Source organism: Muntiacus reevesi, chromosome 2 (assembly GCF_963930625.1).
Source record: "Muntiacus reevesi chromosome 2, mMunRee1.1, whole genome shotgun sequence".
NCBI classification, from domain to species: Eukaryota; Metazoa; Chordata; class Mammalia; order Artiodactyla; family Cervidae; genus Muntiacus; species Muntiacus reevesi.
In genome coordinates, this window is record NC_089250.1 from 280,505,284 (window position 1) to 280,637,568 (window position 132,285).

At 55.2% G+C, this 132,285-nt stretch overlaps 12 protein-coding genes and 2 non-coding genes across 28 annotated transcripts in view; 7 read left to right on the forward strand and 7 right to left on the reverse strand.

Annotated features, from left to right (window-relative positions):
- Window positions 1–4,843: 4,843 nt before the first annotated feature.
- Window positions 4,844–10,273, forward strand: RPS5 (ribosomal protein S5). Its single transcript, XM_065927008.1, has 6 exons — window positions 4,844–4,969; window positions 5,680–5,788; window positions 8,761–8,970; window positions 9,113–9,241; window positions 9,978–10,076; window positions 10,155–10,273. The coding sequence occupies exons 2-6, from the start codon at window positions 5,681–5,683 to the stop codon at window positions 10,221–10,223; spliced, it is 615 nt and encodes a 204-aa protein (XP_065783080.1). The 5' UTR covers window positions 4,844–4,969; window position 5,680; the 3' UTR covers window positions 10,224–10,273.
- A 136-nt stretch (window positions 10,274–10,409) lies between these two features.
- Window positions 10,410–15,111, forward strand: RNF225 (ring finger protein 225). Its single transcript, XM_065927004.1, has one exon. It carries the CDS (start codon window positions 11,513–11,515, stop codon window positions 12,488–12,490), a length of 978 nt encoding a protein of 325 aa, XP_065783076.1. The 5' UTR covers window positions 10,410–11,512; the 3' UTR covers window positions 12,491–15,111.
- A 7,494-nt stretch (window positions 15,112–22,605) lies between these two features.
- On the forward strand, window positions 22,606–30,797 carry ZNF584 (zinc finger protein 584). Its single transcript, XM_065919518.1, is given in 8 exon segments — window positions 22,606–23,249; window positions 24,095–24,221; window positions 28,332–28,670; window positions 28,792–28,977; window positions 29,082–29,585; window positions 29,588–29,744; window positions 29,746–29,810; window positions 29,813–30,797. Coding segments are annotated over 8 exon segments (1,809 nt in total). The 5' UTR covers window positions 22,606–23,231; the 3' UTR covers window positions 30,226–30,797.
- Window positions 30,798–32,359: 1,562 nt separating this feature from the next.
- ZNF132 (zinc finger protein 132) lies at window positions 32,360–41,367 on the reverse strand. 2 transcript variants are annotated; one of them, XM_065926975.1, is made up of 5 exons: window positions 41,018–41,367; window positions 39,141–39,221; window positions 38,818–38,986; window positions 32,665–35,818; window positions 32,360–32,418 (listed from the first exon to the last, which is right to left on the reverse strand). In XM_065926975.1, exons 1-4 carry the CDS (start codon window positions 41,030–41,032, stop codon window positions 33,894–33,896), a joined length of 2,190 nt encoding a protein of 729 aa, XP_065783047.1. In that variant the 5' UTR covers window positions 41,033–41,367; the 3' UTR covers window positions 32,360–32,418; window positions 32,665–33,893. The 2 variants fall into 2 exon arrangements, with proteins under 2 accessions (XP_065783047.1, XP_065783048.1); XM_065926976.1 differs by lacking the exons at window positions 32,360–32,418; window positions 39,141–39,221 and having other exon boundaries at window positions 32,738–35,818.
- A 319-nt stretch (window positions 41,368–41,686) lies between these two features.
- On the forward strand, window positions 41,687–58,222 carry ZNF324 (zinc finger protein 324). 3 transcript variants are annotated; one of them, XM_065926992.1, is made up of 4 exons: window positions 41,687–41,773; window positions 54,120–54,246; window positions 54,541–54,657; window positions 55,264–58,222. In XM_065926992.1, exons 2-4 carry the CDS (start codon window positions 54,126–54,128, stop codon window positions 56,655–56,657), a joined length of 1,632 nt encoding a protein of 543 aa, XP_065783064.1. In that variant the 5' UTR covers window positions 41,687–41,773; window positions 54,120–54,125; the 3' UTR covers window positions 56,658–58,222. The 3 variants fall into 3 exon arrangements, with proteins under 3 accessions (XP_065783064.1, XP_065783063.1, XP_065783066.1); XM_065926991.1 differs by lacking the exon at window positions 41,687–41,773 and adding an exon at window positions 52,016–52,534; XM_065926994.1 differs by lacking the exons at window positions 41,687–41,773; window positions 54,541–54,657 and adding an exon at window positions 52,016–52,534.
- On the reverse strand, window positions 46,512–46,584 carry TRNAW-CCA (transfer RNA tryptophan (anticodon CCA)). Its single transcript has one exon. It is a non-coding gene; the product is annotated as a tRNA-Trp (tRNA).
- On the forward strand, window positions 53,096–53,225 carry LOC136162277 (small nucleolar RNA SNORA30/SNORA37 family). The gene has a single exon (XR_010662083.1). It is a non-coding gene; the product is annotated as a small nucleolar RNA SNORA30/SNORA37 family (small nucleolar RNA).
- Window positions 58,223–60,004: 1,782 nt separating the features above from the next.
- Window positions 60,005–68,627, forward strand: ZNF446 (zinc finger protein 446). Of its 4 annotated transcripts, XM_065926999.1 has the most exons (7): window positions 60,005–60,021; window positions 61,250–61,617; window positions 61,691–61,892; window positions 62,165–62,295; window positions 63,348–63,429; window positions 63,551–63,649; window positions 63,763–68,627. In XM_065926999.1, the coding sequence occupies exons 2-7, from the start codon at window positions 61,276–61,278 to the stop codon at window positions 64,146–64,148; spliced, it is 1,242 nt and encodes a 413-aa protein (XP_065783071.1). In that variant the 5' UTR covers window positions 60,005–60,021; window positions 61,250–61,275; the 3' UTR covers window positions 64,149–68,627. The 4 variants fall into 4 exon arrangements, with proteins under 4 accessions (XP_065783071.1, XP_065783072.1, XP_065783073.1 ...); XM_065927000.1 differs by lacking the exon at window positions 60,005–60,021 and having other exon boundaries at window positions 60,285–61,617; window positions 63,554–63,649; XM_065927001.1 differs by lacking the exon at window positions 60,005–60,021 and having other exon boundaries at window positions 60,285–61,617; window positions 62,201–62,295.
- A 366-nt stretch (window positions 68,628–68,993) lies between these two features.
- SLC27A5 (solute carrier family 27 member 5) lies at window positions 68,994–78,934 on the reverse strand. The gene is made up of 10 exons (XM_065926982.1): window positions 77,404–78,934; window positions 76,851–77,060; window positions 76,368–76,526; window positions 73,290–73,414; window positions 72,050–72,244; window positions 71,881–71,971; window positions 71,114–71,312; window positions 70,453–70,550; window positions 70,222–70,352; window positions 68,994–70,141 (listed from the first exon to the last, which is right to left on the reverse strand). The coding sequence occupies exons 1-10, from the start codon at window positions 78,089–78,091 to the stop codon at window positions 69,965–69,967; spliced, it is 2,073 nt and encodes a 690-aa protein (XP_065783054.1). The 5' UTR covers window positions 78,092–78,934; the 3' UTR covers window positions 68,994–69,964.
- A 210-nt stretch (window positions 78,935–79,144) lies between these two features.
- ZBTB45 (zinc finger and BTB domain containing 45) lies at window positions 79,145–84,175 on the reverse strand. Of its 2 annotated transcripts, none has more exons than XM_065926989.1 (3): window positions 83,768–84,059; window positions 80,651–81,920; window positions 79,145–80,096 (listed from the first exon to the last, which is right to left on the reverse strand). In XM_065926989.1, the coding sequence occupies exons 1-3, from the start codon at window positions 83,966–83,968 to the stop codon at window positions 79,840–79,842; spliced, it is 1,728 nt and encodes a 575-aa protein (XP_065783061.1). In that variant the 5' UTR covers window positions 83,969–84,059; the 3' UTR covers window positions 79,145–79,839. The 2 variants fall into 2 exon arrangements, with proteins under 2 accessions (XP_065783061.1, XP_065783062.1); XM_065926990.1 differs by lacking the exon at window positions 83,768–84,059 and adding an exon at window positions 84,096–84,175 and having other exon boundaries at window positions 79,146–80,096.
- A 25,326-nt stretch (window positions 84,176–109,501) lies between these two features.
- TRIM28 (tripartite motif containing 28) lies at window positions 109,502–115,838 on the forward strand. 2 transcript variants are annotated; one of them, XM_065926960.1, is made up of 18 exons: window positions 109,502–110,155; window positions 110,488–110,600; window positions 110,811–110,943; window positions 112,067–112,108; window positions 112,591–112,726; window positions 112,804–112,920; window positions 113,005–113,119; window positions 113,272–113,418; window positions 113,522–113,636; window positions 113,715–113,821; window positions 113,910–113,946; window positions 114,027–114,072; window positions 114,154–114,406; window positions 114,495–114,814; window positions 114,892–115,015; window positions 115,097–115,183; window positions 115,262–115,399; window positions 115,493–115,838. In XM_065926960.1, the coding sequence occupies exons 1-18, from the start codon at window positions 109,807–109,809 to the stop codon at window positions 115,667–115,669; spliced, it is 2,556 nt and encodes an 851-aa protein (XP_065783032.1). In that variant the 5' UTR covers window positions 109,502–109,806; the 3' UTR covers window positions 115,670–115,838. The 2 variants fall into 2 exon arrangements, with proteins under 2 accessions (XP_065783032.1, XP_065783033.1); XM_065926961.1 differs by lacking the exon at window positions 112,067–112,108 and having other exon boundaries at window positions 109,503–110,155.
- A 569-nt stretch (window positions 115,839–116,407) lies between these two features.
- On the reverse strand, window positions 116,408–119,195 carry CHMP2A (charged multivesicular body protein 2A). Of its 3 annotated transcripts, none has more exons than XM_065927005.1 (6): window positions 119,039–119,195; window positions 118,122–118,335; window positions 117,086–117,265; window positions 116,885–117,015; window positions 116,744–116,805; window positions 116,408–116,627 (listed from the first exon to the last, which is right to left on the reverse strand). In XM_065927005.1, the coding sequence occupies exons 2-6, from the start codon at window positions 118,287–118,289 to the stop codon at window positions 116,500–116,502; spliced, it is 669 nt and encodes a 222-aa protein (XP_065783077.1). In that variant the 5' UTR covers window positions 118,290–118,335; window positions 119,039–119,195; the 3' UTR covers window positions 116,408–116,499. The 3 variants fall into 3 exon arrangements, with proteins under 3 accessions (XP_065783077.1, XP_065783079.1, XP_065783078.1); XM_065927007.1 differs by having other exon boundaries at window positions 118,122–118,301; window positions 119,039–119,194; XM_065927006.1 differs by having other exon boundaries at window positions 118,122–118,358; window positions 119,039–119,186.
- A 630-nt stretch (window positions 119,196–119,825) lies between these two features.
- Window positions 119,826–123,062, reverse strand: UBE2M (ubiquitin conjugating enzyme E2 M). The gene is made up of 6 exons (XM_065927009.1): window positions 122,416–123,062; window positions 121,193–121,287; window positions 121,032–121,070; window positions 120,816–120,919; window positions 120,446–120,509; window positions 119,826–120,346 (listed from the first exon to the last, which is right to left on the reverse strand). The coding sequence occupies exons 1-6, from the start codon at window positions 122,522–122,524 to the stop codon at window positions 120,206–120,208; spliced, it is 552 nt and encodes a 183-aa protein (XP_065783081.1). The 5' UTR covers window positions 122,525–123,062; the 3' UTR covers window positions 119,826–120,205.
- Window positions 123,063–123,785: 723 nt separating this feature from the next.
- Window positions 123,786–132,285, reverse strand: part of MZF1 (myeloid zinc finger 1) — a 13,572-nt gene continuing 5,072 nt past the window's right edge. For 3 of the 5 annotated variants that reach the window (XM_065926974.1, XM_065926973.1, XM_065926972.1), the window contains exon 5: window positions 125,596–128,701. In XM_065926974.1, coding sequence (XP_065783046.1) covers window positions 127,266–128,701 — 1,436 coding nt within the window. In that variant the 3' untranslated portion in view covers window positions 125,596–127,265. Of the gene's footprint in view, window positions 125,567–125,595; window positions 128,702–132,285 lie in introns of those variants that run through there. The other 2 variants (XR_010661782.1, XR_010661781.1) reach the window with 2 other exon arrangements.

The following is a 132,285-nucleotide window of genomic DNA, read 5'->3' on the forward strand; positions in this document are numbered from 1 at the left end:
GGAGTTCATGATCTGAGCCACAGTCAGCTCCCAGTCTTGTTTTTACTGAATGTGTAGAGCTTCTCCATCCTTGGCTGCAAATATAATCAGTCTGATTTCAGAATTGACCATCTAGTGATGCCCATGTGCAGAGCCTTCTCTTGTGTTTTTGGAAGAGGATGTCAGTGCATTCTCTTGGCAAAACTCTGTTAGCCTTTGCCCTGCTTCATTCTGTACTCCAAGGCCAAATTTTCCTGTTACTCCACGTATCTCTTGACTTCCTACTTTTGCATTCCAGTCCCCTATCACGAAAAGGACATCTTTTTTGGGTGTTAGTTTTAGAAAGTTTTGTAGGTCTTCATAGAACCGCTCAACTTCAGCTTCTTCAGCATTACTGGTTGGGGCACAGACTTGGATTACTGCGATATTGAATCGTTTGCCTCAGAAATGAACAGAGGTCATTCTGTCTTTTTTGAGATTGTACCCAAGTACTGCATTTCAGACTCTTGTTGACTATGATGGCTACTCCATTTCTTCTAAGGGATTCTTGCCCACAATAGTAGATATAATGGTTGGTCATCTATGTTAAAGTCACCCATTCCAGTCCATTTTAGTTCACTGATTCCTAAAATGTCAATGTTCACTCTTGCCATCTCCCATTTGACCACTTCCAAATTGCCTTGATTCATGGACCTAATATTCCAGGTTCGTATGCAATATTGTTCTTTGCAGCATTGGACTTTACTTCCATCACCAGTTACATTCCCACTTCACAGATGGGAAAACTGAGGCCCAGACAGGAAAGCCACGCATCCTGGGCTGGACCCATGCAGCCATGGCCCACGACCCGGGGCTGATCTGCCCCAATCTCTCACCCCAGCCCCATCCCCGAGGGGTGGAAAGGCGCGCCCCCACCCCACCCCAGGGCAGCATCCAGGCGCTCCCGCTGAGCACCCGGCGGAAGAGGAGCCGGCGATCTTCTCTGGGCTTGGCCAGGCCTCCCGGTTACCGTGGCGACCGCCACCCTTTCCGCGCCCCAGCCCCTCTCTGCAGGCGGCTATAGGTTCTCCTGCCTCCGGATAAAGCTGGAGCCTCCCTGCGATTCGCCATCGCCTTGGAGACACATGGCGTCACCCAGCTGGCAGTCACCTCCACCCTAGTGATTGGTCGTGCCCAGGGAAGGGCGGGGCTTTCCGTGAGGCTCCCGGCTGTTAGTCGGTTCCACTTGCAGGACAGAGGGAGGTCGGAGCGTTCCCCCGAACGTTGAACTGTGTTCTTAGACCCCCGCTCCGGACTAACTTAAGTTCCCGCCTCTAGTTCTGACAGGTATGGATGCCAGGTTCTACCCCAGTTCCTGCCTTTGGGTCCCATCCTCCCAAATCCACGTATCCGTTTCTCACCCAGTTAAGGCGTTGGATTCCCCTTCCTCAAGTCCCAGTCCCCCTTTCTCCGAATTTGTGCCTTGCATCGCCAGATCGCATCCGCTAGTATCTGTATCTGCGAGACTTCTGAATTCATACATCTGGCCTCCAAAATTTGAAATCCTGTACCCACTAATTCTGGATATTTGGATGTTCGAAATGTGTTTCTGGACTTATCCTTAATCCAAGCCTCTGAGAGCCCCTATTAATAAATACCCTGTCCTAAGTTCTTCCTCCCCTCTATTCTCCACCCCAAGTGCTGCCAAGTGAGGAGACAGGTCTGCAGCTGCTCCGGCATCGCCACCCCAGCCCTGCACGTTCCCCCCTCTGGCCCTCGTTCCGAAGAGCCACCCTGAATTGAGGACGGGGAGTGGGCTTTGACTAGCCCACCTAGCAGGTGAGCTGGCCCAGGCACCTCCCTTGCCTTGCGCTCTAGGCCTGTAATAAGCATCCTGGCCCAGACAAGCCACCCATCCCTGTGAGCCCAGACTGATGCTCAGTGGCCAGAGCTGTGGGAAAGATCAACTTGCTCTCTGCCAAGGAGATGGATGCCTGTGTTGTGTGTGTGTGTGGGGGGGGGGGGGGGGGGGGGGAGACTAACAGTCCTGCAGGAGTTAGAGGAACAATAAATATGCTTGTTTGTTCACATTCATTTGTTCGTTTGAGCAGGTTTGAAATCAAAGAGACCATCCTTCCTTGGTAATTACATGGTTACTTGTTCATGAACCTTTTCTTTAATAAGAGAGGAGCTTAGCGAGAAGAAAGAGCCCCTCTCTGAATCATGCCAGATCCAGTGGAAAGGCCTAGAGTTGACTGGACTCATTTGTTCATTGGACACATATTTATTGGGTACTTTGTACATGCTGAGCTCCCTGGCACTGGGGGAGACATGATGCAGAGAAGTGGAGAGGCCAGCTGAAGTAGGAGAGGTCAGGTCCTGGGCCAACCAGCTTAGAATTCCAGCTTGGCCCCCTTTTGCTGTGTGACCCTGGGTGAGTTACTGCACCTCTCCGGGCCTCATGACTACCTAATCAAGTTGTTCTGAAGAGCAAATGGTCTGATTCCTAGCTTCCTAATGCCTACCCGTGATTAGGAAGGGGTTTCCCAAGGCTGACCTCAATTAAGAGGTGGCCAGGACTTCCCTGGTGGTCCAGGGGCTAAGACTCTGTGCTCCCAAGGCAGGGGACCAGGTTTGGATCCCTGGTCAAGGAACTAGATCCTACGTGCTGCAACTAAATTGGTGTAGCCAAATAAAAATAAAAATGTTTTTTTTTTTTTTTTAAAGAGGTGGCCAGGAAGAGGGACAGAACCAGGTGAGGAGGGGTTCTGAACAGGGGACAGAAGGACTATGGGTCTGAAATTGGTGTCTCATGAAGGAGGGAGGCTCAGTGACTCTGTGTCTGCCTGAAGCCCACAGTGGGAGAAGCAAGACACCAGAGAACTACCGCATCCACCCTTCCATCCATTGTTTATCCAGCAGTTACTGTGAGCAGACACTGTACTTCCAGCTAGGGATACACAGAGAACAAGCCTGACATTCCACCCTCACGGAGCAGCTGGAAAACTAGGGCACAGAGGACGGCCAGGAGCTCCTTAGCCCGGAGTGAACATGCTGCACCAGGAATTGAGGCGGGCGTCGGGGGTGGGGTTTGCAGAGCCTGGCCCCCTGCAGCCTGGAGAACACAGTACCAGCATCCCGAGGCTTACAGGATCAGACTCCGAACTTTGTGCCTGTGTCTGGGGACATGGGGAGCCCTGGCAAAGTGTGTGATCTTCAGCTAAGCAAGGTGACCCCCGGCCCCCCAACACAGAGGGCTTTACCGCAGGTCCTCCCACCTGCTCTCCACTGCTGGGTGGGTCACTCTTGTCAGGTCTATAAAGATGTCCATTACCAAGTGATCGCTGACAGCCAGGTCACAGACTCCAGACTCACCTTGTTTGATTTAGTTCTCATTTTCACAGACAGGGGAAGCAGGTTCGGGGGGTGGGCCCTTGTCAGCTTTTGAGGAGAAAGAGGCAGGGTTGGGGGAGCCCTCTGGATCCTGCTGAGTGGGGGTGCCCAGTGCCTACTCCTCGCTTCCTGTTTTCGCCTGGGAAGCACTTCCCCAGCTGTGTCCCGGAGAAACAGACAGAGCCTACTCAGCCCGTCCCCACCCCCACAGACCACGGTGGAAAGCCCAGCTACTGCTCCGCAGAGCAGGGCAGAGGCCAGGGGAAGGCCACAGGGTGGTGGTGGGGGGCGGGCTTGGCCTCCGGGTGCAGCTCCCAGACTTCCACCCCGCAGAGCCTGACGTCTGATCCCCTGCCCAGACCAGCTTCTAGGCCCGTGTCCCCCCTGGACAAAGACAGGAGCTGTGACTGAGACACTCCAGAGTTTCTGGAAAGCTCTAGGAATTGAGATGGGATAGGAACGAGTCTTTATAGTCAGTCAGTCAACAAACACCGAAGCTGCTGAGCACCCGCAATGCATATGCCGGGACGGTGGACCAGTGGGGGTGTTGGAGACAAATGAAGGACCGCCTGAGTCAGAGGGCTGAGCCCCTTCGGGTCTCAGAAGGGGAGCTCCCAGCCGCGGAGGTTGAGATGGGCACTTGGAGATGAGGAGGCTCAGGGGACTCAGCTCCCCCAGATGCCGCTTCCTGCCATCTGCAGCCAGCACGGGTGTGCAGCTAGTGGTCGCTGCGCCTGCGAAGCCCGCCGAGGAGGCGTCCACGTCCCAGCTCGGCTCCAGGGTCTAGGCTGGGGGTGTGACTCTTGCTACGTGCTCTCCACGCCAATCGCCGGGGTCACTGAGTGCGGCTGCAGAGTGGACAGGGCACCCACCATGGTGCGGCCCCTGCACTCGACCAGAGACCTCAGCAGCACAGGCCCTAGCTGAATCAGAGAGGGAGGGAGCTGTCCCCCAGGACCCCGCCCCGACCCCCTCCCGCAAGTGGAAATGGGGCAGGAAACGCGGGCACCAAGGAGAGACAGTGGGAAGGGGACCCCTGCACGGCATGAAGCGACGGGTCCCCTCTCGGAGGCTCAGGCCCCAAGCAGCCCCGGGCGCGCCAGCGTGGGGGAGGCGGACCCTCGAGTGGAGCCCGGCCACACGCGCGGGGCCGGGACCACAGCGGAGCGCAGTCGCTACGTCCCGGCACCACTGAGCCGACCCGGCCTGCGACGCGTCCGTGTCGGTGTAGCGATCACTGCGCGCCAGACTTCTGACCTCATTAGACATGGCGGCGTTGGCCTCAAAGAGACCTTTGCGCCTGTGCAAGTGCCTCCCCAACGAGCTTTCAAGTGCTGGAAGTTGGACTTCCGCCAGACTGGCTTTTGGGCCCACTTCTGCGAGGACGCATGCGCCGAATATATACGTGTTCCGTCTGGCCCCGAGGCGCGTTTACATGCTCGTTCCGGATTGGCCCGTTACTAGGCCGTATCTGTATGCGCACGCGCCACCTTCGCTGACCCGGAAGTTCTCGCCTCCCTTAAAGGCCTCTGCCCGCGGTGCGCGGCCTCTTCCTGTCTGTGCCTGGTCGGCGCGTGGTCTACGCCGAACGATCGAGACGCCTAGGCTGTGCCTTCAGGTGAGGTTGCCGCGGAGTAGGGGGTCCGAGGGGCGATCCTGGGTCTCCCGGAAGCTGTGGGTGCGCCCCGCGCCCGGGGCCTTTCCTCGTGCGGTTGACCTGACAGAGGCGCGAGGAAAGTTTCTCTTGCTGTCTCGCTTCAGCTCCGCCGCCGCTGTAGCCTTGCCTCGCGGCGTACTGGGGAAATTGCTCGCGGTTGCCTTGGTCTCTGCAGTTGTATTTTATTTACGTAAGATAATTCCTTAAATAGATGCTTCCGCCTAAATAACAGCCCCTAATGATCTCTTCGGGGTCGGACACCAACTTCAACTTTTGTATTGGTAAAACACAGAACTCTTACGCTATACTGATGAGGGAGCTGAGTCCAAGGTGAGTTGTAGATCTGTAGGTTCGCAGAACTCTGGAAGAACATGGTTGGGGTTTGAATTCTAGCGGATGCAGCGTCAGGGCATTTGGACTCAGGGCATTTGCCCATCCCTGGGCCGGCCTGCAACCGTTGGGGTGCCTGTCAGCTCTGGGCCTCAGGGTTCCTGGGTGAGAGACAGGTGTTGCTTGCTGACAGAGTGGTTTTTCTAACATTCAACACGGTGGACCCAGATATTCCCAGCGTTCTTTGGTTGCTAGTAATTTCCCAGTTCTCAGATTGTGCTCTAAACTGGCCTCAGAGTTAGTGATACATATGCCTGGGCTTTGACGATTTTTATCCCTAGGATGACGGAGTGGGAAACAGCTGCACCTGCAGTAGCAGAGACCCCCGACATCAAGCTCTTTGGGAAGTGGAGCACCGACGACGTGCAGATCAATGACATTTCCCTGCAGGTAAGGAGGGTGTAACGATTGTGCTCCCTAGCTGGGGGCGGGGTCACTTGAAACTTGTAGCCTTCCTGCCAAGTAGAGTTGAAGGCGGCACAGGTAAAGGAGGGATTTCTGGACCACCACACCCACCATATCTGTTTTTCTTTGTATCCTGTTAGAGGTTGCTACAGTTTTTCTCAGGAGATGGTTCCTTCCACAGTAATTATCACATCGCACAGGTGGTTTAGTTTTTTGTGTTGTAGTGAAATATACAGAAAATTTATTTTTTATTTTTATACATTTTGTTTTTTAAATGTGTTTCTTATTTACTGAAGTATTGAAAATAGCAAAGGCAATACTATTTCATTCAGGCTATAACATTTGAATTATGTGTTTTAGAATTAATAAAAATAGGCAGTATTCATCAAGTCCAGAAGTTGTGCCCTGGAGAGAAGAGTCAAATTACAAAGATTCAAATACCTGAAAATCTAAACACTTTCCAGTTGTCCCTCAGTGTCTGAGGGGATGTTGGTTCCAGGAGCCCCAAGTTTACCAAAACCCTCAGGTGCTCACGTCCCTCCATGTGCACAGGTATTTGAAGTGTACGAGCCCCAAATTATTATTTTGTGTGAGGAAATCCAATTGTCTCAGCACATGTGATTTTTGTCTTTTGGAGTTTTGGGCATCTTAACAAATTTAGGCCGTAAAATGTTATTTAAATCTCATTTATATGGTACATGTATGTATCCCGGCACCATTTGTTGAAGGGACTATTTATCCCATTGAATAGTCTTGGCACCATTGTTGAATATCAATTCAGCAAAGATGTAAGGGTTTATTTCTGGATTCTAAACTCTTATTTCATTGGTCTCTGTACCCCCCCCCCTTTTTTTTGGTGCCAGTATCACAGTCTTGATTACTATAGCTTTGTAATAAGTTTTGAAATTGGTAAATGGGAGTTCTCCACTGCAGTGTTGCCCCCACACTGTTTTACACTTGGGCTCATTAGGACATTTGTGGGGCCTTTATAAAAAGAAATTTATGTTTTGTGACTGCGTTGGTATTGTTCAGGCGCTAAGTTATGTCTGACTGTGACCCCATGAACTGCAGCACATCAGGCTTCCCTGTTCTTCACTATCTCTCGGAGTTTCCTCAAACTCACGTCCATTGTGTTGCCATCCAACCAGCATTACTATTTGTTACTTCTATGCAATGCGGGGAACCCGGGTTTGATTTCTGCACTGGGAAGATCGGCTGGAGAAGGGATAGGTTACCCACTCCAGTATTCTGGCCTGGAGAATTCCATGGACTGTATAGTTGATGGGGTCGCAAAGAGTTGGACACAACTGAGCAACTTTGACTTTTCATGTAAATCACAGTAACTAGGCACTGAGCCCGACGGAGAATTCAAATCTGGTTTTCACTCTGAATGTCTTCTAGAGCTGTTTTCCTTCATAGGTTTGTTGGAGGAGGTTTGCAAGCTTAAAACGGCCAGATACTAAGTGTTTTAGGCTTGGCGGGTCACATGATGGTCTGTCACATGTGTGTTTGCCTCTTTGTGTTTTTTTTTCCCTTCTTGCTTTTTTTGGTACAAAACTTTAATAATGTAAAAACAATTTTTCACTTTTCCCTGGTGTTCTTTAAGAGGCTGGGGAAGCAGAAGTCAGCATGGTATCAAAATTCTCACTATCAAAGGTGTACTGGACTCTACCATGGGGCTCAGCAACATAACCAAATGCTTGCTGGGCTGTTTGGTATTCACAGGTTTTTCTTGCACAGTGCGAGTCCCTGCATGTACACCCGTCTGTACACGTCTGTTTGTGCAAATGGTTCTCTCCAGAGGAGACTCCAGTCTGTCATGCCTATGTCAGAATCCTGTATTCTTTCCTGTCAATCCTTGGTTTTGTAGATACTCATTGTTTGTAAATGTTCTTGTTTGTTTGTGGTAGAGTGACTTTTATGTAGGGTTCATCCTGGAAATAGGTCAGAAGTAATCCTTTTCAGATACAAGAGTTCCTCTGACTCAGCCCCTCCCCCAACGATTTAGTGTTTACTAGATATTGTCTTGGGACATGTATGTGTTCATAGGCAAGTTTGTTGAATGATTCTTTTAAAACAGTGGTTCTCTGGGATGGTTCCCCCATCAGCCCTTTAGGGAACACTAGGCAATGTCTGGGCAGATGTTTGGTCAGTGAAGAGTGAAGAACACTTTTAAAAGAAAACTGGGGTTGTCGGCCATCACCTCCTTAGCTCTCCACATCCTTCCTCCCGTTGTTAGGAAAGTCCTCTTTTTGGTGAGCTGGTAAAGTCACTTTGTTGTTCAGTTGCTAACTCATATCAGTCAGTTCAGTCGCATCCGACTCTTTGCAAACCCGTGGACTGCAGCACGCCAGGCTTCCCTCTTTTTCACTGTCTCCTGGAATTTGTTCAGATTCATGTCCATTGACCATGCCATCCACCCATCTCATCCTGTGTCGCCCCCTTCTCCCGCCTTCAGTCTTTCCCAGCATCAGGGTCTTTTCCAGTGAGTCAACTCTTCACATGAGGTGGCCAAAGTATTGGAGTTTCACCTTCAGCATCTGTCCTTCCAATGAATATTCAGGGTTGATTTCCTTTAGGATAGATTGGTTGGATCTCCTTGCAGTCCAAGGAACTCTCAAGAGTCTTCTCCAGTACCACAGTTCAAAAGCATCAGTTCTTCAGCGCTCAGCTTTCTTTATGGTCCAACTCTCACATCCATACATGACCACTGGAAAAACCACAGCTTTAACTAGGCAGACCTTAGTTGGCAAAGTGATGTCTCTTTAATGCTCTGTCTAGGTTGTTGTAGCTTTTCTTCCAAGGGTCACTTGCTTAGATTTTATTCTTTGTGGCAGGCAGGGGCTCACATCCAAAGCCCCACAGGTGGGTGGGGGCTCCCGTAAGTGGGTGTTGGGTCCCCCTGTTACCCTCGGATGTCCATCCTGCTCTTGAGTGAGCTTCTTCCGCTGCTTTAGGATTACATTGCTGTCAAGGAGAAGTACGCCAAGTACCTGCCCCACAGCGCGGGCCGCTATGCGGCCAAGCGCTTCCGCAAGGCACAGTGCCCCATCGTGGAACGCCTCACCAACTCCATGATGATGCACGGCCGCAACAATGGCAAGAAGCTCATGACCGTGCGCATCGTCAAGCACGCCTTCGAGATCATCCACCTGCTCACTGGCGAGGTAGGGCCCGGGGCCAGGGGGGAGTGCCCTCAGGCACCCGAAGCCAACAGCACCCCCACCATACTCATGCCAGGGTCCTCCAGGGACGGGGAGGGACGCGGGCTGGGTGTCTGGCTCATGGGCGTCCCCCCCCACCCCCCAGAACCCCCTGCAGGTCCTGGTGAACGCCATCATCAACAGCGGCCCCCGGGAGGACTCCACCCGCATTGGGCGAGCTGGAACAGTGAGGCGGCAGGCTGTGGATGTGTCCCCACTGCGCCGTGTGAATCAGGTGGGCTTGGGGCCTTTGGGCACGCGTGGCCACCCAGGAACAGCCACCAGGCTGGGGCAGAATGCTGCCTGGGCAGAGGCTAGCAACCAGGGGTGTTCACCTCTGTCTGCATGTTTTACCCGAGTGTCATTTCCTCCAGGAAGCCTTCCAGGGTTCCCACCCCCAGAGCACATCCTTGCTCTGGCCCTCTTCTGGGCATCATTTCGCTGAAGGGCCCGTTTCCAGGGTGTATGTTTTCACGTTGTTTTATTTTCTTGGACCATGTGAGAACCCGTTGCAGGTGTTCTGACCATTTTTCTGTTAACACTTCAGTGGGTGTCTCCCAGACAGTCTGGTCTGTCCCCACTGTCACCTGCAAGGAATTTAACAGCAACCTGTCGTTCACGTTGCATCACCAGTCCAATTTGTGGAGCTGTTCCCAGCACACCCTTTATGGTTGTTTGTTTGCAGTCAAGGCTTCTGGGCCAGGAGCACACATTGCTCTCCCCATCTCAGCTGGTTTAAGTCTGCTGCCATCAGGGGCCCAGGCCTCTGCCTTGGACGCCCTTTTCCGTGGCCTTCAGTCTGCTCCCAGCCCTAGCGGCCCGCTCTGGGCAGCACTGTGGGCTCCCACTGCTGTGCTTGGTAGGCCTGCGGGTGGCAGCGTGGTAGCCAGGGTGTGTTAGGGGCCTGGTACCGGAGAACTGTGGGCCCTCCTGGGGTGGGGGCACCTGCTCAGCCGACCCCCTGCCTCTAGGCCATTTGGCTGCTGTGCACCGGTGCCCGGGAGGCCGCCTTCCGGAACATCAAGACCATTGCCGAGTGCCTGGCAGATGAACTCATCAACGCAGCCAAGGTGGGTGAGGACGCTGCAGGGAGACGGGGGTCTCAAGGGGAAGGGGGTCCGCATTAAGCTAAGCGTCTCTTCCTGCAGGGCTCCTCCAACTCCTACGCCATCAAGAAGAAGGATGAGCTGGAGCGCGTGGCCAAGTCTAACCGCTGATCACCGGCTGCAGCTGCAATAAACCTGTTTGCCCTGTGGGGCAGCCCCTTCTCCTGTCTGTCCTTGGCTGGGGCTGGGGCTGGGGCTGCTGTGGGAGCCAGGGGTGAGGGGCGGGCTGAGCCTGGTGTCTGAGGAGTTGGCCACATTCATTCCTGGCGTGTCTTCGGCCTGTGGGGACCTGGATTCACCAGGGAGGACTCAGCTCGGGAAGCATCGCTGACTCAGAAACCGCGGCACCCTGGGCTGCAGGCCTGGCTGCCCAGACCGACCCGGCCGGTATCAGAAATGAGAGGGGTGGGGTTGCCCTGGCAGAGATGGCACGGGGCAGGCACTTGGGAGGTCCAGCCCACCCTGAGGATTGCCGGGAAGCAGCCGGGGTCAGGGCCTGGGCTCTAGGCTGCAACAGCCTCTTCCTCCTGTCTGCTGGCCGCACGGCGCTGACCTAGTTCAATGCACTGTGGGGTCTGCCTGCCTTCAGCCCCCAGGACCCCAGGAGGCGGCTCTGGGCACCCTGTCCCCGGCCTAGGTCTCCCCCCATGGCCACACTGGTACCCTGGATAGCTCTCATCCTACAGTGGTTCTGGGTGGAAGGTTCATGACCTCTGGAAGGCTGGGGGTGGGGGGCCCCCTTCCAGGCCCGGGACTGTCATGGCCTTGTCAACCTGTGCCTCCAGCCTCCCCCAACACCCTGCTGAGGTCAGGCTTGTGCGCTCCATCCTGTCGGGACCTTCTGGGGGGCGGTCAGACAGGTCCTGTGGGAACCTGGAGGGCGCGGGCCCCGCCCACGGGGAGGGGCCCGCAGTGTCCACCTGCAGGCAGGTCTAGGGATGGGTTCAGAACCCGCGCTGAAGTGCCAGCCCGAGGTTGGAGGCGCCACCAGGTAGGAAGAGGCTGCTGGGGTCTGTGCTTGGGGAACCTGGCCTGGTGGGCTGCCGGCCTGACGTCCTGAGGCTTGGGGCCTCTCCTTCCCCTGCCTCTTCCTTGAGTCTGGGGTCTCCCCCCGGGTCTGTCTGTCCAGCTCTCCTGGGAGCCCGTCGGGTCTTTACTGAAGTCCCTCAGATCCACTCTGCTCCCGCCTGGGGGGTCTCCAAGTCTGGCTCTGAGTCCGCAGTGCTCAGAGCCCCTAGACCCCTCCGGCGGCCTCGGGTCCACATCCTCCACCACTCCCCGCGCACCCTCCTGCACCTCCAGCCGCCTCCTCCAGGCTCTCTGCTCCTCCGGCAACCCTTCCCGGTGTTGGTCCCTCCAGAGTACGGCCGCTGACTGCCTCTCCCCGCAGGCCGGCCCGGATGCCCTGCCCTCGGCCGCCCTGGCTCCGCCGCCCGCGGGCCCCCAGGGGCTCGGGCCTCAGCACCCCGCGCTCCCCCGGTAGGGGAGAGGACGAGGACGAGGGCGGCGAAGAGGAGGCGGACGGCAGCCCGGGCCCCATGCTGGCCCCCGCCTCCCCGGTGGAGTGCCTCATCTGCGTGTCGCCCTTCGACGGCGTGTTCAAGCTGCCCAAGAGCCTGGACTGCGGCCACGTCTTCTGCCTCGAGTGCCTGGCCCGCCTGTCGCTGGCCACGGCGGGCGGCGGCGCGGCGGTGGCCTGCCCGGTGTGCCGCGCGCCCACGCGCCTGGCCCCGCGCCGCGGGCTCCCCGCGCTGCCCACGCAGCTCGGCCTGCTGCCCGGCCCCGTGCGCGTCCCGCCGGCGCCGCCGGGCTCCGTGCGCTTCGACCGCCGGCGCGGCCTGCTCTACCTGCGGCCGCCGCCGCCGGGACCCGGGCCGCGCAAAGCCCGCGCGCCGCCGCCGCCGCCGCCCTTGCGCCTCGGCCGCCCGCTGTCGCGCCGCCTGTCGCTGGCGCGCTCGGCCTGGCTCTTCCACGCGGCCGTCGTCCTGGCCGTGCTGGTGGCCGCGGGGCTCGTGGTCTCGGGCGTCTACATCTTCTTCCTCATCCCGCGCGCCACCACCGCCCACCCCGCGCGGCCCCAGCTCGTGGCGCTCGCCCCGGCTCCCGGCCTCTCCTGGTTCCCGCCTCGGCCCACCGCCCCAGCGCTCCGGACCCCCGGCAGGACGCCGCGCCCCGCGAGCCCCGGCCCGGACTGGAGCCCCGGCCCGGACTCGGGTCCCGACCCGGACGCCGACCCACCCGGGGCTTCGGAACCCGAGGGGCTCCCCGAGGACACGGAGACACCTGCTGGGCCCTCGGAGCGCGCGGGGGGCGGGGCGGAGGCTGGCCCTGACCGGACCCCGCGGGCACGGGGCGCGGGGGCCCCGGGGTCGTCCTGAGGCTCCCCATGATCCCCGCGGAGACCTCGGCGGGTGCGGGGAAAGGGCCCCCTGCTCCAGCGAGGCTCGGCGGCTCATTCCGGGCGTCCTCAGGAGGCAGGGACCCTCCCAAGGAGCAGCCCCGACTGCAGGGCCCGTGGGCCACCGCTGGAGGAGTCCCGTGGGTGTCGAGGCCCCGCGGGGAGGCACTCATCAACGGGCCAGGGGTGCCCTTGGTCCGCATCTCTCCTGGGACTCCAGTCCCTGGGGCAGCATCCCGCGGGGCCCTGCTAGGGGTACCCCCCGACCCTGGGCCTCAGAAGTGTCCCCCAAGTCATCGTTGCCCCAGGAGAACTTTCAGCCCTGGCTGGCACCGGGGCTGCCGACTCTGATTTGACTCATCCTTTGGGCTTTTGCTGGCTCCCTGGCCACGTCTGCGAGTGGCCGGGACCAACCACCCTGCTCCTTCCCAGACTGGGTAGTTTGTTTTCCACGCTGCTGCCTGCAGGCTGGGCCTGGGTGGGATCCAGCCGTCCCCATGCAAGGCCTGCGTGGCGGCCTTGCGCACCCAGCTGAGGCTGGGACCTGCCGGGGAGGGGCCTGGCCAGGCCTGCGGAGGGACAGACAGCCCGGGCCTCCCAGACGAACTTCCATCTGGGCCCTGAACAGCAGCTTGCAGCGGGCCCTCGCCCTCGCTCCTGCTGTGGGGGGTGGCTTCTGGAGTTCTCTAGAAGCCGCCTCTTGTGAGGGCAGCTGTGGTCTGGCTCAGAGCGGCCAAGGTTGCCTGCAGGTCAGGCCGTGTCGGTGGGGATCGCTCCCGACATTCCTGGCCTGCCCAAGGGGTCCTGGCCCCTCTGCCCACCACGAGCCCCCATCGCCCGCATCCCCACCCCCGAATGCTCAGGGTCAGTCTCTGCCCTCCCTCAGGGCTCCTTCAGCACTGAGGGCGGGGGGCCTCCGCCCTCCCTGTGGACAGCAGCTTGCAGGGAGCAGGTCCTCCTCCTGGAAGCCTCCCTGAATTATCACAGTGGGGCAGACGGCAGCTCCTCGCCACACAAACCGGACCAGGGCCTTCTGTCTCCCCCGCTTGCCCTGGGGCCCCTGTCTGCCTCATGTCACCCAGCGCAGGCGCGCTGTGTGCCAGGGTGGCGTCCAGCGTTTTCCAGGGAGAAATGTCACTTCTTTGGGGCTGGGGGCACCTGGTTGATTGTTTACATGTGTGCCCTCAGGACCTGGCACACAACGGGTGCCGAATAGCTCTGTAAGGAGGGACGGCCCTGCAGGGACTGCTGCGGGCACCTCGGTTCACCCGGCTCCCGGCATTCTCACCCAGGGGTGTCAGCAGAGCTGCTTCCGATGGGATCTGCTCCTTCGTCTGAGGGAGTGTCTCCCTGGACTAGTTCCTGTCCAACATCTGGGCCAATGATGCCCGCAGGGGCCTGGACCGGGGTGCTACGTCACGGGGCAGGCCCGGCCAGCCCCACCGGGAGGAGACTGGTTGGGCAGGAGCAGGGCTGACTGGTGGTCTGTATAGGTTTTCCCAGCTGCTACAACAAATCACCACTGACTCAGTTCCTTAGAACATCACATGGTACTTATCTTCCTCATTTTCTTCCTCACTTTCCTGCTGCACTCTTTCTGAAAAGGACACCAGGATTGCACTGAGCTCACCCAGATAATCGAGGACATCTCCAACTCCATATCCTTAATTTCATCACCTCTGTAAAGTCCATCTTTACTGTTAAGTAACAGATTCACATTCTAGGTATTGGGGGGGGGGGCATTATTCAGCTTTCACATGGTCTCAAATATCTACTTCCTCATCCCTCGCCTCCTCCACTACAGGCTGGGAAGAGTTGAGGTTGGGGGCATAGAATGGGCAGAGATGGGCCCAGCCGCAGGGGTGCTCAGAAAGGGGCCCTTGGCTGCCAGGTGCACAGAAGAGGAAGAGACAATGCTTTCTGCCTGAAGGTGCTCAAGGAAGGCTGCCTGGAGGAATAGTACCTTCGAGAATGCACTGAGTCAGGGGGACCTGAGGGAGGGAGCTGGTGACTGCGGGCAGCTGGCAGGGCTGGCTCCTCCTCGTGAAGCGGAGCAGGACCTTGCTCCCAGACCGTATTCTCTGTCTGCCCTTTGCCTGTGGATAACTCTAGTCCAAGAAGAAGTTTAATCAGAGAAGTGAGAAACAAAGGAAAACAGTCTAAGGAGAATAATGATAATGTAGTCATTAAGTGTATTCAAGGACCTCCAGTTCTTTCTCATGGGCTATAGATAACATTTTGAGCCATATCCTGTGAGCTGCCTTATAGATACCAAAACACCAGCTGGAGAAGTTGGTCACCAGGTACGTGATGACCAAACTGTACCCAGGACTTGAGCTGCCACAATTCTGAGAATTGATCGCAAAGAATTGGGAACAAGTGCACCCAGGACTGAAAAACTGCGCCTAAAACAGCCAAGATGATGCTGGTCAGACCACTGCTGACCAACTTGAAGCGGACTGTTAGGGATGACGGTGCTGTTTCTGCGTATAGTCCCCCCCACCTCTGTCTGTAGAAGCTCTCACTGCCTGCTTGTCAGAGGGGGGAGTTGGCCTTTGGACAGATGGCTGCCACCCTCCCCGCCAGTTGCCAGCGTCTGAAATAAAGCAAATTTTCCTTTCCACCAACCTGGCCTGCTTATTGGTTTTTGAGTGGCAAGCAGCCAGACACCCTCCAAGCATACATTTTGGTAACACGTGTCCTAACCTGCTTTCCCCTCCAAACTGTGGGGAGTGGTTGCTTCTCTACCTTCCCAGATGGGAGCCTGAAACCTCCTTCTCTCTTCCTGTAAAATGCAGCTGATGACTGAGCTCAGGGGTCACTGAGCAGCCCTGTTAGCTGATTACTACCTCGATGTGTGCCCGCCCGCTGCTCCTGAACAACGGGACTGCCTGCAACCACCGCCTGGGCCAGGACTGCTGGGCACCTTCAGCCTCTGTGGCCACCTGGTACTGTGCGCTCTAGGCCTGCCTGGGGTCGCTCCATCCCTGCTGGGCGCACCCTCCACAGCTGCCCCAGTATTGCTCCTCTTCTTAATGGTCCCAATGCCTGTGAATGCGGGGTGGAGGGTGATGGCTGGTAGTGGAGGGTGGGCGTCTCAGTGCCTGGCATGGTGCCAGGGAGACCTTAACCCGTCAGACTTTATTCTATATTCTGTAAAACGGGAGATGATAAACTTGCAGGAAGAATTTATCGTTCCTCCACAAGTATTTATTGAGTGCCTGCTCTGTACTTAGGGCGCACTAGAGGTGCGGTGGGAACGAGGGGCTTGGCAGGGCAGTTGATGTCCAGAGGGCGACAGGGGGCCATCGTCTTGGGCATACGACCTCTCCCTGCATGCTCATGGGGCCCTCCACCCCCCAAACCTTTCCCAGGCCCTGCCCAGGTCTCCTCCCCTTGCAAACAAGGCGCGCGGGACGCTCCGCGCCACCAAGATCCAGTTGACCTCTCTTCATGAGGGCCAGGGAGGCCTATGGCCACACTACACTCATGTCCGGCCGTGGGTTAGCCTCTTATCTTGAGGCTGAGGGCACAGGACCACGGAGGGCCCTTGCTGGACGCTGAGAGCAGAAGTGTCCAGCTTAGAGATGGGAAATCAGGCTGAGGGCAGGACAGGGCATGGACTCGAGCAGGAACCAGAGAGCCTTCTGCAGAACAACTCCTTTCAATTCCACTCCTTGGCCCCGGCCAGGAATAGCCTCCCTCTTCCCTTCTCCTGGGGCCCAGCAGCCGCAACTCTCTCCTCCATACACCAGTTTCCCAACCTCTTTATCCTTCCCGCTCACAAACCTAAGTGGCCACAGGACTGGAAAAGGTCAGTTTTCATTCCAATCCCAAAGAAGGGCAGTGCCAAAGAATGCTCAAACTACTGCACAGTTGCAGTCATCTCACATGCTAGCAAAGTAATGCTTAAAATTCTCCAAGCCAGGCTTCAACAGTACATGAACTGAGAACTTCCAGATGTCCAAACTGGATTTAGAAAAGGCAGAGGAACCAGAGATCAAATTGCGAACATCCGTTGGATCATCGAAAAAGCAAGAGAGTTCCAGAAAAACATCTACTTCTGCTTCATTGACTACATGAAAGCCTTTGACTGTGTGGACCACAACAGACTGTGGAGAATTCTTAAAGAGATGGGAATACCAGACCACCTGACCTGCCTCCTGAGAAATCTGTATGTAGGTCAAGAATCAACAGTTAGAATCGGACATGGAACAGACTGTTTCAAACTATGGAGAGGAGTACTTCAAGGCTGTATATTGTCACCCTGCTTATTTAACTTATATGGAGAGTACATCATGAGAAATGCCAGGCTGAAAAAAAAATTAAAAAAAAAATGCCAGGCTGGATGAAGCACAAACACCAGCTGGAATCGAGATTGCTGGGAGAAATATGAATAACCTCAGATATGCAGATGACACCACCCTTATGGCAGAAAGCAAAGAAGAACTAAAGAGCCTCTTGATGAAGGTGAAAGAGGAGAGTGAAAATGTTGGCTTAAAGCTCAACATTCAGAAAATGAAGATCATGGCATTCAGTCACATCACTTCATGGCAAATAGATGGGGACACAATGAAAACAATGACAGACTTTATTTTCTTGGACTTCAGAATCACTGCAGATGGTGATTGCAGCCATGAAATTAAAGGACGCTTGATCCTTGGAAGAAAAGCTATGACCAACCTAGTGAAAGTGTAAGTCGCTCAGTTGTGTCCAAAGCTTCTCGACCCCATGGGCTATACAGTCCATGGAATTCTCCAGGCCAGAATATTGGAGTGGGGAGCTGTTCCGTTTTCCAGAGGATCTTCACAACCCAGGGATGGAAGCCAGGTCTCCCTCATTGCAGGCGGATTCTTCACCAGTTGAGCCACCATGACCAACCATGACAGCGTATTAAAAAGCAGAGACACTATTTTGCCAACAAAGGTCCATCTAGTCAAAGCTATGGCTTTTCCAGTAGTCACGTATAGATGTGAGAGTTGGACTATAAAGAAAGCTGAGGGCCAAAGAATTCATGCTCTTTAACTGTGGTGCTGGAGAAGACTCTGGAGAGTCCATTGGACTGCAAGGAGGTCCAACCAGTCCGTCCTAAAGGAGATCAACACTGAATATTCATTGGAAGGACTGCTGCTGAAGCTGGACCTCCAATACTTTAGCCACCTGATGAGAAGAATGGACTCATTGGAAAAGACCCTGATGCTGGGAAAGACTGAAGGCAGGAGGAAAAGGGGACGACAGAAGATGAGATGGTTGGATGGCATCACCGACTCGATGGACCTGAGTTTGAGTAATCTCTGGGAGTTGGTGATGGACAGGAAAGCCTGGCGTGCTGCATTCCTTGGGGTCGCAAAGAGTAGGATACGACTGAGCGACTGAACCGAACTGAACCTCAGTGGTGTTCGAGGCGGGGAAAGCTAAGAGGGTGTCAGCAACGCGGACCAATCAGAGGCCGCATTCCGGGCTGGGGGCGTGACCACAGTTGCCCTGGCAACTTGGCCCGCCTTCGCCGCAGCGCCTTGGGACTGCGCGTGCGTCACACCCTCCCCGCGCCGGGGGGAGGGACAGAGACGCTCCCGCACTGACAGTCGGAGGAGCTTCTGAGGCGGCCGTCGCTGTGGCGATTTTGCCCGCATTCGGCCCCTCGCGTGGTAGCGCGCTGCGGGCGCACAGCGGTCAGGCCGCGGTCTAGAGGGAGAGCCTGCGGGAGGCGGCTGTGCCCAGTCAGTCAGGGGCGGGAACCTGAAGCGAAGCTGTCATGACTACCTCTAGAGCGCTTTCGACAACCCGGCCGCGGGGCCCCGGGAAGAGGCAGGGATCCGGTTTGTTACCGCAGCGGTGGCGCGTCTGCTGAGGCTCAGCGCACTGAACAGACACGTCCCCGCCCCTGCGGTCCTTGGTGCTCAGCTAGTGCTCATCTAATAAATTTTAAGGCAGACTAATGCGAACACAGGTAGATTAGATTACAAAGGAAGAGCGTGACTCAGATGGGCTCTCGCTAACCCTAACCCCTGGCCGACCTGGGAAGTGCTGCGACCCTCCGTCCCAGAGGGAAAGCAGGCTCGGATGGGGAGCGTCTCCCCTAGGGGCACGCCTTGGCAGGGCAGCTGGGCATGTCCTCCTAAGCTGTGGCTTTCTCTGCCCTCTCAGTCTCTGCAGAGGCTGGGGCAGAGGAGCCAGGAGGGACCTGAGAGCTGCATGCCGCTCACTGGGCATGGGTATTTCCACTCTAGAGGCCATGAAAAACTCACATTGGATATGGGACTTTTCCAAAGAATCTTCCAGAAATTTGCTCGTTTTTACTTTTAATAATAGGTTTTTTGAAATGTAATCTAAACACATTCATACAATTTGCCCAGAGTTTACAATTCATTTTGTTGTTAATATGATCATATAGTTATGCAACCATCACCACTATCTAATTCCAGAACATTTTAAAGAAGCCCCATCCTGAATCAAGTCATGTCCCATTCCTCCTTCCCCTTAATCCCTGGCAACCATGTCTACTGTTTGTCTCTATGGATTTACTGTTTTGGGCATTTCATACCAATAAAATCATACGTATGCAGAAATCCATCCTTTAGAACAGCAGCCAGTGGATTGTTCTTCCCAGCCAGTGGAGCCAAGTCAGCCATGCATGTGAACTCTGGAGCCAAACAGATGTGGGTGTGAATCCTACTTCCATTATAGCCTTGTTCTTAGCCCTTCTGAAACTCACTCTTCACTTGGGGAATTGTGGGGGTGGGGTACACTTGGCCTTGGGTGTGGCTGGCTTCACACAGTCTGTGCTCTCTGCTTTCAGGTACTCGTGGGCTGTGAGAGGACAGTGGGCCTCTGCTGGATTTAAAGGAAAAAAAAAGATTTTTATTTTATTTTTTGGCTGTGTTGGTTCTTCATTGCTGCATGCGGGCTTTCTCTAGTTGCGGTGAGTAGGGGCTTCTCATTGCGGTGGCTTCTTGATGCAGAGCAAGGCTCTAGGTGCCTGGGCTCAGTAATTGAGGTGAACTTGAGCTTAGCTGCTCTGAGGCACATGGGATCTTCCTGGACCAGGGATGAAACCAGTGTCCCTTGCATTGCAAGGCGGATTCTAAACCACTGCTTCCCAGGTGGCGCTAGTGGTAAAGAACATGCCTGCCAATGCAGGATCCATTAGTCAGTCAGTTCAGTTGCTCAGTCGTGTCCGACTTTTTGTGACGGCAAGGAATGCATCATGCCAGGCCTCCCTGTCCATCACCAACTCTGGGAGTTTGCTCAAATTCATGTCCATTGAATCGGTGATGCCATTCAACCATCTCATCCTCTGTCATCCCCTTCTCCCACCTTCAATTCTTCCCAGAATCAGGGTCTCTTCCAATGAGTCCGTTCTTCGCATCAGGTGGCCAAAGTATTGGAGGTTCAGCTTCACAGCAGTCCTTCCAATGAATATTCAGGACTGATTTCCTTTAGGACGGACTGGTTGGATCTCCTTGCAGTCCAAGGGACTCTCAAGAGTCTTTGCCAACACCACAGTTCAAAAGCATCAATTCTTTGGCATTCAGCTTTCTTTATAGTCCAACTCTCACATCCATACATGACTACTGGAAAAACCATAGCTTTGACTAGATGGACCTTTGTTGGCAAAGCAATGTCTCTGCTTTTTTAATATGCTGTCTAGCTTGATCATAGCTTTTCTTCCAAGGAAGAAGAGTCTTAATTTCATGGCTTCAGTCACCGTCTTCAGTGATTTTAGAGCCCCCCCCCCCCAAAATAAAGTCTCTCACTGTTTCCATTGTTTCCTCATCTATTCTCCATGAAGTGATGGGGATGCCATGATCTTAGTTTTCTGAATGTTGAGCTTTAAGCCAACTTTTTCACTTTCCTCTTTCACTTTCATCAAGAAGCTCTTTAGTTTTTCTTCACTTTCTGCCATAATGGTGGTGTCATCTGCATATCTGAGGTTACTGATATTTTCCTCAGCAATCTTGACTCCAGCTTGTGCTGGAAGGAAGAACGCCTTCCTCAGTGATCAATGCAAAAACAGAGGAAAACAATAGAATGGGAAAGACTAGAGATCTCTTCAAGAAAATTAGAGATACCAATGGAACATTTCATGGTAAAATGGGCACAATAAAGGATAGAAATGGTATGGGCCTAACAGAAGTAGAAGATATTAAGAGGTGGCAAGTATACACAGAAGAACTGTGCAAAAAAGACCTTCATGACCCATATAATCCCAATGGTGTGATCACTCACGTACAGCCAGACATCCTGGAATGGGAAGTCAAATGGGCCTTAGGAAGCAGCACTACGAACAAAGCTAGTGGAGGTGATGGAATTCCAGTTGAGCTATTTCAAATCCTAAAAGAAGATGCTGTGGAAGTGCTACACTCAATATGCCAGCAAATATGGAAAACTCAGCAGTGGCCACAGGACTTGAAAAGGTCAGTTTTCATTCCAATCCCAAAGAAAGGCAATGCCAAAGAATGCTCAAACTACCACACAATCACACCCACCTCACATGCTAGTAAATTAGTGCTGAAAATTCTCCAAGCCAGGCTTCAGCAGTATGTGAACCGTGTACGTGAACAGTGCATGAAATGTTCAAGCTGGATTTAGAAAAGGCAGAGGAATCACAGATCAAATCGCCAAAATTTGTTGGATCATCAAGAAAGCAAGAGAGTTCCAGAAAAACATCTACTTCTGCTTTATTGACTAGGCCAAAGCCTTTGACTGTGTGGATCACAACAAACTGGAAAATTCTGAAGGAGATGGGAATACCAGGCCACCTGACCTGCCTCCTGAGAAGTCTGTATGCAGGTCAAGAAGCTACAGTTAGAACTGGACACAGGACAACAGACTGGCTCCAAATAGGCAAAGGAGTACATCAAGGCTATATATTGTCATCCTGCTCATTTAACTTATATGCAGAGTACATCATGAGAAACGCTGGGCTGGATGAAGCACAATCTGGAATCAAGATTGCCAGGAGAAATATCAATAACCTCAGATATGCAGATGACACCACACTTATCCATAAGAGACACGGGTTCAATTCCTGGGTTGGGAAGATCCCCTGGAAGAGGACATGGCAACCCACCCCATATTCTTGCCTGGGGAATCCCAGAGACAGAGGAGCCTGGCAGGCTACAATCCATACAGCTGCACAGAGTTGGACACAACTGAAGCAACTTAGCACGCATGCACAGACCCCCCAGGGAAGCCCTGATGTCAGTTTTCAAAGGGGAATGGGGACTTCCCTGGCGGTCCAGTGGTTAAGACTGGGTGCTTCCACTGCAGGGGGTATCGGTATGATCCCTGGTCTGGGAACTAAAATTCCCGCATGCTATGTGGTGCAGCCAAAAAAAGGAAAAACAAGAGATTTGGACATCACACCAAAAAAGATACATAGATGGCAGAGAGAAGCAGATGAAAATATTCTGAACATCATACGCCATTATGGAATTTCAAATTTAAACAATATCACTGCATATCAGAGTGGCTAAAATCCAAAATACTGACAACCGGTACCAGAACTCTACTGCTGTCCAGAAAGCAAAATTATATAGCCCTCAGGAAGACAACTGGTAGTTTCTTATAAACTTAAATACACTCCTATTATGTGATCCATCTACCACACTCCGACGTATTTATACAAATGTATTGAAAATATGTCCACACAGACAGTGGGACAGGAATGTTTATAGCAAATTTATCCGTAATTGCTTATAACTGGAGCCAAACTGAGATGCTTTTCCATGATAAATGAATAAGGAAATTGGTACATTCATACAATGGAATGTTATTTAGCAATAAAAAGAACCACGCTCTGGAGCCACAAAAAGGCATGGAGGAATCTTAAATGTGTATTCCTAAGTGAAAAAGTCAGCTGAAAAAGGTATATACTGTATGATTCCAACTTTATGACATTTTAGGAAAGGTAAAACTAGAGAGAGTGAAGTAGTGGTTGCCAAGGACTCAGGGGAAGGGAAGGTGGGGTGAATAGATGGAATCGAGGAGATTTTTCATGCAGTAAAACTATTCTGTAGTATACTGTAATGACTGACGTGTATAAAAAATGTACAAATTCATATTTCTTACTTTAAAAGCAACAAAACCAGTATAATTATACTCTTTGGTCTGTAACAAACAAATAAATTTGCCAATAACGGAAAGGCAGGTGGGTGGGACAAATCCGTCCTCCGGCCGCGACCGGGTCCAAAAGCGGAAGTCCCAGGCCCGCCCCCACGCTCTCCCGGAAACGCCCCTCTCCTGGCTGTCGTTAGCTACATCGGTACAGACGCAGTTTGCGACGTCACTTACGCGACAGGTAGTTCGCGCGCGCCCCAAACGGGGTCACAGGTGACCCGGAAGTCGAGTTAATGAAGGCACAAGGGCAGAGGTTCCACCTGGAGGCGCTGGCGGGCCGGGGCTTCCGACGCTGCCGTCGGGTGTCCGTTTTGCCTCCGCTGGCGGTCTCTGCGTCACGGGGAGGGCAATGGGGCTGGGCTTCCGGCGTTGCCCCGCGTTGTGAGGCACGTTGAGGGCCGCGCTCTCACCGCAGAGACCGTCACCGCGCCTTTGCTCGCACCGTGACCCCGGCCATGACTCCCTTTTGCTGAGACTTGCTGTTGTCCCCCGAGAACCTCCCGAAGCGGCTCCTGGTCTTCATTCGGCCGGGGGCTCGGGCGGGCTGGCGGGTACGGATCTCAGCTGAGCCCGCTGAAACTCTCCGCCATCTGGTTCCGATGGCAAAGGAGGCGCAGGTGAGTGGGAGGTGCGCCCCAGGTTCTCAGCCCCACCCAGCAGGTCTGGACTTTGAATGGCCTATGAGAGGTGAGGAAGGCTGTGACAAGTGAAGGGACAGTCTGTGGAGAGACAGAGACGGAGGGACGGGGATCTGGGAGCTAAGTGTGTGGTGTGGTTCCCGGCGACAGAGGGTTGCAGGGTGAGGAGGTCCTCTGTGCAGAGCCGGGGGGTACCCTTGGCCGTGGGCCGCTGGAGGTGTGGCGGGGCGGGGGGCGATGCAGGAGGGACTTGAAGTTGCTCCCCGTGGTAGCACCCTGGAGACACCAGTGTGCGCAGTGGCATGCGAAAGTTGCCGGTGGGGTGGACTAGTGAGGTTGTGCTGAGGGTGTGGAGTTGTACCGTGCTGCGGTACAGAGTTATGTGCCTGTTGTGCAGGAGGGCAAAGTGGAGGGTACTCAGGCTTGAGAGAGAGAGATGGTACCGTGGGTTTTGTTGCTTCCGAATGGTGACCCCTGGGAGACAGGGAATTGACTGATAGGAAATAGGATGAACCTGTGTGCTTCAAGGCGTCCATCGATGGCAGCCTGTTGTTGTAGGCTGAATGCACAGTTTAATAGCAACAAGATGAGAGAGGCACCAATGGTATTGGGGACCCTGGGAATCCTCTGAGCTGGGGATCTTAGGAGGAGAGAGGTATGAGGGCTTGTGAGTGGTGGGGGCTCACAGGGAACCATGACGGCAGTGAGGGATGTGGCGGGACCTGAGGCACGGGTCAAAGGCGTGGGAGTGTTTCTCTGTCCGTATTTTGGTTGACTTTCTGCCCATTATTGACCCTAAGGCTCAGTGGAATTCATCATTACAGGGCCCGGTGAGCTTTGAGGATGTGGCTGTGTATTTCTCCCGGAAGGAGTGGGGTCTCCTTAATTGGACCCAGAGGAGCCTGTACCGTCATGTCATGCTGGAGAACTTTGCACTCATTGGCTCACTGGGTAAGTCACACTTTCCCCCAACAGGCTGACCACCTCTGCCTTTTCTCCGTGGGAAGTTCTGTTCAGCCTAAAGCCCACCGAGTCTGTGCGCCCTTCCCCGCCTCTCTGAGCAGCACTGTTGGCAGCTCTGACACCTGTTGCCCCACAGGCTCCTGGAGTAGGACTTGGGGGTCAGATGTTTACAGTTTGCCCAACAAATCCCAGCTCTGCCTCCTTCTGGCAGGGTGACTTTGCTGAAGCTTTGGCTGCTCTGTGCTCTGAGTTTTGCCTTCCTCCTCCAAAAGAAATTTTATAGGGCCCTCCCTGGGCCAGATGTCAGCCATGAATCGAAATCAGTAGATCAGTTTGGGCAGGATAGCCGCCTTTTTTTTGCTGCATTGAGTGGTTTGTGGGCATTTAGTTTCCCATCAGGGATTGAAGCCGTGCCCTTGGCAGGGAAAGCGTGGAGTCCTAACCACTGGACCTCCAGAAAATTCCAAGACTGCCATTTTTAATATCTTTCAATCCATAAACATGGATGTATTTCTGTTTATTTAGCTCCATATATATTTTTTTTTCATATATTAAAAAAAATAATTTTATGTATTTATTTATTTTGGGCTGTGCTGGGTCTTGGTTGCTGTGGGTGGGCTTTCTTTAGTTGCAGCAGTCGGGCTACTTTTCCTTGGCATGTGCAGGCTTATTGAGGTGGCTTCTCTTGTTGCAGAGCATGGGCTGTAGGGCACATGGGCTTCAGTAGTTGCAAGTAAGTTCAGTAATTTCAGCTCCCAGGCTCTAGAGCACAGGTTCAGTAGTTGTGGCTCAGGAGCTTAGTTGCCCCACAGGATGTGGGATCTTCCCGGACCAGAGATTGAACCCATGTCTCCTGCATTGGCAGATGGATTCTTTACCACTGAGCCACCATGGAAACCCACTAGTTCTAATGTTTTAAACAGTGTTTTCAATATACAAACCTAAATTTATTTCTAAGTATTTTATTCATTTTGATGCTCTTTTTTCCTCCCCTCTCCTTTTTATCTTTTTTTTTTCCACTTATTTTTATTAGTTGGAGGCTAATTACTTTACAATATTGTAATGGTTTTTGCCATACATTGACATGAATCAGCCATGGATTTACATGTGTTCCCCATCCTGATCCCCGCTCCTGCCTCCCTCCCCATATGATCCCTCTGGGTCTTCCCATTTTTTTAATCTTTTTTTAATGCTCTTTTAAGTGGAATTTTTTTTTCTTAATTTCATTTTAGATTATATATTGCTAGTGTATAGAAATGTAATTGATTTTTGTGTACAGATCTTGTACTCTGCAACCTTGCTAAACTCATTTATTAGTTCTAATAGTTCTTTCAGTGGATTGTTTGGTATTTTATATATATAATGTCAGAACATCTGTGAGTGATTTACTCACAGATGTTTACTTCTTCCTTTGCCTAACCAACTTGACTATTGGATATAAATTTTAAGAGTAGACATCTTTTCTTGTTCCAGTTCTGATAGGAAAAGCACTCATCAGTCTTTCACTAATAAGTATGATGTTAGCTATAAGTTTATTGCAGTGTCCTATTCAGGTGAGTAACTTCTCTTGTTGAGTGCATTTATTGTGAAAAGTTGTTAGGTTTTGGGCAGTGCTTTTCCATGTCTATTGAAATGATCATGTGATTTTTGTCCTTTATTAATGTGGTGTATTACAGTAATTGATTTTCTATATTCATAAGAGTTATCAGTGGTATAGTTTTCTTTTCTTGTATCTTACTTGGATTGAGTATGAGGATAATTTTGGCTTCAAAGGATGAATTGGGAAATGTTCCCTCGTCTTCTGTTTTATGAACAGTTTCTGAAATATTGGCGTTCTTATTTGTGTTAATATTAACCTGTGACACCATCTCGGCCTAGCTTTTCTTTTTTTCCCTGTGCGGAAGTATTTTTTTTAAGTCTATTCAGCTGTTCTATTTCTTCTTCAGTCAGTTTATCTCTGCTTTTTTTTTTTTTAATTGTCTTTTTCTACTTTTGGGTTGGCTTTTTTCTTTATGTTCTTTATGTTCTTTGAAGTATAAAGTTAGGATATTGGTTGAAGGTCTTTTTTTAAAAATTCATTTTATAGTTGAAGTGTAGTTGATTTACAGTGTTTCAGGGGTACAACAGAGTGATTCAGTTATACATATAGAGATCTTTTTTACTATGTGTGTCGTGCCATTATAAGAAACATGTATTTTGTCTTTGTTCCCAGTTCTTTGGCATGCAGCTCCTAAAACTTTTGGAATCTTGGGAGTGATGAGATGTTTCTGTATGCTGATGAACACTGACAGTTGCTGGGGACCCCTGGATAGTCTCAGAATAGGGGCTGGGGATCAAAATACCAGGGGATGACTGGAAGGTTGGATTTTCAGCCTCCCAGCCTCCTCCTCTCACTTCCCTACCCTGACATTTGTGGGGAGGGGGAGGGGCTGGAGTTTGGGCCAATCATCAATGGCCATTGATTCAATCAATCATGCCTATGTGACGAAACGTCCATAAAAACTCCAGAATGACCAGTTCAGAGGGCTTCTGGGTTAGTGGACACATCTGAGGTGCTAGGAGAACGGTGCCACCAAGGGCATGAATCTTTCTTACCGTCTGCATCCTCAGTCTCCACCCCTGGCATACCCTGCCCTTTTCATTTCTTCCACGGGCTGTTCCTGAGTTATAGCCTTTAAAATAAATTGGTAATAGTAAGTAAATTCTTTACCTGAGTTATCAGATCTGTTCTAGCAACTTATTGAACCTGAAGCGGAATCAATAATTGTGAGAATCTCAGATTTACAGCTACCAGAAGTATGGGAGGCAGGGGACTTCAATGGATGCCTGAGGTAGGGGCAGTCTTGTGAGACTGAGCCCGTAACCTGTGGGATCTGGTGCCTATTCTATGTATCTGGTGTCAGAATCGAATTGAATCCTTGAACACCCAATTGGAGAAATGGTATGGAAAATCCCCCATGGATTTGGTGTCAGAGGTGTTGTGAATAAGGCAGCTCAATTTTTGTTGCTATAATTTTCCTTCTAAGCAAGACTTTCCCCATAACTTTTGGTATGTTATGTTCTCTTTCATTTATCTCAAAGTGTTTTATAATTTTCCTTGTGGTTATTTAGGAGTACTTTAATTTTCATAAATTTGTGAGTTTTCTAGATTCACAGACATGGAGAACTGACTTTTGGTTGCCAGGGGATGGGGCAAGGAGCAGGAGAGGGGTGGATTGGAGTTTGTAACTAGCAGATGCAGATTATTATATATAGAATGGATAAACAACAAAGTCCTATTATATAGCACAGGGAAGTATATTCATATTTTGTAATTAAACCATGTAGAAAGAAGTCTAAAATATTTGTGAATTTCCCCAAATTTTTTCTGTTGTTGCTTTCTACTCTGAAGTCTACTGGTTTGTTTTATGTCCTAGCAAATGGCCTCTTTTGGAGAATGTTCCATGTGCATGTCAAAATGGAGGAGAATATGTATTCTGTTATTGTTAAGTAGCATGTTCTATAGATGTCTTAGAGGTCTAGTTGATTTTTAGCTTTATTCAAGTGTTACATCCTTCTTCATTTTCTGCCTAGTGGTCCTATCCATTTATGAAAGTTAGAAATTGAAGTCTCTAAATATTATTGTCTTAATTCTTTCTTTAATTATTGTCAATTTTGCCTCATAGGGGGTTCTTTTCTAGAAAACTGTGGTAAAACAAACCATGATATTTACCTTCTTAACACATTTTTAAATGTACAGAAGAGGGTCCAACAAGGAGCTGCTGTACAGGACAGGGAGCTATGTTCAGTGTCTTCTAATAACCTATAATGGAGAATAATCTGAAAAAGGTACACACACACACATACATAACTGAATCACTTTGCTGTACACCAGAAACCAATACAGTACTGTAAGTCAACTATATTTCAATTTTAAAAAATTAATAAAAAATAAATGACATTCAATTGCCTCTGACAATTTTTTAAAAAAATGTAGAGTCCCATGTTCTAATACTTGATTTCCTTCATGGTTGCCATGGTGACACAAGCTTCCTCTGTTTTTGTAGGGTGGGTCAGTCTTGATTTGGGCTGGCATCTTATTACTGTTCTCCCTCTTAGACTTTGCACCTTCAAAGTCCCCCAAGGTTGCCCAAATGGAGGGTGAGGAAGAGGCCTGGGTGCCCGACATGGTGGACAGTGTGGTCAGCCGAGCAGAGGCCAGGAAGGGTCCCAGACTCAGTGACTGGGGCCAGGGGAGGCCTTGGTTTCAGGGATGGGTATCTGTGTGCACTGGCATTTGGGTGCTGGGGCCAGTGACCACAGCTTACTCCCACCTTGCCCCTCTTCGGGACTCACCATGTGGTCCTGCAGTCTCTGCTGAGGCTCTGGATGACCCGCCTCTCTGGCCTCTGTCTTGTCATTCCCTCTTCTCTGTGCCACTGCAGAGCTGTCCACTGTGACCTGCTCTGCGTGTGACTTGAGATGCACACATCCTTCAGTAATCCATGAACACCGGCTGCTCTGTCAGTCATCTTTTCACTGGGGGAGACATCCTCTCCACAGAGCTTGCTGCCGTCAGCATCACTGGCCCAGCTGGAGCCCTCTGCAGAGCAGGACTTGAGGACCATGAGCCCCTCCCTGCAGTGCTCCCGTCTGTTTCCTCCTCCCTGTTGCGGTTTCCCTGCTCTGGGGTCGGGCCCCGTTCCCCTGGGCCAGCCCCTCCTCATCCGAACCTCTCCCTGCAAGTCTGAGGGCACCTCCGTGGGTGTGTGCCACAGGCGCCGGTGCTGAAGGTGCCTCCTCCCTGCAGGCACGCTCTCAGTGCCCGCCTCTTCTGTCCCAGGTTGTCTGTGTGGACTGCAGGATGAGGACGCCCCTCGCGAGCTCGGAGAGAGCTGCCGAGTCCGCCTGCCAGAGAAGCCCTCTCTGTGTGGGATGTCTGGACGGGCCTTCCCTGCCGCCTCAGGCTTCCTCCAGCCCCAGGCTGCCCGCAGAGAGGGGGCGCCCGCGGGAGCCCCGAGTGCAGCAAGGCCTGCGCACCCGGCTCTGCTCGCCAGCGGCAGCAGGGTGGCCACGCGGTGCAGACGCCCTTCCGGTGCAGTGACTGTGGGCAGGCCTTCCTCCAGGCCTTCGCGCTCCTCGACCACCTCGTCGCTCACGCCAGAGAGCGGCCCTTCCGGGGCCCAGCAGGTGGAAGCAGCCCGACGGAGAAGCCAACCCTGGGTCCTCGCCGGAACGCTCACCCTGGAGGGACGGCCCACGTGTGCAGGGAGTGTGGCAGGGCCTTCAGTTACCCGTCTAGACGGAGGAAGCACCGGAAGGTTCACACTGGCATCAAGCCTTTCACGTGTGCCGAGCGCGGGAAGGCCTTCAGCCCAAGGACGCGCTTGTCCTGCACCAGCGCTTCCGCACCGGGGAGCGGCCTTGCGAGCGCCCCGAGTGCGGGAGGGCCCTCAGCGTGCTGTGCACCCTCATCCGGCTCCGGAGGGTGCACATCGGGGACAGGCCGTGCGCGTGCCGGCAGTGCGGGGAGCTTCAGACGCAGCCGCAGCGTCGTCCTGCACCAGCGGGTGCGCGCGGGGGACAGGCCGCACGGCGCGGCGAGTGCGGGAAGGCCTGCGCGGCCCGGCCGGGGCTGCACCGGCACCGGAAGGCCCACACCGGCGAGCGCCCCGACGGCTGTGGCCTGTGCGGGAAGACGCTCACCACCCGCTCCTACCGCGACCGCCGCCAGCGCTTCCGCGCCGGGGAGCGGGCCCACGAGTGCCCCGAGTGCGGTCGCGCCTCCAGCACAGGAAGGTTCACGCTGCGGGAAGGCTGTAGGGGGCGGGCGGGCAGGCAGGCAGGCAGCCATCGGCCGCGGCTGGCGCCTGCTCAAGTTCTCAGTCCAAAAGGGAGGCTGGGAAGAGGGGCCGTTTGCCAGCGGAGCCCGGCGCCCTCACCAACGGGCAGGCGCGCCGCGCTCCGGCCTGGCCAGCTGCTGGCAGTGTTGGGCCATTGCCAGTTCCTGTGACAGAAGCCGTCCTCCCACCGCTCTGGGCCGGCAGCTCCCGTGGGGTGCATCAGTGACCCTGTGTGCTCCGGGAAGCTGCCCTCTCCTCCATAAGGGACAGTCACGGGCGCTGGATTCCATACGCGGCCTTATTCCCTCCCCGCAGGCGGTTCAGGTGCGGACATGACCTAGCTCTGGCCGACGGGAGCTAAGCAGTGTCTGCAGGGGCTTCCAAGGAAGCTTGGCCATCTGTATGGGCTCTGTGGACGCCACTTCGGGTCCCTGTCCTGAATGTATCCAGCCCTGAGACTGTCTCAAGCAGCTCTGGAATGTCGAATAAAAACCTTTTGTGTACACCACCCTTAATCTTTGGGCTCTGATCTCTGTGTGTGGAAGGACTGACAACCAACCTGGGCTCATGAATAGAGGGCATGGTGTCTCTGGAGGTCCCTGACTGTCATCCACCTCAGCGGGGACAGCAGGATGGCAGAGGCCAGCTCCAGTCAAGGTTGGCCAAGTTTGCACTGGAGCTTCAGACCTCCGGGGAAAGACTGAAGGGCTCTGTGGGTGGATCTCTGGCCTGGATGTCAGGTCTACCTCTGGGCCCAAAGCTTGCCTGAAGAATGGAGTGGTGGGGAGAAGTTCCCTGTGTGACTGGGGACAGGCACCAGCTGGGCTCCTTGTTTCTGGGGTAAGTTCTGCAACCTCCAGCGCTGGCCAGAAGCTGCTTCTAGAATCAGCTCAGAAGCCGAGCTCTCTGAAACCGAGAACGTGGAGGTAAGTTTGAGAGTGGCTATATGTCCTGCAGGGGCTGCTGGGCAGAGTGAGTGGGCACAGGAGCACGGAGAGGAGTCCTGTGGAGGGGGGGCCTGGCACACATGAGGCTTGAGCTGATTCTAAAGAGGAATCCATGGATGTGCCAGGAGCATAGTTTCAGGGGGTGAGGCGGGCAGTTTCTCAGGAATTTCAAGCCTGTTCCCGGTGTCCAAGGTCGCTGTCAGCAAATAGCCTACAGGTTCCTTGGATCCTCAGAGCCTTTCTGGGCATGTTTACCTCCTGGCCGTCACCCTGGGGCTAAGAGAAGATCCTGTCATACTGGGATGCAGCTTTTGTGACCTGGTTGGGATTCCTGGTGTGTCTGCACACCACAGCCTTGACTTTTTGCTGTTGCTGTCACAACAATAACAGGGAAGGAAGTTATTGATTCACATATAGATCCAGATCTGCCGGTTGTGGGCCTTTTGATTTTCAAATGTTGGAAACTACTCTTTTGCAAGGTAAATGTCAGTTCAGCGAAACTTATGTGGTTGTCACTGTGTCCCTGGTCTATAAACGGTGCTTCACGTCAAGAAGAAAAGGTTAGCGGAGGCGTGTTTGGGGAGAGCCAACCCCAGACTGGAGGCTTTGGGCTGAGTGGTGCTCAGCCAGGACCATGTGTCGGGGTTGGAACCCGCTGCTGCTGCCCTTAGCTTCAGCAGTTCCCCTCAGCCACCCCGCTGGCTGGAGGGGCGGCAGCCGCGGGCACAGGGAGCTCTCCGCCAGTCTGCTCAGCGCCTCCAGTGTCGTGAGGCACACGCCACCCAGGCCTGCTGGGGCCCTTGTGTGTGTCATCCCTGTGTGTGATCACCTGTCTGCCTTCAGCGTGGAGGTGTGTATGGAGCAGAGTCAACGTCTGGCAGAGCCCAGCAGGGCCCAGATGTCCAGGCAAGTGGGGGTTAGGGCACCGACCAGAGTCCTCACCCTCCCCACGGCCTGCTCCTCCCCATGGTCCCCCCATGGGTCATCCCTGCCTGGTGCCTCTGCACTGCCGCTCCTGGCTGAAAAGGCTCCTGGAGTCCCCTCCTCAGATTCTCCTGCCAGCCCAGAAGCGGGCAGTAGCGGCATCACTGTCACTCCCACCTGCGCTCCGTTCCTCTCAGAGCTGCGGCCGCTCTGCAGTGACCGTGTCCTTTAGCCCCTTTGCATGTTAAACCTTTGTACTGCACATCAGATGGAGATGAAACTCATCTACCGCGGAGCTCAGGCAAAAGCCTGGTGCCCAGTAGGACCCGGGGGATGTCTGGTGGCCCTGAGGGATGGTACACAGCCCTGCCGGAGCTGACCCTCGGGAGGGAGAAGGTAGGAGACCTCAGGGAAAGAGTGGTGCTTACCCCGTCCAGCTGCTGAGCCCTGGAGACTTCACTCCCCTGGCAGGATGAAATCCACAGGCCCCTCCTGCGTGAAACTGCCATTGTAGTAGGGTGGTGTAGACCGAGCTGTGTCCCTCCCACGATACCTAGGTTAAAGCCTAACCCACTCAGTGTTCTGTATTTGGTGGGGCCTTTGGGAGGTTGATGAGGTCTTGAGGGAGGAACCCTTGTGACTGGGATTAGTGGTCTCATAAGAGAGGCCCCCAAGGACCCCCTCTCCTTCACTGTGAGTACACAGAGGATGGCTGTCAACCAGGAAGCAGATCCTCACCTGACACCAAATATCCTGGCACCGTGATCTTGGATTTTCCAGTCTCCAGGACTGTGAGAAATTTCTGTCATTTTAAAGCCTTCCGGTTTATATTTGTTTGATCGGTTGGAATGGACTAAGACATGGGAGACAGACATCCCTCAAGAAAGCACACGACTGGCAGCTGTGAGCAGGGCTGAGAAGGGCCCTTTAGAGCGTCAGTGAGCCCCTCCTGGTGCCCTCGTCTCAGGACCCCCGAGTCTGTCATGTCTTTCTCCTGGGGGCTCACGCGACCCTACAGTTGGCTTTTACCTTTCAGTGAAGAAAAACTTCGTGGCCTGGAGTCACGTCTGCTTCTTTTGTTGGAACTTTAAAAAACCTGGCATTTAATGATTCTTCTACAATCCGTAAGGCTTAGTAATATTTCACCAGTATACATGGACACACACACCTATACACACACACACACACAATTTCTCCCTTGGTACAGTTTTAGGTGTATCCCACATATTTTGATATGCTGTTTTCATTTTCATTCCAAGTACTTTCAAATTTTTCTTTTGATTTCATCTTTGACCATGGATTATTTATAAGTGTGATATTCAGTTTCTGAATGAGGGTCTCCCACACATCATTCTGTTCTTGATTTCTTACTGAATTCTGTTATAGTCAAGGTCCATACCATGTATTATTTCTTTTCCCTTTATCAGGCCTTCCTTTATGGCCCAGAATATGCTCCATTTTGGTAAATGTTCTACGTGCATGTGAAAAGAATGTCTATTCTGTCCTCTTGGACAGGAAGTTCTATAAATATTGATTAGGTCAAGCTGGTTGAAAGTGTTGTCTTCCATGCCTTTACTGATTATCTGGGAGGGTGTGAACATCCCAAAGTATAATTGTGAATTTGTCTCTTTCTCCTTGCAGTTCCATCAGTTTTTGCTTCATGTACCCTGAAGCACTGTTGGGTACATTAATGTGTAGGACTGTCATGTGTCTTTATCAATGAATCTCTCAACCAGCATGGGTCAGTTCATTCCCTGACTCTCTCAGGGGCAACAGGCAGCTAGAAAGAGGTTTATGCTCCAGAGGGGAGACAGCGCTGTGTAGGTTCCTAGGCTATTCAGAAAGGGGAGGGTAGCTTCTGAAGGTATTTCCACATCAGTGACACATTACGGAATTTCTCTGTAGTCTGCTGCCTGAAGTATGATGTGGCTGAAGATCTCCCAAAGACCATCTCCATGAGGCTCCACTCAGCTGTGGATCCTTCTATGCTGTGCAAGGTTGCAGAGGCGGCTGAAGATTTTCCCACAGTGGCCACACTCATAAGTCCTTTCTCTGGTGTGAACTATTTGGTGTCGAACAAGTGTGGATCTTTCACTAAAGGCTTTCCCACACTGGCTGCATTCGTAGGGCCTTTCCTGTGTGTGCACTCTCTGGTGACGAATGAGGTGAGAGTTACTGCTGAAGGCTCTCCCACATGCACTGCACTCGTAAGGCCTTTCCCCAGTGTGAACTCTCCAGTGATAGATGAGGCTGGACTTACGGCTAAAGAACTTGCCACATTTAGTGCACTCATAAGGCCTCTCCCCAGTGTGAACTTTCTGATGCTTCGTAAGAATGGACTTTTGGCTAAAGAACTTCCCACATTCATTACACTCGTAAGGCCTTTCTCTGGTGTGAACTCTCCAGTGCTCAATGAGGCTGGAACTGTGAGCGAAGGCTTTCCCACATTCGCTGCACTCGTAAGGCTTTTCCCCAGTGTGAGTTCTCCAGTGCTGGACCAGGCTGGAGTTGCGGCTGAAGGCTCTTCTGCACTCACTGCACCTGTAAGGCCTCTGTCCCGTGTGCACTTTCTGGTGCTGAATGAGGGTGGAGCTGTTGCTGAAGGTCTTCCCACATTCACCACACGCAAAAGGCCGTTCTCCGGTGTGGACCTTCTGATGGCGAAGGAGGTGAGAGCTCTGGCTAAAGTCTCTCCCACACTCACTGCATCCGAAAGGCCGTTCTCCGGTGTGAACCTTCTGGTGCTGAGCAAGGTTGGAGTTGTTGTTAAAAGCTCTCCCACACTCACTGCACTCAAACGGTCTTTCTCCAGTGTGAACTCTCCAGTGCTGCATGAGCGCAGAGCTGCGACTGAAGGCTTTACCACACTGACTGCACTCATAAGGTTTTATGTGGGTGTGGACTTTCTGGTGCCGAAGGAAATTGGAGCTTTGGCTGAAGGCTCTTCCACATTTGCTGCACTTGAAAGGCCTTTCTCCTGTGTGAACTTTCTCATGCCGAGCGAGGTGTGACCTGTTATTGAAGGCTTTCCCACATTCACTGCATTCATAAGGCCTTTCTCCTGTGTGGATTCTCTGGTGATGAATGAGGGTGAGTTTGTGGCTGAAAGTCTTCCCACAGTCGCTGCACGCATAATCTTTAACTCCTGTGTGGAATTTCTGATGCTTCCTCAGTTTATATGGGTGACTGAAAGCCTTGCCACACTCTTTGCATATATGAGATGTTTCTCCAGTAGGAAACCACTGGTCACTAACAAGGGCTGATTTCTCCTCTAAGGAATTTTCAACTCCTGGGCATCTAAATGGTGTCTCTTCAGAGTGAGCGCTCAGGTGGCTGAAGAGGACGTCAGTCTTCTGGGAGGCTTCCCCGCTGTCACTGCCGTTGACAGGCTTGGGTGAGGGCTGGACCTCTGGGGGCCGCGCAGAGCCCAAAGGCCGCAGTGAGGCCTCCCGGCCTGCTGCGCCGCTCTGCAGCTCCCCACTGCCACTCTCGCTTGGGGGGTGGAGGCGGCCACGGCTGCCGGGGGCATCCTGGCCACCTAGCCCACAGGTCACGGGCTTCTCTGACACAGAGCCTGCTGAGCTCTTCACAAGCAAGTCCCTGTCTCTGTTCCAGTGGAAGGGCTTTTCTCCACTGTACTCCTGATGCTGGTGAAGATCTGCACCAAACCAGAACTTTCCTCCAAATGCTAAACACGTGCAGGGAGTCTCCCCAGTATGTCTTTGATGGTTGTCCAGCTGCAAAATGTTTTTCAAGAGTGGCTCACACGTGTCACAGCTGTCAGCCTTCTGCATGGAAGGAGGTACACTGGGAGTCCTGACCTGTGCCACCACTTCTCCAGAAGCATTCTTCTCAGAAGGCAACTCCTCACCTTCTACCACAGGCCAAGAGCCTGAAAGCCGAGAAATTTCTGGTTAACGTTGAGCGTTCCACTTAGTGAAAAGGGTGACTTCCTTAGAAATGTGTCACTGACACATACAGGAATGGGCCAAGGGGTTGCCGATAGGCCAGGTGGGGCAGAGTTAGAGTGAAAGGCTCACTGGCAAGGACAGGGCCCTCACCAGAGGCAAGAACTCAGAGGCAAAGGACCTGAAAAGACATTTTTCAAAAATAGATATATATACACAAATGGCCAAAAAGTAAATGAAAAGAAGCTCAACATCATTAGTCATTGTGTGTACTCTGCGTGTGCTCACTCGTGTCCGACTCTTTGCAACCTCATGCACTATAGCCTGTCAGGCTGCTCTGTCCATGGAATTTTCCAGGCAAAAATACTGGAGTGGGTTGGCATTTCCTACTCCAGAGGATCTTCCTGAATCAGGGATCGAACCCACATCTCTTCCATCTCCTGCACTGGCAGGCAGATTCTTTACCACTGCACCACCGGGGAAGCCCATTAGTCTTTACAAAAATGCAAGCTCAAACCACAAGGATATACCACTTTAAACTTACCAGGATAGCGTTAAGAAAAAAAGATAGTAACAAGTTTTTGATGAGGAAGTAGAGAAACTGAAACACTCATAAACTGCAGTGGGAATGTAAAATGGTACTGCCAGTTGGAAACAGTTTGGGAATTTCATTGCTATGTATTTACTGAAGAGAAATGACATATATCTACACAAAAACTTGTACATGAACATTTGTAACAGCCATGATTTTTTAACAGTCAAAAAGTGGAAAAAAGCCAAATGTCCATCAGCTGATGAATGGATAAACAAAACTGGTATATCTATACGCTGGAATATTTTTCAGCCATAAAAATGAAAGAAGTATTATTGATATATTCTGTAACATGGATGAACCTCAACAACATTATGTCAAGTAAAAGCCAGTCACAGGAAACACATATTGTATAATTCCATTTGTATAAAATATCTATTAATAGGATAAGCAAATTTGTATAGTCAGATTAGTGGTTGCCTAGGACTCAGGACAGGATGAGAGAGGATAAAGAGTGACTGCTAAGGGTACAGAGTTTTTCCTTAGGTAATGAAAATGTTCTAAAATTAAAGTATGGTGACATTAATTTATTGAAAAAGTGAAAGTGAAGTCGCTCAGTTGTGTCTGACTCTTTGTGACCCCACTGACTGTAGCCTACCAGGCTCCTCCATCCATGGGATTTTCCAGGCAAGAATACCGGAGTGGGTTGCTATTTCCTTCTCCAGGAGATCTTCCCGACCCAGGTAACGAACCCGGGTTTCCCGCATTGTAGGCAGACGCTTTACTGTCTGAGCCACCAGGGAAGTCCATTTGTTTATTATCCTTAATTTAAAAAAATTTTATTGTTAAGTTCTGCCATAAAGCAAACTGCCTCAGTTATACATATGTTCTTTCTCATATTCTTTCCTATTATAGTTTGCTGTGCTATACAGTAGGACCTAATGATTATCCATTCTATATATAATAGTTTGCATTTCCTAATTCCAATCCATCCCTCTCCCAACCCCCACCGTTGGCAACCACAAGTCTGTTCTCTATATCTGTTTGAAACTTTTTCTGCTTTACAGATATGTTCCTTTGTGTTGTATTTTAGATTCCACACATAAGAGATATCACATGGTACTTATCTTTTCTCCTTATGACTTACTTCACTTAGTATGATAATCTCTAGGTTCACCCACGTTACAGCAAGTGGCATTATTTTTTTATGGCTGAGTAGTATTCCATTGTATACATACACCACATCATCTTTTCCATTCATCTGTCGATAGAATTTATGTTGCTTCCATGTCCCGGCTATTGTAAATAGTGCTACAATGAACACTGGAGTAAACTTATCCTTTCGAATTGCTGTTTTTTCTGCAGATATATGCCCAGGAGTGAGATTGCTAGGTCATATGGCAACTCTATTTTTCATTTTTCCAAGAACCTCCATACTGTTTTCCATAGTGGCTGCACCAATTTACATTCCCATCAACAGTGTAGGAGAGTTCCTTTTCCCACACGCTCTCTAGCATTTGTTATTTGTAGACTTTTTAATGATGGCTATTCTGACTGGTGTGAGGTGATACTTCATTAGTTTTCATTTGAATTTCTCTAATAATAAGCAGTGTTGAGCATCTTTTTACATGCTTTTTGGCCATCTGTATGTCTTCTTTGGAGATATGTCTATTTAGGTCTTCTGCCCATTTTTCAATGGGGTTATTTTCTTGTTATTGAGTTGTATGAGCTGTTTGTATATTTTGGAAATTAAAACCCTTGACAATCATATCATTTACAAATATTTTCTCCCAGTTTCTAGGTTGTATTTTCATTTTGTTTATGGTTTCCTTTGCTGTGCAAAAACTTGTAAGTTTTATTAAGTTCCACTTGTTTGTTTTTATTTCTATTGCTGTGGGAGACTGACTTGAGAAAACACTGGTATGATTTATATCAAAGAATATTTTGCCTATGTTCTCTTCAAGGAGCTTTATGGAGTATGGTGATATTTATACACTGGAAACATGAAAACCCACTAAACGATATACTTTAAAAGGGTGAACGTTAAAATTGATTTTTGTAAAAAAAAGTAAATAAAAGGGTGAACGTTATGATATATATCAGTAAAGCCATTAAAAAAATGTCTCTAGGGGAAGGGGCAAAACCTCTGCATGGCCCCACACTAGATCAGCCAGCCAGGCACTGGTAAAGTTGAGCAGAACCCTTCAGGCAGACCAGAATGCCTGATCCCCAACCTCATGCTAATAGCATCCCCAACCTAATAGCTGTTAGGACTCCTCATGAGGCTGCTCAGGGAGAAATGGGGGTGCACACAGCCCAGGCCAAGCACTCACAGCAGCTACAACAGGAAACCTGGGCAAGAAGCAGTGTCCCTTGGTCCAGCTTGGGGCTGGGGAGAAAACAAAAGGCAGATGCTGGCCCCTAGGCCAGGGCAGGGCATGAGGGCCTTACCAAGTGAGGTCACGAGCTCCAAGGTCTCCAGCATCACGGTGTGGTACAGCTGCCTCTGGGCCTCATCGAGGAGCTCCCACTCCTCCCTGGAGAAGTGCATGGCCACCTCCTCGAAGGCCACCAGGCTCCCCCATGAGGAGACAGCAAGGCCAGGGGGCCAGTAGGTGGGCTGGAAAACAAACAAAATAGTCCAGTGGGCACATTCAGGCCCTTGATGTGCGACTCAGAGTTCTGCCACGTGTCCCACCGGCATCTCCTCTCCTCATGACCCCCATCCATCCTCCCTCCACCCGCTTGCAGCTCACCCCCTCGCAGGCCCTCACCTCCGAGAAGACCACAGGTGCTGGCCCCACTGGAGCCCTGCTCTCCTCACATTCCCACTGGCCACTGTTTTCAGACCAATCCTAACGAGAGAGACAAAAGGAAGGTGTGTAGATGGATGCTGTTTGAGCTCTAAGTTGTCACATGACACCCCTCTCCCTACTAACCAACTTCCCTGTATCCTTCAGGTCACACCTCCCAAATGTAAGAAAATCTGGGCTCTCTCTTTTTTCTTAAGCCTCTGTATCAGGGCTTATTCCCTTACCATGTACACATCAATCCTCATACCTCTACTTCCCACATCTCACAGTACCATCGCCCCTCTCCCTGGCCACACCACAGGCATGTTCCTCTGTACTCATTTACCACTATGCACTTAGCTTGCCAACAGAGGCAAGCAGGAGCCGATGCTGACCTTGGACTGTCCTTGACTGCAAAAACTTCCACTAACAGAGAGAGCCATCACCTCTCTAGATAAAGCCTCCCTTCTTGGCTCTGTTGCTCCAACCTTGCACCCCAGAACCAGGAGTAATAATCTCAAACACCCTTTTCTCTTCCAGCTCTAACGTCATGCATGTTGTCCTTTCACAAGTCATAGCAGTCCTTGCCCGTCCTAATACACAAATCCCTGACTTGCTTGTCCCGACTCTTGGCGTGGCAACTCTTAGCTTGGACTGAGCCTTTTTGTTCCTGATATTCCAGCAGCCTAACAAACCCCCATGGACGTAAGGAGGATGGCCACAAAACCCTGTGAGCTGTAGAAACGTAAAACAATCTAAACTCAGGCCCCACTGTCATCCTACCTTACTTACTTCTGTGCTTTTTCTTTTCCTTTTTTTTTTTTTGTATTTACTTATTTGGCTGTTCTTGTCTTAGTTGCATCATGCGGTATTTTAGTTGTGGCAGGTGGAATCTAGTTCCCTGACCAGGGACTGAACCCAGGTCCCCTGCATTGAAAGCATGGAGTCTTGGCCACTGGACCACCAAGGAAGACCCTGTGCTTCATTTTTTCATCCCAGGTCTACACTCTATTCAGAGGCTTGTTCATCATCCTGAACCCAGCTCATAGCTGCAGACAGTGCGCAAGCACAGGCCTCCACCTGGCGGACATCTCTAGTCTTAAGCTGGCATGAAATACACTTGACATCTCAATTTGGCAGTCTCAGTGACATTCCAAATATGATATGGCCAAAATACAGTTATTTTCCCTCTGAAATCTACTCCTCGAACCATCTTCCAAATCCGAAAAAATATTCAGGGTCAACCATATCTCCTTGCCACACATCAGGAAATCTAGTCCACCCTAAAAATTACATCCAGGAGCCAACCGCTTCTACCTTACAGGTACTTCCCTGCTCTAGCCACCAAAACCACACACCGGGACTACTGCAGTCACCTCCTCCACGATCTTCGGGCCTCCAGCCTCACCCCACCTTCCAGTCTCTTCACCCAGCATCCACAGGCTTGTTAAGATCTGATTCAGATCACCTCCTCCTCTGTTCTAAACTTCCTGTGACCCGCACCACACTGAGAATAGAGGCCCAGCACCCCAGCCTCCCTTTCCGGGTCTGTCTCCAGTTCCCTTGCTCTCTATTTCCACTAGAAGAAATGGAGATCTGTCGTTTCCCTCAACACTGTCACTTTATGCCCACCTCCAAGCAATTGGCACATGCTGGTCCCTGTGTCACGGGTACCTTTCCAGATCTTATGCCATGTGATCAGCTCCACATAACCCCTAGGCCAGGGGAAAGTGACTCTCAAGGGCCCAGACTCATATGCAGGCCGAGTTCGGGACGCCACCACTCCCTAACAGACCCCAGGGTCACAAGGGCGGGGATCTCAGCAGGTGAAGACCTGTGTCCTCTCACCTGCCACTCACCTGCCCCGGGTCCATCAGCGACTCTGCAGGGCTGGGCGGGGCCGTGTCAGGCGGCGGCCGGGACGACCCGGCGGGCTCACCCAAACCCCCGCACACACACTGGGTGGGGTGACGCAGGGTGATGGTCGCACTCAGGGCTTCGACCGTCCCCAGGATGCTGCCTCCCCGGAACTTGGGACGAAGGCGGGGAGCGGAGAAACCGAGGCTTAGGAAGGAGGGGCGGTGAGCCAAGGGTAGAAGGGAGTGCCAAGGTGCGAAGAGGGTCCCAGAAAGTCCTCCTGGGAGCCTTCGCCTCACGTTCCAGGGTGTGTCTGCCGCATCCCCACCAGGCACAAAACTAAGACAGCAATGGCGACGCCGGAAGTCCCGCCCCACCCTCTGAGGCCAGGCGAAAACGCCCGAATCCTGACCCTCACTGGCTCCAGACTCGTGGACGTCTATGACGCTTTTCCCTGAGCCTATCGCTGTGACGCCGAGTCGTTGCCTAGGTGATTAGGCAGGACGCACCGCATCACGGCTCACGCGACATGAACTACACTACCCAGAACTACCCTCGCCGAGCGTTTACACCAGTATTGACCAATGATAGCCTAGGAGATAGGCGTTTCCGGGACGGCCACACCTTGGCGGGCGGGACTTCCGTTCAGATTGCTGCTCTTCTGTCCTGCTACTCCGTCGGCCGCGGGCGGACGGACCTGGTTGTTGGGCTGTGGCTGGTGTCCAGGGGGCTCCTCAGGCCCGCGGAAACGGGAATGGGTAGGTACGACAGCCTAGGAGGTCCCGACTGTGCCCTGTGTGTCCCGTGACCTCGGCAAACGTCCCGTCTCCCCCGGGCTCTTGTGTCCTCGGCTGTCGGGGGCCCGCCCGGCGCGGGGGTTGTCCTGCGGGTAGTCCGTCAAGGCCCGCCTGTGCCCGTGGCCACCGGGACTCGTCGCCCCGTGTGTCGTGTCCACTTTACGGAGAAGGGCCCCAAGCTCAGAAGCCACCCGTTCCGAGGTCATGACCCAGCATGTTGCTGGACTGCGGGCATGATAAGCGAGCCGGGTGGAGTAGGGTCTCCTGGCCTCCACCTGGGTGGACTCCGAACCCCAGTGCCGCTAGTCCCCGACTGAACCCCAGGCCTCGGTGCTCAGGACACTGGGGCGTTCATAGGTGGCGGCCTGCATTTCAGAGTCCAGTGTGATAAAATGAGGGTGCAGGCGGAGGGATGTGCATATGCGAGGACTCGGAGGTGAGACTGGCCTGGGGGCATTCGGGAAAGTTCTGCTGTCTCCACTGCGGGTAAGCGACAGTGTGAGCACGGGAGTCCTACCTCTGTTGACGGGCTTAGGATCCTGGGAGCCACAGATTTTCATTAGAAGATGTAAACACAGAGTTGTGGTGAGGGCTGAAAGCAGGCAGCTTCAGGAGGATGCTGCTGCAGATGTTTCTCCGGTGACCTTTCGAGAATAGAAGTAGGAGAGTTGGGAGAAATAATCAGATTCCCGATACGTTTTTCAAAGTGGAGTCGGTTTTCCGTGTACAAATGGAGAGTGAATGTAGTGGAGGATAAAGGACTATCCCAAGTGTCACAGATAAAAAACGAGATGGAGAGCGGAGGTCGGCAGGAGGAGTATGTTTGGCAGAAGAGTAGCAGTTGGATTATGTGGGAGTAGAGTCTGAGTTGTCTGGAGACCTCTAAGTGGACCTGACCCGCGTGCCCGTGAACAAACAGGAAAGTTCCATCTGGCCTCTTGATGTCTAGACTGCTCTGCCCTGGTGGCCTGGACCAGGGAATGTCCTGAGATGGGATTTTGGAAGGGAAGTCTCAGCTGTGGTTCCAGATGGGCCCTGAGATGAGTCTGGGATGTCCAGGTGAAGTACCAGTAGCTAGTGGAGGAGGTGGGTGCAGAGAAGAGAAACTGTCCAAACTCCGATGGGTGTGGGGACAGTGCGCTCCCAGGAGGGCCCGTGCCCTCAGAGGTGAAAGGGTGAGCAGGGGTGTCAGGGGACGGGCTTTTGGAGACCTAAGGGGAGGTGTGGGCAGGACAGAGACTGGGGGCCCAGGTCCAGCGCCCAGTGCTTAGATCACATTCTTGTGCCCTTGCCTGGTGTTGCAGGACCCAGTGACTTTTGAGGACAAGAGCGTGTGCCTTTTTTGGGGGAGAAGTAGGTCTCCTTAGTGAGGCCAGTGAGGCCTCTGTTGAGGTGTGGTGCTGTCTTCACCAGGTCAGGCTGCCATGTTCCCCAGGAGAGGCGCTGCTGGCCCTCGTTCTGGCCGTGTCCTGCTGCTTCTCCTCCCAGACCACCGTGTAAGCAACCGCAGCGCTGTTTGCCTCGGGATCTTGACAGCCATGGTCCAAGATCAAAAACAGCACAGCCTGAGTGGCAGCAGATGGGTCACCCTGGTTGTTTTCTGGTCGGCCCAGCCTGGGCCTGTGACGTTTCCCTCCTCTGTCACCTGTCCTCCGGCAGCGTGTGGGGGCTCCGCTTCGTTGCGATGTGCAGGCTTCTCGTTGTGGTGACTTCCGTGGTTGTGGACCACGGACTGTAGAGAGCAAGGGCTTCAGTAGTTGTGGTGCATGGATTTAGTTGCCCGGAGACATAGGAGATCCTCCTAGAGCAGGAATCGAACCCATGCTGCCTGCATTGGCAGGCATTCTCTCAACCACTGGACCAGCAGGGAAGCCTGGCAAGTTTGTGTTTAACTCCTTGGAAGCTCCCGAACTGGTTTCCAAAGGGTCTGTGCCTTTTTATATTCCCAGCAGCACTGTAGGACTGATCCAGTTTTTCCACCTCTTGCCAGCACCAAGACAACTTCGTGGTGTCATCCTAGTGGGTATGAAATGGTATCTCAATGGCTTTTTTTAAAATCATGGCAAAATATACGCAAGATTTACCATTTTAACCGTTTTTAAGTATACGGTTTAGCGGCTTTAAGTCAGTTCGGTTGTGCTGCTTTAGCCCTGTACTTCTCCAGGGCATTTTTATTATCTTGAACTGAAACTCTTTACCCCTGAAGCAGTCATCTCGTTGGGCTTTTGGTCTACATTTTTCTCATGAACAATGGTATTTTCAGGTGCGTGTTAACAGTCTGCTTATCTTCTTTGACGAAACGTCTATTCAGATCTTTTCCTTATTTCTAATTGGGTTGTCTTTTTATCTTTGAGCCATAAAGTTCTTCATAGATTCTGTGTTTAGAATCCATATGTAAGTATTTTCTAAGTATTTTTTCCTCAGTCTGTGGCTCATTTTTTTAAACTTTTATTTATTTGTGTTTTTTATTAAAAAAAAAACACTTTTTATTTTGTATTGGGGTGTAGCCAGTTAACAAACATTGTTGTGATAGTTTCAGGTGAACTGTGAAGGGACTCAGCCATACATATACATATCTCCCTTGTCACCCCTGCCAAACTCCCCTCCAATCCAGGCTATGTGCTCATCCTTTAATTTTCTGAATGGTGTCTTTTTAAAAAAAGATTTGTTTATTTGGCTGTGCTGGGTGTTCGTTGTGGCATGTGGGATCTAGTTCCCGACCAGAGGTCAAACCCAGGCTCCCTGCACGGGGGGGAGGCGGAGTCTTAGTCAGTGGGCCAGCAGGAAAGTCTCTTAATGGTGCTTTTTATTTTTTTAAAGAGCAAAATTTTACATTGTGATGTTAAATTTTATACTCGTTGTCTAATATATTAGTTTTTCTATTTATATATTGTCTTTGTGTCATACCTAAAAAATTCTTTGCCTAGCCAAAAGTCAAAAAGTTCTCCTTTGTTTTCTTCTGTAAATTGTATAGTCTTAGCTCTTACATTTATGATCTTTTTCATAGCAACTTTTACGTATAGTTGAGATAAGTGTTTGAATTTATTTTTTTTGCCTGTGAATGTCTAGTTTTCCCAGAACCATTTGCTGAAAAGGCCATCGTTCCACGTTATACTTTTTTTTTTTTTCACGTTATACTTTTGTTGGAAATCAGTTAAGGATATTTTGGTCTCTTAAATCTATTGATCTATATGTCTGTCCTTATGACAGGACCACACTGTCTTGATTACCTTGGCTTTATAGAAATTTTTGAAGTTTAGTAAGGAAAGTGCAAGTTTGTTTCTCGGCATGATTGGCTTCCCTGCTGTGTTCTGCATGTCTATGGTTTTAGGGTCCGCTCGGTAGTTTCTGCTCAGAGTGTCAGCTGTGGTTTTGATAGGGATTGCGCACTCAGAACCGCTGGACCTAGGTTGTTTGCTCTGGCAGCACCGGTGAAACATGGGTGTTCCATGAAGTGCACGGAGCCTGGCTGGGAAGGGTAACAGGCAGGGAGAGGCTTCTTCTCAGGTGTGGGGGGCAGCGCTGTGAGGCCTCTCTGACCACAGCTGACCACTCTGGCACAAGGAGCTGAGCCCACCCTTTGCTCTGAAGCCTGAGGCCCCGAGGCACACCTGACCGCAGCTCTGATCGCAAGCCCCCCTGCCGGCTGAAGGGAAGGGAAGGTCTGAGTTCAGGGGACAGGCCCCACGCTTGGCTTACTGCATGCCTGCAGGAGTGTCCTGCGCCCAGCGCTCAGCTTCAGGTCGACGATCGGGAGGGAGTGGAGAGGTGTCCTGAGAGCGGCCGCAGCATGCTGTGTAGCGACCCCTGGGCCCTGCGCCTTCCTGTCGGGATCCCTGGGCTCCTGCTTTGCCTTTTGTCCTGAGTCACAAATGATAGCCCAGAATCCAACATTCTGTATAGCTCTCTCCATGTATATAGAAAGAGTGGAGCTCGTACATACCTATCAACTTTGAAGTTTGGGGGGGAATAGTCTTGAACCTTTATAAAATCAAAAGGCTCCACGTAAAACATGGATCTCTCACTCCTCTTGGAAAAGCAGCAAATGAGACCACCAAATGTGGACCCCACCATCCCTGCCTCTGTTCTGGGCCCTGCCTCACTGGAAACCAGCAGATGATGAGGGCAGGTGCCCCCAGGCTCACTTGCAGTGCCGCCTGTGCCCCTGAGATCTGGGCTGCAGACCTCTCAGCCCCAGGGCTCCTGCCTTGCGGTGATGGTCTTGCCGGGAGCAAGCCCAAAGAGGCCGAGGAGGCCGCCTCCCTGCAGACTGTCATCCGGCCATGAGCAGCACGCTGCGGCTCACGCCTGCTCTCAGGTGGTTTCTGCACCCGTTCTCAGGTCAAGGAGAGCCTGCATGGCACCTCCCTGCCAAACTGAGCCCTCCTCTCACCCAGGGCTCTGCCAGCAAGTGTGGCGAACGTGACACACCACAGCCCTCTTGAGCTCACAGCCGGTGTGTCCACACTCGTGTGGGATCTTAGTTGGCACACTAGAGCTGGAACCTGTGTCCCCTGCATGGAAGCATGGAGTATTAACAGCTGGGGTGTGTGTGTGTGTGTGTGTGTGTGCGTGCGTGCCACACTCTGTCATATCCAACTCTTTGCGACCTCAAGGACTGTAGCCTGAGGCCCCTCTGTCCAAAGGATTCTTCAGGCAAGAATTCTGGTGTGGGTTGCCATTTGCTTCTCCAGGGGATCTTCCTGGACTAGGGATTGAACCCATGTCTCCTGCATTGGAGGCAGATGCTTTACCATCTGAGCCACCAGGGAAGCATTAGCTGCTGGACCACCAGGGTAAGTGTGTGTGTATGTGTGTGTGCATGCGTGTGACTCCAGTCGAACCCACGTTTCTTACCTCTCTTGCATTGGCAGGTGGATTCTTTACCACTGGCGCCACCTGGGAAGCATTAACTGCTGGAACACCAGGGAAATCCCTAAACTTTATTTTTTTAACATGGACATTCTTTATTTCTGGCCAGTGCACCCTGTTCTTTTCCCTACCTTCTTCAATTTAACTCTGAATTGGCAATAAGGAATTTAAGTCTGAATTTTGCAATAAGGAGTTCATGATCTGAGCCACAGTCAGTTCTCCATCTTGTTTTTATTGACTGTATAGCTTCTCCATCTTCAGCTGCAAAGAATATAATCAATTTGATTTTGGTGTTGACCATCTGGTGATGTCTATGTGTTGAGTCCTCTCTCGTGTTGTTGTGTTATGACCAGTGTGTTCTCTTGGCAAAACTCTGTTAGCCTTTGCCCTGCTTTATTCTGTACTCCAAGGCCAAACTTGCCTGCTACTCCAGGTATCTCTTGACTTCCTAGTTTGACTTCCTTCTATGCTATCTTTTTTAGTTAGCATAGAAATCAAGTTAAATCATATATAAGCAAGAATGACTTCCCTAGCCCTCAATATGTGAACATTTCTTCCTTTAACATCTACCAAAATAAAAAGTGCACTCATTCTTGATGTAACAAGTAGCCAAGTAGGCAACGCTTAATTTTTGTATCAGTATGCTTATGGTAAGCAGGGCTTCCCAGGTGGCTCAGTGGGTGAAGAATCTGTGTGCAATGCAGGAGATGCTGGTCTGATCCCTGGGTTGGGAAAATCCCCTGGAGGATGGTATGGCAATCCACTCCAGTATTCTGGCCTGGAGAATCCCATGGACGGAGGAGCCTGGCGGGCCACAGTCCACAGGGTCGCAAAGAGTCCGACGCAACTGAAGTGACTGAGCGTGCATGGTAAGCAGACTAAAGCACCGTCCCCGCCAAAGATGTGGAGGACTTAGTGTCCAGAACATGTTGTTAGAGGGCAAGAGGGAACTACATTTAGATGGTAGGCGGAAATAAGGTTGATAATCACCTGACTTTGGGACATGGAGATCATTCTGGATTGTCTGAGGTTGGCAGGGTGGGAGGAAACCTCGTAATAACAAGGGTCCTTATAGTGGAAGAGGGAGGCATAGAGACGGAGAGAGATCAAGTCAGAGTGATGTCATGTGAGGAAAACTCAAGTTGCCTTTGCTGGCTTTGAAGACAGAAAAAGCCAGGAACCAAGGAATACTGGCAGACCCTGGAGTCTGGAACAGGCAAGGAAACCCCTTTTCCCCCCAGAAGCAACACAGCCCTACTGAGGCCTTGGTTTTATTTTATTTTATTTTTTTTTTATTTTTTATTTTTTTAACATTTATTATTTATTTGGCTCTGCCAGATCTTAACTGCAGCATGTGGGAACTAGTTCCCTGACCAGGGATCGAACCCAAGACTCCTGAACTGAGAGCCTGGAGTCTTTGCCACTGGGCCACCAGGGAAATCCCTGAGGCCTTGGTTTTAGAGCAGCTGACATGAGCATCAGACCTAGGACATTCTTAGGTTTTTTTTTTTTTCATTCTTAGATTTAAAATATCTGTGTTGTGTTTTTCTGCTTTCAAGGGCTCATGTGATTATACTAGACTAACCCAGGCAATTCTGGATAATATGTCCATCTTTGGGCCACGTCAGGTAACGTGTTAATAGGTTCCGAGCATTAGGGTGCGGACGTTCTTGGAGAGCCGTGGCTCTGCCTACCATGCTGAATGCACATGGCTGTTGCGTGTGCTCAGCCGCGCAGTCGTGTCTGACTCTCTGCAACCCCATGGACTGCAGCCCTCCAGTCTCCTCTGTCCATGGGATTCTCCAGGTAAGACTGTTGGGGTGGGTTGCCATCTCCTCCTCCCGGCTGTCTTCCTGACCCAGGTGTTGAACCCATGTCTCCTGCATCTCCTGTACTGCAGGTGGATTCTTGACTACTGAGCCACTGGGGAAGATTTCCAGATTCACATGGTATTAGATATCTTAAAATAAGTGCTGCACCTTCCCTGGCAGTCCAGTGGTTAAAACTCTGCACTTCCACTGCAGGGGGTGTGGGTTCCATCCCTGGTTAGGGAGATAAGATTCCCTTCCCTCATGCCGTGCAAGGCAGCCAAAAGATAAAATAAAACAGATGCAAAAATTATAAAAGCAGAAGTTTCCACAAAGAAATCTGAAGGTCTAGCTCCTCCAGGCAGTACACACCCAACAGAAATCCTGAAACTGTGTTTACCTTTCCCGCTTTCCTTTCTACGAAGCTGTGCCTCTGGGCCCCGAGCCTGGAAAGCCATGAAGATTGTGGCTGCTGAAGTCACCAGGAGCCCAGCCTGGGCAACAGGAGCCTCCCTGGCTTTTGCTGGTGGGGTGACAGCTCTCAGGAATGCAGCTCAGGAGACCGCAGGATTCAGGACAACTTCAGCTGCTCAGGGACCTTGAGCACGGTGTTAATAGATGCGAGTTTGGCCCCTGTGGGTCTCACGGCCTGCGCCCTTGCCTACTGGGCTCTGGCGTACCCTATTGCCTGTTCCCTGTGTCCTACCATTCCGCATCTACGTAGAGGGGACCGGCCCCTGTCAGCCTGGAGTGGTGATTAGAGGGATCTGGTTTTTCTGACCTGGCACAGAAAGATGGCTCATCTCCAGCTGTTGGCCACGCTAAGATGCGCCTGGTTTGAGGGACCTGCTTCCTTATTCTCAGACAGCTGTACCCCTCAGATCCTGTGATTCCGCCTCAGGTAAGCTCTGGGCACGCAGGTGACTCTGAGATCCTGGCCACAGTGCTTTCCCTGGAGGGCTTGAAGTCACAAGACCTTTCGGACCACATGAGGACAGAGTGCCTCCCCCGCCCTCCCACTCTGTCCCCAGAGGCACATGGACGTTGCTGTCACCACGGAGAATCTGATCCCTCAGCATCCTGGCCGTGACCCGCTTCTGTTCTGCCTCCTGGGCCGCAGCCGTGGCTCCAAGGTGATGTAACCCTTCCGGCTTTATTGTCACAGAATCTGGAGCATTCGGAAGGGAGTTGCGCCCAGCAGAGTGAGCCTGTCCAGGAAGCCTCCCCCAGCACTGCCAGCAGACCCTCTGTGGGGCCCTTGGCCAGATTGGGTCAGTTCCCAGCTCCCGTGCAGTTAGGGCCTAACAAGTTCCGACTCTTTGCCACCCCATGTCCATGGAATTTTTCAGGCAGAATACTAGAGTGGGTTGCCATTTCCTTCTCCAGGGGATCTTCCTAACCCAGGGATCGAAACAGTGCCTCCTGCATTAGCAGGCAGTTTTCTTTACCACTGAGCCACCTGGGGAGTTCCATATCATGTCCCATAGCTATGTCTTTCTTTTAAAGGTTCTGTTTAAAAGAACCCCTCTGTCCTGTTTCAGAGGGGTTCTGTTAAAGGTTCTGTTTAAAACTCCTCTGTCCTGTTTCAGAGGGACCAGCATGTGCAAAGACCTGGAGGAGGGTAAGCAGGACCTGAAGTCCTTTACCACAAAGTCCCAAGGGGGAAGGATTCATGTTAGGCCTTTATCCTGGGGGGGCTGGGGGTGGGGCAGGGGTTGGGGAGACATGATTGGAGGAGTGACTAGATCTGACAAGACTCCCTTTTGGGACTTCCCCGGTGGTCAAGTGGTTAACCGCCCGCCTTCTATTGTGGGGGATGCAAGTTTGATCCCTGGATGGGAAAATACGATCCCTCATGCTGAGATACAAATAAGCCTGAGTGCCACAGCTGCTGAGCCCACATGCTCTGGAGCCCGCAAGCCACAGGGAAGATCCCGACTGCCTCAAATAAGACCTGACACAGCCAAATAAATAAATACATTTTTAAAAAAGAGCATCCGTTTGACATCCACATGGAGAAGGGAGGGGGACTGGGTGAAGGTCAGGGGAATGGACCCTCTTGAGCCTCTACATGTGACACATTCCTGCCAGGCCCTTCAGTTCAGCTGCCCCTAACTGGTCAGCAGAATCATGCTCCCCACCGAAGATGTCCACAGACTGCTAACCTGCCCGAGGGCTACCACGAGGCCTGGAGTGGAGGTGGGTTGCCATCTGTACCAGTGGGGTCAGTGTCACAGTCCAGGGCCACCATGCAGACCCTGAAAGCTGGAGAGCCCACCCCGGTGACACATCTTCAAAGACAGCTGGTGGTAGTAGGTAGAAGCCATGTGCCCGGGGACGTGGCGGGGAGCCTCCCGGTTCAGCCCCAGCCTCCATCAACACCAAAGGCAACTGAAGTGGGGGTACACGTAGAGGCCCTCACCAGTGCAGAGAAGCCCCAGAGAAGTTACGTGACACATCCACCAGCACTGAGGCCAATGGTAAAAGGTCAAAAAGTGGGCAGTGCCCCAATTCCTGATAATCTCACCCCTTTCCCCAAATAGTTGGAAAAACCCTTCCACTCGTTAAGTCTATGAAGTTGCCCAACCCATAAAAACTAATCACTCCATGTTTTGGGGCCTCTCGTTTTCTGAGATGGCCCACACTGTGGAGTGTGTTTCTCCCATGGGCGTTCTGGCCTTTTGAGGCTGACTGAATTCTATCTATGGAATGTGTTTCTAAATAAATCTACTTCTTACCTTTCATTTTTGTATCTCACTGAATTCATTCTGCGATGAGACATAAAGAACCTGAACTTCACTAAGTCTGGAGACCCAGTGTGTGATCTCAATTAAATGACCATGGGTTGGGACTTACTTGGCAGTCCAGTGGCTAAGACTCCGTGCTTTCATTGCACGGGGTGCAGGTTTGATCCCTGATTGAAGGGATCCCTCGTGCTATGCCATTCAGCCAGGAAAATAGAAAAAGACCTTGTGTTCAAGTCCCAATATATGGGTTTAGACTGGGTTTGTAGTCCAGACACGTGGGTTCAAGGTGCACCTCAGATGGGACTTGAGTATTCTTTGTGTACAAGAATGGCAGGAAACATGTTCTACCCAGATATACATTAGCTTTTCTTCAGTTTCAAGGTGAGCAAAATTTAAGTACAAATACTAATTGTAGTATTAAGGAAATCAGTCCTGAATATTCTTTGGAAGGGCTGAAGCTGAAGCGCCAGTAGTTTGGCCACCTGATGCATAAACTGACTCACTGGAAAAGACCCTGTTGCTGGGAAAGAGTGAAGGCGGGAGGAGAAGGGGACGACAGAGGATGAGATGGTTGGATGGCATCACCGACTCGATGGACATGAGTTTGAGCAAGTTCCGGGAGATGGCGAAGGACAGGCGTGCTGCAGTCCATGGGGTCTTAAAGAGTCGGACACGACTGAGCGACTAAGCGCCAAAATGGATGCTATCTCTTGCATTACCAGGATTTACAAAGAATATTAATAAAATAGACAGCTGGACGGCCGTCTACTCCACTTCCCAGCGTCCCTCGCGGTGACGCTTTGCCGTTGCCGTGGAGACAGGCGGGCCCGCCCGCCGTGCCTGCAGACAGGCGGAAGCCACGCCTCCCCGGAGTCTCTGCGCGTGCCTCCGCAACGCGCCACGGGCCAATGAGAGCTCGCGAGATCGGACTTCCGGCGCCTGGGACTGTCACTTGGCTACCGGTGTCCGGCCACGCCGGTGACGGCCGGAGAGCGCAGCGTCGCGGCCGGCTTGGCTGGAGGGTCTTGTGACCCGAGGCGCGGGCAGCGAGGACGCGCGGGAGCAGACCCGAGGCGCGGGCGGCGGAGCCAGGAGGCCCACGGCTCGCAGCTGGTCTCAGTTTCCCCGGGTGCCGCGTGGGCTGCCGCCGAGCCGCGCGGTCTCTGGTCTCCACGCAGCCCCAACGCGGCGCCCCGTGACGGACGGGGAGAGTCAGTCCCGCGTCTGGGCGTCCGCCCTTTCTGCAGGTTCCAATGGCGGCGGCGCCTGCGGCAGCGCAGCCCGACCAGGCGCAGGTGAGGAGCGAGAGCCCGGGCGCCCCACCCCACCTTGCCTCTTCCAGGGACCAGAGCCCCGAGCCGGGGAGGCACTTCACCTGATGTCTTCCCCTCGCGCTTCGTCCTAGGCCCTGGTGTTCCGGCCGGTTGGGCGTCCACGCGTGGGATCCCCACTTCTTGCAGCTAAGGGGGTGAGGTGTGGATAGAACTTCCGAGGGGACGGTGCCCCGTGTGCAAAAGCTGGGAGGGAAGCCTGAGTGTAGACGCTTCTGAAACTGAAACTGCGGGACCGGGAGAGGATATGTCCGAAAGGACAGGCCGAGGAGTTAAGACTATCCCAGGGCACTAGGAGACTGGACATGCTTTAAGTCACGAGTTTTTAGGTATCCCATCGTTTTCTGGATGGAGGGCAGCAGAGGGGGTGGCGCTGTGCAGGGAGCAGGCTGCGGCCAGAGTCCGGGCAGTGAAGACGAGAATTCTGTGTAGATACGCTGATGTAGCAAGTGGGATGTGCGTGAGTGCCCAGTGGAAGGGCCATTCTAAGGTTTTCCGCCGGAGCACCCGACAGGATGCAGGTGCCTAGCACTTTCACAGATCCTCCTTGGGCAGTGGGGCCAGGATTTGGGAGCTGGTCCTGAAATTGAAAACCCTTGATTACATCCTTGCCTTGGGACTGTGTCAGTGACAACTGTCACTCAGGGGGACAGAGCGGGGGAGAGGGGAAGGAGGTGCTGTAGACAAAATTAGGCATTTGAAGGGAAAGTAGGTTTAAGGGGAAATTGGGAGGAATCTATGGTATCTTAGAGTGGAGGTCTCACATGGACCTGGAATTGTAGCTGTCCAACGATAGTGTCCTGGTATCCTGAGCAAGGCCGAGCCTGGGAATCAAACGTAGGAGGAGGGGATCTCATGGAGTCAGCCAGGGACAGGCATGGATACTTAGGGCTTTAGGGAGATGGAAATGGCTGGCAGTCCTGGGGCTCTAGGGGGAAGTCTGGCAGGTGGCTGAGGGAAAGGAGGCAGCAGCTGAGTGAGGAGGAAATAGAGGAGGTCTGACTGTGGAGGGAGGAGGGAAGTGGCTTCTGTGTGCCCGCCAGGTCCTTGGGATCTTGCCTGTGGTGACTGCAGGGGATCAGCCAGCCCTCTGGTTCAAAGAGCAGCCTGGAAATGCCGGGCGCGTTCAGCAGGAGAGGCACACCTGCAGGGCTGGGCGTGTCCTGGGGGCTCTGCTGCTGTTGCTCGCAGCTACTTGTGCAGGAGCAGCGAGGGCGCCTTTGGGGTGATGGGTGAGCGTTTGCAAAGGCTGGAGAGTGGGTGGGCACGAGGGGCTTCCCTTGGGGGTTCCTCTGGCTTCCTCTTGTAGATGGCGGGGTTAACGAGGCATCTACGGCCCCGATAAGGAAGGCCCCGGATAAGGAAGGCAGAGGGGCTCAGCCAGGCGAGGGGCATTCCACCTGCAGAGCCTCGTGGGGCAGGGGGTGGGGGGGTGAGGGGGTGGGGGTAGCAGCTGAGAGACGTGTGCAGAGGTAGCCTTCAGGACAGAGAGCTGGGTCTTGGGTCACACAGCCGTAGCTTCATCATATCCACCTTCCGACTCTGGCAGGGTCTGATGGCCTTTGAGGACGTGGCCGTGCACTTCTCCCAGGAGGAGTGGGGACTCCTGGATACAGCCCAGAGGTCTCTGTACCGCCGGGTGATGCTGGAGAACTTTGCCCTCCTGGCCTCGCTGGGTAAGCTCTGGGTCCCCATGTGGAGCTTGGTTGTTGCCAGGCTGGGCTGCCAGCACTAACCTCTCATCACCTGGCAGCCTGGGAGCAGCCGCGTGCCCGCTGGCCGAGTGTCCCTGTTAGCTGTGGTGTCTCAGCACTCAGTCCCCTGCTGGTGCTGCCAACACTGTTTTCCTCGCTCGAGGGAGGAGGTGTGACCCTGCCCTTGGCCCCCTCACCCTCACAGAGGGTGCCGTCTGCGTCCGGCGAAGCCCCGGCCCCTCCGTCTGCCCCTCACTCGCCCGTCTTCTCCCGCAGGCCTGTCTGTGTCCCGGCCACATGTGGTCACGCAGCTGGAGCGCGGCGAGGAGCCCTGGGTTCTCAGTGGGGTGGACGTGACCCTGCCCCGGGATGCCCAGAGGAGGCCCCGCCGCGGTGAGTGGGGCTCGGGGTGTGAGCTGGAGGCCAGCCTGTGAGCCGGCTTCGTCCGCCTCCCTTCCAGGACACGGTCCTCTCTGGCTTCCCGCCCGCCTGACTGTTCACCTTCAGCCTCTTCTAGAGGCCCCGGCTTTGGCCGTCCTTGAGGGTGGCTCCGGGGCCGCCCCAGGCTGTGGGGAGACCTGCCCAGAGCCCCACCCTCAGCCAGTGTGTGCGGCCTCAGACCCTCACGGTCTTTCCTCACTCCCTCATCCGTGAGGCCCTTTATTTAAGGGCACATGGTCTCTTGAGCACTTGCGGTGGCCAGCTCCATTCCAGGCCCTGGGGACACAGCCTTGCCCAGATCACTTCTGGTCTTGCCTTTGTGGGGCTGACCCTGCGGGGGAGAGGCAGGCAGTAGGTGCTAGGGCTCAGGCGGTCAGTACCAGAGTTGGTGAGGGAGAGGAGCAGAGCGGCCCGGGAGAACCCCAGGGCCAGCTCCGTGCCAGAAGGGAGTCAGGCCCCTGTTCCTCCCCCTCATCCACGCTGGGGTTGAGGGGCCCCTCGCCCACCCGCATGGCCCGCCCAGGATGACCCAGTCCTCCACCGTTTCTGTGCCTGCAGGTTCCTCTCCTCTGGCAGAGAACGGCAATGTCTCTGGAGAAGCCCCATACCCGGGGGCTTTCAGGGATGGTTCCCCTCTGGCGCCCGCCAGGGTCCTCCCCACCACGGGTGCCTGTGAGCGCAGGAAGATCCCGGAGGGTCGGCGCGGCATCTCCCCGTCTCGGGAGAGGAGACCCACCGGGGTGTCTGTGATCTACTGGGAGAGGCTCCGGCTGGGGCCGGGCAGCGGCGATGCCAGTGTGAGCCTCCGGCTGACCTCTTCTCTGCGGCCGCCGCCTGGGGACAAGGCTCTCGCAGAGTGCCCCGTGCCCAGTCAGCCGTCTCGGGTGTCGGAGCGGCGGAAGCCCTGGGCACGTGAGGCCCCCGGGGGAGCCTTCTCGAGCGCGCGCGGGGCTCCAGGAGCGCGAGGAATGGGCCCGGCCTGGCGCGGGCCGCCCGGCTGGACCGAGCTGGGTGAGGCACTGCAGGCCGGGCCCGGCCTGCTCTCCGGGGAGAAGCCCTTCGAGTGCAGGGCGTGCAGCAAGGTGTTCGTGAAGAGCTCCGACCTGCTCAAGCACCTGCGCACACACACCGGGGAGCGGCCGTACGAGTGCGCGCAGTGCGGCAAGGCCTTCAGCCAGACGTCGCACCTGACGCAGCACCAGCGCATCCACAGCGGGGAGACGCCCTACAGCTGCCCGGCCTGCGGGCAGGCCTTCCGGCACAGCTCGTCGCTGGTGCGGCACCAGCGCATCCACACGGCTGAGAAGGCCTTCCGCTGCGCCGAGTGCGGCAAGGCCTTCAGCCACCGCTCCAACCTCAGCCAGCACCGCAAGATCCACGCGGGCGGCCGGCCCTACGCGTGCGCGCGCTGCGGACGCAGCTTCTGCCGCAACTCGCACCTCATCCAGCACGAGCGCACGCACACTGGCGAGAAGCCCTTCGCCTGTGCGCTTTGCGGGGCTGCCTTCAGCCAGGGCTCGTCGCTCTTCAAGCACCGGCGCGTGCACACGGGCGAGAAGCCCTTCGCCTGCGCGCAGTGCGGCCGCGCCTTCAGCCACAGCTCCAACCTGCGGCAGCACCGGCTGCTGCACACGGGCGAGCGGCCCTTCCGCTGCGCGGACTGCGGCAAGGCCTTCGCCAAAGGCGCCGTGCTGCTCAGCCACCGGCGCATCCACACGGGCGAGAAGCCCTTCGTGTGCACGCACTGCGGCCGCGCCTTCCGCGAGCGCCCGGCCCTCTTCCACCACCAGAGGCTCCACACCGGCGAGAAGCCGGTGCGGCGGCCCCGAGCCGGTCCGTGCCCCCCGGCCAGGCCGCCTTCAGGGGCATCGCCCGAGGGCGCACTGGGGCGGGAGGCCGGGCGCCCCGCGACCTCGGACCCAGCCACCATCCTGAGGACCACTGAAGCCTGAGGGCGCGTCCCGACCTTCCCCGGCCGGTGGTTGGGCCCTTCCGCGCATACAGGCCTGGTCCTCTGCAGAGGCCTCCACTCTGGAGGAGCTTGGTGCGGGCACTGGGGTTCCTCCTGCACCTGGTGACAAGATCTGCCGCTTGTCAGCCACAGCTCACCCGTCCAGCCTCAAGCGGTCTGGCTGCAGAAAGGACGGGGGAGGCCGGCAGGGTGCTGCCAGTTTACGCGTGTCTTCACTGGTACCAGAACGGGAGGTGCTGGGGGGTGTGGAGGTGGTCCGGAGACATTTCCGAGGTTCCCATCCAAACTGGAGGCTTTGTAGGGAACTGCTGCACCCCTGCCGTCAGAAGATCCCCCACCCCAGGCCTCAGTTCAGCCCGGGCTTCCTGGGAGCCGGCCCGTGGACAGGAGGCCTTGTGGGAGGCGGCTGTTGACTTTAGGACCAGTGGCTGGGCTCTGAGCCTCAGCTCCCGCCTCCGGGGAAGAGAAAACATTGAGGCTGCAGACGGCAGTCTGCAATCCCCGCAGGGTCCCGCCAGTCCCGCCTCTGCCTGAGGAGGTTTCTCCTGACAGCGCTGAGGGGCTGCTGTGGCTGGGGTCCCCACTCCCAGAGGAGGCTGAGGCGCAGAGAGCTCGCCCCTTCAGCCCACACTTAGCCTGCCGGCTTGGAGGGTGCAGCCTGCCTGACTCCTTGCAGGAGGCCGACCCTCAGGACGGGATTCCCCGGGGAGCTGGGGGAGCAAGGTGCAGAGTGCGGCTCCCCGCTGTGCCTCTTCAGTCAGACCGTGGTCCTGGTTTAGCTCCTGCGTCCTGCCCTCCTTAAAGCCAGCGCCATCCGAGCCTCTCCAGCCCCACTGCCCGGACGGGAGGTGACCACAGCAACAGGTTCAGAGAAGGCGGGTGGGCCACTTGCTCCTGTGGATCCAGTGCCCTGGGCCTGCCTGCGCCTCCCGCATGGGGCAGAGGACTTGCCACCACGAGGCTGTGTGTGGTGCCCTCCTGAGACCCCTCCCCAGGGTGCCACAGCCCACACGGTGGGGACACTGAGGCAGACAAATGGGCTGGGGGCCCGGTTGGCTTCTTGTGGCCTTCCACCTGGGGCATCTCCACCCAGGGTCTCACCTCCAGGGAAGTTAATGGTGCATTTATTGGAGGGGGGAAAGACTAGAAGTTACGGCTTGGAGGTACGTTTTAAACTCTTGCACGGCACTGTGCAGGTCCGCAGCCTCAGCCTCCAGGTCGTGGTTCAGAAGGTTTTGATAAGACAGAGTCCAGAGAGACTCCCTAATAAAGGTTTCTTTTTAGAAACATGAACGGAGTTGGCCTGAAGTGGGTTTCATCTCAGTGTGATGCACACGTGTTGTCACACAGCTGCAAGGCTTCAGGCCTGGTCCCTGTGAGGGGCCAGAGGGTAGCGGTGCAGCCTGTGTGTCCCTGGGGCAGCCGGGGACCTGGATGCGGTGGGGCTGCCTCAAGCTGCAGCTCCGCTGGGAGATGAGCCCTTGTGGGTCCAGACCCTGGAATCTGAGGCTGTGGCCACGTGTGGTGACCCAGAAGGTTGACCACAGCCCAGTGGGTGCTCCAGTTCCATCACCTCAAGACCTCACAGATGTGAGGTCAGACATGACACCCCTAACTCTCCACCTGCTGGCAGGCTGCTGCCCCTGAAACCTCACAAGTCTGAAGGAAAGGAGACTTGGAGGTAGGGAGAGGGGTCACACAGGGCCAGGCTCCCCAAGACTCCTCGGGGGCAGGTCCTCTGAGCCAGTGTCCAGCTGTCTTGGGCCCAACCTCTCTGCCCTGGTCCTTGCCTTGGCCTGGGCTCTGTCTCATCTTCCCCTAGGCTGGCCTCCATGAGGGAGCCTTGAGCAGGTCACATCAGGGTCTGTTGGCGTGGCTGTGAGATGCAGGCAAACTCCACAGCTTACAAACGCTGTGGTAGGACCCTACTGAGTATCAAACAGGTTCCCAGAGAATCAGTCACATGCAACCTTTGTTGCATCTCAGAAGAAGCTCCTGGAACCTGCTTTCCACCCTGAGCCCTGCTGAACCCTCAGGCTAGGTCTGGTGCCCTGTTCAGCCTCCTTCCTGCTTCACTGAACTTTTCTTGCCATGTGGTTGGCTCCTACTACCCTAGTTCCTCCACCCTCCCAGTACCGAGGGGTGGTCAGAGGCTCCAGCCCTGTTCCTGTAGGAACAGCCACCATGAGTACCCCCCTGCCCCCATGTCTTGGCCCCAGAGTTGTCCTCCAAACCTTTGTGGTCATGTTGGGCTGTGTCCTGCCAAGCTGACCCCTCTGCTTAACCCCGAATATGTTATGACTGTAAGTTTTTGTGGACTTTCTGTGTCAAGATGATGGACTTACTTACATGCATCTTACTCGGTCCAGAAACCCACTGAAACCACAGGGAGCGTTTGAAACACTAACCCTTGGGAATTTCCTGGCAGTCCAGTGGTTAGGACTCCAAGTTTCCATTGCTGGGGACCCAGGGTTCGATCCCTAGTTGGGGAACTAGGACCCCACATTCTGCGTGGTGGGGCCAGTAAGTAAATAAAACACAAACCTGCAAGTAGGAGGATCGTGAAAGAGGAGGCAGTGGCATACGGAAGCTAGAAGTGGGTAGAAATTGAGGAGCTAGTACCGATTTGGGGAAAAGTCAAATACTGAGTTGGCGCTGGCGGACGTGCAGGGTGGTCCCACCAGGCTCACGCTGTAGAAATCCAGAAGGCTTGAAAACCAGCAGCCCTCTGGAAGGGTAGACCCCAAACAAACATGATTGAGGGAAAGCTCCTGAAGAGGCTGTTAGAGCTCCAGCTCTCTCCACATGGTAGATGATGGAAGAGACCTTTCTTTGCAGGACTGATCTAGCTGAAGGCACGTCTGAGAGTCTGAAGATATAGATTACGGGACAGTTTCCTCATTAGCAGATGGGTGCCTGCTGTCCCCGCACACCCGCAGGGCGCTCAGTGGTAGTCGAATGACGGACCCCAGCGCCATCCTCACTGGAGAAATTCCTGGGGAAGGCGGAGAACGCCCATCGGTTAGGCCAGCCTTCCCGGCAGATCCCTGCTTCCTCCTGGGACCCGAGGAGGCGAGTCTCTGGGAAACTTCCGGCCGCCCGGGAGGGCAGGGCCACGCTCCGGCGGTCGCCTTGGAAATAGCGGGAGGGGGGCCGCTGTGCTCCCGCGGTTACCAGGGCGACCGCCGGCGCCCAGAAGGAGGCTGCAGGGAGAGCGCCCGGGCGGAGCGCCAGCCTGATTGGCTGAGAGGTCACGCCCCGCCCCGCCTCACCTCTCGGCCAATAGGCACCGGCCTGATGTGCGCATGCGCAAGGTCCGGAGGTCCCGTCCATCTCTGCAGTGGGTGAGTCCTCCGGGGCGGGCGCAAAGGGAGAGCGGCTGCCGGGACGGGGCGGGAGCCCACCGAAGCCCGCGGCGCCGCAGATGCCGCTCGGAGGAACGGGGCGCCCCTCAGCCGTGCGAGGACTCCGAGAAAGTGCACCTGCTCCGAGGCCGCGCCTGTGCTCGCGTGCTGAAGCTCATGGGAAACGTAGTCCGACGGGAGGGGGCGGGGCCTCGGGGCAGACGCGTGATTGGCCAGGGCGATGTTGCCGGGGCAACGCGCGAGGGGCGGGCCGATGGGGCCAGCGGAAGGGCGGGGCCTTGGAGCAGACGCGTGATTGGCCAGGGCGATGTTGCCGGGGCAACGCGCGAGGGGCGAGCCGATGGGGGGGCCCGCGGAAGGGCGCGGGGCCCCTCATCGCAGGGACTCGTGGTGGCGGAGTGAGCGCCGGTAGGCGCGGCGCAGGGGCCCTCCCGCCGCCGCCCGAAGTGCGCGGGGCGCCCCTCCCCCGAGCCGTCGTCTGGCCCCTCCTGTCTGGGGCGCCGTCCCTTCCTCCCGGAGAACTCCCGTCTCCCCTTCGTCTGTGGAAGGCCAGCTGTGGGGGTCGGGCCCGGTTCAGCCTGTCAGACAGGCCCCCCATGTGGGCGCGTCTCCCTGCGGGCCCTCAGGGCCGGGACACGGTTGCCCGCGGAGCGCTCCACACAGCCCTAGGCTCTGTTTTGCTTGGCTTCCGCCTTTCACAAGTACGGTCCACACGGTGTGAGTCACGCACAGCTGTCCCGTATCAGCGAGTACGGTGTCTCGGGGTCCACGTCGGCCCCTGCCTCGGCCGAAGCGCAGGCCAGCCCCTCGGGGTGCCCTCTTGAGTCAACGTGACCCGGAGATGGAGGGGACGGGGCAGCCTGTTCTCACCCTGGCTCCCCCTCTTTCAGCTCCTCGGCTGACCCTGGAAGCCTGGGGTAATTCCCCTGGCCTTGCGTTCAGCATCATCTCCTAGCTGTTTCCTGGAAGCTCCATCCGACTCCAGGTGGTTCACAAGGCTTCCTTTTGCTCTTAGTTCCAGCTCTTGTGACCTCTCCTTCCACGAAACTTTCTCCAGTTTAGCTTCGAGCATCCCCACACCAGGGCCCTCTCTGCCCAGACATCAGCACCACCACCGCCACCACCCCCGGGCTGGGGCTGTCTGCGCGCAGCTGCCTCACCTTGACTGTGGCTGTGTGGCTGGCAGCCTGACCCCTCTTTCCTGCAGGTGGCTCCAAGGAGATTCCCCACACAATGCCATCCCCACTGGGTCCCCCGAGTCTGCCCTCTCTGGACCCTGAGGCCACCCCAGAGGATCCCGAGACGGCACGCCAGCACTTCCGGGGCTTCTGCTACCAAGAGGTGGCCGGTCCCCGGGCGGCCCTGGCCCGGCTGCAGTTTCTGTGCCGCCAGTGGCTGCGGCCCGAGGCGCACTCCAAGGAGCAGATACTGGACCTGCTGGTGCTGGAGCAGTTCCTGGGGGCTCTGCCCCCCGAGATCCAGGCCTGGGTGCGAGGCCAGCAGCCAGGCAGCCCTGAGGAGGCCGTTGTCCTGGTCGAAGACCTGCAGCGTGACCCTGGGCAGCTGCTGGGCTGGGTGAGTGTGGTGGTGGTGGCTTCTCTGAGGGACAGAGTAAAACTGGTGCCCCAATGACCTTCCCCCACCTCAGATTACAGCACATGTCCTGCAGCAAGCTGTGCTCCCAGCCACGAAGAAGACAGAGGAGTTGGTTGGGGGTGTCCACCCCTCAGGGACAGTGGAGCTCCTCAGGGTAGCCTCTGGGGAGGCGCCAAAGGATGCCCAGATGGAGGGCAATGCCCAGCTCAGCTGCAGTGTGAAGGAGGAGCCTGATGGCTACGTGCAGGAGACAGGTGAGGTGCGGGTGCACCAGGGCTGGGGCCCCTTGAGAGTGCAAGGGGGGAGTCCAGGAGAGGCTGTGTGGAGACTGGGGGCTCCTGGAGCGGGTCTGGCGTCCCCAGCTGGGAGGCAGGCCCCACGAGGACTGGGTCCCCTGGAGGCTGGAGGGAAGGGCTGGCTGCCTGCCTGCTGTGTGCCTGGCACACAAAGAGCACGCCTTCCTGCTGCCAGAGGAGGGCCCAGGCTACGGCACCAACGCCAGCTCCTTGCCTGCCCTGGCTCGCAGGAGCAGCCCCTGACCCCTGCCTGCCTGGCTTCCTAGCATCCTCCAGCCCCCCACCTCCAGCCCAGTCCTGCAAGGAGCATGTCGAACAACAGGAACCGACTTCTGCACCCTTCCAGCCACCCCGGCTTCAGGTGAGCAGCTCCCGGTTGGCGAGTGCAGCCCCGCTGCAGGAAGAGGGTGTCCTCAGGGGCTGCTCTCTGTCCTGCCAGTTGTCCAGGCTCCTTGGCCAGTGCTTCTTGTCCTTATTGCTGCCCCAAAGTGGAGTTGGTATCAGGGTACCCCTGGCAGGGTCTGGGGGACAGAACAGTGCTTGGAAAGAATTCTGGTTTCAGGGAACTGGGAACCTGGTTTAGAGTGATGGGAACTGGCAGAGGTGGGCTTCGCACTTACAGATGTGAGACGGAGGTTGGCAGGAGTCCTGAGCCAGCACCCGGTGTGAACCCTCGTGTGCTTGTGCGGAAGGGCCAGGGTCCCCAGTGTGGCAGAAAAGCCTGAGTGCCAGCCAGCAGTCCGGCCTCCCTTGCACACCCAAGGTCAGGGTGGAGACACTTTTGCCAGGAAATGGCCCGGGGCCTTCCTCCAAGGCCAGTCAGCCCTCAGCTGCAGCCAGCTGGGCGTGGAAGGCCCTGTCACCTGGACGGCTTGGGTCCTGAGTGCAGGCATCAGGGTCTTGTCCTTTCCCAGTGACACTGTTCCTAACCCGCTCTGCACTGAGAAGCTCCCAGCCGCATCCTGAAAGCCCGGGTGCTTCAGCAACAGTTGGCCCGGCTGTGTCTGGAGGTGCGAGGCAATGCCTGCCCTCTGACGCCCCAGTCTCCCTGCAAGTTTGCTGAGGCTCTGGGCGCTTCCCCTGAGGATCTCTGTTACTCTTGAAACCAGAAGCAGGGGAGAGGTGGTTGGGGTCCCTGCCATCCCCTAGCCTTTTGCTCCATGCAGCACACGCAGTCCCAGGGCCATCCAGGGGTCCTCAGCTTCCTTCTGCATGGCCAGAACCTGGGGTGGGGCAGCTGAGGGTGACTGGTGAGCCAAGAGGCAGCTCCCTTCCCAGGCCTGTATCCGCAGCACTTGTTCCCATCTCTTAGGTAACCTGCCGCCCGTCAGGGGACCAGCAAGGCTCTGGCCGGGATCGGCCTGGTGGGTGCAGAGTAGACAGTTCTGTGGGTGATGGGTTGTGTCCCTGCAGGAGTGGGGGCTCCTGGAGCCGTCCCAGAAGGAGCTGTACTGGGACGCGATGCTGGAGAAGTACGGCTCGGTGGTCTCCCTGGGTGAGGCCCCCTCTCCTCCTCTTGGCCCTTGGGCGCACCTTGTCTCCCAGCGCTTCCCAAGGCCGCCCCCCCCGCCCCTCATTCGTGCGAACCCCTCACCTGATGGGCCCCCCACCTCAAGCAGGCTTGCCGCACCCCCTGCCTGAGTCGCGTGAGAAGTCACAGCCGGAGGCCTTGAGCACGGGATCCAGATCCGAGGGGCGGAGAAACCTCCGACCGGGTGAGTGGCCTCTCGAGCAGGGGCGGGGTGGAGGATGGGGGCGGGCGGGGCGCCCAGGCGCCGCGGCTGGACAGCGCTGGGTCCCCAGGTGAGCTGGCCTCCTCCGCTCCCAGGAGATGAGAGCGAGGGCCGGCCCGGCGGCCCCGAGGCCCCGCCGCCGCCGCCGCCGCAGCCGCAGAGAAGCAAGCCCTACACGTGCGCTCAGTGTGGCGGCGCCTTCGACTGGAAGTCAGTGTTCGTCATCCACCGTCGTGCGCACGCCAGCGGCCCAGGCACCGAGAAGCCGCCGGCCGGCCCGCCCCCGCGCGCGCTCCCGGGCCCGCGCGGCTACGCCTGCGAGGAGTGCGGCCACAGTTTCAGCTGGAAGTCCCAGCTGGTCATCCACCGCAAGGGCCACGCCAGCCAGCGGCGCCACCTCTGCGCTGACTGCGGCCACAGCTTCGACTGGAAGTCCCAGCTGGTCATCCACCGCAAGAGCCACCGGCCCGAGGCCCCGTGAGCGCGGGAAGGGCGGCCTCCCTGTCCAGGCGCCGGCGTGGCCTGGAGACCTGGAGGCTGCCCAGGACCCTGGAGCAGGTCAGAGTCCCAGGGGGCCCCCTGCCCACCTCAGTCTGCCGCCGGAGCTAATGCTCCCTGTCTCCTGCCTCCCCTACCCCAGCTTTCTGAGAGGCCTGGCTGGGCTCCAGGCTTCCGCCAGCCCAGTGCCGCCAGGGGACTTGCAAGCTCCCACCGGTGACCTCGTGCAGGCTCCCCCGACCTCTGGGACCACTTGGCTTGGTGACCAGGCCCTCCCGCTCCTCCTGCAGAAGCTGGGCCCGTGGTCTGAGTGTGGACGGGCCAGGAAGCCCAGGAAAGCATGGCCAGCTTCTGTCTGCAGCCAGCTGCAAAGCTGAAGTTTATCCACTGTGCGTTTTCGAGCTTTAACAGATTCCAGTTTTAAACTGGACAAGTTTCTGCAGAAGAATCGTGATGTCTGGTCTCTGCTGATCGGATCAGAGCACCTGCCCTCCCGCCCAGCCCCTGGAGCTGCTGAGCAGCCGGCCCCTGAGCCGGGCCAGCGTCCAGCCTGCGCGCTCCTTGGCTGCACACCCCATTGCTGGCATTGTTGTCCCTGCCTGAGTGGATGTGAAGGGAACTTCTCTCCGAGGATTTCTGGACAAGGATGGGCTCCAAGAACAGATGTCACTTAGGCCTGCAGGCCAGCGGCTCAGGGCTGTGACCCACAGCTTTCACAGTGGGCCACCCCTGGTGGCCCATCTGGGTCCTGGGCATCGTTCAGGTCTTGGCTAGTGTCCTGTGGTACTTTCCTACTGCTGCGATGGCTTGACACAACACGTGTATCCTCTTGGGACTCTGGATTGGGTCTCCCTGGGCCTAATCACGGTGTCAGCAGGGCTGGTTCCTCCTGAAGTCTCTAAGGGGGAATCCACTGTAAGGGTTTTTCTGGCTTGTAGAGGCTGCTGCGCCCCTTGGTCTGTGGCCCTTCGCTACATCGGCAGCGCTCGCCGTGGATAGTGAGGTCCCATACTGCCTCCTCCTTGTAAGGCCCTTGGGGCTGCATCCAGAGTCTCTGGTAACCATGGTCATCCTCGTCTCAGGGTTACACGTCTTCCACGTCCATCCAACTTCCTGCTCGCATCTGCGCAAGCCCTTTGCGTGTGAGGTGACATTCATGGATCCAGGGGTTAGGACGTGGACGTCTTGGCGGCTGTTACTTGGTGCACTTCAGTCTCCATTCTGCTCTAAAAAGAGCACTTCATGGGAGGTGATTTCAGGGAAACACATGCACCCAAGGATTGAGCCCCCCGCAGCCTCGGGCACAAGCAGGGGTCGCAGGAGGGTGTTGAGTGCTGCAGTAACCATCCTTACTGGGCAAGGTGGGGGACACATGGATGGGGTTGGGGGAGCTTCCTGCAGCCTGAAACTGGGAGGGAGAAGCCTTCACCCCGGGGACCCACCTCCTCCATGTCCAGTCTTCTGGGACCTTTGAGCGGCTGACCATACTCAGGCCCGGGGAAGAACGGCCAGGCTGGAGGTGGAACTGGGCACCAGTGATCTCGTTGCTGCATCCAAGCTTGTGCTGCTCGCTGCATGACAGGCAGGTGAATCGAGAGCCTGAGTGGTTAGGGCAAGGATAGCGCCTGTATTCAACAAGCCAGCGAACTGAGACAATAGAGCCTTGTGCCCCAGAGAACCATCCTGTCTTGAGTTAAAATCCAGGCTGCTCTTACACTGAAAGGGGAGGAAGTCAAGTCAAACATTTCCTGGTTCAGAGGAGATGTGTTCATTTCCTCCTCCCTGTAGACACTCATAGGTGCGTGTGGTCAGGAGGTCTCCTGTGAGCTAAAGGAAGGAATTTTAGCTTAAATGCTCACTACCTTTGAGGCAGGGCTCCCAGAGGTGGGCTATTATGTATAATTTAAGCTTAGAGGCAGCATTCCTCTAGTGACTGACTCAGGTGACAGAATTCAAAGGTTCTTCCTCATTATAACACAGTCTGGCTGGCAGCCAGTGGTGAGGTCTGTGCTGGGGTCACAGAGGAAGGTGCCAGGCCAGGGCCCAGCCACACAGATGGTGAGGGGCGGGTGGGGGTGGGCGGGCAGCCTTCTTGGGAGATTTTTCATATTTAAAAGTAGTTTCTGTTCACTTAGAAAAGTCTGAAATATACCTGAGGACAAAGAAGCTCACGAAAGTGGTCGCGGATGCCACTGTTTTTCTCGGTGTTCACACAGGGGTGGGGTTTTACAGCCGGTTAAGTCCCTGCATGTTTACAGCCGGGAAGCCCTGCTCTTCCCGCCCACCTCCATGTTACTAAAAATGTGTCGTGTCATGATTCCTGGGTGGAGACTCCACTTCCTGGGTTTCCACCAGGCCCCGACAGTCCCCCCCGCAGCTCCCGGTGCCGTGAGGACACCTGAGCAGACTCTGCGGGCAGCCTGTGTGTTTCCTCAAAACAGGCTCCTGCAGAGTGGGGGTGGCGCGTGTTCCCGAGCGTGGGATTTCTGTTCTTGTTTTTTCCTTTTCTTCTTGTTTTAAGAGCTAGATCATTGTTCTGAGGTCAGGAGGCGGGCAGTCTCATTGCGCTGAAGTCCAGGTCCTGCTTCCCTTCTCTGATCTCTGGGGGAACCGTTGCTACTTTTCTGCCCTAGAGGTGGCCTGCGTGCCGCGCCCACCGCCCTTCCGCAAGCCTTCTAGGCTGGCAGTGGCCACTCGGCGCTCGCGGGGGCTTGCCCGAGCTCTCCTCTGCCCTCCTTTTCCACCTCTTACGGACCCTCGTGATGACGCTGGGCCTACCTGCATCATCCTGAACAGTCCCCCGTCTGAGGGTCAGCTGGTGGGGTAAGGGGTTTTTAAATTCTCCGCGGACTCATCAGCGTCTTCCAGACACGTGGGCCCCGCCCGCCTTCCCTCGGGATGGAAGGGCACCCAGCTGCAGAGACTCCAGAACGCCGTGGACTCGCTTTTCCAACCCTCCTTTTCCATCCTGCAGGCAGAGCTCAGGAGCCCTGTGTCTCCAGGAACAGCAGGCAGGCTCTGCCCCACCCACGTGCTCGGGTGTGTGGCGTCTCCCGAGGGAGCGGTGTGTGTGTCGCCCTGTTGTCGCGGCCTCACGCATGACGGAGTCACATCTGTCACCGTCTTCATGGGCTTTAGACCACTTGTCCCAGACAGCTCCACAGCACGGTCACCCTGCCTCTTGCCGTTGTAACTGGGCCAAGCCTCCTTGGCCAGCCTCCCGGGCACTCTGCACCCCAGCATCACCTGGGCTGCTTCTGGGCTGAGACCGTGGGCGGCGTCTTCCCACCTGGTCCCAGCCGCTCGCCCCCCACCCCTTCTCATCTGGTCCTCGAGGCCACCGAGAGCCTCCATCCTCAGCTGGTCCTCTCTCCAGCCCCGTCTCCTTCCTTGGCCTTTGCTCCCAAGCTAAATCTGCTGGAGGTGACCCAGTGGTTGGCAGAGCAGAAATCTGTCGCGAGTCTGTCTGACGTTCGCTCCAGTGGGTGTAGGAGGGAGGCTAAAAGTAAGGCCTGATTCTGGTGCCTCCTAACACCTGAAACCAGGAGCGCCTCAAAGGGCAGTTAGCAAAGCCCCTTCCCCCGCCCTCCATGCTGCTCCTGGTAAGAGCCCTGAGTCAAACAGCTCCCCTCAAGTGACTAATTCCCCCCAAGCCGGCAGCCACCCCAGTAAGCCAGTCACACCCTCAGCAGGAGTCAGGGACCCCCAGCCTCTCTCGACTACTAAGCCTGCCTCGCCCTGGTCCCGCAGGCACGCCACCCTGTGTAGTGGGAGGTGCTCTCCTCCCCCGGCTGAGATCACCTCCATGTGTTGTGTGTGCGCGGCTATCTCGATAGCCTTAGGGCTGGTTGAACAGGAGATGGTTACCCCAGGAGCAGGCTGCTCACCACGGGTGTCACGGCACTTGATGAAGACGCTCCATAGCCAGGTAGAGTACCGCACCCCAAAGCTGCCGAGCAAGGGTGGGGCAGGCGGGGAGAGCGGGGCAGGGAGAGCAGGGCGCTGGCCTGGGGCACAACTTTGAAGGGACGCCACAAACTCAGCCAGCAAGGTAGGTAAAGGCTTAATATTCTAAAAAATAAAAATGCACACGTTGTAAAACATTAAATTGCAATGTAGAGATTTCTTAGCAGCTTTATGGAGACCCTGTGCCATGCAATTCACTCCTTGCCGGTATACAATGCAGTGGTTTTTAGCGTATTCACAGAGCTGTGCCTTCGTCGTCACAGGTTTAGAACTTTTTCTCACATTATCCAAAGCGCACACCCCTGTTGGCAGTCCCCCAAGTCCTCCTCCCCTGCCCCTGCAATCACTGGTCTCTCTTCTGTCTCTGTGGATCTATCACAGCTGTTCTTTTTTTTGCTGCTGCTATTTAATAATAGACCATTTACACATTTAGCACATTTGGTTTATCCATTCCTAAGTTGTCTGGACACTGGGTGGTTTGCAGGTTTGGGGACTGGGAATAATGCAGCTATGAACATTCATATGCAAGAGTTGGTGTGGACATATGTCTTTATCTCAGGTATAAGATAACTGTGATAATTGACCTTATGCTAACTCCACATGTAACCTTGAGATGACTTTTTTTTCTGTTTTGCGCTGGGTCTTTGTTATGGTGCGTGAGTTTCTCTCTAGTTGTGGCACCTGGGCTCAGTAGTCATGGTATGCGTGTTGCCCCCAAGGCACGTGGTGTGGGATCTTAGATCTCCAACTAGGGATCAAACCCCTGTCCCCTGCATTGGCAGGTGGATTCCTTACCACTGAGCCACCAGGGAAGCCCTCCATCTTTTTTTTTTTTTTAATATCCACAAACATCTGTTGAGGTGGACACGATCCTCAGTCCCATTTTACAATGAAGGAAACCAGTGCTTGAGAGGCAAGTGGTTCTAGGCATTGCCCAGGCCACCCAGCCTGGAAGTGGCCAGCTGTCAATCCATGCTGCAGGCTCGGGGACCCACAGACCCAGGTTCCTGTCCAGCACGAGCCCCCCTCTCCCCATGTGGCTCTCTGGGTTCCCAGCACACGCTCTTCTTTCAAGAGGAAATGCAGTGACAGCCTCAGCAGCCAGGGCCCCTTAAACAGGGCCTCGCCGGGGGTGGGGTGGGGGGGTGGGGGGGGTGGTGTGGCCACAGCTTAACCCCACTTGCAGCACGGCACGTGCCTGAGAAGTGGGCGTATCGGTTGGCAGGGGCAGTTTGGCACAGGAGCCCAGGAGAGTTGGAGAGCAGAGTCCAGGACAAGACATGGCAGGAGCAGCTGAGCACAGCAGGGCTGTTACCAGCACCACTGCCCGTGCTGACGTCAGCCGGCCTGCGGCTCCCGCAGTGCCCTGAAGGTGCTTCCGGCCCCAAGACACCACGACCTCCGTTCTCCAGAAACCTTGCCTCTGGCCCTTGTCAGATTGCCCCTCACAGCACTTCTCCCCACACCCTCCAGACCACGTCCTCGTCTGCAGCCCAGCCCAGCCCCGACAGAGGCCACAGGCAGACTCGGTGTGTTGTCGCCTCCTGGAGTGGCTGCAGTGGGCCGCTGGTTCCAGCCACTCCCCTGGCCTTGTCCAGACAGGCCTGCCCCTCTGGGGGGATCCCGCACCTCTGGCTTGTTCCCCATCCACACAGACATCCGTGTACACATCCGGGTTTATTCTCGCTCTGCAGCGGGCCAGGGTCACCCCAGCTTGTGAAGCTGGGGATAAGGCCAGGCTCGTCGGGTCTGGGGAGTGGGTGAGGGGACAAGCGGAGGCGGGGACCAGCGTTGGATGAAGCGCCTTCGGATGTCCTGTGAGCTGATGGGAGGTCAGAGTCTCCAGGCTCCCTCACACACTGCCCGGTATATGTCTGGAGTCAGGGGCCGGAAGGCTCGGGCCTGGTTGTCCAGCACGAACAGCGGGTCAGCGACGACGCTCACGTTGAAGCCCTCGCGCACCAACCGGGACTTCACCAGTTTGAACGTGCCTGTGATCTCCAAGGCGTCCTGCGGGGGGAGAGACTGTAAGGTCGACTGCAGCCGCCCTGCCGGGCCCCCCACCCACCCCTCCCGCCACCGGAGCTCACCTGGATTCGAATGAAATGGGGAGCAGCGTAGGCCGGGAGCGAAGTGCGCACGTGCTGGTACAGCTGCTGCCCGTCGAAGGCCTGGCCGGGCACAAGCTGCACGGCGGCCATGCCCACTTTGCCCTCACACCCTGCGGAGCACGTACACGAGCTGTCCTCTCCCGGGTTCCGGCAGCTCCCCACCTGCAACAAGCCCCCACCCCGCCCACACGGCTGCGCACCCCTCCGCACCTGGCACAGGCACCCCGTACACGTTCACCTCCTGCAAGAAGTCCACGGCTGACAGCGCGCCCTCCACCTCCCGCGTGGACACGTTCTCACCCTTCCACCTGTGGGGTTGGAGCGGGTGCCTGGGACCAGGGCGCGAGAAAGGAGGCTCTGCCCCTGACCAAGCGCCGCCTCCTGGCCCCTAGGCCCCGGCCAGTCCTGTCATGAATATGTATGAAGGGACCAGCCCCTGCAAAGGGTAGGCCCCGCCTCCTGGCTGTAAGTCCCGCCCCCCGGAAAGGGTAGGCCCCGCCTCCTCCCCAAGTCCCGCCCCTGACCACCCGGGGTAGGAGGGGCCCTGCCTCCTGACCACCGAGCCCCACCTCCTGGACATTAGGCCCGCCTCCCCTGGGTAGGAGAGGCCCCTCCTCCTTCCCTTAAGCCCCGCCCCCTCCGGAATCTATAAGCCCCGCCTCCTGTCCATTAGGCCCGCCTCCCCTGGGCAGGAGAAGCCCCGCCTTCTCCCACAAGCCCCACTCCTTTCCGATTCCATGGTCCCGCCTCTGGAAAGGGGGGGCCCCGCCTCCTGGTCATTAGGCCCGCCCCCCCAGGAGAGGCCCCGCCTTCTTCCCCAAGCCCCGCCCCCCCCAATCCACACGTCCTGCCCTGAGGAGCCCCGCGGTACCGGAAGGTGTCCCCGAGGCGGTCGCGGAAGTAGAGGAAGCCTTCGTGGTCCATGGCCAGCACGTCCCCGGTGTTGTAGTAAAGGTCGTTTGGGCGCCGCACGTTCTTCACCAGCTTCTTTTCTGACAGCTCCCGGGGCCCGCGGTAGCCCAGGAAAGGTTGGTGACGCAACACCTGGGTCAGCAGGAGTCCTGCCTCCCCTGGGGTAGGAGCGGGAGTCGGGCATTAGTTGTGGCTGAGCGCGTCAGGAGCCCCCAGGCCGCGGCCCGGACTCCGCCAGAGAAGAGAAAGATCCAGAAACGGATCCAGAGACAGAGACAGGAAATGAAGGTGGTATCAGAGAGTCCCCTCAGAAGAGGAAAAGGCCAACAAGGATGGACAAGGGAGAGACACAAATGGTGATGGGAAGAGAGATTCCGCTGTGACCTTGCTAGGCCCCAGGAGAGAAGACCCTCAGAGAAAGTTCAGGACAGGAGCTTGATGCCTGGGAGGATGGGACTTCCACAGAAAGCTCAAGCTAACACCTCAGATGGACACCCAGAGATGCAGCAGAGCCAGAGGTTGAAGCAGAGGAGCTGGGCAGAGCCGACCAGCTGAGAGGGAGGTCCCAGACCGTGGGCAGACAGACCAGGGATGCAGGGCCTGGCCGAGGACTGCAGGCGCCAGCAGCGGGCGTCAGCCACCTCAGAGACTTTTGGTGGCTGTTCCAGCCATGGAGAAGCCCGCTTCCCCACTTCGCACACCTGGGGAGGTTCCCCAGCCCCGTACCTGGCCTCGCAGGGATGCAGAGGCCCTGACTGTCCCTCAGAGGCTCCTCTGTCTCCAAGCTGTACTGCACCAGCTCGAAGGGGGACAGCATCTATAGACGGTGGGAGGCGTCAGCAGAGGTCTGGTGGGCTCGGCCCCAGTCAGGGCCCCATCACGCCCAGCAACTCACTCGGAGGAAGCAGCTGGTCTTGCCCTGGGCCCCACAGCGCCCGGGATAGTTGATGAAGCCGACGTTGCCCTCGGTGGAGCCATACATCTCCCAGATCCGAATGGGGCCGAAGCGCTGCTGGAAGGTCTCCCACACTTCTCCCCGGAGTCCATTGCCAATCGCCAGGCGGACTTTATGTGTCTGGTCCTCTGGCCGCTGCAGGGACACCCCAAGAAGGGTGAGGAGGGGCTGCCCTTGGGTGTGCCCAGGAGCCCTTACCCAGGAGAGCTATCCTGGGAGGTGACGGGGACCTGTATCTAGGGGATCTGAGTTCTTAACTTTAGAGTAGTTACCTGGAGTCTGTACCTGGAGAGAGTTACTTGCAGGACTTACCTGCGGAGGATACCTGGAAACCTTACCTGGAGGAATACGTAGGGGTGGCCAGAGGCCTCCTATAGGGTCTGACCTAAGGGAGACCTCTGGGGTCTTATATAGGGGTGGTTATCTGAAGCTTTTACCTGGGGGCGTTTACTGGAGGCCTTAGCAGGAGGAGTTACTTGGGGGGCCTTTACCTGAAGGTAACCTGGGGGACTGACTTGAAGCTTCATCTTGAGGAGTTATCCAGGGGCCTTACTTGGGTTAGTTACCAGGAATGTTTTCCTGAGTGGTTACCTGGATATTTTATTTGGAGGGACGTTAGGGCTCCCCTGGTGGCTCAGATGGTAAAGAGTTGGCCTGCAATGCAGGAGACTACAGTTCAATCCCTGGGTTGGGAAGACCCCCTGGAGAAGGAAATGGCCACCCACTCCACTATTCTTGCCTGGGTATTCCATGGACAGAGGAGCCTGGTGGGCTACAGTCCATGGGGTCGCAAAGAGTCGGGCTCAACTGAGGAACTAACACATACTCCTTGAGAGAGTCACCTGGGGTCCATGTGTCATTGATCCATAGGATGAGACCTGCTCAGGTCTAGTGACTTTATCCCGAGCCAAGCCTGCTCTCCGTACTTTACATGTTTGATTCTTGCTGCACTCCTGTGAGGTATTATTCTGTTTCCCCAAAGAGGACACTGAGGCTGAGAGAGGTGAAGTCACCGCCCGCCCTACCCCCACCCCCAAGATAGCACAGCTGATCCTCAAAGCAGCCGTGATGGGAAACCTTCACGTGGGACCCCCTGTCCCGAGGGCCACTGTGTGAGTCCTGGCCCAAATCTCCCTGAGACCCTCACTGAGATGACTCGGGGGCGCTCTGCGCATCTCACCTGGGGTGTGTTGCACAGGTACCGCAGGATCTCACCCACGTACTGGATCACAGTCACACCATGCTGCCGACAGTCGTCCCAGAAGCCAGAGGCAGAGAACTTGGGGGCCAGGACACAGGTCACCCCTAGAAGGGAGGAGAGGAAGGGGTTTCAGGTCAGGCCTCTGAGGTGCCATGAGAAGGTGCTCTGACCACCTGGCTGTGGTCCCTGAAGCCAAGGATGGCATCACACTCATCTTTGTCACTGACCCAACCAGGACTGCCCCCACGAGAAGAGCACAGCTCGACCTGAGTCCAAATCCTGTCTTCAGAATGTGTGGAAAGCTTGGTGCCTGGTACAAAGCGAGCCCTGCTGAATGAGGGCTGTGAGCCCTCATTCGTGATTGTGATAAATGTCTAAGGAATGCCTGTCTAGCTGGGCAAATGGATAGGAGCTAGAAGGATGGATGGGTGATGGGGGGCTGGGTTGCTGGATGGATATATGGATGTTTTGAAGGATAGACATGTGGATCAGTACATCTTAGGGGCCACTACAGGCACTCCATGGAGAAGGACATGGCAACCCACTCCAGTATTCTTGCCTGGAGAATCCCATGGACAGAGGAGCGTGGTGGGCTAGTCCATGGGGTCGCAAAGAGTCAGATATGACTGAAGCGACTTAGCACTCATAGTCACTCCAGGAATGTGCTCCCTTTTTTTCTGATCCCCTCCTCTGCAGCTGGCCCTGTGGATGGCACTCTCCCTACCTCAGCCCTAATCCTCAGAAAACCCCGCAAGATAATATCATCAGCCCTGCACCCAGAGGGACGACTGCTCCTGTGCTTGGGAAGGGAGCAGGTGTGGGTCTTCTTTGAAGCTGTATTTTGACAGAGGTGAAGTATAATGTCCTCTCTGTGAAAATGGATGCTGGGTCCTTGAAAGCATCAGCTCTGTTGGCAACCCCAACTGAAATGCCTGGATTCTGGAAAGGGCTTCAAGAGCTGCTAAGACCAGGGGGGAGGTTGATAAGGATTTTTCCAATGAAAACGTCCCAATTCTTCTTAGCCTAAGATGGGATCCCAGTTTTAAGAAGTCTCTGGTGTGACAATTTAGGAAGCATATGCACGTCACCAAAGTTATTTCCAAGAATAATTAAACTGAATCTAAAAACATCACGGGGATTCCTCCCTGGTGGTCCAGTGGTTAAGAATTCACCTTACAGTGCAGCGGACATGAGTTCAATCCGTGGTTGGGGCTCCCACCTGCCACAGAGCAACTAAGACTGCGGGCTGCAAGAGTCCAGGCACCACATCAAAGGCCCCACAGGACACAACTCAGACCCACTACAGCCAGATCAATAAAGACTGTTTTATTTTTATTTATTTATAATATATTTATTTATTTTTGGCTTCAACGGGTCTTAGCTGTGGCTTAGCACTGGGGCTCTAGTTGCAGCGCATAGGCTCAGATGCCCCGAAGCATGTGGGATCTTAGTTCCCTGACCAGGGATTGAACCCGAGTCCCCTGCATTGAAGGGCAGATTGTCAACCACTGGACCACCAAGGAAGTCCCTAAAGACTGTTTTAAAATAAGTGAAAACACTATGACAGCCTGGAGTGGGATGGGGTGGGGGTGGGAGGGAGGTTCAGGAGGGATGGGAGACATGTACACCTGTGGCTGATCCATGTTGATGTATGGCAGAAACCAACAGAATATTGTAAAGCAATTATACTTCAGTTAAAAAACAAAAAAGTGAGTCTCTTGTAAAGAGCAAAAAAAAAGTAAAAATAAAACAGGGACTTCCTGGTGGTCTAGTGGCTAAGACTGTATGCTCCTGGTGCAGGCACCCCGGTTTCATCCTTGGTCAGGGAACTGGGTCCTGCATGCCACAACTAAGACCTGGTGTGGCCAAAGAAATAAAAGCTGTTTTAAAAATAAATGAAAACATCTCTAGAAGGACTATCTAGTTTTGACAGGGATGTGGGAGGGAGAGGAACAGAGACCAAGCAAACAAGTACAAAGAACACTTGAATTATAAAATGGAAATAATCTAAATACAAAAAAAAAGAAAGAAAAAGAACACTTGAATTGCAAAGACAGTAAGATAATCGGGGTGATTTTTTAAAAATATATTTAATCATTATTTGGCTGCCCTGGGTCTTGGTTGCAGCCTGCGGGCTCTAGCTTCCTGGCCAGAGATCAAACCCGTGGCCCTGCACTGGGAGCACACAGGCTTAGACACTGGACTAAGAGGGAACTCCTGGGAAATTTTTAACATGAAGTGAGCATCAGATAGTTTCCAGGAGTTACTGTTAATTTTTCAGGCAGGTGTGATAATCAGAGTGGTCACAGGTGTTTTAAGTTCTTACATGTTAGAGATACATACGGCAATATTTACAGAGAAAGATAGTATCTAGAATCTGCTTCAAAATAATCCTGAAAGAAGGGAGTTCCTATGAAATAAAATTGGCAACATGTTAACAATTCTTAAGGCTGGGTGAGGATTTCAGAGACTTCATCAAACTATCTGCTCTGCTTTCCTGTAGGTTTGAAATGTCCCATGATTTTAAGATTTTTGAAGAAATAATGAGAGTAAAAAGTGAGAGTAAAGGGGAGGTGATACACAAAACACAGAAGAGCAAAATGCTGCTAGTGGCTGAGGCTGGGTGGTGAGCACCTGAGGATTCATGTAGAAAACTTTAGAAATTTTGATATTTCAATATTTTCCATGTTAAAACTTCAGAAACGGCAACAATGGCAATGAAACCGATCAGGTGGTCTGTTCACTGAATTCATGGCCAGGTGTCTAGGGAGACAACCGGAAGGAAGGCTTGCTGCCGGTTCGCTCACTGGCTCCACCTGGGACCCTGACTGCCAGGAATGCCCGACACCCACAGCAGCGCTGCCGGCTTCCCGCACAGCCACAGCCACGAAGGGCTCCCCAGGTGTCCAGCCCTCTGCCCAGGTGGCCCTGGGCTTCGTGGTCCCTTGTCACAGAAGGGAGCCTGGGGTTCTCAGTAACCTATGGGGCTTGTCACCCTGACATTCAGGCTGTGAGTCCTGTGGATTCAGGGGGGACCTCAAAGAAAGAAAGGCTTACCAAGGTCCAGGCAACTGAGGACTCCAAGGACAAGCCCCATGGTGTGGTACAGAGGCAGGACTGTGTAGACCACGTCATCGGCTGTGACCCCACACAGCGTCAGCATCCCTGCTACCTGCAGCACCCGCTCGTAGGTGAGGATGGCGGGCTTGGGGAGCCCTGGGGAGAAGAGGGGAGAGGGGGTAGGGCAGGTCCGCAAGCTCAGGGGTTTGAGGCTCTGGAAAGATGGCCAGCGTGGGTGGGTTTTCATCTGTGTTCAGCGGATTAATTCCAAAGGTCAAGGTTTCAGCGGCTGTTTACCGGCCAGAGGCAGGGTTCTGGCACCGACCATTCAAATAACACTGACTGTCAACGTCGGGGCCAGGGGTCACAATTCAGGGGCAAGGAGGGTTTCAGAAGCCAAGTTTGAGGGCACAAATCAGGCTTGAGGTCAGTTCAGCAGGAGAGTTCAGAGGTCGGGCCTGGACGTCGGGGCGCGCTCACCGGTGGTTCCCGAGGTGTAGATGAACAGGGCTGGGCTTCGGAGCTTGATGTCCGCCCGCCAGTCGGCGGGCACGGGGTCTGAGGGGGCGGCGGCCAGGGCGGCGCCCAGGGCCCCCACCCCGGGCGTGGGGGAGCTGCGGCCCAGGTAGAGGCAGTGGACCTTTTCCGCCTGCAGCTGGGGCAGGACCTCCTCCAGGTTCGCCCGGAGCTCTAGGAGAGGGGTCAGAGGAGGCTTCAGGGGGTGGGGTGGGGGGGCATCCCGCGGTGGGAGGGGCGAGACGTGCCGAGGCTCCCCTGCGGCGGCGATGCACACCGACCTTACCTGTAACGGATATTGGGGTGCGAAACGCCCGCACGGTGGGGGGAAAAAAAAAAACAACTCTGGTACCCTCAGCATTTCTGTCCAGCAACTGGATTTGGGTCCTAAGAGTCAGCGGGTTGTGGGCTGTTCTAAGAGCCAGCCCCCACTGGGACCCCCCTGGACAGCAGTACTCCACCTCCCTCTCCCTTCCGCTGCGCAACCCCTCCGACCCCCTTGTCCAGGGGTTCTCACCTGGGTCCACCACCAGCACCCGGGCCCCGGAGCTCAGCACCGCGTGCACCAGTGGCGGCCCGCGGCCGTGAGGGTTGATCCAGACCACCGGGCAGCCCAGCTTGGCCAGCCCCAGCCACAGGCTCAGGGCGGGGAGCGTCTGTGAGGGCAGCACCAGCAGGGCTGTGGGCTCCCGGGCGCGCAGGCCTGCGGTGCTGGCCAGCTCGGCCTTCAGGGCCCAGGCCGCCTGGCAGGCCCTGGTGTCCAGCTCCCGGAAGGTAACCGCGCGGCCCCCCGGCCCGGTGCACACTAGGATCGTGCGGCCTGGCTGGGCCCGCGCGTGCCGCTCAAAGGCATCCACGAAGGTATCCGGCGGTCGGCGCCGCAAGCGCACCCAGGTGCGGAGGCCCAGTCGGAGCATCCGGAAGGTGTAGGCCAGGTCGGCCGGCAGCCAGCGGAGCCCCGGCGGCGGCCGTGCGGGCAGCAGGGTTAGTAGTAGGGCCGTGGCCGCCAGGCTCAGCCAGTGCGGCGTCCAGGGACCCAGCCAGGGCCCTGCCAGCAAGGCCAGGCCCAGCAGCGCGCCGCAGGCGGGGTCGCCCAGGAGCCAGCGCAGGGCCGGGGCCGCTGCCGCCACCCATGGCGACTGCCCCAGGCCCCACAGCAGCAGCAGCAACAACAAGGAGAAGGCCAGTCGCCTCCAGAGCCCCATGGCACCTGCTCCTAACTCCGGGAAATGTCCAGGAGTGCCCACCTCCGCCCGCGACCCGCCCCTGCGCCGTGACTCATGGACTGTTGACCGCGGTGCGGGCCCCAGGACTCCGCCCTCCCGCCTTCCTAAGTGTTTGTTTGGCTCTGCCTGCTCTTCTGCGTGTCGCCGGACCCTCTGCCTCCGTTCCTGCCACTGGGTGCCAGTCTCTTGGGAAACCTGCAAACAGTCCTCTGAACTTCCAGCGAGGCATGATAGCAAGGCAGCTCAGGCGCCAGCAGGCCTCCCGGGAGGTTACCGGTGCACCGACCTAACTCCCGACTGCACGGGAGCTGGGTGGGGGCCAGGGACATAGCAGGTGCTCAGTAAGCCCTGAACGTCGCAGGCCTGAGTTCAAACCCGGTCCTGACCCCACTACCCAGGTGCCCCGCTCTGACTCTGGTGTACCCCTGGCATCAGTGGGGACCAGGCTCAGGGTTCAGGAGGCTGAACTTTGCCTGGAATGTGGGTGTGGCGGGAAAGCCTCAGGGGGGAGTGCGGAAACGAGCCTAGGATCCCGACGTGGGCCCGCAGGCCACACCCCACGCACACACCCCTGACCCCGGCTCGGGATACTTTGCAGGCGGTGCCCGGGCCTTGCGCCAGCGATGTGAAGGAGGCCGGCGAGGAGGAGCCTCGAGCTGACCCTGGCTGGCATCTTCAGTAACCCGGGTGGGCAGCCCGAGGGGCCGGCCGCTGGTGTGTGTGCCGCCCCCAGCCCAGTCCGGCACTCGCGACCCTGCAGGCCAGGACAGTAATTCTGGGGCTCAGGCCCCCGCCTATTAGTAGCCTGGCCCCCAAGATCCTCTGTCCCCCAAAGTGAGTAGTTCAACCATCAAGGCCATCAGGACGCGGGAGGGGAAGCCTGAAGGCCAGAGCATCTGCCCGGAAGATCTCGGGGGAGGGGCCTCGAAATCTGCATCTTGGGCGGGGTGGGGCGGGGGTGTTTCGGCTTCCAGATCCTCATCAGAGGGGGCTGTTTCCCCGCCTCCACAGGAGAGGGGGCTCTAGGGAGCCAGGCGTCTCCTATCAGAGAACACGAGACGGCAAAGCGGGCCATCCTGCCGCGCGCCGCTCAAGGGAGCGCTGCCCAGCGGAGCGCTGCCCAGGCGCACTGCACCCCAGCACGCACGACGGTCACAGCCGGAGAGGCACACATGGGCCGGGGCTCGCGCTGCTGGGCTTGGACCCCACGGCCCACAGTCCTTTATTACAGAGCAGGGCTCTCAAGGCCGGGCCTCAGTCCGTGGCGACGCCCTAGACGCCAGATGAGGGAGGGGTGGCTCGGGTCGGGGCGCTGGGGACCTCGTAGCCTGGCACAGGGTCGGAGGAGCAGCCCCCACCTCACTCCCTGGAGCGGTGGGGGGGGGGTCGCGGCGTGAACTGGAGTCGGAGCCGTGAATCCTGGGCCCGTGGCCATAGCCGAGCCCTAGGTCAGCCTGGAGATGATCCAGTTCTCGGAGGCGGTGGAGTCCCTGACCCCTCCCAGCCGGACGCCACTTGGAGGGCCGAGTACGCAGGAGGGGAGGAACGAAGCAGGCGGGGCTGCGGAGCAGGGCGGGCAGGAGCAGGGCCTGCGCTCGGGGACAGCGCGGGCCGGCGGCGGGAAAGCGGCCAAGAGGCCGAGACAGGTGTGACGTGGGCGGTGGACGCGGCCGCCAGCGGAGCGGCGAGGCCAAGCCCACGGGGCGCGGCCAGGCCTCAGGCCCGCGTCAGGGCGCAGGGTGCGCGGCCAGGTGGCGCTCCAGCAGCGCGCGGTGCGAGAACACCTTGCCGCAGGCGGGGCAGGGCGCGCGCTCAGGCCGGTGGGTGCGCATGTGCACGTTCAACGAGCTTTTCTGCGTGAAGCGCTTGGCGCAGACGGCGCACTGGAAGGCGCGCACGCCCGTGTGCGTGACCATGTGTTTGAGCAGGTAGTCACGCAGCGAGAAGGATCTCCAGCACACGGCACACTGGTGGGGCTTCTCCCCTGCGGGCGACAGGGCGGGAAGCGCGCTCAGGTCAGCTGGGAAGGGGCTTTGGGGCGCCGTGCCGGACCGCGACTCCCCTCCTCACCCAGACGTGCCATTAACCCGGAATCCCCCAACCCGGCAGGGACGCCCCTCTCCCAGACCCTAACGGTGACACCAGGGTCACTACCTGTCAGTGACTCACGACTCCAACAGGTAGCCTCCTAGCAGGGAAGGCCGCAGGTGGGGCTGACCACTCGGGTGGGGACGAGACCTCCCCCCTCAAACTTCCTGGTGCCAGGCCCAGGGCCGGGCTGCCCCTCCTCCATCCCTGCCGCGCCCAGAGAGCCTCTGAACTCTGGTCACTGGCCGCCGTTCAGGGCCAGCGGCCTCACACTGGGAAAGACCCAAGTATATGTGCCCCTCCCTGCTGGCCGGTACAGAATCCCCGGGGTTACAGAGCAGGCCGCCCCACCACCCGAATCCGAGAGGGGAACCAGGCTGTGCTGACCCTTGGGTCATCGACAGCTCACGAAAGGCCAAGCGAGGGGCCCAGAGACCCACCCCGGCTCACCCGAGTGGATGAACATGTGCTTGGTGTAGTTTTTCCGAGAGCTGAACGTCTTGTGGCAGTGGCTGCACTCGTAGGCGGGAGGCTCGGCACCCGGGGCGCGCGCGGGAGTGGTCGAGGGGGCCGCGGCCGCTGGGGCCGGGGCCTCCCCTAGAGGCGCGCTGGGAGCTGCGTCCGGCTGCAGCGCTGGGTAGAAGGCGGGCGGGGGTGCGGGGGCCGCTCCCGAGGCCGCAGGAGGGGGTTGCGCCGGCGGCCCGGGGGCTCCCAGGTGGAAGGGGAAAAGCGCCACGGGCGGCCCGGGGGTCTTCACGCCAGGTGGGCGGGGCCCCGACAGGACGCAGTCGGGAGGGGCAGGGGTCTCGGCCGGACAGCCTTCGGGGGCGCCCTGATCGCCCTCTTGCCAGGCGGAGACGTAGCCGTCGGGGAACACGTCCTCGGCGGCCGAGGTCCCCCGGAGGAAGTTCCTGCCGGGCCCGCTGTAATCTGAGAGGCCGGCGGGCACGGGCGGCTCCTCCCGCGTGCCGTCCGCCGCGGCGGGCAGGAAGCCCGTGGCGCAGTCGGGGAAGGCGGGGGGCGCCTGGCCCTCCCCGGGGCCTCCTCCCTCGCCGTCCTCGCCGTCGGTCTCGTCGTCGGCCTCGTCGTCGTCGTCGCCGTCGTCCGCGGCCGCGGTCAGCGCGGGGTCGGCGGCCGCGCCCTCCGCCTTGGCGGGTGCGGGGGGCGCGGGCAGCTGCAGGCGCGCCGGCTGGCGCTGCTTGCGCGGGTGCGCGGCGCCGGGGGGGCCCGGGGGCCTCGCCGCCAGCAGGTGCCGCAGGCGGTGGCGCAACTGCGCGGGCGCCAGCGGCGGCGGCACGGGCGCGGGTGGGGGCGCGGGGGCGCCCGGCGCGGGAGCGCGGGCGCGGGCGATGATCTGCGTGCACTCGTCTATGACCGTCTGGATGCGCAGCACCGACGCGGCGGTGAGCACCTGCAGCGCCTCGCCCTGCGCCACCACCAGCGAGCCGCTGTAGAGGAACTCGACGAGCTGGCGCACCGTCTGCGCGGGCACCACCGGCGGCACGCGGATCTCCGAGTGGCCAAGCAGAAGCTTGTCCTGGAAGAAGGGTGAGCCGGCGGCCAGCACGCACCGGTGGGCGCGCAGCGAGGCCTCTCGGATGCGGACCGTCACGTCGCAGAAGTGCCCGCCCAGCCGCTGCCCGTTGAGGGTCTCGAGCAGGGACCGCGAGAAGTTCTGCAGGTGGATGTGGTGCACCGCCTCCGCCGCCGCCGCCGCCATCTGCGCGGGACGGGCGGTGTGAGCGGGGGCCCTCCCCTCGTTCTGCATCGGATGGGGCGGTGAGGGGGTCAGCCATCCCTTCAGCGGGCCGAGGGGCCGCACACCCCCAGGCCTCAGGAGCCCCAGCCCTCTCCAGTGCCCCTGGCCCCTCCAAGTCCTGGTTCCCGAACCAGCAGGACTCCCCTCCCCGCCTCCAGGACTTATGTGGCCGCCCCCTCCCCCGACCCGCAGCCTCCAGCGCACCGCCGGGCGAGGGCTGGGGACAGCAGAGCTTTGCGGCCCTCCCGGTCGTGCTCACTGCCAGAGTGGGGAGACCCAGGGCTCGCCTCCCCTATTTTGCCCGACCGACCCCCTCTTCCCCTAACTCCCATCCATGGCCTCCCCCACCTTCTCCTCCAATAGGGTGAAGAGGGCAGGGGCCCCTATATAGAACACTCCCTCCCCACCCTGCCAGTTAAGACTCCCACCACTAAGGACTTCTTTTTCACCTCCCCTTGGCAGGGCCCTCAACCTTGGCGCATCCAAGACCCTTGCAAACCCAGACCCAGAGGTCTGCTGCCTCAGAACCTGGTTATATCGAGTGTATGCGCAGGTCTTCAATGGGGTGGGGCTGGCATGAATGGCCTGTGGGCCTAAGGGTGCTGATAGTCACAGAGAGTTGAGAGGAGGTTGGGCATTAGGCTGGCAGGTTTCCTGAGTGCACACTAAGTGGCTTCAGTCGTGTCTGCCTCTGCAACCCCATGGACTGCAGCCCACCGGGCTCCTCTATCCATGGGAAGATTCTCCAGGCAAGAATACTGGAGTGGGTTGCCATGTCCTCCAGGGGATCTTTCCAGTCCAGGGATGAAACTTGGGTCTCTTATGTCTCCTGTATTGGCAGGCAGGTTCTTTACCACTAGCGCCACCTGGGAAGCCTGGCAGGTGCTGCCGGAAGGGAGGAAAATACATGGTCTCTGGCTGAGGGGAGCACGTCTAGTGGGAGACATGTCTTGCAGCCTGTGCTTCCTGGAATCTTGATGCGACCTATGGGGTACCCATGGGACCCAGGGTGTGGGTGTGGCATTGAGAGGGGCCTGTGGACTGCCCAGGTCTGTGTGATTGGTTGGGTGCATGTGGAGTAGCAGAGACCTCAGGTTTAGCATGGGTGAGCAATATGGACACTTCTTGTCCAACTACAGCCTGGAAATCCCAGCACTGCCCACCCTCAGGCACCTAAAAGGGGAAGCGATTCCCAGGGATCTCTGGGAATCTGAGAAGCTCAGCTACTTCACTGTCAAACAGGCAGCATGCTTGCTGGGCCTCAGTTTCCCCTTTATCAAACGGATGAGAAACCCTGAGACGGGCCCACTCTACCCCAGTCTGGTTCAGGTGAGGCCTCGAAATCCTCTGAGCCTGCTGGGGTCTCACACTCACCCCCTCTGGCTCCTTAACGTCCAAATCGACTTTCCTTTGCTGTGGGCCGTTCATACTCCGTATCTGACCCCTCGGACCACTTTGCATGACTCCACCAGGCTCCCCCACCTCCCGGTCTATTCCCCACCCGACAGCCAGAGGGAGCCTGTTGAGATCTATTAAGAACAGATCGGGACCCTCCTTAGCTCTGGGGTCTCCACGACAATTCCTTACTCAGGCCAAGTCTTCACGTGCCGTTACCTCTGCCGCAAGCACCCTGCACAGGCTTTATACGCCCGCACCTAAAGGACTTTCAGCCTGTGCCCGGGCGACGCGGGCAAAAGCCCGCGCCCCAGTCCGTGGGGACTGGCCCTTCCTTTTCCGCCCCGCGCCCCGGCAGGCTCCGGTCTCTGCAGGTGCAGCGGAGTCTCGGGCGCCTCGGAACAAAGGCCCACCTTGAGCCGCGGCTCCCAGGCATCCTCGCTGCCGCCCCTTGACCCACGCCGTGCCCTCTGCTCCGAGCACCCTCTCGAGTTCCCTGCGCCATGCCTCGCGCCCCCTCGACTCCTGCACCCCGTTCTCCGATCGGCTCCGGCTGCGCCCGCCCCGGCCCAGGCCCAGCCGGGTTCCCGCCTCCGCGCCCCGGCCCGCGACATGCCCCCGTCCTGCAGCGCCCCCTCACGTCTGCGGCGAGCGCGCCGAGCCCAGCGCGGGCGCCCCTCCCTTGGCACGCCCCGGCCTCCCCACGGGCCCTGCTGCAGGGGGATGCTCGCCTGACCCCACCTCCGGCTCCTCCTCAGGCACCAGGCCGGGCGGTGGCCGCCTCCAGCTCACCACCTCCGAGGCCGCACTTCCGGGCCGCGACGCCGGCGGAACCGAAGTCCGCAGCTGCCGCGCCGCGGCGAACCATTCGGTCAGAGCACGTTTCCGGCGTTTCCATGGAGACTAGTCGCCGCCGCCAGGTCGCACTTCCGGCCAAAGTCGCAGGGGGCCGGGGCAATCACGCAGCTTCGCCCTAGCGACGGGGCGGGGGCGGGACCTGCGCTGTCGATCCGTAGGCCACGCCCCTCGCATGTGGGCTGGGCGGGAGAAGGTGTGGCGGGGTGAGGGTGGGAGGGCGGTGGACTCCCTAGCCCGGGGCGGGTCCCGGCGGGTCGAAACCCCTCAGGTAGATGAGGACAGCCCAGGCGTCCACCTGTGTGGGTCTAGCGGCTGCGAGTGGAATGTGGGAGCAGACGGCCACCTCCTTGCCCTGGCCCAGGGAGAAGGTGAGGCACCGGACTAGATGCCTCTACAGCAGGCGCGCCTGCCCCAGGGAGGGGTGTGAGGAGGGAATGTTCAGAGTGCTTTCAGCAGGCCGCACTCCGCGCCAACGCTCAGAAAATAAAGGTGGTAGAGGCGGTGAGATGGGTCTTGCGTCTACCTGGGAGGTGGTGAGCAGCCAGACTCCAAAGAGGCACTTTAGAGCCCAGAGTGTGTGGGAAGAACTGTCCCGGCAGAGGAACAGCCTGGACCTCCAAGGACCTTGAGTTGGGCCTGGCTGTCGAGGGCCCCGGGGGAGCCAGGCCCACTGGATGTGGACTGACCGGGTCTTAGGCTCTACTCATGGGGGCTGAAGGAAGAGGGAGGTGATGCCTAGACCGCAGTGGACCCCATGCTTTGTGCGGCAGGTTCAGAGTCCAGAGTGGAAGGGGCCGACTTCTCAGCTCCAGTATGAGGATAAGGTCACAGCCCCTGCCTCCTGCCTTAGGCACCTACTGAGCGAACAGGGAAGGGAGCATTCCGTGGCCCAGGCCCCCAGGAAGCTAATTAAAATCCCAGTCTCATGGCCTCATTGTCCTTGTTAAGAATCTGAGTCCTTCAACAATGGCCTGCTCAACTCCCTGTATCTCTTCCGTCCAACTTCTCATCCCTGGTTTTTATCACTGATCATGCTTCACTGGCTTCACAGGCCCCTTGCTGTGCCCACCTCGACCTGTGAGGCCAGGGGTTCACCTGTGTCCTGTGTCTTGACACCTGGTGCCACTGCAGCCTAAAAGGACTGGAACTGCCAAAGCTGCCCTGGACTGGCCTGATTCCACAGGATTTGGGGGCATTAAGTGAGGATTCTAATAGTTCAGAGTACATAGCAGGTACAACTAAGGTTACTCATCAGCTGACTAGATAAGGAGATAGTCCTGGATTGTTTGGATGGGCTCTAGGGAATCATAAGGGTTCTTTATTGTTGTTCATTGGCTAAGTTGTGACTCTTTATGACCCCATGGACTGACTGTAGGGCTTCCTGTCCACGCCAGGCTTCCCTGTCCTTCGCTATCTCCTGGAGCTTGCTCAAACTCATGCCCATCCAGTTGGTGATGTCATCCAGCTTGTCTTCTGTCGTCCCCTTCTCCTCCTGCCCTCAATCTTTCCAGGCATGGGAGTCCTTTCCAATGAGTTGGCTCTTCGCATCTGGTGACCAACGTATTGGAGCTTCAACTTCAGCATCAGTCCTTCCAGTAAATATTCAGGGTTGATTTCCTTTGGGACTGACTGGTTGGATCTCCTTGCAGTCCAAGGGACTCTGAAGAGTCTTCTCCAGCACCACCGTTCAAAATCATCAATTCTTTGGCACTCAGCCTTCTTTATGGTGAAAATCTCACATCCATACATGAATACTGGAAAAACTAAAGCTTTGACTATACAGGCCTTTGTCAGCAAAGTGATTTATCTGCTTTTTAACACACTGTCTAGGTTTGTCATAGTTTGTCATAAGTGTTCTTAAACGTAGAAGAATACTTGAAGTAGGAGGAGGACTCCAAGGTTTTGAAGGCAGAGGGAGAGGGCTGTGTGGTGAGGAATGTGTGGGTCGTGGTAGTGGACTCTCAAATCTCAGAAGAGCCCTGGGAGACAGCCAACAAGAGAACAGGGACTTCGTCTTACAGCTATGGAGCTGGCTTTTCTAGCAACCTGACTGAGCTGGGAAGCAGACTCTTCCCCCCACCCAACACACACATACAGTTTTTGTTTTACTTAATGTTAATTATTTTTTGACTGTGCCGCATGCCTTGTGGGATCCCAGCTCCCCACCGTGGGAGCACAGAGCCCTAACCGCTGGCCTCTGGGGAAGTTTGCACAGTTTGTGTCAGGAGTCAGAAGCCTCAGCCCCTCCTCCCAGGCCACCCAGGGTCCGCAGTCTCCCTCCAACTTCCTGCTGTGGCAGCCACCATCCAAGGGGAAACCCAGTGTTCAGCTCTGCAAACCCAGCCTTATCGTGGTGGACATGGGCTGTGCCAGCTGTGGGATCTCACACGCTTGCAAAGTAATGCTCAAAATTCTCCAAGCCAGGCTTCAACAGTACGTGAACCATGAACTTCAAGATGTTCAAGCTGGATTTAGAAAAGGCAGAGGAACCAGAGGTCAAATTGCCGACATCCCTTGGATCATAAAAAAAAAACAAGAGAGTTCCAGAAAAACATCTATTTCTGCTTTATGGACTATATCAGTCTTTGACTATGTGGATCACAACAAATTGTGGGGAATTCTTCAAGAGATGGGAATACTAGACCCCCCTGACCTGCCTCCTGAAAACTCTGTATGCAAGTCAAGAAGTAACAGAACTGGACATGGAACAAGAGACTGGTTCCAAATCAGAAAAGGAGTACATCAAGGCTGTATATTGTCACGCTGCTTATTTAACTTATATGCAGAGTACATCATGAGAAATGCTGGGCTGGATGAAGCACAAATTGGAATCAACATTGCCAGGAGAAATATCCATAACCTCAGATATGCAGATGACACCACCCTTATGGCAGAAAGTGAAGAAGAACTGAAGAGCCTCTTGATGAAAGTGAAAGAGGAGAGTGGAAAAGTTGGCTTAAAATTCAACATTCAGAAAACTAAGATCATGGCATCCTGTCCCATCACTTCATGGCAAATAGATGGGGAAACAATGGAAACAGTGAGAGACTTTATTTTCTTGGACTCCAAAATCACTGCAGATGGTGACTGCAGCCATGAAATGTAAAGGTGCTTGCTCCTTGTCAGAAAAGCTATGCCCAACCTAGACAGCATATTAAAAAACAGCGACATTGCTTTGCCAACAAAGGTCTGTCTAGTCAAAGCTATGGTCTTTCCAGTAGTCATGTATGGATGTGAGAGTTGAACTATAAAGAAAGCTAAGCACCGAAGATTGGGACTTGAACCCATGATCTTTTAATTAGAATCACTCACCAGGTGTCTGGACTTTCTGAGGCTCAGGTTCTTTGTGTCTCATGACAGGAAGAATTCAGTGGGAGACAAAGAGGTAGGTAAGAAGTGGATTTATTCAGAAAGAAACACACTCCATAGAGTGTGGGCCATGGCAGAGGATGAGTACAGTCTTGAAATGTATGTGGTTAGCTTTTATGCCTGGGTAATTTCATAGGCGAATGAGTGGGAGGATTATTCCAACTATTTTGGGGAAGGGGCAGAGATTTCCAGGAATTGTGTCAGTTCAGTCTCTCAGTCGTGTCCGACTCTTTGTGACCCCATGAACTGCAGCACGCCAGGCCTCCCTGTCCATCACCAGCTCCCAGAGTTTACTCAGACTCATGTCCATTGAGTCAGTGATGTCATCCAACCATCTTATCCTCTGTCATCCCCTTCTCCTGCCTTAATCTTTCCCAGCATCAGGATCTTTTCCAATGAGTCAGTTCTTCTCATCAGGTGACCAAAGTATTGGAGTTTCACTTCAGCATCAGTACTTCCAATGAATATTCAGGACTGATTTCCTTTAGGATGTACTAGTTGGATCTCCTTGCAGTCCAAGGGATTCTCAAGAGTCTTCTCCAATACCACAGTTCAAAAGCATCGATTCTTCAGCACTCAGCTTTCTTTATAGTTCAACTCTCACATCCATACATGACTACTGGAAAGACCATAGCTTTGGCTAGACAGACCTTTGTTGGCAAAGCAATGTCGCTGTTTTTTAATATGCTGTCTAGGTTGGTCATAGCTTTTCTTTCAAGAAGCAAGCACCTTTTCATTTCATGGCTGCAGTCACCATCTGCAGTGATTTTGGAGTCCAAGAAAATAAAGTCTCTCACTGTTTCCATTGTTTCCCCATCTATTTGCCATGAAGTGATGGGACAGGATGCCATGATCTTAGTTTTCTGAATGTTGAATTTTAAGCCAACTTTTCCACTCTCCTCTTTCACTTTCATCAAGAGGCTCTTCAGTTCTTCTTCACTTTCTGCCATAAGGGTGGTGTCATCTGCATATCTGAGGTTATGGATATTTCTCCTGGCAATGTTGATTCCAATTTGTGCTTCATCCAGCCCAGCATTTCTCATGATGTACTCTGCATATAAGTTAAATAAGCAGCGTGACAGTATACAGCCTTGATGTACTCCTTTTCTGATTTGGAACCAGTCTCTTGTTCCATGTCCAGTTCCAACTGTTACTTCTTGACCTGCATATAGGTTTTTCAGAAGGCAGATCAGGGAGTCTGGTATTCCCATCTCTTGAAGAATTTCCCACATTTTATTGTGATCCACACAGTCAAAGGCTTTGACGTAGTTCATAAAGCAGAAGTAGATGTTTTTCTGGAACTCTCTTGCTTTTTTGATGACCCAAGGGATGTTGGCAATTTGACCTCTGGTTCCTCTGCTTTTCTAAATTCAGCTTGAACATCTGGAATTGTGTCAATGCCCCCTCTTTGGTTCTTGATGATCACATTGGAACTGTCATGGTGCCTCTGGGTGTGTCAGCTTGCTAATGTGTTACAATACTCATCTGTTACAATAGTAATGTGTTACAATACTCATGTGTTACACTGAGTATATACTAAGGATCAGAAACACGTCAAGTTGCCTTGTCTGCCAGCTTGTCCACATTCATTTGGCTCTAACCAGTTTAAGTTCAGCCCTCGGCTATGATACTCTTTCAATAGCTGTGCCTTTCCCCCTTCCCTCCAGTTTCACCAGTGTTGCTTCTCCAAGGTCAATGCACCTGGGTCCCCTACTGGGCCCTTGGGTTAATTTCCAAAAGTTAAAAAAAAGAAAACAAGAAGCACAGAAAACAATAGAACACATACTGGAGCACTCACATTCTCAAGCTACCAAGTATTCTTGTATTCTCTCTTTTTATTTATTTTTTTTTTTGTTCAGTTTTTAGTACACTAAAAAAATTTTTTCAAGTAAAAATAAATTTTTTTTAAAGTAAAGTGAAAGTTTCTGAGTTGTGTCTGACTCTTTGTGACCCCATGGATCATACAGTCCGTGGAATACTCCAGGCCAGAATACTGGCGTGTGTAGCCTTTCCCTTCTCTAGGGGATCTTCCCAACCCAGGGATCGAACCCAGGTCTTCTGCAGGGCAGGCGGATTTTTTACCAGCTGAGCCACAAGGGAAGCCCTGCAAAGAGTAATGAGGGAAACCTTTAAAATAAAGCTTGTAGGAAAAGGGAAAGCCACTGGACTTGTCACACCTAGGTAATTCTGCCCTGGTGGTCTCCTGTTCCATCCTTGGGTTAATGCATCCCTTGAGGCTATGTTCAAATGCTTGTTTTAACCAGCGTTCCTCAGTGACTTCCCCTTCCTTCCATTGCTGCTCCTTGACTGGGGCTGGGAGTTCCTGGCACCCTGGCACAGGGACCCAGTACAACCTTTCCTACCTCTGAACACCAAGGTCTCTGATACATTCTCCATGTCATGTACACGTATGACCCAGTCATTTTTAGTCAATTTACCGTTCTGTGGCTCAGCTGGTAAAGAATGCGCCCGAAATGCTGGAGACCTGGGTTCCATCTTGGGTTGGGAAGATCCCCTGGAGAAGGGAATGGCTACCCACTCCAGTATTCTGGCCTGGAGAATCCCATGGACTGTATAATCCATGGGGTCGCACAGTCGGACGCAGCTGAGCAACTTGCACTTGCACTTTCTTTAGCGTCCTCCTGCTTTAGGACATTTCTCTCACCTCCTGAGATCCCTCTGTCCTTGCATGTGAGTTTCTGATCCCACCCCTGTTCCAGGCAACTGCATATCTAGCACCATTGTAGGCTTGCCTGTGCTGGACATTTCATAGCAGTGAAACCGCACCATATGAGGTTGCCATAGCTGTGGCCGGCAAAAGATAGGCCCTGCCGTGCCCGCCCTCCAGATGCTGTGAATTTTGTCTTGTTGGATTGTTCCTTGTTTTCCTTTCAGAAGCTGTGCCCTTGGTCTCAGGTCTGAGGAACACTTCCCTGCTAACGTGGGTGACTGCTGCTGAACCCCCAGGCCTGCTCTTCCAGCCTGTCTTCCTGCTGCATCCATGGAGGCTGAGGCCCACTGAGCCCTAGTCCCCTCCACTCTGCCCGCTTTGTGTTTAAGATGCTGGCTAACTCTTCTCTTTTTGAATTATCTTCATTTTAGTTTTTTTTGAAGTATAGTTGGTTTATAATGTGTTAATTTCTGGTATTCAGCCCAGTGATCCAGTTACACATATTTACATTCTTTTTTATATTGTTTTCCATTATGGTTTAATCGCAGGATATAGAATATAGTTCCCTGTGTCGGACCTTGTTGTTTGCTGCTGATTGCTGATTTAGTTGCCCAGTCATTTCTGACTCTTTCCAACCCACGGACTGTAGCCCACCAGGCTCCTCTGTCTATAGGATTCCCCAGGCAAGAGTACTGACGTGAGTTGCCGTTTTCTTCTCCAGGGGATCTCCCCGACCCAAGGACCAAACTCACATCTCCTGCATTGGCAGGTGGATTCTTTACCACTGAGCCACCTGGGAAGTTCACCTTGTTGATCATCTAGCCTATATGTACTAGTTTGCATCTGCCAATGCAGGAGACGCGAGTTCGGTCCTTGCCTCTCCTACCCTTGGCAACCACAAGTCCGTCCTCTATGTCTGTGTATCTGTTTCTGTTCATAGATAGGTTCATTGTGTCATGTTTTAGCTTCCACATATAAATGATATTGTCTGGCAAGTGTATGTTCCTCGGTTCTGTCTCATCACAACAAAGATTTGGAGTGATGGACATTAAAACCCCTGGCATGTCACAGCTCTCGGATTTTGGGCATACTGTGTTATAGTTCTGAGGTCTCAAACGGACTGTGTTATAGCTCTTAGACAAATCAGTGTTACAGCTCCGTGTTACAGCTCTATTTTATTTACATAATAGCAGGAAAATACATCTTTGAGGCATGAGATCATGTCGACCCAAGGACGTGAAGAGAAGAGCGCCGCAGCGCGCGGGGGGTGGGGTGGGGGGGATAGAGAGAGAGAGAGAGAAAAGCACGCGCTTTGGCTCCTCTTTTTTTATGTTTTTTTCCCTTCCCTGGGCCTGCCCTATGTAAATTGGGTTAGCCAGGAGTGTTGTTTGTTCTACCTGAGGTCCCCATTCCAGTCCTCGGACCTTCCTTTGTTCTATATTTGCAGGCTTTTCTCTTCCTTATCTTTTAGCCACCACCATTCTGGACTCCTTTTCCCTATTCTAACTACCTGACATTCCCCCCTCAAGAGATGGGAGGCCCAATTCTTTGGGAAAAGGGGCGTCGAGGTCTTCCTGGCTACTTCCTGCTGAATTGGGACGGCAAGGGATATTGGGCCTCCCCCTCCTGCTAGTCTCAGGCCTCAGAGTCCTTGTAGCTGTGTCCATCTAAGGGTGAGTGATATTTTCCATGGTCGGCTGTAGTTTTATGTCTTTGTTGGACTGGAACTGCATGTTGTAGCTTGTTGACCTGGGCAGAGACAACACAGGTTAGACAATTGACAGTACATGGAACAATCATAAGCAGCATCAATATGGCATAACAAGGACTAGTAGGGGCATTAGCCAATTCCAAATTCACATCGCTAGGATGGCTCAAGTCCCTCCTTGTTTAGCGATCAGAGGATCTATCTCCTGTCTGTTTTGGGGTACTATCTCTGCCAAGCTGTGTTGGCTCTTTAGAGCTATCCTGAGAAATCTTATCCCCAGAGACCAGATTTTGGGGTTGTTCTTTAGAATGGCACTCATTTGTAGTTCTGAATAGGTATCTGAGAGCTCCCAGGGGCTCACAGGTGTATTGAGTGTCCTCTTCTGTTTTCTTTCATGGCTTGACTCGTGAGTAGTGAATCCAGGAGTCATGTCCTGGCACCTTGACCGCTGTGGGAGTAGAAAGTATTACAGGGTAGGGGCCCTTCCGTGTGGGCTGGAGTTGAGCCTTTGGGGACCCATCTTTCCAGACTTTAATTAGGACTTGAGTCCCTGGAACATATAGTGGTGACTCCTTAGAATCTTTTGGGTCCTGGTTTATACCCCACAAGCGTATATCCTGTTGGAATTGTCCAGTGGCCATGGTATAAGACTGGAGGGTCTGAACCTCTGGATCTAGGAAAGAGGTCATTGACATAAACAAAAGGTCTCCCATATAGCATCTCATAAGGACTAAGACCAACCTGTCCCTTAGGGGCAATACAGGTGCGGGGGAGAGCTATTGGTAAAGCCTCCTTCCAGCCCAGGGAGGTCTCCTGGGTTATCTTTTTTATCGCTGATTTTAAGAATTTAAGTTTGGCTCTTTTTACTTTTCCTGAAGACTGAGGTCTCCAGGCACAATGGAGATAATAAGTAATGCCCAATGCTTTAGAGATCCCTTGGGTGATCTTAGAAGTAAATGATGTCCCATTGTCACTTTGTAATGACCTGGGCAGACCAAATCTTGGAATGATTTCATGGAGCAGCTTTTTTACCACCTCCTCAGCCTTCTCAGTCGGGGTGGGAAAGTCTTCAATCCATCCTATGAAATGTATGTATCATGACTAATAGGTATTTATACTCTTGAGAAACTGGCATCTGGGTGAAGTCCACCTGCCAGTCCTCTCCTGGGTAGGCCCCCTTGTCGTTGGACAGGCTGGGCCAGTTGGCGTCTTCGAGCTCCTTGGGGGTTGTTTAATTGGCAAGTGGGACACTTGCCCTATAAGTTGCCTTATAGAACAACTATATATATATAGTTGTTCCTCTGAAGGACTTTTCTAGTCATCTTTGGAGGGCCTTTTCCCCTAAATGAGTGGTGGCATGTAAGGAGTTAACCAACTTCCATTGGAGGTTCCCAGGCAGGAAAAGGAGTCCCTCCTTTTGGAAGCACCCCATATGATCTTGAAAGCCCTCACTCTTAGCTTTAAGAGTCACCTTCAGTACATGAAGGAGTTTCTGGCAAGTTAGTCTGTGGAACTAGGGTGGCAACCCCTATCAGGTCATGGTTCTGTAGCGCTGCTCTCGTAGCTGCCTGATCAGTTGCTTGGTTCCCTCGTGCCACTTCTGCGCTCCCTTTTTGGTGCCCTTTACAGTGGGAGACTGAAACCTCAGTGGGCAGATGGACTGCCTCCAAGAGCCTAAAAATCTGATCACCATATTTGATTGGGGACCCTCAGGTGGTCAAGTGGCCCCTTTCTTTCCAAATAGCAGCATGTGCATGTAGCACCAGGAAGGCATCCTTGGAGTCACTGTAAATAGCTATTCTTTTTCCTTTTCCCAGTTCTAAAGCTCGAGTCAGGGCTATGAGCTCAGCTAATTGGGCTGAAGTACCTGGTGACAGAGGCTTAGCCTCTATGATCTCAAAATTGGAGACTACTGCACATCCAGCTCTTCTTTTTCCATCTAAGACAAAGCTGCTTCCATCAGTGTACCAGATTTCCTCAGGATTGGTCAGAGGATCTTCTGACAATCCCTCTCAGGGTTTTGTCCAGTGGTCCAAGGTTTCTAGACAAGAGTGAAAGGGGAGAGAGCCCTTGGGGGTAGGCAGGAGGGTGGCTGGGTTAAGAACCTCACAAAGAGATATAGTTAAGCCCTGGATTTTCTATCAGCATTACTTGATATCTGAGGATTCTTTGATCAGACATCCATAAATGGCCTCTCCCATTTAAGAGCTGTTTTACTTGGTGGCTGGTAAAAATAGTTTGCCCCCAAAGGAGCGTTTTAAAGCCTCTTCTATCATGATTGCAATAGCTGCAAGTTTTCAAAGGCAGGAGGGCCAGCCTCGGGCGGTTGGATCGAGCCTCTTGGATAAGTAAGCTACAGGCTGGGGCTCAGATCCCAACCTTTGAGTTAACACTCCCAAGGCTATTCCCTCTCTTTCATGGACATAAAGTTGGAATGCTTTTTCTGGGTCTGGCAACCTCAAGGCAGGTGCCTGAGTTAAGGCCTGTTTTAGTGTAGCCTCTGCCTTCTTTTGAGGAGTTCCCCACATCAGTGGGATTGAATCGTCCTGTCCCTTTAAGCTTTCATATAAGGGCTGGACAATTAGACCATAGTTGGGTATCCAGATTCTACAATACCCAGTTAGCCCCAGGAAAGCTCGCAATTGTTTTTGAGTTGTGGGGGAGGGCAACTGGAGGATTCCTTGTACCTGATCAGAGGACAGCCTCCTGGACCCGTGTGTAATCTGAACTCCCAGGTAGGTGACCTTTGTCTCCACCATCTGTACCTTAGCACGGGAGACTTTATATCCGCTTTCTGCCAAAAAGTTTAGAACCTGAATTGCATGTTGTTGGCACTTTTCTCATCTGGAGAGCAGATTAGTAGGTCATCTACATGACCTATATTGTAATATTCTCCCATTAGGTCGCAGGTCCAGATCTAGGAAATACCGGCTAAGGACCTATCCAAACAAGTGGGGGCTATCTCTGAACCCCTGAGGTAATACTGTCCAAATCATCTGTTGATGTTTTTCTCCTGGGGCCTTCCACTCAAAGGCAAAAAGATATTGGGATTCTTTAGCCAGTGGTATGCAAAAACAAAACAAAACAACAACAAAAAAACCCACACATTTTTGAGTTCCAAGACTGTAAACCACTTGGCACTTGGTGGGATTTCTCCCAAGATTACATAGGGATTGGGTACTGTGGGATCGAAGGGGACTACAGCTTCATTTATGATCCAGAGATTCTGAACCGTAAGCCAGGTTCCATCCTTTTTTTACTGAGAGGATTGGGGTTTTACATGGTGAACTGGTGGGGACCAATAGCCCACAAGCAAGGAATTTATTTATTAAAGGCTGTAGTCCCTCCTGAGCCTCTCTTTTGAGGGGATATTTTTTCCAGTTAGGAAACTGAGTGGGATCTCGGAGGGCAGTGATGACTGGTTCAGCTTGGTGGGCTTGTCCAGGAATCCCCTGGTCCCACACCTGGGAGTTAATTTTACCTTCCCATAGTTTTTGGTCCCTCTCTATTGGAGAAGGTGTAACGAGTTCTTCAGTAGTAACCAGGAGCTGTAGAGCTCTAGGGGCTGAAAAGCTTCCCATCACAAGGGTGGTCCCCAGTTTAGTGAGTGTGTCTCTTCCCATTAAGGGAGTAGGACACTCAGGGGCCCCGAGAAACTGGTGGGAAAATATTTGTTCATCCCAGCAACAAAGAAGTGCTTGGGTGAATCTTTTAGTAGTTGTTTTTAGTAACACCCAAAATGGTACAGGTTTGGGAGGAGAAGGCTCCGGAGTAGGGAATCAAGACGGAGTAGGTAGCCCCCGTGTCAACCAAGGAATTCTCAGACCGACCTGCCACATCCAGTTGCACCCTTGGCTCCAGCCCCGCGATGCTTATCTGTGTGTGTGTGCTGGCTGCAGCGGGCCGCTTCAGTCCTCGTGAACCATCCTGAGGGTAGGCTTGGCGCTTGGCCTGGAGGCACTTGGGTCCCGAGGGCAGAGTGTTGCCCAGTGTGCCAGTTAATGGCCTTTGTAGCAAGTCATTTTAGGAGACTTGCCAAGGTTTGGACACCCTTTGGCCCAATGCCCCGCCTGTCTACAGATTAGGCATTTGCCTAGTGCCTTGTGCTTCCAGGACTTCCCTGGTGGCTCAGACGGTAAAGCGTCTGCCTACAATGCGGGCAACCCCGGTTCGATCCCTGGGTTGGGAAGATGCCCTGGAGAAGGAAATGGCAACCCACTCCAGTACTCTTGCCTGGAAAATCTCATGGATGGAGGAGCATGGCCGGCTACAGTCCACAGGGTCGCAAAGAGTCGGACACGACTGAGCGACTTCACTTTCTTGTGCTTCAAGGTCTCAGGGTTTGCCGTAGGGCTTTCCTGGAGGGCGGCCAGCATCTGGGCATGCCTTGTCTCTTTCCTTCTCTCCCTCTCCTGGGTCTTGGCCTCCTTCTCCTGTTCTCTGTTGTAAAAGGTATTGGTGGCTGTCTGATCATCTCATCTAAAGAGGCAGCAGGGTCCTGCTGCTGTAGCTGTTGTAACTTAATTCTGATATCTGATGCACATTGGGACAGAAATTTGTCCTTAAAATCACCTGTCCCTCATAAGAGTCTAAGTCCAGATTGGAAAACTTTTGGAGGGCCTCTTTTAGCCTTTCCAGAAGACAATGGGGTTCTCATCGGGCTCCTGAGTTATTGCTGAGACTGGGCACAGTCCCCCAAGTAATAGGCTTCCTTCTGTTTCCATGGGTGGATTTCCTTAGGGGTGAGTCTTTGTGAAGCGCATCCTACCCAGTATTGTTGCAACCTGAGAGCCAGGCGTCCCTGGGTCAGGGTGCAGATGCCCAAGCAGGCTGAGGTGTGACAGCTTCCTAGAGATCGAATCCGCAGGCAGGTTGAGGCGTGATGGCCTCCCAAGAATTGGGTCCCTGGGCAGGTTGAGGCGTGACGACCTCCTGGGACCCCTGGACTGGCTGGCAGATCCCCGAGCAGGTTGAGGTGTGACAACCTTTCAAGGACCAGATCCCTGGGCAGGTCAAGGCAGGTTGACCTCCTGGGACCCCCGGACTGGGGTTGGGCATCCCCAAGATCTCCAGCATGACCAGTGCTGGGTAGGGTTAAGGGGTTGTAATCTTAACTCATTGCTGGTTTGTGCATGGGAATAGACATCATGATGTAAAGCAATCCAAGCCTGTGCCCTGAGCCTGGGAAACAGTGTAACAGTCATAAGCCTTATTCTCTTACTGTTCTAAGGGGTTGTAAATCACTGATTTCTTCCCTAGTCCTCCATAAGAGCAGGTTAGGGTGTCTCCAGTGGTAAACACTTCGTTGTCATAGACCCACTTTAGGTAATAACAGAAGGAGTGACGAAGGAGTGGGTTAGCTGGCCCTGTTAGGGACATTAAGGCATTTTAATAATCTGCTGGGTGGAGCATCGTTGCCTACAAGGGGGCAGGGGCCCAATTGTAGGAGTTAGTAATTGGCTGAGGAGCAAATTTGTTTAGAGGCGACAGACCAAATGTTCCATAAAAGTGGAGTGGAGATTTGATCCAGGCGTATATTTGTAACTTTAGGAGAAGGGTGGTAAGGGTTTGGGCCCAAACGGCCTGCGGGGCTAACCCCCAAAGTGGCAAGCATTATCCCTGGAAGCCCAGCTGCCTCTGAAAGGAGGCCAGCAGAGGGACTTCTGGCAGGCGCTGTGTGCCCGTCGCCCGCCCTTGCGGGCTCACTGGGAGATGCTAATGCTGCACAAGTTATAGGAAACATGGAAGATGAAGGCCTGAATACCTAGAGGGATTGGATATTATCCAGTATTTCCCTCCCAAGGGCCAGCTAGTTTCTTGTCCCTCCATGAGACTGTAGCGGCGACACTGTGGGCCCGGATGGGGCTAAGGAAAAGAGGATGAAACAGGGGGGGAAGCAGGCAGAGCACAACCTTTGAAAGAATGACATAGCACAGGGGCGTAACGTAAACCGATTGAAATCAATTGGGTCCAAGATGACCAGTCAAATTCACGTAAACCTTAATACCCAATCCGTAAGCCAGAGGATGCACCCAGAGGTGGCAGGACAGCCCTAAGTCACTGTCAGAAGACAGAGGAGTGGGTGGTTCCCCAATGGCTGGGATGATCCTCCCACTCACTAACATAACCGCCATTCTGGACTCCTTTTCCCTGTTCTAACTACCTAACAATATCATATGGTATTTGTCTTTCTCTGGTTTACTTCACTTATTATGATAATTCCTGGGTCCATCCATGTTGCTGCAAATGGTAGTATTCCATTCCTTTTTTATGGTCAAGTAATATTCCATTGTATACATGTACCACATCTTTAGCCATTTATCTGTCAATGGCCATTTAGATTGTTTCCATGTCTTGGCTATTGTAAATAGTGCTTCTGTGACCTCTAGAGTGCATATATCTGTTTTTTTTTTTTTTTTTTTTGGCTGTGTGGCATGTGGGATCAAACCTTGCCCCCTGCAGTGGAAGCGTGGACTCTTAACCACTGGACAACCAGAAGTACCTGCATATGTCTTTTTGATTTATGGTTTTGTTCAGATATATGCCCAGGAGTGAGACTGCTGGATCACATGGCAACTCTGTTTTTAGTTTTTTATGGGACCTCCATACTGTTCTCCATAGTGGCTGCACCAACTTGCATTTCCACCAACAGTGTAGGAGGGTTTCCTTTTCTCCTCACCCTCTCCAGCGTTTATTATTTGTAGACTTTCTAGTGATGGCTATTCTGATCGGTGTGAGGTGATACCTCACTGTAGTTTTCATTTGCAGTTCTCTAATCATTAGCCATGTTGAGCATCTTCCTGTGCCTGCTGGCCATCTGTATTTCTTCTTTGGTTAATTCTTTTAACTTTAGGATTCATCTTTTAAAAACGAGGATGGTTTCCTCGCTGCCTATCTTCAGAAGCTTCCTTACTCCTTACGTGTCTCCTCTACATCCCCACGTCACTGTTTGTCTACAAACAGCCCTGAAGGCTGGCTTGTCCCTGCCTGGGACCCACTCAGGATTGCTTAGGTCCTTTGCTCCCTACTGATCTGGAAGCCTCACCTCTTCTTTTGAAATAAAGGTGATTGACATAACACAAAAATTAACCATTTTAGAGTGAACAATTCAGTGGATTTTAGTATAGTTGCAGTGTTGCATAATCACACCTCCACTTAATTCCAGAATATTTTCCTCCAATAGCTCTCCATTTTCCCCTCTCTCCAGCCCCTGGCAATGAATAATCCTGCTGTATGTTTCTGTGAATTTGCATATTCTGGATATTTCACGTAAATGACATTATATTATATGTTGTCTTTTGTATCTGATTTTTTTCACTTAGCATAATGTTTTCAAGGTTCATGTTTGCTGGAACACATACTAGTGCCTTGTTGTTCTTTTTATGGCTACGACTCCATTGTATGAAAATACCATGTTTATCTATCCATTCATCAATCCGTGGACATTTGGGTTGTTTCCACCTTTGACCATTATGAAGCGTGCTGCTGTGAACAGTGCTCTAACAGGATTTGTTTGAACACTGTTTTCAGTTCCTTTGGATGCATACGTAGTTAACTGCTGGATCAAAGTGTTAAGTCGATCTTTAGCTGTTTGAAGAAGGGCCAAATTTTTTTCCAGGATGACTACACTACTTTACATTCCCACCAGCAAGGTAGGAGGGTTCCAATTTCTCCATATCCTTGCCAATACTTGTTATTTTCATTGAAAGAAATGTTTGTTTTATTCATTATTTATTTATTTGGCAGTGCTGGGTGTTAGTTGGGGCATGTGGGATCTAGTTCCCTGACCAGAGGTTGAACCCAGGCTCCATGCATTGGGAGTTCGGAGTGTTAGCCACTGGCCTGCCAGGGAAGTCCTTATTTTAATTGTCTTTTTAAACCATCCCAAATGGGTGTGAATCAGTATTTCCCTATGGTTTGACTCTAATTGTTTCTCTAATGACTAATGATGTTGAATATCTTTTCACGTGCTTATTCTCCCAGCCCATTTGTATATCTTCTTTGGACCTTCTCTCCTTTTTCAACAGTTGTACTGGAAGTTATACTGAAGCATAAGTTATATGCCATAAAGTACACCCATAGCAGATATACCTCATATTGTGCAGCCATCGCCACAATCCAGTTTTATAACATTTCTCTCTACCTAGAAGCTTCTTTCATGGGAATTCCCTGGCAGTCCTGTGATTAAGACACCATACTTCCACTGCCAGGGTCTTGGGTTCAATCCCTGGTCAGGGAACTAAGATCAGCGTGCCTCACTGTGTGGCCAAAAAAGAAGTAGAAAACAGGAGAAACTTCCTCTGTGCAGTCTGTGTCCATATCTGCTGCAGCCCCAGCTAGTTGCTGCTCTGGCGTCTGGCTGGAGGTTTACAGGCCCCTCAATGAGAATGGGTCCGGGACAGTGGATCCTGGCTTCTGGCAGGACCTGCCCCATCCAGATGGCCTCTCTCCCTGCCTCCAACATCCCCTTCAGCTCCCATGGATGGAAAATGTGATCTAAAGACTTGCTGGGCTTCGGGCCAAGTGTTGTTGGCTGGAACCCCTCACAGCGGGCGGGAGATGAGCGCCATCGCGTTCCGTGCAGGTTCTCCTGCTGCTGCTCCTAAGGGGGTGCAGTGGCGCCGGCTCCTCTCAGTCACGTCCCCACCACCGTTCACCTTGCAGTGTATACGGCATGTATTCAGGCCTGCTTCAGACTCATTACCGCCTGGGAAATGATGTTTTCTGAATTCTGGCATTTAATTATCTCATCAAGGGCTGGGACCATGTGTTTCCCTGAAACACAGTTTCCTGTAGGAAGACAGCATCAGTCTGCATTCCCAGTGAGGAGACGCTGTAGAAGCAGCACCATGTGGTGGCAGATGGCCCTATTTTTCTGACTCTTTTTTTAGAAAATTTTAAGCTATAACATTTTCAGAAAGACTTTTATTCCCTTTACACAACAGTAAAAATTATATATTACACACATTGTTGCTTTAGTCGCTCAGTCGTGTCCAACTCTTTGTGCCCCCCATGGACTGTAGCCGACCAGGCTCCTCTGTCCATGAGATTCCCCAGGCAAGAATAATGGACTGTGTTGCCATTTCCTTCTCCAGGTGACTCTTCTTTTTGAGAACCCTTGGGCTTCCCTGGTAGCTCAGCTGGTAAAGAATCCACCTGCAATGTGGGAGACCCTGGTTTGATTCCTGGGTTCTGGAAGATCTGGTGGAGAAGGGATAGGCTACCCACTTCAGTGTTCTTGGGCTTCCCTGGTAGCTCAGCTGGTAAAGAATCCACCTGCAATGTGGGAGACCTGGGTTTGATCCCCGGGTAGGGAAGATCCCCTGGAGAAGGGAACGGCTGCCCACTCCAGTATTCTGGCCTGGAGAACTCCATGGACTGTATAGTCTATGGGGTCGCAAAGAGTCAGACATGACTGAGCGACTTTCACTTAACTGTGGATAGGGTGGATTCATTGTGTGTCAGTCAATGACAGTGGCTGTCTTTTTTGATGCGCAAGTCCTATCATTAGGTTTGGCTTCTGTGTCGTCTTAACAGGTTCCAGTCATCCTTTGGGCGCTGACTGGTGTAACAAGGTGCTCCACGGGTGTGCTTCCACTGCAGGGGCACAGATCCCATCCCTGGTTGGGGAACTAAGTTCGCACATGTCCCATGGCATGGCCAAATAATAGAGAAAAATAAGTAAATACACATGACCAGGTGCTCCGAGCTCACCTGGAGCTGTCCCTGAAATCCTTTGTCCCAGGATCCCTGGTTCCTAACTGCAGAGAAGGAGCTAAAGCTCTGGGCTCTGGATGTCTCCTATCTTTTCCCTCCCTGCCCTCCTAGGGGGCCAGAGATTCCCCAGGACTGTGGGAGCCTGGACAACATGGTATACTCACTGGGATCAGTTTTCCCATCTGTGAAATGGGGGCTGCAGTAGGCAGAAGGTGGCCCCAAAGATCTATACGCCATAATCCTTGGAAACCACAAGCGTTACCTCATCAGGAAAGAGGATCTTGGCAATTGTGATTAGGGACCTGAGATTGGGGAAATTATTCTGAGTTATTTGGGTGGACTCTAAATGTTAATTCACATACACTTTCATAAGAGCGAGGCAGAGGGAAGTTTGTCATCTGTCTTAGTCAGTTCTAGGTACAAAAACAAAATAGTGATACTATAGACCAAGGCCAGAAACTTGTTTCTCACGATTCTGGAGGCCGAGAAATTGAAGAACAAGATGCCCACCAGGTAGGTTTCATTCTGAGGCCCCTTTTCTTGGCTTGGAGGAGGCTGCTGTATGGCTTTACGGTCACGTGACCTCTTCACTGTGATCACAGCAAGCTATCTGGTGTCTTTCCCCCCACTTTATTTTTTTTAATTTGTTTTTGGCCACTCCTTGTGGCTTTCAGGATCTCAGTGCCCTGACCAAGAATTGAGCTAGGACCACAGCAGTGGGAGCCCAGAATTCTAACCAGTAGGATATGAGGGAACTCCCTGCTGTGCCTTCTTAACAGGACACTTAATAGGACGGAGGGCCATAGCATTGTGCAGAAGGCAGTGACCAAAACCATCCCTGAAAATAAATGCAAGAAGTTAAAGTTGTCTGAGGAGGCTTTACAAATAGCTGAGAAAAGAAGGGAAGTGAAAGGCAAGGGAGACAGGGAAAGATATACCCAAATGAATGCAGTGTTCCAGAGAATAGCAAGGAGAGATAAGAAAGCCTTCTTAAGTGAATAACAATACAAAGAAATAGAGGAAAACAACATAATGGTAAAGACTAAAGTTCTCTTCAAGAAAATTGGAGATATCAAGGGAACATTTCATGCAAGGAAGTGCACGAGAAAGGACAGAAATGGTATGGACCTAACAGAAGCAGAAGAGAAAAAGGAGAGGTGCAAGATAACACAGAACTCTCTGAAAAAGATCTCAGTGACCCAGATAACCATGAGCCAGACATCCTGGAGTGTGAAGTCAAGTGGGCCTTAGGAAGAATTACTACAAACAAAGCTAATGGAGGTGATGGAATTCCAGCTATTTCAAATCCTAAAAGATGATGCTGTTGAAGTGCTTCACTCAATATTTCAGCAAATTTGGGAATCTCAGCAGTGGCTATAGAGCTAGAAAAGGTCAGTTTTATTCCATTCCCAAAGAAGAGCAATGCCAAAGAAAGTTCAAACTACTGCCTGACTGCGCTTATTTCAAATGCTCGCAAGGTAATGTTCAAAATCCTTCAAGCTAGGTTTCAGCAGTTTGTGAATCTAGAATTTCCAGATGTACAAACTGGGTTTAGAAAAGGTAGGGGAACCAGAGATCAAATTGTCAACATTCATTGGATCATTGAGAAAACAAGAGAGTTCCAGAAAAATACCTGCTTCATTGACTATGCTAAAGTCTTTGACTGTGTGGATCACAACAAACTGGAAAATTCTTAAAAAGATGGGACTATCAGGCCACTTTACCTGTATCCTGAGAAACGTGTGTACAGGTCAAGAAGTAACAGTAAGAACCACACATGAAACAATAGGCGTTCCAAATTGGGAAAGGAGTACGACAAGGCTGTTTATTGTCACCCTGCTTATTTAACTTATATGCAGAGTACATCATGCGAAATGCCAGGCTGGATGAATTACAAGCTGGAATCAAGATTGCTGGGAGAAAAAAAAAAGATTGCTGGGAGAAATATCAACAACTTCAGGTACGGAGATGATATTTGGAATGACAGACTAATTACTGCTCAAGCAGACAGATCCTTCATGAAACAGGCAGCAGAGAGAACACCTCTGAGACATGGGAGCTGACTGATGCTGAAGCATTGACCATGATCCTGTTTTGTTGTTCAGTTGCTAAGTCAGGTCTAACTCTTTGCAATCCTATGAACTGTAGCATGCCAGGCTTCCTTCACCATCTCCGGGAGTTTGCCCAAACTCATGTCCCTTGAGTCAGTGATGTTATCCAACCATCTCATCCTCTGTTGCTCCCTTCTCCCGCCCTCAATCTTTCCCAGCATCAAAGTCTTTTCCAGTGAGTCAGCTCTTAGCATCAGGTGGCCAAAGTATTGGAACTTCAGTTTCAGCCTCAGTCCTTCCAGTGAATATTCAATAGGGTTGATTTCCTTTAGAATTGCCTGGTTTGATCTTGCAGTCCAAGGGATTCTCAAGAGTCTTTTCCAGCACCACAATACAAAACATTAGTTCTTCGTAGCTCAGCATTCTCTATGGTCCAACTCTCATATCTGTACATGACTCCTGGGAAAACCGGGAAAACCATAGCTTTGCCTCTACGGACCTTTGTCAGCAAAGTGTTGTCTCTGCTTTTTAATAAGCTTTTAATAAGCTGTCTAGATTTGTCATGGGCTTCCCTGGACCTCAGTTGGTAAAGGATTCACCTGTAATGCAGGAGACCCAGGTTCGATCCCCAGGTCAGGAAGATCCCCTGGAGGAGGGGTAGACTACTCACTCCAGTATTCTTGGGCTTCCCTGGTGGCTCAGACCAGAAAGAATCTGCCTGCAATGCGGGAGACCTGGGTTCAGTCCCTGGGTTGGGAGGATCCCCTGGAAGAGGGCATGGCAACTCACTCCAGTGTTCTTGCCTGGAGAATCCCTGTGGACAAAGAAGCCTGGAGGGCTGCAGTCCATACTGTGGCCAAGAGTTGGACACAACTGAGCAATTAATACTTTTACACTTTTATTTTCAGGTTTGTCATAGTTTTTTTTCCCAAGAAGCAATTGTCTTTTAATTTCATGGCTGCAGTCACCATCCGCAATAATTTTGGGGCCCAAGAGAAAAAAACTTGATTCTGCCTTCCTTTCTCCTTTTTATATGTCTTGTCTCCTCTTGGTTCTGCCCTGTGCGAAAAATGCAAACAGGCATATGCTCAAGGCCAATCAGGGAAGGAGGAGTGTCTGGACACATGCAAAATGCAACTTTTTACATATTCATATAGGTGGGAGTGGACTGAGCATTTGCAGGCTCTATTGCACATATCTTTCCCATGATTCAGTATCTTATAATCAGATGTATGTATGTGTAGAATATTTATGAGCCCTTAATAGCCTCCTAGCTGCCTAAGGTTACTTGAGGACACAGCTGTGCATCAAGGGTGCTTTTGCCAGAGTGGGAGAAACCTCTGTGGTTAGTTTGTATCCACTCACTGTGTGCTGATGGAGCCTGTGCAGGAGCTGGAAAAGCTTGTGGTTATTTTTGTAACATATCTGTGAGATCTCCTGGGTGTGTCTGGGATGGGGTTTAGAGATCAACTTGCATGGTTTTTGGCTAGGCCACTCCTAGCTGCTGATGCCTAACTTCCTACATAACAATATAATGATACAGGTCTTAATGGCACAAAGTGAAGAGGAACTTAAAAGCCTCTTGTTGAGGGTGAAAGAGAATGAAAAAGCTGGCTTTAAACTCCACATTCAAAAAACTAAGATCATGGCATCTAGTCCCATCACTTCATGACAAATAGAAGGGGAAAAACTGGAAACAGTGACAGACTTTATTTTCTTGGGCTCCAAAATCACTGCGGATGAAATTAAAAAACCCTTGCTCCTTGGGGGAAAAGCTATGACAAAGTTAGACAGCGAGAGATTTGGACCATAAAGAAGGCTGAGTGCCAAAGAATTGATGCTTTTGAAATTCTAGGGCTGGGGAAGACTCTTGAGAGTCCCTTGGACTGCAAGGAGATCACACCAGCCAATTCTCAAGGAAATCAACCCTGAATATTCATTGGAAGGACCAGTGCTGAAGCTGAAGCTCCCATACTTTGGCTGCCTGATTGTAAGAGCCAACTCATTGGATAAGACCCTTCTGTGTTTTGCTATCAGAGCTGGTTACCAAGGATGCTCACTGTACATGTCATGTGTATGCTTTTCTCTACATATCATAAGGCTCCATGAAAAGGTTTAAAAGTTCACAGAAACAAAACAGATCATTTGTTGCCACTGGCTGGTTGAAGCAGGAATGGAGAATGAGTGCCCATGGATTCAGTTTCCTTTTGGGGTGATGAATCTGTTCTGGAATTAGATGAACTGGTGATTGTACAGCATTGTGAATGTATGAAATGGCATTGATTTCACACTTCAAAACAGATAAATTGATGGGTGTGACATGTGAATTTTAACACAGTTATTTTTTTAAAAAAAGGTTTAAAAAGTAATAGAAGGGGCTTCCCTGGTGGCTCAGTGGTAAAGAATCCGCCTGCCAATGCAGAAGGCACTGGTTCAATCCCTGGTCCTGGAAGATCCCACAGTCTATGGGGCAACTAAGACTGTGTGCCACAACTATTGAGACTGTGCTCTGCAATAAAAGTCACAGCAATGAGAAGCCGGGTGCCGCAGAGGGAGAGTAGTCCCCGCTTACAGCAACTAGAAAAACCCCCACACAGCAATGAAGACTCAGTATAGCCAAAAATAAGTAGATGTTTTTAAAAAGTAATAGACTTCAAATCTCATCTTGTAGCCTACAGAACTAGCATCATCTTCAAGCATTTGTCCTTTTACTCACTGACTGAGTGCCCTCTGTGTAGCAGGCCCCAGGTGAGATGCAGCAGACAGAGCAGTGATGTAAACAGTTTGGAGCTCATGTCTTTATGATTCTCTCATGTTGAAACATGAAAGAGGAGGAGGAGGCACCCAGAAAGAGAGGTGGAAGAACATTTTGGGCAGAAGGAAAAGCAAGTGCAAAGGCTATGAGGTGGGAACAAATAGGTCAGCCTGTGTGGTTGGAGCTGAGTGTTGAGATCAGAGGTCAGAAGGGACAGACTCATCAAAATCTGATTGTTATGTGCCTGGTAAGATACATAAAATTGCCATTTTTGACTCTTTTTACATATATGATTCAGTGGCATTAAGTACATTGATGATGTGCAACTATCACAACAGTCTTGTTCCCAAATGAAACCTGTAAAGTTGGAGAAAGAGATCGGAGTGATCCTGCTACAAGACTTCCCCAGGAAGTAGCTCTGGTGGTAATACCTGAAGGTTGGAGGTTGAGTCCTATGCAAGCATGGAGTTTGGGAAGTGAAGAGGCAGTAAGGATGGCTGTCTGCAGGCAGTTACGCTGTCTGCAAAGCCAGAATATAGACAATTTCTAGTGGTCCAGGATTGGAAAGGGTGAGATACCGTAGAGGGTGGCAAGGAACACAGGGGTTAAGGGTACAAGGCGACACCGGCTTACTGGGGAGTAAGATCATGCCCTTCCATGCTCTTCTGAACAGGCTGGCTCCTCAGGGAGGACTCAGAGGCAGGTTCTGAGGCAGGTTCTGGCCTGGCCTTGCCCTCCTGTAAGCCCACTTGTCTCCACCATCGCACTTCCCCGAGTTGTCTGAGCCTGATTTCTACTCGAACCTGCCTCCACGGATGCTGTTCTGAAAGAATTGCCCGAGTCTAGTGAAGGGACCGTAAGTGGGACAACCGGAGGACCCAACCTGTCCAGCAACTTCTAAGCACTTCCCACCTCTCCTGTCACTGCTCTCTCAGTGCCTGCCTGCCTCAGGGCCTGTGCACTTGCTTCTGCATGAACTGTGCTGTTGGAGAAGAGTCTTGAGAGTCCCTTGGACTGCAAGGAGATCCAACCAGTCCAGCCTAAAGGAGATCAGTCCTGGGTGTTCACTGGAAGGACCGATATTGAAGCTGAGACTCCAATACTTTGGCTATCTGATGCGAAGAGCTGACTCATCTGAAAAGACCCTGATGCTAGGAAAGAGTGAGGGCAGGAGGAGAAGGGGACGACAGAGGACGAGATGGTTGGATGGCATCACCGACTCAAAGGACATGAGTTTGGGTGGACTCCGGGAGTTGGTGATGGACAGGGAGGTCTGGCGTGCTGCGTTTCATGGGGTGGAACACGAGTCGGAAACGACTGAGCGACTTAACTGTTCTTCCTCCAGCTGTTAGGGCCAGCCCTGAATCCCACACTCTTGACCATCACCTATTTATTTTGACTGTCGGGCCAGGATAGGTATGGCTCATCCCTACCCTACGCAACCCTGTGATTTTGGGGCCCAGCACAGAGTGCTGGATGGGGTCATGGAAAGTGCTCAGCAAATAATCACTAAAGGATTCCATGCCTCAGGCAGCGCACGGCCAGCCACCAACTTTCCTACTCCCTCTTCCTAGGAGGGAAGCGAGGACTCGGGCCCAGGCCGCGGGGGAGGCGAGGCCCGCGGCGGGGGAGGGGCGGGCGCTGTGGCGGGGCGGGGCCCGGATTGGGGGCCGCGCCCGAGCCGAAACAAAGGCCGGAGCCGAGACAAAGCCCCGCGGCCCCCAGGCCCTGCTGCGGGGGCCAAAGATCCCGCCGGCCGGGCCGCGCCGGAGGCACTTCCACCGCCGCCTCCGCGTGCGGGGTCCTCGGGAGCCGGGTGGGGGAGGCCGCGCCTCGCTCCCCTGAAGCTTTCGCCGGGTCGGTGGAGCCGCGCCAGGCGGAGTCGGGTCTGGGGGCCGGACGTGCCGGCCCTTCAGGCTCTCTGCGTTTTCGCAGAGTAGCCGCCGAGCCTCCTCCCGGACTGGAGGCTGCAGGACCGGGAGGCCCGCGCAGGGACGGAGGCTCACCCCAGGCACAGCTCCAGGGCTCCCGTGCCTCGGGTCTTCTCTGCCCGGTGACTCCAAATAGATCCCCTCCCGGCGACCTTGCTTTCCTCTCAGCACCCCTCCTCCCTCAGCTCCAGCCGCAGGCCCTGCTCCCTTGCCCGCGGGCCGACAGGGCTCCTCTCCCCGCCCCACCCCCAGGATTCTCCGCCCCGACTCCGCTTCTGACAGGATTCTCACAGAAAGACCGTGTTTGTCTCCCCTAAGCTTCCTCCTCCAGGCCTAGCTTCCCCCACCTGGTAGAACTCTCCCAGACATTGCTTCCTTCCTCAGACAGGCATACCCGCCTCCCACGCAGATCCTGCTCCCGGCTGAGGCAAGCTTACCCGCCCTACAGATCCTGCCTCCATCCTCGGATGGACCTCCCCACAGACTCCGCTCCCCTCTTCAGTCCGCCCACCCGAAGAGTGTCAAAGCCAGCGCAGTGGCTGGCTAAAAGGTGGCCAGGGGCGCTTGGGGACCAGGCGGAACTTCAGTTTCGCTGCTCTGTGCCCCTTGGGAGCTAGCTGACTTAGGTTTCAGTGTTTCTCACGTTAAACAATAAAAAGGGTAGAACGGAAGTAACCGGCCCGGCTACAGGGTGGGGACCCTTGGCCCCTCCGCCCGGGCCAGCATCTCCCCTAGGTCTCGGTCCCGCCCCCTCCTGAGAAGCGCCCGGTGACGTCGCTGCGGGCGACCTCTCCGGACGGTCCGAGAGGCGGGGACCCAGGCGGGGGCCGACCACGTGCACGCCTGCGAAACAAGCGGCCTGGAGCGGGCACTACAGGAGCGGGCACGCGCCCGGCCGGCGGGTCAGGCTGGGGCGGCGGAGACGCAGCTGCCCGGCCCCTGCCTCAGGAGAGGTGCTGTGAGGGGTGGTGGCGGGGTGGAGCCGCGCGTGCGTACTCGCGGCCTCGCGCGCCCCGGCCCCGCCTCCAGGCCCGAGGCGCCCAACGCGCGTGCGCGACGGCGTCGGCGCCAGTTATTTCTGTCCTGCCCCCCGACAGTGGCTCTTTCTGCGAGCGGGCGCGCGGGCGAGCGGTTGTACGTGTGCTGTGTGGCGCTGATCTGAGCAGCCGCTGAGGAGGCGGCGCAGGCGGCGGCGGCGGCGGCGGGAGAGCGGGCAGCGGCCGGGTGAGCCTCGGCAGCGCCCCGCGCGCAGCGGGCGGCGCCCCAGGCTTCGCCTGGCGGCGCTAGGCCTCGCGGCTGCAGCGGCCCAGCCGTTGGCTGCGAGCGCGTCTGCGCCTGCGTGGCGGGCCCCGCGCCCCTCCTCTCTCCTTGGGCGCCCCCGGCGGCGTGTGAATGGCGGCTTCGGCGGCGGCGGCCTCGGCGGCGGCGGCGGCCTCCTCCGGCAGCCCGAGCCCGGGTGAGGGCTCGGCGGGCGCCGAGAAGCGCGCCGCCGCATCCTCGGCCGCGGGCTCAGCATCGGCCTCGGCGGCGGCGTCCGCCTCGGCGTCGTCACCCGCGGGGGGCGGCGGCGAGGCGCTAGAGCTATTGGAGCACTGCGGCGTGTGTCGGGAGCGTCTGCGGCCGGAGAGGGAACCGCGCCTGCTACCTTGCCTGCACTCGGCCTGCAGCGCCTGCCTCGGGCCCCCGGCGCCTGCAGCGGCCAACAGCTCGGGGGATGGAGGTGCAGCGGGCGACGGTTCTGGTGAGTGCGGTCGGGCCGGGGGCGGCCCTTCCCCCACCCTGCAGCCAAGGTTTGGAGGAGGTTCGGGTATTGGGGGTCGGTCCCCAGCGTGACAATGGCAGGGGTCATCTGGGTGAGAGGGTCGGGGCCGGACAGTGGCCGAAACGGGTGCGGGCTTTGGGTCTCGTACTCGGATGGGGCGACTGTTTCAAGTTAGGTTGAAGAAGGGTTTGATTGCTTCTCCTAGAGCGGAAGGTTGGCCTAGCATGGGGTGGAAGTTGGCCCCTGTGGAGGATGGGGTCGCAGTCTGGATGTGAACATGGGGTGGTCTTGTTTTCCCCTGTTCTTCGCAGTGGTGGACTGTCCAGTATGTAAGCAGCAATGTTTCTCCAAAGATATCGTGGAGAATTATTTCATGCGAGACTGTGGCGGTAAGGCCGCCACGGATTCCCAGGATGCGAATCAGGTATGTGTTGCCCAAGCAATCCCTGGAAGGCCTCTGGACGTGGGTAGGAGTCTGCAGCGCAGAGCATAGTACCAGCTCCAGGCTTTACCACGGCTTTAGCAGGTTATCTAGGCTAAGTAAAGGCATCGTCTTACCAGGTTGTATTTTCTGGGTCTGAATGCAGATGTGTCTGGTGGTGCTGTCTCTTCTGACTCTGCCTTTGCTCAGCAGTGCTGCACTAGCTGTGAGGATAATGCCCCAGCCACCAGTTATTGTGTGGAGTGCTCTGAGCCGCTCTGTGAGACCTGTGTGGAGGCGCACCAGCGGGTGAAGTACACCAAGGACCACACCGTGCGCTCCACTGGTATGCAACACGGAGGGTGCCGCCTTGATTCTTCCCCTACCTGTTTCTCCAGCTGCTTTTGATGCTGGTTGCAGATGGTGGTGGAGTGTGAGGGAATTTCTGAGGGGGTACCAATTGAAAGGCCTGAGGGCAGGGTTCAAAAAGGGGGAGGCCGGTGCTCTGGTGGTCGCCTCTGCTGGTCCGGGTGGAAGGGGCAAAGCCACAGGCAGGGAGTGGAGTGCATGGGGATCTCATGCTGCACTGGAGGGTGTATTGAGGCTTTGAGGAAGCACTTCAGGGAATCCCCAGGCAGGGAATATGCCTCAGAGGTGGAGGGGGATCGCATGTACGGATAGGGAAATGCAGGCTGTTGGGGAATGGTGTGAGGGATCTCCTAGGCCTGAGATTCCCTGGAATGTGGTTTAAGGCTCTGTAGGAAAAGTGAGGTCTTTGGACCTTGTGTCCTCATAAGCCATGAGTGTCCTCAGACTGGCACTGACCAGTGAGTGTTCTAAGTGTTCAATTTATTGTTAGGTCGCAGATGTTTCAAAGTCTAACTAGGTATCTTCAGATTTTTCTGTGAACGTGGTGGCAATTCTTCGGAGAGGGGCTTGGGCTTGATTTTTCACCCAGAACTCCCTGTGAATGGTGTTTTGGTAGTCATGCCGTAGCTCCTGCAGCCCAGAGGACAGTTTTGATGGAAAAATCCAGATGGAGGTCGTTGCTGTGAGTCATGAGGAGCCAGGAGGGAAGGGCAGGGGTCTCCAAGGGGGTCCTGGGTTCTAAGCAAAGATCAGGGTGCAGGAGGGGGCTGTACTGGGGGGACTGAGATTTGCCTTATCTGTATCTCGATGTTTTTATGTCTCAGGCTGGGTCAGTGTAACATTGAGACGTGATTGGGGAGGAAGGGGCTGGCTGTTCCCAAGCAGTTATCTAATGGCAGCAGATTCTGGGAAGCGGTGGGGGTCACTGTGGTGTATTAGTCTTTGGGGGGTTTTGCTTTGAGCACTTGAAGACCCTTTTCCCTGTGCGGGGGCCTGACCCCTCTCTGAGGGTCCTGGTCTGACATCAGCTTTGTCCAGCCTGAGAAGGCTTTGCAAGGCTCCTCGTGGGTTATTAAGATGGTGTGGTCTCCTTTTACCAGAGAAGAGAGAAGAGGTCTCCAGGCGTGGCTCAGGAGGAAAAGGTACCTGACATGTCTTTAGGTCCTTGTTTGCTTTCTGTCTGGGCCAGAAAGCTCTTGTGTGTGTCCGGATGCCATGGTTGCCAGAGTCCCCTCCCCTGCGGCACAGAGTCTTCTGAGTGGAGGAGAAAGGGAGCCCAGCAGTGGGGGCTGCAGAGGCGGAGGAGCTCTCTTGAGTGTCCACTTGGAGGAGTTTTCAGTAGAGGGAGCAGTGGGGTGGTTGTCTGAGGCCATCGTCCTTACACTTAAGTTGTCACTCCCAGAAGATGAAAGAAGGGATTGTGGATCTCTTGGTCAAGATTAGGGCAGAGGGCGTTCATTCAGAGCAAGGATTTGGGCCCTTCCCTGTCCACTGCTGTAGGCCCTCTGCGTTTTCTAGCAGATAAGCTAGGGCTGCAGGACAGACACTGTGAGGCCCCAGTCTGTCTGCCCCTTGAGTTGAGGCGGTGAGGACCAGCTCCTGCTTCATAGACCCCATTCCTCAGGGCCAGCCAAGTCGAGGGACGGTGAGCGCACTGTGTATTGCAATGTGCACAAGCACGAGCCCCTTGTGCTGTTCTGCGAGAGCTGCGACACACTCACCTGCCGGGATTGCCAGCTCAACGCCCACAAAGACCACCAGTGAGTCCTGAGGCATGGTGGGTGGGTGCTGCCCATTCCCATGCTGGGCGCCCGGGCCCACCTCTGTTTGCCCTCAGGTACCAGTTCCTGGAGGATGCAGTGAGAAACCAGCGCAAGCTCCTGGCCTCATTGGTGAAGCGCCTCGGGGACAAGCATGCAACACTGCAGAAGAACACCAAGGAGGTTCGCAGCTCGTAAGTGTGGAATCCAGTGTGATGGGAGAGGTCCTGGGGTGAGCACCTGCCCTACTGGCCCTGATCTCACCCTCCGCCCCCCAGGATCCGCCAGGTGTCTGACGTACAGAAGCGCGTGCAGGTGGACGTTAAGATGGCCATCCTGCAGATCATGAAGGAACTGAACAAGCGGGGCCGCGTGCTGGTCAACGATGCCCAGGTACCTCCTGTGTGGTGCTTGTCTGCTGACAGCTCGCTTTAGCTCTGGTAGCCTGGGGTTTGGCTCCCTCTGCTGGCCGCTGATGCCATCCTTGGGTGGGGAGAGCTTCTAGTGCTGTTTCCTCCCTGACCTATCTTGCTCTCCACCTGCAGAAGGTAACCGAGGGGCAGCAGGAGCGCCTGGAACGGCAGCACTGGACCATGACCAAGATCCAGAAGCACCAGGAACACATCTTGCGCTTTGCCTCGTGGGCTCTGGAGAGTGACAACAACACGGCTTTGTTGCTCTCCAAGAAGCTGGTGTGTGCTGGTGGGCACCCAGGCGGTGGGTTACAGGTCAGCACCTCCCAAGGCCTTGGAGCACTGTCCTTTGCCTCTGTACTCATGTTCCGCTCTCCCCCAGATCTACTTCCAGCTGCACCGGGCCCTTAAGATGATTGTGGACCCCGTGGAGCCCCATGGCGAGATGAAATTTCAGTGGGACCTCAATGCCTGGACCAAGAGTGCAGAGGCCTTTGGTGGGTGTTTGTCTTGCTCTCTCTGAAGCTTGCTCTCCCAGGCACTATGCCTTAAGCTCTTTTACCTCCTTGCTGCAGGCAAGATTGTGGCCGAGCGTCCCGGCACCAACTCCACAGGCCCGGCACCCATGGCCCCTCCTCGGGCTCCGGGGCCTTTGAGCAAGCAGGGCTCTGGCAGCAGCCAGGTGAGTAGGGGAGGGGGCCGTGGGGGAGGAGAGGGGCCTGAGGCCTGTGGGTGGCCGGCCTGCTGAAGTCCTCTTGCTTTTCCTACAGCCTATGGAGGTGCAGGAAGGCTATGGCTTCGGATCGGGTGAGTGGTTTCTGCCCAGTAGGTGGGAGAAATCCAATGTCCTAGGTTCATCTAACCTATTTTTTCTGTGTCCCGGGCAGATGACCCTTACTCAAGTGCTGAGCCCCATGTGTCGGGGGTGAAGCGGTGAGTGTGACTGTCCTTTGGTGCATGTAGGGACAGGGTGGTCATGGGGTCAGGGGTGCTCAACACAAGCCACACCCACAGGCCTCGCTCAGGTGACGGCGAGGTGAGTGGCCTCATGCGCAAGGTGCCACGGGTGAGCCTTGAACGCCTGGACTTGGATCTCACGGCTGACAGCCAGCCACCAGTCTTCAAGGTCTTCCCAGGCAGCACCACTGAAGATTACAACCTCATCGTCATTGAGCGAGGTGCTGCTGCTGCCGCTGCTGGCCAGCCTGGGACTGCGCCCTCAGGGGTCCCTGGGGCCCCTCCCCTGCCAGGAATGGCCATTGTCAAGGTGAGCCTGCTCCTGGGTACTGTGGCTGGGGAGTGGAGGTCTGCTGTCCCAGCCAGCATCCCACTAAACTACCCCTGCCTCCTCGCAGGAGGAAGAAACAGAGGCTGCCATTGGAGCTCCGCCTGCTGCCCCCGAGGGCCCGGAGACCAAGCCTGTGTTGATGGCCCTGGGGGAGGGCCCTGGTGCAGAGGGTCCCCGCCTGGCTTCACCCAGTGGCAGCACCAGCTCAGGTCTGGAGGTGGTGGCTCCAGAGGGCACCTCAGCCCCAGCTGGTGGCCCAGGTTCCCTGGATGACAGTGCCACCATCTGCCGTGTCTGCCAGAAGCCAGGTGACCTGGTCATGTGCAACCAGTGCGAGTTCTGCTTCCACCTGGACTGCCACCTGCCTGCCCTGCAGGATGTGCCAGGGTGCGAGGCTGTGGAGTCTGCAGGGTGGAGGGCTGGGCTGGGTCCTGTGCAGCCCCTCACCTCTCCGTTTCCTCCAGGGAGGAGTGGAGCTGCTCTCTCTGCCATGTGCTGCCCGACCTGAAGGAGGAGGATGGCAGCCTGAACCTGGATGGGGGGGATAGTACCGGAGTGGTGGCCAAGCTCTCACCAGCCAACCAGCAGGTGATGGGGGGGGGACCCGTATGCTGGGTTTTTCTGCAGCCCCCAACTCCTCTCTGACTCTGATGTCCATGTCGTCTGCAGAAGTGTGAGCGTGTTCTGCTGGCCCTTTTTTGCCATGAGCCCTGCCGGCCTCTGCACCAGCTGGCTACTGACTCCACCTTCTCCCTGGTGAGTTCTGGGACTTGGGAGGGTGGGAGGTGCAGGGGCTCTTTGGCCTCACCTTCAGCCTGTGGCCTCTGTCTGCAGGATCAGCCTGGGGGCACCCTGGACTTGACCCTTATCCGAGCCCGCCTCCAGGAGAAGCTGTCACCCCCCTACAGCTCCCCCCAGGAGTTTGCCCAGGATGTGGGCCGCATGTTCAAGCAGTTCAACAAGCTGACTGAGGTGAGCCTGTGGGGATGGGGGTGAGTTGAGGAGGGGAGGCTGGGGGGCAGAGGGGGCAGAGCTAGGACCCATCCACTGTAATCTGCCTGGCAGGACAAGGCCGACGTGCAGTCCATCATTGGCCTGCAGCGCTTCTTTGAGACTCGCATGAATGAGGCCTTCGGGGACACCAAGTTCTCTGCTGTGCTGGTGGAGCCCCCGCCGCTGAGCCTGCCTGGTGCTGGCCTGAGTGCCCAGGACCTGTCCAGTGGCCCTGGTGAGGGCCCCTGAGGCTGGGCAGCCCCCGAGCCAGCCCAGCCTGGCTCTGTTCTCTGTCCTGTCACTCCTCTCCCCTTCTCCTTCCTCTGGTGGCCTGGCTCCCACTCCTTGGTGGCCCGTACCCTAGTCCCTCACGATATGGTTTTTACTTCTGTGGATTTAATAAAAACTTCACCAATTACTCAGGCCTTGGTTGTTGGGGGCAGCGGTCCTGGGCCTGGTGTCTGCCTGCCATCAGCCCCTCACCGAAGCCCTTGTGCTGAATGGGGTGGGGCTCATGTCTCTAGCCATCTGGTGTCTGGGGAGGGTTACGTGGTGGGCTGGCAGATCTGTGGGCAAGCAGGGGGAATCCCCAGGTGCATGCTGCATCCTAGACTGGGGCAGAACATTTCTTACAACCAGACCAGGGTATCACAGTGAGCTGGGTGGGCTGAGACTTCCACTTGGCTAATAAAGTTGGGCACTGTGTACGTAGGGGATAGGCCTGGCTTCCTGGAATTATACCAAGAGGTCTGGGGGAACCTACCATTTTTGGGGGTGCTAGCCTTGAGGCTCAGGCAGGAGGGGTGCTGGACCAGTGTTCACAGCTCACCATCACCTCCCGAGCCCAGAGGACCTAGTAGGCTTGCCCAGATGAAACCATTCCAGCCCTCTATCCCACACCCTGACTGACAGACACATTACCAAGCCTCCTGAGTGACTTCCTAACCCAGCCTCGCTCACGTCAGGTCAGTCGCACAGGCCCAGAACTAGTGTCCAACTTTGTTTATTACAGAAGGTACAATGAAAATGCCGGGCCATCCACTGGCTCCCTGGGGCAGCACAGGCAGTCGCACAGGCAGTCAGTCCCTTCGAAGGTTCTTGAGCCTCTCCTCCAGGTCTGCGTCTGCGTCCACCAGGGCGGAGGCTGCAGCCTCTGCTTTTTTTCCACTGGCAGCCACACTGAGGGAGCCTCCGGTGGAAGGGAGGTCTGCAGAGAGTGGGGATTAGGAAGAGCACCCATGCAGAAGGGAGTAATGCAGGGGAAGGAGGTGGTGGCTGGGTCACAGGGTTAACACAGGGCCCAAGATGTAAACAAACACTCACTTGACAGCTCATCTGTCAGGCTCAACCCCAGTTCATCTAGGACCTGGGCTACAACAGCATCACTAGATAAGGAGAGAATGCTTAGGATCAGGCGCAGAGCCAGGTATCCCTCCCCACCCTTCTCGCCAGCCGTCTCCAAACCTCTCTTCTTCGTCATCCTCATCCCCCATGGCGTCATCGATGGCGTCGTTCATCATCTCCTCCTTCATGTCCATGATCTCTGCCTGCCGCTCAAACTCCATCATGATCTTCTGGATCTGGGGCAACTTCAGCTGAAAGGGGGAGGAGGGTGAGTTTGGGCCCGAGGTCAGCAGTGGTGGGGGGTGATGGGGAGAGGCAAACCTGTCTGTTCATGGTGCCCATGGCTTTGGTGACGCCCTTCATGGCTTGTGCCATTGAGTTGTTAGACTTGAGCGTCTGGATCTTGAGGGACACAGCCTGGATGTTGGCCCGCATCAACACAAACTTTCGGACGTACCGCCTGGTACGCACCAGGTCTTTCGCCATGATCCGGACCGCGTCCTGAAGAGGGGACAGAGGGCAGGGAGCGAGCCTTGGGGGTGTGCTCATTGCCACTGCGTGTGCCCACTGAGGCCTTCAGGGGCTCCTGGGGATCTGCCCCAGTGCTCACCGCCGCCCCCCCCCCCCCCCCCCCTCCCCCCCGCCATGCGTCTTGGGTCTCCACTGCACAGACCCCTCAATAGGCTTCTCGCCTGTCTGGTCCAGGAATCCTGAAGAAAGCCAGACCCACCCTTTAGGAATCCTTTTTCCTCAAAGGCTAGTAAACACCCATTCCTGAATTTCAATCTTGGCCAAAGAAAATCGCCCCCTCCACCTCACATAGGCTGCACCAAATCCTGATTCACATACAAAGGTATCCAAGCTCAGCTGTGATGTCCTCCCCAAAGCTCCTTGCCTTGCCCATCCCAGGAAACGGCACCTCCTCAAACAAGCTGCTCAGGCCAAAACTCAGCCATCTCTTGCTAGTTGGCCCTTAGGGCAAGTGGAATCTCATACCACATCTATTGAAGTAACTCCTTCAACTCAGCCCTCAGCTCCCACTGGTGCCCACGATTCTAAGTGGTCTGGCATGGGCCACTCTTGAGTTTCCCTATTATTCCCTCACTGAACATCTGCTGTTCTGACACACTTGACACTTGGCTCTTCGCAGGGTTGCCCTCTTAATTACTCAAGGCTCTAATATCAACTCCACAGAAGCAGCAGTTTTGGACTCTGAAACTAAGGAAAGCCCCACTCGAACCCTTCATTCCATTTCCCTAGAACATGTTAGTGTTTTGTCCCGTTTGCTGCAGCCCCAGGGTCTGACCAAGCGACGTCACCTGGCCTGGAGTCTCAGCCTGTGCCCAATCAAGCTTACCATCTGGCCCTGCTTGGCCATTTTCTTGATGTCTGCGATGATTTTCTTTTCCTGGGTCTCGAGCTTCTGTCGCTCACGGTCCAGCTCTCGCATGGCCCGGTTCAGGGCGCGCTGGTTCTGCCGCAGCAGCTCCTCTGGCGTCTTGCGCCGCCCAAACAACAGGTCCATGGCCGCGGGAGCCTACCAGTAAGCCTGGGGCTAGCGTGAAACCTGGCTGCAGGGTGGTGTGAGGCACAGCTGGGGTCACATTGTGTATGGGCGGGGACAGACGAGGGCTCACAAAAAGGAAAAGGGTGAGCAGGGAGAAAACGAGTGAATGGAAAGGCCAAAGAGTGGAGCCTGGAACTTGGGGAGCCCCAGCCACCCCAGCTCCTCTTACTCCACAGTGCCCCTACGGAGGTTCTGGGCTTCAATCTCCTCCTGACTCTGGGATGAGACCCTAGAATGTCCAATAAACCTAGGCTGGAGATGACCATGTGTGGATACAGCAGGGGAACGGGCGCGGGGAGAGGGGGCTCGGAACCTGGAGCTCCAAGGACAGGCCTGTTGACAGGGTCCCTAACATGAGGAGCTGGAGGCCGCAAGTGCTACAGACAGGGTCGATGTGGGGGCTCCGAAGCTGACAGTGCGTGGATGGCATTCAGTTTAGGGCGGGGGTCTTAAATGCTGAGGGAATCTGGGTGCGGAGAATAAGGCTGGGGAGTGTTGGGGAATCCTGGACAGAGGGCGGGATTTTAGGTGATGGGGTGCCTTGTTCACCCAGGAAACTCTTGGGGCCTTTCGGGGGTCTTGGGCACCGAAGGCAAAACAACATGGGGACCCAGAGGATAAGGGAGGGTCCCATGCAGGGGCGAGGCCCTCGAACGCCGCCGCCCTCGCGCCCACCCAGGACCCGCGCCCCAGTAGGGGCGACTCACCGGAGTTGGGATGGGGACTCGCTTCCGTTTCCGGGTCACGCTCCTCTCGTTCAGAGCCCTGGAGCGCCCACCAACGACAGCCCCTCGGTTCTGTCGCCTCGACCGTCACCGCCGTTTCCGGATTAAACCACCTGACGTCACACGCCCCGCCGGCGCCCGGAATGCTGGGCGGGGACAAGAGCGCGCGTGCGCACGCGCCGAGGAAAGCGCCGGCCACAAACGCATGCGCAGCAGCTTCCGCCTCGCTGCCGCAAGCCTGGTATTCCGTAGGTTCAAGTCCAGCCTAAGGGAGCGGAGGGCCCTGTCCCGTCCTGGCCCTGTGGGCTTGGTGCCCTTTCGGGCGCCTTCCTTCCAGCCACCCGGTGGTCCTGCACCCCACCACGTCACCCACTGTAGAGCCCTGCTCATCCGAGGGACCCAGAATTCGCGCTGATGTTTCCGAACTTCAGGTACCCAGTGGCATCAGGCAGTTTTCCTCCTCCAGCAGGAGGGCAGAACAGTAGACGGTGCGGACTTAGCCCCTACGCCGGCTCACTGCCGGGAAGCCAGTGGTCACTGGATCCTGCCCCTGCCTTGTCCCAGAGCGGGATCCATCTCACCCTGCCCGAGGCCTGGGGCGGGGTTTCCCCCGCCAGCACGGTCTCAGGCACCCGGCAGCCTGCCCAAGGCGGGGCGGGGGGTCCCCTCACACCACCTGTGAGCACACAACTCCCACCACGCTTGCTGCAGGAGCTCCGGCGACCACGGCCTGCCCCTCCCCGCCCACAAAAGGAAGAGGCGGAGGCCATGCAGTAACATTCCCCTTTAATAGCCTGGTGGGACCTCCAGTGGCGGAGGGGTGGGGTGCCGGGTCCCCAGCCACCCAACCCCCATAGCCACCCACCCCGGAGCCCAGAGTAGGGGGTGGGGCTGGACAACACCCAGCGGGGGGCTAGACAAGCCAATTCATTTCCCATCGCTGAGCGGGTCGGGGGAGGCAGCGCCGACCTTAATCACGTGGTGGTTAAAAAAAAAACAAACTAGGAGCGGGTAGCAGGGAGGGGTGGCCGGCCAGGGCACGGGATTCCCCCACCGGCCGCCCCATGTCCCCCCACCTGTGGCCTCCAATAAATATCTGCAGGGGACGCCGGGGCTGGTGGCCCTGGCAGGGGTGGGTATGCGCCAGCCCTATTTCAGGCAGCGCTCGAAGTAGGTGGAGCCGATATAGCCACCCCGCATGGAGCGCTGCACATTCTGCTCAAACAGCCTCCGGTTATTCTGCAGGACCTCGGCGGCTTCCTTGTTCAGTGGGTCTTCAGGGTTGGGCTCCTGTGGCCGGTATGGGGGGCGGGGGCGGGGAGGTCAACAAGCCCAGAAGGCAGACGGCCAACCTTCCCCAGCCGCCCTCCCACCCCCACCCCTACTCACCAAGAAGAGATACTGCAAGCCATAAATTATGGAGTTTATCGTAAGGACTGGCTTCCAGTCCTCTCTGTGGGCAGAGAGCATCATGATAGGGGCTGGTGAGCGGGCAGTCACCCACAGGCCCTGCTGGGACCAAACAGGTCAGACCCAGGGCATGGGACAGCGCGGTCGGGAAATGCTAGCGGGAGGGTGCGGAGAAGCACAGGCCAGGGAGAAAGCCAAGGTCAAGCCATGAGGAAGAAAATGAGCTGGAGACAGAGGGACACACAGACCACAAGGGGGAGGGAAGGGAAAGAAACTGGTATAGTGCAAGGTCACTAAGGGGGCCTGGCAGGCAGGGCTGGGCAGCGTAGTGGAGGGCCAGTGCCCTCACCTGAGGATGTTGAGGCAGACGTTGCCCTCGAGGTCAATGTTGGGGTGATAAACCATCGTCTCACACTTCACCTTGGGGGGGTCATGCGGGTAACCCTGGCCCACCTGGCTCCAGGAGAAGAGAGGGCAGGTGGATAGGTGTACAGCAGTGCCTGGCCGGGGCCTCAGCTGTTGCTTCCTCAGCCCAGGGAGCCACCCCTGCCCACCTGAGACTCACCTTAAAACTGAACACAAACTTCCCGCTCTTGTAGAAGCCCTGTGAAGGAAGAGGAGAGGAGTCAGAACCCTGCTCTGCAAGGTCTGGCAGGTTAACCAGGTATGCCAACTTGAGGTGGTGTCACCTGCCGTGCCTGAGAATCCAGTTAAGCGTGCCCTCACCTCATCAGGACAGATAACCAGCTTGAAGTTGAGGAGGTCGTCTGGATCTGAAAAACTGATGTCACACGTCTTGGGCAGATTCAGCTCGTTTATGTCTGGGTTTTCACAGCAGAAAAGGGCAACAGGCCGGGAAGGGGAGAGATAGGGGGTGCTCAGAGCAGGTGCCAGCATAGCCTCCACAGCCTCTCCCAAGACCCCGGCTCTGTCCTGGGCAGTGGGCCACAACCCCCACCCTCTCCCTGCCCCTCCTGCTCCGAGTCTCCAGGCAGGCTCTTCCGCATCTATGGAACACCCTGACCCAGGGTAAGCTCCAACTCTTCTGAATCTACAGTCCTAAGTCCCCCAACCCAGCTCCTACGTGTTCCCACTCCTATGTGCCCCGCCAAGAGCCTCTGACTACCCCAAACCCAGCATCCTGACCGTGACCTCTGCTTTCTAGAGAAATCTCTACTTGTCTGCCCAGATGCAAGGATCTTATCCCCCTTCCTCACCCTAAATCACCACCACCCCCAATCCCTGGCCCGCTGTCCATACACTCCTCTCTGCTTGTCATCCTAAACTCAGGATCCCATCTGACCTCCAGATCTGTGAGTTCCCAAGCCTCCTACCCTATACTATTCTGAGCATAAGATTTCCAGCATCTCTAGCAGGATGGTTTACACCCAAACCTACTCCTATCTCTACAATCCCTGGCACCCAGTATCCCTCCCTCCTCCTGTCACCCCAAACTGACATGTGACTCCCCCAGACCCACGACACCCAGGCCCCAGAACCTACTTCACCAGGCCTGACTCTGATTCCCAGTGACTCTAGCGTTAATACATTAAATCTCCCACCCCGATCCTCAATCCTCGACCCCACTGTCCGTATCTTGTCTTCCTGTCGCCCAGGTTCCCGTCTGACCCCCAGACTCTCGAGTTGCCGGTCTCCCCCTTCCGCTGCCACCCTCAGATTCTCGGTCCCTAGTATCAAACACCTAGCTTTCCGAATACGCTCAGTGCCCCCTGCTCGGTCCCCCTACCTCCGACCACTTCGGTGATTATATTACCCCACCCCTGGCCCCTCGGCCCCCAGGCCCTGCTCTCCAAACCCCACATCCGCGGCCTCCCCGTTTCTGACACCTTTGACCCCTGGCAGCCGCATTACTCCACACCTGACTCCCGTATCACCCCGAGCCAGGCTCTGACCTCCGACCTCCACTCCCATCCCCCGACTCCCCTTACCCTTCTGGATCCGCAGCTGCGCCGCCGACGCCTTCTTGCTGCTGCCCTTGGTGCCGCCCGCCGACTCCTCCTCCTTCTTCTGCTGCTTCAGCGAGAACAGCTTGATCATCCTGCCGCCGCCGCCGCTGCCGCCGCTGCGGGGCCCGGGACCCCGGCCACCCGGCCCCCCGCCGCCGCCCGCGCCGCCTCCGCTACTCGGACCCGCCGCCGCGGCCTCTTAGGCTGCTGCCGCCGCCCGCCGGGCCTGCCGCGCTGCTCCGCGCCCACCGCGCGGCCCGCGTCGGCTCCCGTAGTCGGCTCCGGCCTGGCCCGGCGCCTCGGGCCCGCTCGGCGGCGCTCGGGCCCGCTCGGCTGTTCTCGGGATCACTCGGCCCCGCCCCCACCCGCCGCTCCCTCCTCTCGGCCGTCCGCTCCGGCGTCCTCAGGCCGTGTCTCTGGGCCTGGTCACTCGCTCTCTTCGCAAGGGCTCTGCGGCTCAAGGCGGAAGGGGGAGGCGGGAGCTGCGGTGGCCGTGTACTAGACAGGAGGGCCGGCTTCCGTGGCAGCAGCGGCTTCGGCGCGGAGGTCCGCAACGGCCTCGGGCGCCCCACCGCTTCGGCTATTTCCGTCACCTGCCCGCTTCGGCTCTTCCCGTCCGGCCTGCGTTGTGCGCTTGCGCAGCCGCCGCCACCGCCCCACGTTGCTCCGCGCTGGGTCTTGGGGGTCGAGCTCCTTCGGCTTGGCTCGGGTATTTCCGTTCGTGCAGGCCGGGCCGGTCACTTCCGGGGACGCCCGCGAGTCCGGGGGTGGGGTGGGGGGGTGGTGGTGGTGGTGTCGCCGCCATATTTAAGTGGGGCAGATGCGGGCCGCCTTACTTGCGGGCCGCCATGCCCACTCGCAGTCGTGCGAACGGCGGCGCTGGTGGGCCAAACGAGGGGCTTGTCCCCAGGGGCCACAGACCGAGGCAGGGTTAGGGTCAGAGCCTGAGCAAGGCCAGGAGCGTGGCCTAGAGTGCGTGACCCAGAACCTTCGGTGTCCCGTCTCAGGCCCAGAGAACCCGCTCGCAGAGAGTCTGGTTGAGGTAAAGTAACAAGTAAAACATGTATTGTGTCAGAGCGTAGTATAACACTGTGGAGGTTTACACGAGCTCACACACTTGGGGGCAGCTCTCCGCGCGGGTCCAGAGTTCCCCGCGGGTCTAGAGTCGTCCCGGAGGCGACCTCCGGCCTTCCGCCGTCTGTTTGCGCGAGGTGGGCGGAGCCAGCCTCCCCTCCAATCGTAGCTCAGCGTGCGTCGGAAGGCGGGAGCAGGCGGCGCGGAGCGGCTCTGCGGCTTCAGGCTGTCACCAAGGACACCGTCAGGCGGTGAGCGGCGCCGCGAGAGCTGGTCGAGGCGGGGGCCGGGCCCGCGGGGAGGCCGGGGCTCTGCCCCTCAGCCTTCCCGCGTCCGAATGAGGCTCCTGCCGCACGCCCCATCCCGTCGCTCAGGCGACTTGCCACCGTCTTCTGGAGCACCGTGGGAGTTGTCCCGGCGGCCTGGTTGGCCCGCGCTAGTGGTGGGCAGGCTCAGCCCATGGCCTCCTCTTGGCGACCCCGGGCCGATCCTCACCCCAGAAAGTAACCTCCACCTTTTCGCGCCGTGGTTTGGTGTCCCTGCCGACCCCAGCCTTCTCCCGGGTACCTTCGGCGTCCTTGGGCTCCGTGGGTCTCAGATCCCAGTCGTGGCTGTGCAGCCGTTCCCTTTTCCTCCCGCTTGCATTCCGTTTTTGCCATTCCAGAAGCCCCCCCTTCAACCCTCTGGTTGTCCTCGCCCCACACTGCCGGCTTCGTTGACTTCCTTGAGAGCTGTGTGCTGGAGAGGTGCTGGGGTGAGGCTGAGCGATCGGAAGCTGTAAAAAACCTCAGGTTTGGGGCGGATGAGATTGCAACCATCCTGGTGTTCTCAGGCTTCAGGCATGACTGGTCCTGGGACGCGGAGGACTCTTCCAAAGTTAGTTTCCCTCTTTCTCTCTGTTCTTCTCATCTGCTCTACTCTTGGTGATTATCTTTGTACAGGACGTGAGGGTTGGTGACCATCCTGCAGTTTCCAACCAAAGTCTCAGGGATGGTTTTTATTGGCCAGCCTGGTTCATGTATCCATCCTCAGTCCAGTTGCCGAGACCCTTCAGCTAAAGTCCCATCTCGGGATAGAGTATTCATCCCCTGGAGAGGTAACAGTCCACAGTTAGTCTCGTGTGATCTTTGATCTTGTGGTTACCCCACTGTGCAGTGGGGAAGACTTGATCATGAAACAAAATGCTAAGTAAGGAAAGGGGGCCATAGTGTCTGGACCGAGGAAGAGAGGATGGCCTAAGTGAGGCAGGCGCCTGGCTTGTGGCCCTTGGGCCTGCCGCCTGTTAGTAGGCAGCACAGTTGCTTAACACGTGCAAAGGCCCTGAGGGAAGCTGGGGCCAGTGCTTTGGAGGGACTGGGCAGAGGACCAGGCAGAACCTGGTGGGTGGGTTGTGAGGGTGAAAGTGCACCTCGGATTGTTAGCCTAGCCTCTGGGCCCTGCCACTGTGAAGAAAGGGTCTGTCCAGGGAATGAGGGAGTAGGAGTGGGCAGGGCAGGGAGGCTGAGTGCTGTGGGCCTCCAGGCTGGAGGTGGATGGCTGGAATCAGAGCAGTGCTGATTGGGACAAGTGGGTAGATTTGGGAGGCTGGGGTGCTGATGAGAATAACTGGATGGATGTGGCATGGGGCAGCCAGCTGGGCTTGGAAGTGGACAACATGGACTTGGATACAGACAGTCTGGAGACAGGCTGGCTGGGCACTGTTGTAGCTTTCCTAGATGACCAGTGCATAGGTATTCTTCTCCTGGGTTCTTCTATGGCTCTGGCCAAGTGGTCATTCTGTCCAAGCCTTCAGTCTTGATGATCACATGGTAACACTTGGGTCTTGACCTGTAGCTGTGTGACTGGATTGCAGAGGTGTCCCTGGCCAGCTGCAGAAATGACCTTTCATGGGTGGCCCTCACATAGCTGTTCACGTTGACTTCTCAGAGGGCTGTTTTGGGACGTGGGTCCACGGACTTCTCAAGGACTTGGGTGTGGGGTCCCATCCGGGTGTCTCCATGCTTTTCACGTTTGTTGTAATTTTTCCTGTGTGAAATTTCATGTTTTTATGTAGTTGTATCTGCACAGATTTCATGATGAACACAAAGATGACCAAAGATGAGTTTTGTTTTAGATTATAAGTCACACAAGTCATTAAAAAAAAAAAATCCACATGACAGGATTTTATAAAGTTCCAGCAACATTCCTCCAACCTGAAACCACTAGCTTACTGGCTACCTGTGTTCATTCGTGTGACTTCCCTGATCTGATTCTTCAGCCCCTTCCTGTCTTCCTCTTCCCTCTGATTCTATGTATCCCACACTGGGTTTCTCAGAACCCTTTGTGACCAGAGAACTGAGTGCTGTCAAAGGGCCCAGGGGACCACCTCCCCCACCCCCACCCCGCAGCTTCCCAGCCCTGATCTTGCCACACAGGAGTGCCTCTGCCTGGGGGAGTGGCTGACCTGCTGCATGTAGTAGATGCCAAGAGTGATTCTGGTTGTGGCTGGGGCTAGGCTACCGGGGAGGGATAGAGTTGGGGTGGAGGGGGGCTGAGGCTGGGAGCGGGCCTTCTCTCGCACGTTGGTAGGAAGCCTCTGGCCCAGGCTGCTTGTCTTTTCCTGATACCAGGGCCCAAGTCTTGTGGGGACCAGGGTGACTCAAAGTGGTAGGTGAAATTCCAGCTGCATTTCTGGAAGGGCTGTTCCTGGAACCCTCTAGGCCTCTAGACCAAGAGCAGGCTGACACCAGCCTAGGGTGAGGTTTAAGTCCCAAGCCCGACCCTGCTGCATGAAGATCCCCTTTTTGGAACTGCCTTTCACCCACGGTCTCTGCTACTTCCGGCATCCAGTGGGGGAGTGGGGGGCCGTGTCGAGGCCCCAGCGGTAGGAAGGAAGGGGAGGACAGGGCAAAAGCAGCAGTGGGACAGGAAGAGGCCGGAGGGGTCCAGAGGTCCCGCCCTCCAGTCTGCAGGACTCTGACCTGGAGCTGCCAGTGTCTGTCCGCCTGCGTGTCAGCAACTGGTGTGTCCTCTGTGTGGTTACTGCACGCATGACAGAGACCCTCCAGTTGGAGGGGACTTAGGGCTCGTGCCCGGGGCCAGGGAGGGAAGAGAACAGCCCACGGTGGCACCTGGGGGGCCGGGGAACTGGCCTGGCCTTGCTGCCAGCTTTGGTTCTCAGACCGGCTGGAGTCTGCGGGAACAGAGGAAAGTCTTACAAGACTAGAGTCCCACTTAAAACCTCACAGCTTTTACAGCTAAGATATGGCTTCCTCGGTTTCATAAACATATAAACTCAGGCTGGCAGTGGCCTCATGGGCACCCGTTTGATGCTTCAGCACCCGATGATCTTGGCTGGCTGGCAGGGCAGTGCCCTCCCGGTCCTCCACTGGCCGTTGGCTTGGCCAGTGGAGAGGTGGGTGGAAGGCAAATAGTACAGGAGCCCCGCTGTGAGGGGACGTCCTGCAGACGGGGGCAGGCCCTGCTAGGCGCCACATCTGCCGGGAGCCCTGGGTCTTGCAGGAGGCACGTGGTTACAGAGAAGGTGGTAGACCAGTAGCATGGGCTGAGAGGGGTCCCGGCGGGTGGGCAGACAGTGGGTGCAGACCCAGACGGAGGTTCTGTGTATTGTTTATTGAGCACCTACTGGGAGCCAGGCCCTAAGAGAGCTGGCTTGTACCGACACGATCACGGGTCTCAGCAACCCCATGAGGTAGGCGGAACACCTACCTACACACCCTGCCTCCAATGGTGGACGACGGTGGGGCCACGTGCTCTGGCTACTCTGCACTGTGCACGCGCTGGTGCTGAATGAGCTTGGTGCTCTGCTGGAAGCGGCGGCCGCAGTCCTGGCAGGCGAAGGGCTTCTCGCGCCGGTGGGTGCGCAGGTGCTGCGTGAGCGTGGGCCGCTGGCGGAAGGCCTTGCCGCACTCGGGGCAGGCGAAGGGCCGCTCGCCCGTGTGGATGCGCCGGTGCTGCGTGAGGTTGGCGTGCTGCCGGAAGCGCTGGCCGCACTCGGGGCAGGCGAAGGGCCGCTCGCCCGTGTGGATGCGCTGGTGCTCGGTGAGCCGGGAGACCTGTGTGAAGCCCAGGCCGCACTCGCGGCAGCGGTAGGGCTTCTCGCCCGTGTGCGTCCGCTGGTGGCGCGTGAGCTTCAAGCGCTGGCTGAAGCGCTGGCCGCACTCGGGGCAGGCGAAGGGCTTCTCGCCCGTGTGCACGCGCAAGTGCTGCGTGAGCGTGGGCCGCTGGCGGAAGGCCTTGCCGCACTCGGCACAGGCGAAGGGCCGCTCGCCCGTGTGGATGCGCCGGTGCTGCGTGAGGTTGGAGCGCTGGCGGAAGCTCTGGCCGCACTCGGCGCACCGGAAGGGCCGCTCGCCGCTGTGCACGCGCCGGTGCTGCAGCAGCACCGCGCGGCGCCCAAAGCGCTCGCCACACTCGGCGCAGCCGAAGCGCTTGTCGCCCGTGTGCACTGCCTGGTGCTCCAGCAGCGCGCCGCGCCGCGTGAAGCTCTGGCGGCACTCGCTGCACGGGAAGGGGCCGGGGGGCTCGGGCGCGCCGGGAGGAGCGGGGGGCGCGACGCTGGGGCCCGGCGGGTCGCCGTGGATGCGCTGGTGCTGCAGCAGGTTGGAGCGCTGGCGGAAGCTCTGGCCGCACTCGGCGCAGCGGAATGGCTGCTCGCCCGTGTGCACGCGCCGGTGCTCCTCCAGGCGCGCGCTGCGGCTGAAGCCCTGGCCGCAGTCGGCGCACACGAAGGGCCGCTCCTCCGTGTGCGTGAGCTGGTGGCGCAGCAGGTGTGAGCTGCGGCTGAAGCTGCGGCCGCACTCGCCGCACACGAAGGGCCTCTCTCCGGTGTGGATCTTCTGGTGCCGCAGCAGGTTGCTGCGCTGGCTGAACACCTTCCCGCACACATCGCAGCGGCCCCCTCGCTCAGCTCCGGCCCCTGTGCCGGGGCGCCCCCGAGCCCGGCTGCGACCCCTGGGGGCACGCCAGCTCGCCGCGACCAGTCCCCGGCCCACGCCCTGGCGGGCATCCTCCGTGGGGTCTGGCTCACCTCCCAGGTCGCTGGAGAGCACTAGCGCGTGTGAAAAGCCAGCTTCGTGGGAGGCTGACTTGAGTCGGCCTGTGAGGCTGGCCACACCGAGGTCCCAGGGCAGGTGGATGTGGGGGCTCACGATGTCTGGGTCCACAGAGACGCTGTCCGTCTGGAGTGTAAACCCTGCATGGCACAAGGGGATCCGCTCATTCATGACAGAGAACCCGCTGGTGCCCAGAGACACTCAGCCCTGGCGAAAGGGCGTGAAATGGAGCAGCCTAGAACCGTCCAGGGAGGCAGACAGCAGTCACCTGGGCAGGGGCAGGGCTTCTGTCTGAGCAGGCTTCCGGAGGCGGTAAGGATGGGACAGACAGCTGGAAGACTAAACACGGGGGGCCGGCTTTCCAGGTGTGGCATACGTTTGCAAAACCGCCCTTCCGGAGGGGCTGTAGTGCAAAGGTGGCCCTTGCACTGGGCAGGTGGGTGATGTTGGTTCCCACAGATGCGGAGAAGTGGGCGGGTTTGAGGGAGGCTAGAAGTGGAGCGGACAGGCGGGAAATTCTGGCACCAGGACTTCTGTCTGCTGTGCCGTGCCTGTGATGCCCGCGGGACTCCTGTGGCGCCGCTGAGACCTTGTGCAGCCACTGGGGCACAGGAGTCTGGCCCTGTCTGTAGGGAAGTGTGGACGTGGTGCTGTGGCATTTACAGGGCACACGGAACCCTGGGCCTGCCTGTGATCAGACAGGGTGGGCGTCTGGCTCAAAGGAGCAGGCTCCAGCCAGGCTGTGAGCACTCCATCCTTAGATGCTGGAGAAGGGAGGAGATGTAAGCACGGCACAGAGGAGGAGGGGGTTACATCAGGGACACAGAGAGGGGAACAGGGGTGTCAGGGATGACAGAAAATCTATAAGCTGCCAAGGAAAATGCAGATAAATTATAGTGCATCAAAGGAAATAATTTGTGCTCAGCAAAACCCTCGAGTTAAAAGATGAATGACAAACTGAGGAACCCTCCAGAGGCAAGGGTCTAATTAACCAAAGTAAGAGCAGCAATCAGTCAGCAGGAAAGAATGTGGGCAGAAGACTGGAGAAGGAAAGGGAATGTCACTGATGCTTAAATTCCCTGAAACATGCTTAGTTCCCCCCATAAGAAAACTGTACATTAGGGCTATACTCGTCTGCAGTTTCACATCCTTACTCCAGAACCCAAGTGTCTGTGTGCATTGCTGGTGAGCACAGACAGAAGTTGGTGTCATCAGGTACATCAAACAATAAATTTCCCGTAGGCTAATCCAGCGATTCCACTTCTAAGTACTTCTCCACCAGTTGTGTTCCTCCCTGTGTGAAATGACCGGTATAGTGAGAGTCAACTCCTAGGCAGGTTGATAAGAAGTCTAGGGGTCCCCATGGAGAGAGGGTCTGGAGTTCTCAAGGAGGCAGAAAGGACAAACTTTCCTTCTACTTTCCTTAGGGTTATATAGCAATAATGTACCCTGCTTGAGGACCTGGGAAAGCCTTCAGGCCCATTCTGTATCTCGAAATGCAAGTCACGGGAGTGGGCCTGCTGAGGTCTTCACAACCTCCAGGCATTCCTGATTCACTGTAGTAACTAATTTGAGAGTATATAACTCCAGTGCTAAGACTAGCAAGGGGGTACTCTTTCTACCCCCTTCTGATGTCCATGTCAGAAGCTTTCTCTATCTCCTTCATACTTTAATAAAACTTTATTACACAAAAGCTCTGAGTGACCCAGCCTCGTCTCTGGCCCCGGATTGAATTCTCCTCTGAGGCCAAGAACCCCGGCGTCTTTGCGTGATTCAGCAACAACCTTTCAATAGGAGGGTTCTCAGTTCTCACTGAAAAATAACTCAAAAGAGTGTCAGTGGGAACCTGGATGGGTAAACAGGTGTGTCGTGGGGAGCTGTCCAAAGAGGAGGGCGCTTGCTGCTGTGTGTTCAAGTGGGAAGATGCACGAAAAATGTCAGGCAGGGAACAGGGTGAAGATTAAGCCTCCATGTGTGTTTTAAAGATGGCAAATGAGTATGCATCCACATTTGTGTTTGCTTTCCTGCGCACAGAATCTTTCTGTAAGTCCACACAAAAGACCGGTGCTGCTGGCTGTTGGGGTGCAGGACCGTGTGACTCAGGCAGGGGAGGGGCGCTCCGCTGTATATTCCCTTGGGCCTTCTGAATTTCCTAACGTGAATGCTACCTATTCAGAATGTTCTCCTGATGAAAACACTGGCTGCATTGATGTTCTGTGGAGGGCAAGGGGAGCAGCCAGGACACCCGGTGCGGAGCCCACAGTGGCTGAGGGAACCGGTATTTGAAGCAGGGGCCATGGTTGTCTGTGGGTGAGTGCAGCCTGAGGAAAGATGGGACTGCAGAGAAAGGACCTGCCGAGGAGCTGTAGGTGGACCGCCAGTGTGGCTGGAGAGAGCGGAGGCTGCGCTCTGCTGAGAGGCAGGGCGCTAGCTGCCCAGCAGGGCCCCCAGCTGAAGGCTGAGACAGCTGAAGGGCTGGCTGCCAGACCTCTCAGCTTCAGCATGCAGCACTGACAGAACATAAGAGAAGACCCTTAAAAATACCTGGCACAGCTCCAAGACAAGAAAGGACCGTCCAGAGCTTGTGCACCGTGCTCGAAAGTGGTGAGGCTGTAGAGACTGGGGGCTGAGGCCAGGCTCTGCTGTGAGGCTGGGGGCTGAGGACTTGGCCTGGGTGAGCTCAGTCCACCCACAGACCTTTGGTGTGGGTGAGCCTGCAGAGGGGTCTCCACTGAACAGCTGGGGGCCAGGTGAGCCTTCCAGTTCAGAGTCACGATGGACTCTGGCAGCCTGTCACCCAGGGTGACGCTTAGTGCAGGGACAGACGAGGAACTTCCCGAGCCTTGAAGGGCAGGCTGTTCGCAGTGCAACCAGTGGGAGCACTCGCACCTCAGGAAACCAAGCTAGCTAACAAGTCCAGAAATAACATCAGGTATGTCCAGGTTCTCAAAGGATGGGTCAACATCCATGAAGAAAGAATGAGTTTGGGCCCTTTATTGATAAAAACAGCAAATGGGGACTTCTGGGTAATAACAGTATCTATTTACATTGGTTTCATTGTGAAACAGCATTAAAAACCTCCATAAAGGTTTTCCTTGGTTTTGTTTTCTTCAAGGTATAAAATCCACAAAGATGAAGAGGAAAGGAAACAAAGCAACCCCTGACTTTCTACTCTGGATGGGAGACCAAGCAAACAGTAACTGTGCAGCAGTGGGGAAAAATGGAAAGAAATCAGCCTGTCTGATCTCAAAGGCTCGGAATGTTCAGGATTCGGAAGGACCAGGTCCCTCTGGCCATGCAGGTAATCAGGCAAGGAGACCAGGTGGGTAGGGGAAGCTGACTCAAGCTGAAGCTGGGCTACCTCAGGGAACAGCGCTTGGCCCTCTCTGCACACAATTCTGAGGAAATGGAGGATGCAGGCAGGCATTGCAGCAGCTCTGATTTCTGGATCTCTTCTCCCATCCTGGCAAAAGGCTGGGTTGAGGGTGTGCACCAACACTGAGGAAGTCGAGGGGGTAAGCGAAGCCACCCAGGGGACTGAGAAGCCAACCTGTCTCCTAGCCGGGATGCAGGCAAGAGGCTAGACATGCCTTCTGAGGACACTCAGAGGAGAGAACTTAAGACCCTCACAGCAAGGGCGCCGCCTCCACGCAACCCAGCCAGGGTGCCCTATGACTCCTTCAGTGGCGTCCACGGTTGCTCCACTCACCCACATGTGTCTCCT

Bases quoted from the DNA above. Each gene is read 5' to 3' on its own strand.
- ZBTB45 (XM_065926989.1), bottom strand. From the start codon at position 83,968: ATGTCGCGGGCCGGGGCGCGGAGGCGGGAACCCGGCTGGGCCTGGGCC. The intron at 81,921-83,767 runs GTGGGCCTTTGT...CGTCCCGCGCAG, and splicing joins CCTGGGAGCCGCGGCTCAAG to ATGGCGGCGGCGGCGGCGGA. The intron at 80,097-80,650 runs GTGAGCCGGGGT...TGTCGCCCGCAG, and splicing joins GCACATGTTCATCCACTCGG to GGGAGAAGCCCCACCAGTGT.
- ZNF132 (XM_065926975.1), bottom strand. The intron at 38,987-39,140 runs GTGAGGGCCTGC...TTTGTTTTCCAG, and splicing joins CACCTGTGGTCTTCTCGGAG to CCCACCTACTGGCCCCCTGG. The intron at 35,819-38,817 runs GTAAGGCCCTCA...CTCGGCTTTCAG, and splicing joins GGAGCTCGTGACCTCACTTG to GCTCTTGGCCTGTGGTAGAA.
- RNF225 (XM_065927004.1), top strand. From the start codon at position 11,513: ATGCCCTGCCCTCGGCCGCCCTGGCTCCGCCGCCCGCGGGCCCCCAGG.
- TRIM28 (XM_065926960.1), top strand. From the start codon at position 109,807: ATGGCGGCTTCGGCGGCGGCGGCCTCGGCGGCGGCGGCGGCCTCCTCC. The intron at 110,944-112,066 runs GTATGCAACACG...TCCTTTTACCAG, and splicing joins CCACACCGTGCGCTCCACTG to AGAAGAGAGAAGAGGTCTCC. The intron at 114,407-114,494 runs GTGAGCCTGCTC...GCCTCCTCGCAG, and splicing joins CAGGAATGGCCATTGTCAAG to GAGGAAGAAACAGAGGCTGC.
- CHMP2A (XM_065927005.1), bottom strand. From the start codon at position 118,289: ATGGACCTGTTGTTTGGGCGGCGCAAGACGCCAGAGGAGCTGCTGCGG. The intron at 117,266-118,121 runs GTAAGCTTGATT...TCCCCTCTTCAG, and splicing joins TGGCCAAGCAGGGCCAGATG to GACGCGGTCCGGATCATGGC. The intron at 116,628-116,743 runs GTGAGTGTTTGT...CACTCTCTGCAG, and splicing joins CCTGACAGATGAGCTGTCAA to ACCTCCCTTCCACCGGAGGC.
- SLC27A5 (XM_065926982.1), bottom strand. From the start codon at position 78,091: ATGGGGCTCTGGAGGCGACTGGCCTTCTCCTTGTTGTTGCTGCTGCTG. The intron at 72,245-73,289 runs GTGAGATGCGCA...GTGTCCCTGCAG, and splicing joins ACCTGTGCAACACACCCCAG to CGGCCAGAGGACCAGACACA. The intron at 70,142-70,221 runs GTGAGCTCCGGT...CTCCCCCCGCAG, and splicing joins CCCATTTCATTCGAATCCAG to GACGCCTTGGAGATCACAGG.
- ZNF446 (XM_065926999.1), top strand. From the start codon at position 61,276: ATGCCATCCCCACTGGGTCCCCCGAGTCTGCCCTCTCTGGACCCTGAG. The intron at 61,893-62,164 runs GTGAGGTGCGGG...CCTGGCTCGCAG, and splicing joins TGGCTACGTGCAGGAGACAG to GAGCAGCCCCTGACCCCTGC. The intron at 62,296-63,347 runs GTGAGCAGCTCC...GTGTCCCTGCAG, and splicing joins TCCAGCCACCCCGGCTTCAG to GAGTGGGGGCTCCTGGAGCC.
- ZNF324 (XM_065926991.1), top strand. From the start codon at position 52,493: ATGGCGGCGGCGCCTGCGGCAGCGCAGCCCGACCAGGCGCAG. The intron at 52,535-54,119 runs GTGAGGAGCGAG...CGACTCTGGCAG, and splicing joins CGCAGCCCGACCAGGCGCAG to GGTCTGATGGCCTTTGAGGA. The intron at 54,658-55,263 runs GTGAGTGGGGCT...CTGTGCCTGCAG, and splicing joins CCAGAGGAGGCCCCGCCGCG to GTTCCTCTCCTCTGGCAGAG.
- UBE2M (XM_065927009.1), bottom strand. From the start codon at position 122,524: ATGATCAAGCTGTTCTCGCTGAAGCAGCAGAAGAAGGAGGAGGAGTCG. The intron at 121,288-122,415 runs GTAAGGGGAGTC...GTGAAAACCCAG, and splicing joins GCAGCTGCGGATCCAGAAGG to ACATAAACGAGCTGAATCTG. The intron at 120,920-121,031 runs GTGAGTCTCAGG...TCCTGGAGCCAG, and splicing joins AGTTTGTGTTCAGTTTTAAG to GTGGGCCAGGGTTACCCGCA.
- RPS5 (XM_065927008.1), top strand. From the start codon at position 5,681: ATGACGGAGTGGGAAACAGCTGCACCTGCAGTAGCAGAGACCCCCGAC. The intron at 8,971-9,112 runs GTAGGGCCCGGG...CCCACCCCCCAG, and splicing joins TCCACCTGCTCACTGGCGAG to AACCCCCTGCAGGTCCTGGT. The intron at 10,077-10,154 runs GTGGGTGAGGAC...CTCTTCCTGCAG, and splicing joins AACTCATCAACGCAGCCAAG to GGCTCCTCCAACTCCTACGC.